The 144,179-nt window shown below is 37.8% G+C and overlaps 1 protein-coding gene across 14 annotated transcripts; it reads left to right on the plus strand.

The window, feature by feature from the left end:
* The first annotated feature begins 42,417 nt into the window (after window positions 1–42,417).
* Window positions 42,418–116,052, plus strand: PLS3 (plastin 3). 14 transcript variants are annotated; one of them, XM_070604126.1, is made up of 20 exons: window positions 43,199–43,280; window positions 68,644–68,779; window positions 74,834–75,057; window positions 79,870–79,953; window positions 82,484–82,567; window positions 91,515–91,678; window positions 97,193–97,322; window positions 97,829–97,961; window positions 99,779–99,860; window positions 100,631–100,796; window positions 102,010–102,152; window positions 104,287–104,313; window positions 104,590–104,685; window positions 106,557–106,752; window positions 107,996–108,074; window positions 108,838–108,952; window positions 112,126–112,259; window positions 112,920–113,043; window positions 113,265–113,389; window positions 114,815–116,052. In XM_070604126.1, the coding sequence occupies exons 5-20, from the start codon at window positions 82,495–82,497 to the stop codon at window positions 114,945–114,947; spliced, it is 1,920 nt and encodes a 639-aa protein (XP_070460227.1). In that variant the 5' UTR covers window positions 43,199–43,280; window positions 68,644–68,779; window positions 74,834–75,057; window positions 79,870–79,953; window positions 82,484–82,494; the 3' UTR covers window positions 114,948–116,052. The 14 variants fall into 14 exon arrangements, with proteins under 14 accessions (XP_008539729.1, XP_008539732.1, XP_070460231.1 ...); XM_008541509.2 differs by lacking the exon at window positions 104,287–104,313 and having other exon boundaries at window positions 43,193–43,280; XM_070604125.1 differs by lacking the exon at window positions 74,834–75,057.
* The last annotated feature ends 28,127 nt before the right edge of the window (window positions 116,053–144,179 follow it).

Consider the following 144,179-nt stretch of genomic DNA (forward strand, 5'->3'; position numbering starts at 1 on the left):
CTGCAAGTTAGGGCTCCTTCTTCACAAGGGTTGCCAAAGATGAAGCAAATTGGAGCCACTGTGTCACTAATTTATTCCCTTTGCAAGACAGAGACAGGGGCTCTTCCCAGGCCAGACACCAAACCAGCTTTCCCACTCACTTTGCCAATGTCTCCAACTTGAACCCCCTCCTCCCCACTTGCACTTTCCCTCTCATTTAGCCCTCTTTTTAGCTAACCCTGCCTCCCTCTCCTAACTCAGACTTCCAGCAGGGCTTCTTTGCTCTCATTGCCTGAACACAAAAATACTCCTGTCATTAAATAGAGGGTAAATTCGAAAGAGCTGTAAGTCGATTTGTTCAGAAGTCAAAAGAGAGAGGTTTAACGTTGCAGTCCCTAGGAATATTTCCAAGCAGCTGCTGTGAGTGTCAGCTGCTAAGGCTCACAGCTGCCCCTCTTCTCAGGAGACTTGCCCTGGGCTGATAGGAGCTCCCCGCCACAAAGGTTACACTCCAGTCTGGAAGCGGACCCAGGCCAGAGACTGACTGATAAGCACTTCAAAAGGCTGGTCCCTTTCCTCAACGGGAGCAACACTGCCTTGCAGTTTATGCTCAAGAACCTTATGTCATAGATCAACCAGTGTGGGGCTGTCCTTCCTAGCTGTGAAACCAAGCTTACTGTCTCCTCCTTGTTGATATGTTCTATCAGGCATCTTTTCCCCAAACAGATCAGTTTTGAATACAGTGAAAATCTGTTCAGGTAAACACCTCCTCCCAACGCCAGACCCCTATGATCTCAGTAGTAGCTGGCCTCTTAGAGAACTCAAGGGACGGTGTTAGCCCTTCACACCTGATCGCACTATCATGCATAGATTCAACGGCCTTGAACCCAAAGAACCTAGAACATAGGGAAAAAGCCATTGCTTGTGATGTATTCATTCATCTATTCATTTATTCAGAAATATGAATTGAGTACTTAGTATGTGTCAGAGACTGTTCTAGGCTCTTAGGATAGATACACCAGTGAACAAAATAAAAACATCCTTGCCCTCATGGAGCTTACATTCTAGCAAGGGGAAGCAGACAATAAACATAGTTAGCAGGTAAATCATGCATTGGAAGGAAATAAGTGCTATAGAAAAAGAGAAGATAGAGCAGGGTACAAGAGACCAGGAACACCAAGGGTGGAAGTGGGAGGAAGGGGCTGCAGTATTAAATAAAATAGGGTCATCAGATTAAATTAATGCAGAATAACGAAATTCTCATTCACAACATTTTTACCAGGCTTAGCTTTTGAGTTTTTGAACAAACTTCTAAACTAGACTTCTCCTGAATTAATATAACACTAGTAGACATATGACACTGATGCTAGGCCCTCAATCCTACAGTCAAATATTTTATATTTCCTTGATTGATCTGCATCTCCTCTTCCCGACGACTGCGGATTGCAAATGCACAGAACTTTTTGTATGGTCATCATTTGCTGTTTATCATTCATGATTGTTTCTATCACAGAAGGAGTCATCCTATCAAATACTGGTCATTTCTCACCAATTTCAAATTTTTTATTATCTACTTTTATTTTAATCATGAATATACCGATCTTGTGACACTTGTAACACTTTCTATACATTTGTACTTATGATGATATAGGATTAAAGTTGCCAGAATTAGTGAAAACATTTAAATTTAAATGTGAATTTCATATAAACAACAATTTTTTTGTATAAGTATGTCCCATGCAATATTTGGGACATATTTATATTTTGTATTTATATTATACTTCACATAAATATATATCTAGAGAGAGAGAGAGTAGTTATATTGTATTTAGACTAAAAATGAATTGTTGTTTATATAAAATTCAAATTTCACTGGGTATTCTATATTTTATCTGGCAATCATATGCAGGATTCAATGAAATTCATCAACGTTGATTCAATGTCCATTACGAGCTGTTATTCTATACAGAGCAGTGGTTCTCAAACTGATCCTGAGACTAGCAGCACAGGAACTTGTTATGAATGCAAATTCTGGGGTTGACCTCAGGCAAAGCAAATGAATCAGAAACTCTGGGCATGGGGCCCAGCATTTTCTGTTTCAACAAGCCTACCAGGTGATTCTGATGTATACTGAAGTTTGAAAACGACTGAGAGACAGCTCTGTTACTGTTCCGCCCAGATCGCACCCGTGCAGCCATCATGCAACTGCTAAAGAGTTGGCTGCTAAAGTCTCACAGTTGTCCCCCTTTCTCTGGGGAATTGCCCTCAGCTGTCAGAGCCGCCACTCCTGGGCAGTTGTATGCTAGGTTGGGGGTGGCCCATAACTTCTGAACCACTGATAGAGGTATAAAAGGCTTACTTCTTGACAAAAATAGGACAACTCTGCAGTGTAGCTTATGCTCCAGAGCCTTAACCCCATGGATCAGACCAAGGCTAGACTTTATCTGAGCCACATCTTTTCCCGGGTCTTTTCCCTTCCTTATTCTGCGTCTCTCACTCACTCACAGATGTTTCCTAAAGAGCATTCCCTCAACACGTAATTTGCAATCACATTTCTGCTTCTGCAGAATCTGACATAAGAGGGATGGGGCTAATAATGTTCATAAAGTACTATAAAAATTAAGCCTAAACACAGCAAATTCAGCAAGCCAATGAAATAACAAGACTAAAATGATCACATGTAACCACTGTCTGAAGACAAGTAAAAACTGGTGCAATATTTTAAGCAACAGGTTTTAAGAGCCAGGATTTAGATAGTGAAAAGGAAGGAGTAGGATGGATCTAACACAGAAAAAACAATATTGGCAATATTAAAATATTAGCAGCTACCATTTATTGTATTCTATATGCCTTTGTTTAAATCAAGTAACAATACAACTCAGTCGCAATCTGAATATGGAGCCCCTTGAGAGCTGGCACCATATTCCCAGCACTTTGCATGGTACCTGGCTCACTGTAGATGCCCGACAAACGTCTGTTAATGAAAGGAAGGTGTGTGTCCAAGGTGACTCCAAGATTTCTAGGTTGGAAGCATAGACAAACACCATTAAGAAAAATGGAAAGCTAGGAAGATGCTGAACTTATTTTTAAATAAAGGATTTGAGGTGACCCAAATTTGAGAAACTCAAATGAAGATGTCTATAGACACACATAGGTGTGGCAAAAAAAGGTGAAAGGTCAGGGCCAAATATATATATTAGAGAGTGGTTCTCTATGAGCACAATGTCATTCATATATGCTCAGTCTTCATAATTTGGCATGGAGCCTAGGCATCTAATCACAGTTTTAAAAATCTGAAAAGAAAATTGCTAAACACAAATGTCTAGCTACTCTTTTTTCTGAATGATCTTTTAGAAATTTTGTTTAAAGGAAACTTTTTGGTAAAGGACTTTCAGTTTAACAAAAGATGCTTCTGTGTAGCAAGTGACTGTGGAAGAAAGTTATTCACACCAGGCAGCAACTTTGAGAAGACTGGAACCATCAAGATAAGATGCCATTGGTATTTATCTTTCTGTCTGACCTATTTCACTTAGCACGATTTCGCCCATATGTGGAAGATAAACAAACAAACACCCGGATAAGGAGAAGAGATTGGTGGTTACCAGATGGGAAGAGCAAAAGGGGTAAAAGGGCACATGTGTATGATGATCGATGAAAACTAGACTATTGGTGGTGAACATAAAGTCGTCCGTACAGAAGCTGAAATATAATGATGTACACCTGAAATTTACACAATGTTATAAACCACTGTGACAATAATAAAAAAAAAGATAAGATGCCATTGGTATTTAACTTTTGCCTTGGGAGAACTTTGTGTTTCAATAGTCTGTGGGGTTTCACATAGTTTTTTTGACAACTTAGATTCCCCAAAAGAGATTTAAACTGATACTTTATGAAACAGCCACACCTGAATCTTTGTATTGAAAAATAAGATTTTCAGTTCACTGCTTGAGATTTTTTTAAATGCTGTTTTTAAGGCTAAGTTAAAAAACACACGTTCCCTGTTAACAGTCCTTTCTCTCTTCTCAGAGTTTTAGTGCACATGTAATGGTCGGATACCTCAGAGGCTTGTTTCTTTGCTATTATGCACCAATTACATTATACACTGAAGATGTGATGACTCATGCCTCCCAAGAACGATCTGTATTGTCTCTGTAGCTCCATTTTATTCTAAGAAAAGCAATTTTGTGTATGTAGAAGAAAATGTAGGCAATAGGGCTGCTGGCTCATTGAGAGAGAAAATAGAAATGTGCAGACAGTGTAGGATATAAGACGATTCTGAGTCAAGTGGAAACCATAAGAGAAGAGAAAGGACTGAAGAGACAAGAAGGACAGACTAGAGAAAAAAGTAGGATGTAGAAACGGCAATCAACTCAAGAGCAGCAAGAGTCCAGGCTAAGGTTTTATTCAGGGGATTTGGCTGGCTTGTAAGGGCAACTGCTATGTTATAATTGGTCTAGAATCTCAGGCTTATGCCTGAAGGCCAGTCACAAAGACTTATTTTTCTGTAGTTACCAGGAGCTTAAAAGTTGTCCTGGTTGGCTTGAGGTTGAAACTAAAAAGACGAACTTAGGCTTGGCTCCAGACTTATCTAGGCAATCATCATTTGTTTTCCTGGGTATGGTTTGGAACCTGAGATTTTTTTTGCAGTGTGGCTGTCCATGCATTGCTCATGGTGGGGTGTAAAGGTCAATTCTGAGGAGTGGTATTGACTTCCAGGAGAAAATCTGTATCCTCTGAGAAACGGATGATGAGAAACTGATGACAAAATGGGAAATATTCTGTTACTTGAGTAGTCCTGGCATTTTTGGCCAAAGAAAGTGTGTTAAAAGAAAAGTCTCACTCTTCTAGTGAACATCTCCAACACTCTGCTCTTTAAAACTGTGAAGATCTCAAGTTTTCTGAAGAGAATTGAAAAAGAATGATAAAAATAAATTTCCTCTTCAAAGAACAGTTGCTTGAAGTAATCGAAAGCCTACCCTTAAGAACAGCAATTCTCTTTCCTTTCTTGCATTAGCTGCTAATAGAAGACAATACATCATTTGGTATCAACTGATGCTTTTAAACGAATCTCAAAGAGATGAGAAAGTACAACTAATTACTATAAGTAAGCCCAAGGGGACGAAAAGACTGTGTTACTATGGTGTGCAAAGGAATATTAACAGAATCCTCAGCCGAACATATGTATTCATCAGTTATTTTTTATGCTCGAATCCATATTCTAGAGGCTGTATTTAATACTGCCCACTTGTCGCATAGTCACGTTTTCTGTTAGCAAAATTGTTCATAAGGGATGGTAGTAGATGCAGTAGTTAAGATCACAAACTTTGAAGTCCAGGGTGTGAATCTGATTTCCGTCACTTCCTGGTTATGTGACCCTGGGGAAGTCTCTGGCCTCCATCTGCACGTAGCACACATTGCATGGGGACATAGTGAGAGGTGAATAAGGTCATGCATGTAAAGGGACTGGCAGAGCACTTGGTACACGCTAAGTGCCCCCCAAATGGCAAGTGCTGTGATACTGTTATTATTTCATTCTTCTCACTATTAAGTGATAGAATCAAATGAAAAAATATCATTTGTTAAAGTCCTGCAAAAAGCACCATGACTTCCAAGTACTCTGACACTTGAGCAAGTTTGAGAACGACTTCCCTAGTACAGCATGGCCTGTGCCCGAATCCGAGATATTACACCCTCAAAGAAAATTAGACTACAGGTGAACTTTTGGATTAAAAAAGACACAAAGAAGAGCCTTCAGGGAGGAAAACCACATGGGGAAAGATACTGCTGGGGTAAAAATCCACATCCAAAGGTCAGAGGAGTATGAAGTGCAGGATCTTCAGGGAGAGTAAATATTACTGCATTGCCGCTGGGTTTCCATGATCACACTAGCGTTACCGGAAAGGGAAAAAGCACCAGTGTTTTTCTGGCTGCATTCCCATGCACTCTCTAGGAACTTCACTCCCCATTCTGTACCCACACATTCCCATATGTCCTCTCCCTAGTCCTTCCCGCCTGCAAAAACAAAAACAAAAACAAAAAACTCTGAAAAACCAAGAAGATAGCTCACAAGTTCTCTGGTATCTAGTACTCATGGCTACCATGTCTCCCATTTCTCTTCTTTTTTTGTAGAGGTTGCCCTGGGTATATATACTGTCATGGCCAATGCCCATCAAACGCAAGACTCCTACTGGTGCTGCCAAGGGTATGACTGGTGGCGAGCGGTAGCCGTGCCCAGGCTATCAGTGCCCAGTAAGGAAGGTGCTATCCTAAAATGCTGCAGAAGCCAGTGGTGCAGTCTCCCAGGGTGCTGCCAGAGCAGTTGGCAGTGAGGTTGCCGATGTATTACAATAAAGTTCTTTTCATTCTCACTTCTTTCATTAGAGATCCTCTGCTGTAAGATTCAGGCATGGATTCAGGGGGCTGAGCCAGATGATATCTGTGACTGATACTGTGCTGGGCTCATAGTCTAGCCAAGCCCCTTACACTGGCGCAACTGCCCTTGAATCAAGTTATGTGACACCCTTTTAACTTTGGATGACTTATTTCCCAGGAGGCTTACTGATGCTTATGCCTTATCAAACCTCTTGATGTGCCCAGCCAGTCGTGCCTAACTTTTAGAGTAAATACCACTTAAGTTGACAATGGGGTTCTTTATTATGATGGGATGGTCAGAAGAAAGGGACACAGTCAGGGAGGTGCAATTCATTGAGCAGTTCAGTTTCTCAGGCATTACTGAATACCCACTGCTCGCTTCACAACAACCCTGCAAGACTGCCATTGTTATACTCATTATACTGGTATTATACTCCATTTTGCTAATGCTCGATCAGTTCAAGTAACAGGATCAAGGTTCCATAGACAGTAAATGACAGTTAGAATTTGAAACCAGGTCGTCTTACTCCAATTGTCCCTGTCTGCAGTAATACTCTGTGCTTTTTATCACTAGGAGTAATTACATTTGGCCCTAGGAGATTAGGGATAAATGTATAAGAGGTTACAAGCACACACATTAGATCCTATAGCATCATATCTTTTTCTTCTATTTTTAAGATTGGCCCTGAGCTAATCTGTTGCCAATCTGCCTCATTTTTTTTCTCCCCAAAGCCCCAGTACACAGCGATATATCCTAGTTGTAGGTCATTCTAGTCCTTCTATGTGGGATGCCACCACAGCATGGCTTGATGAGTAGTGTGTATGTCCACACCCAGGATCTGAACCAGCTAACCCCAGGCCGCCGAAGTGGAGCACATGAACTGAATCACTCAGCCGTGGGGCCGGCCCCCTATAGGATTATATCTTTACAATAGATTGTGGCCATTCTCTGAACTGGGGGTTAGCAAACTATGGCCTGAAGGCCCACAATCTGGTTTTGTAAATAAAGTTTTATTGGAACATAGCCATGCTCATTCACTTAGATATGGTCTACAACTCCAGAGGTGAGGAGTTGTCACAGAGACCATATACCTGCAAGCCTAACATATTTATTTTCTAGCCCTTTGAGAAAAAGTTTGGCAATCCCTGCTAACCCATCAAAATGTCCCATTGGGTTTACGAGATGCCTTCATTAGCAAATGATATTCCGCAACCCCCTCTTTTAGAACCATGAGGAGTCTGAAGAAGATCTAATCACGTGTTTGGGGAGAAATCCTCAACCAGAAGTACCTGCAGAGCCCTAGCTCATGCTGAAGAATAGCACCTCGGTGCAGGGGTTCTTAAACAGGGCCTGGCATGTATCTGGATTAAGTTTATTTTTTTTTAGGGAGAATATCCATCGCTTTTACCATAACAAAAAATCCTTCGGAATCACTAATTTAATCATTGCCAGACTGACATAGGTTTAAGTCCCGCCTCAGGCACTGACCAGCTGTGTGATTTTGGCCAATTAGTTAAACTCTTGAAGCTTCTCCCTTCTTACTCGTAAAATGGTGGATATGGACCATCTCCTAGGATCAGGCCATCCCCTGAATGTGTGAAGCTACTTGTAACTTTAGATCACCGAAGGGTTCCTAGCCTCTGTTCTCTCCCTGTTCCCTTAAACCAAATGTGACCACTACTCATATTCTTAGACTGCCATTTGTGCCTGGACTATCTCATCAGCAGGTGAAACAAACTGTGTTTATACAATGAAACACTGCCCCCAAATAAAAAGGAACTATTTATCCATGCAACACTGTGGATAGATCTCAAGGGCCTTATGCTGAATTAAGAAAGTCAGACTCAACACTACATTCTGTATAATCCTGTATATATGACATTCTGGAAAAAACAAAACTATAGGGACAGAAATCAGATCAGAGGTTGCTAGAAGCTGGAATGGAGTGAAGGGATTGATACAAAAGGTATGGGAAGCAGAATTTTTAACCCTATGACCTTCGACCTTGGTTTTATGTCCATGAATATGTTCTGTTGCATGGCAAAAGGGACTTTGCAGATGTAATTAGTTATTAATTGGCTAACCTTAAAATAATAAGATAAACCTGGACTATCTAGGTAGGCCTAATGCAATCACATGAGCTCTCAAAAGCAGAAGAGGAAGGCAGAGAGATTTGAAGCACAAGAAGGATTCACGTTGCTGCTGCTGGCTTGAAGACGGAGGGGGCCAAGTGTCAAAGAAACGGGACCTCAGTCCTAAAGCCACGTGGAACTGAATTATGTCAACCACCTAAATAAGCTTGAAAGCAGATGTTTATTCAGACCTCTGCAAAGGAAGTCAACCTGGACAACAGGTTGATTCCAACTTTGAGAGACCCTGAGCAAAGGGCCCAGCCACACGGTCTTGGACTGCTGATATACAGAGTGTGAGATAATAAATGAGTGTTGTTTTAAACCACTAACTTTGCGGTCATTTGTTTTGGCAGCAATAGAAAACTAATACAAAAGGGCATGAATGAACTTTTTGGGTAGTGGAAATACTGTATATCTTTTTTTTAGACAATCTTTTATTTTTTACAGCTTTATTGAGACATCACTGACATATAACATTGTGTAAACTTAACTGGTATAACGTGATGATTTGATATACCTATATATTGCAAAATGATTATCACAATAAGGTTAGTTAACACCTCCATTACCTCCCATAGTTACCTTTTTTGTGTGTGTGGTGAGAACTTTTAAGAGTTACTCTCTTAGCAACTTTCAAATATTCTATATTTTGATTGTGGTAGTGGTTACACAAACTGAATAAATTTGTCAAAATTCATAGAACTGTGCACTTAAAAAGGCTCAAGTTTAATGTATGTAAATTATACCTCAATAGACCTATAAAATAAAATAAAACCTCATTAACTTATACTTTACATGGGTAAATGAGTAAATTTTATTATATGTAAACTATACCCCAAACACAATAGATTTAAAAAGAAACAACAAAACTCCAGTTCAAGGGCCATCTATTAGAGAACTTTTCCCCCTCTAGAGACCATCAGCCATGCTTGCTTTCCTGCTACCACTGTCCTTATTATTTACTTCTCTTTTCCTCCTAACACTATATTGTCATTTTGAATTATACCTGCATCACTCGTAGACTTCCTGAGTGCTGGGACGGCGTCTTCAACTCTGGATCCTGAGAGCCCAAAATACAGTAGGTTAGGCATTCTATCATTTTTATTTGATTGATATTATTGTACATAAATATACCTAAAAGTTTTTAAATATCTCTTTCAAAACTGTTCTGGCTGGATCTCTTCCTTGGGGTAATGAATTCCATATATTTATTACTGAGTAAAGCATTTTAATTTTTTAAAAAATTCAAACCACTTCCTCAAATTTCAAGGAGTACTCTTGTATTTCTGGTATTCTTGAATATAGTGAAATAGTCCATGTGTATCATATTTCTTACAATTTTTAGATTTTGATAACACATCCCTTTTAGACACAGTTTTTCTAGACAATACTTCAGTTAAAAATGCCCTTTCAACAATATATATGTCCATCATAGGTAGGGCTGCCAGATAAAATACACAATGGCCCATTAAATTCAAATTTCAGATAAACAACAAAGAATTTTTAGTATAAGTATGTTCCATGCAATATTTAACTGGCGTCCTTTATTTGGGGAGGGGGCGGCTCACTCTGGCAGCCCTCATCGCAGAGTACACCTGTCTGTTGAAGCAAGAATATATGATTAATGTTACTGTAAATTTGTGTTTTAAATATACTGTGTTTTTACTGACTGACAATCAGCTATATTATGGGCCCGGGAGGCAAGATGTTTAGACTACTTTGAGGGCAGGGATGAGGAGAAAAAGGAAACTTGTCAATAACTTGCATCTGCTAAGAAAATCACTTCCTGCAATTGGGAGGTCTGCAAAAGTTGCCAGAAAATTTTACATTAATGAAAGTAAGAGATTGCCACTTAGAAAACTTATTCAGGCAGGTAGGACTTTGGGAAGAAATATTTGATAAGGAAGTTCCAGAAGGATTCCATGGGAAGGTAAAAGTTTGAGAGCTGGGCAGGTGGCTGCAGACAGAGCAGTTTTAATCCCTTCAGTCAAAAAATAATTATTAAGGGGCTGTCCCCTTGGCCGAGTGGTTAAGTTCCCGCGCTCCGCTGCAGGCGGCCCAGTGTTTCACTGGTTCGAATCCTGGGCGCGGACATGGCACTGCTCGTCAAACCAGGCTGAGGCGGCGTCCCACATGCCACAACTAGAAGGACCCACAATGAAGAATATACAACTATGTACCGGGGGGCTTTGGGGAGAAGAAGGAAAAAAATTAAATCTTTAAAAAATAATTATTAAGCACCTATTATGTGTCACGCACTGTTCAAGGTACAGACAAAAGTCCCTATCCTCATGGAATTTACATTTCAGTTGGGGAAAGGCGATACGCACGATATACAAATAAATAAGGGAAACATATAGCATGTCACAGTGATTAGTGCAATGGAGAAAAATAAAGCAACGAAGAAAGATACAAATTGTGGACGAGAGAAGATTAAAATAGAGTACAACTGCCCCTCGGTATCCCCGGGGGATTGATTCCAGGATCCCCTGAGGATACCAAAATCCGGGGATGCTCAAGTCCTTTAGTCTGCCCTCCATATCCCCCGGTTCTGCATCCATGGATTCAACCAACCGCGGATCGTGTACTGTGTTTACGACCAGCAGTTGGCGCATTCGTGGATGCAGAAGTCGCGGACATAGGGGCTGACAGTATTCAGGCAATGCCTCATTGAGAAAGTGACATTTGAGACCTTAAATAGTTGAGGAAAAAAGTCATGTTTCTATCTGGTATAAAAGTATTCCAGCAAAGAGAACATCTAGCCAAAGCCTAGCTTTGTGTAGGAAAAGCAAGGAGGTCAATGTGGCTGATGTTCAGTGGAACTAGTAGCAGAGGAAGTAATGGGGAGGGAGATGTAGAGCCTTCCTGTGGAGCCTTATAGGATAATGCAAGGACTTTGTGTTTTACTGTGATGGTTAGCCACTGGAGATTTTTTAAGCAAAAGAATGACTTTTTAAAAGGGTCACTCTGGCTGCCATGTAGAGGATAGAATGTAAGGGGATAAGAACAAAAACAACATGACCAGTTTTAAGACTAAATGAGGAAGAGATTGAAGCTCCCTTCTTTGAATTATGGCTAAAAGTGGTGAAATAAATTTTCATTAAACAGTAAAATGACACCAAGGTGCTATTCTTTTCCTTTAATTAAGCAAGAAATAGTTTTGTGCAGCGGAGTCCTCATGCAACACTCGAGCTCAGCTAGATGCTTTGTTAGAGACTTGAAGAAGTAGGATTCTTGCATTGCATTAAAGGGTATTGCAAGCTAATAGGCTATAAGTTATATACCTTGTCTGGGCCCACATTTTACATCAACCCCTGCCTATCCAAAGTCTCCTACCTCTTCAAGACTGGCTGGAAGCCTCCAGTCCTTAGATAGCAAATTCCTGTGACACCTAGAGCCATTCTTCCAACCCAGGCAAATCATCCCTGCTTACGGTGCTTACAGTGAGCCTGAAAACAGCCTCAGAATCCTCCTCAACACCATATTTTTTTAGACAGCCATTATTGATTCATTAGACTTGGCTTCAAAACTTAAATCTGTTGAGCATCACTGGTTTCACAGCTGCTTTGTTATTCACTGAACCAGTGCACCTGCATGAGAGAATGCGATGGGGCTGATATCCAACTCATGCTCTGCTCTTTTTTTTTTTTTTTACTGAGGAAGATTAGCCCTGAGCCAAGATCTGTGCCAATCTTCCTCTACTTTATATGTGGGTCCCCACTACAGCATGGCTGATGAGCAGTGTAAATCCGTGCCTGGGACCCAAACCCATGATCCCTGGCCACTGCAGTGGAATGCGCCAAACCCAGTCACCGTGCTGTGGGCTGGCCCCGCAATGCTCTGCTGTTAGTGCTCTGGGTCTGTGTTCTGAGAATGCCTTTTTCTAAATCGCACAAAGGCACTGTATGGCCTAGCAGCAGCTCTGTCTGTTCAAGGGGAATAAGCAGGGGGTCACTTGGTATATTTGATTCAAATAATAAGGGAGAGAATACTTAAACCAGAGAGAGAGAGAGATGAGTGGAAGCGTTCATCTTTGAAGAATGGCTAAGATGTGAGTTTTTTCTTATTTTAAGTAGGCAATGATTTGTATGATGACGAGGTTATTGTGAAAGTGGTTTAATTAAGCTGGTTGTTGTAAGTAGAGAGCTGTAGAAGCAGGATTGTAAAGAATGGGGTCGACCTTGCCTAATGGAGATGCTTACTTAAGTGGCTATTTGCCTCTGCCTCTTGGCAACTAAAATAAAGCCAACCTTGGCTTCTGAGCATGTGCAACATTGGATGCCTTTCCGTTAGAGAAATTTAAATATAAACAAACCGAAAGTAGTTTTCTATTTACTGATGCAGTTTCATTGTTTACTTATGTTCTGTATTAAAGAAACACATATAGGACATTCTGGATTTATATAATAGGTAAGTCAAGTGCTAAATGATTCATAGCGCACAGTTCCCCAAGAGATTCTGATGTACACGACTTGGTTGAGACACATGGAGCCTAAAAAGTAAGTCAATTGGCCTGAAGGGGGAATCAAACCAGAACCGTTAAGAAGCAGCTTTCAAGCCCCTTAGCGGTATATAAAGGCATCCTTACATCCCCCATCCTGTCATGTCGTGTCATGTAATGAGGAGGCATTGGATTAGGATAGTTCAGCTGAATGAACATAGAGAAAATGGAAAAGCAAAACTTCAGCCCCAAGGCTGAAGCCATTTGGAGGAGAAACTGTTTAGCACGCGTGCTCTGGCAAGATGCCAGTGACAAAGACTGCCAGCCACATAGCTCTCTGATGAGGCTTACTCTTGGCCAGTTTCTTGACTAAGAGTTGTCATTTTATATGTAGCCTGGCCCCACCCTACTGCCTCACCTTCTATAAGCCCTTCATCGGTTGAGTTGCTTTGCTCTGCATCTTCTCCAATTCTATTATTCCTGTCTTGTACATAGACCAGAACTTCCAGAAATGAGCCCAGGTGTGGACGTCTCAAGGATTTACAGAAAAGTAGAATGACTGCTTACCAGGTTTTTTTTCCTAATTTTCTTAATGATATTCAACATTTTCCTGATTATCTTGGCCAAAGCAACCTTTGGGCAGCTGTCTTCAGGGGACAGTCCACACGGACTTATGCCTCCCTTTCCCAGGATGCAACAGCTCAGAACTCATCATTCTAAAACATGCTTGCAGAGATGGAGTAGTGAGGAGGTCGGAGAGGTGGAAATATAGACATGATCTGAAAAACCAATTTGAATAGAGATATGTTGTTGGGACTGTTCATTTGGGTGGCTCTTTGGAGAAAACACTTCATACCTGCATAATGCTTTAAGGTATATTTGTACTTAACCCTCACAATAACTCTGATGAGAAAGGCAAGTGGACTTTTCCAGTGCCATACAGTAATTATGCAATGACACTGGAATTAGAACCAAAGTCTGGCTCCTTATTTCATGTTAGACTGCTTTATTAATTATTTGTTAGGATCCCCTAGACAATCTTGCCATCACAAAACAAATCGTCTATTTTAGAAAAGTTTTTATTTGAAAGAAAAATATCTAAAAGTTTGTATGGCAAATTTATAAAGAATTTTATGAGACTTAAGGTAACCAATGGGGTAGGCCTGAGAGAATGCCCATCCCCCTCAACCTGAAGAAAATGGAGGGCTCTCTTTGAGCACCCATATTGTAAACTTAATCATGTTTCAGGCTCTAAAACCTTAGTGGTCGAAGATACGACAAAGGACCCAAGGAGAACGTTATTTAAGTAAGATCGTCAACTGTCCAAAGCAGCTGCAGAGGGCGGGCTTCTGCAATTCCACTTCATTCTTGGTGAGCGTTATTTTCATTTCATGCTGGGAACTGTTCTTTCGCCATCTCTCAGATTACTTTGTGAGCCATTTGCTTCCCAAGTATTTTTTTCTCCTTTAATGGAGAAAATGGTTAAGGCTCATTATCAAATTGGAATGCAGAAACACCGGCCCAAAGTTTAAATTTGCCAGTACAGAAACTGTGAAAAAGAAAAAAATATATATATAAAATGAAGTTCGTTACCCACCGAAAAATTCTGAAGAGACCTTGATATATTCAAGGCTGCCAACTTTAGTGAAATATTCAAATTCACTAAAAACACGCAAACGAAGCAAGACATTTCATATTTCTTGAAATTTCAACTGTCCAAAAGGTTTTGACCTTTCAGAATATAAATAGAAGAACAAATCTCCCTATCTATAGATGCTTATGCATATGAAATCACTTAGCAGTCCTTTAGCAAACTAAATATAAACCAAACTTTACTACTGGGTATGAGTAAGTGAATGGAACAAACTAACTGATCTGAGAGAGTGGGAAGAGGCTGATTCTAAAGAAGGAAAGGAAGGACGATTGGGTAGCACATCACCAACTCTAAGGTTCATAGTCTATACACAGCAGTGCATACTGCACCACTGTGCTTTTGAAAAAATATAAAGGTACTCAAAGAAAAAGTAAAAAAATAACAATTTAGACTATACCAGCTGAATGTGCTAAAGAAAACATTGTAGGGAAATAAAAATAACATTGTTGGTAAGACAGGCAAACTGACAGCTGGGCTGTCTACTTGGTTGACTATAAAGCTGTACGCGTCCTCAAAACAGAGCCCAAATATCTAGCCTAAGAATAAAACAGCAGGTACTTTTTCAAAAATGCTACTTTCAGGGACTTTACAATGAGCAGTTGGTAGTCTGCCCTGTGAATGCCTTGAAAGTCGAAATCAAAAGACCATAAAACGTAGTTCTTTGCTTACTCTTAATAATCTGATTTGGGAAAGTACAAAATTCTGGGGTTTTATTTGATTATTACCTTGATATTACTAACAGATCGTGGATAGATCTATAATGCCAATCGATAATTAAGGCAATTATCTGAAATGATTCGGACAAAAAGCTCACTCTCACCTGCATTTGCTCTGCTCTTCAATGCTCAAGTTGCAGCAGTGAGGCGTGTCTTAAATTTGTCATGATAATAAATTTGATGTTAAACTCCCTCTGTCTTAGATGATAAGTATTAGAAGTGAGACAGGAGTGAGTATCTATTAACCACCTGATTTCCTAAGTGAGGGACTCAGGCCCAGAGGGGTGAAATGACTTGCCTAATATCACAAAAATAAATGCTGGCACAGTTGGAGTACAACTAGGTCTCCAGTTTTCCAGTGTAGTTTACTTCTGATTTTAAGAGACTGTCCCAAGTCTGAACTGATTACTGCCAAAAGGATATAATGATTTCTGTTTTATAGAACTTTCTGATTCTAAAGTGATAACAAGAGTAACTGAGTGCCTGGTAGATGCCCCCTCTCTGTGCTAGCTACCTTATATTATTTAGGAGAATTGACATCATGGCAATATCGAGTCTTCCAACCAATGAATATGGTGTATCTTTCCATTTATTGTTTTAGACAATATTTGACTTCTTTTGCCAGCTAGGTAAAGGCAGTTCTTTCTGATAAGGCTGTTGTCTTGGCCTCAAATTATTCCAGCTTTTCGGAACAGTTGCCAGGTCATTCTGCTCTGGTTTTTTTGTTTTTTGGTTTTTTTTTTGGTGAGGAAGATTCTCCCTGAGCTAACATCTGTTGCCAATCTTTTTTTTTTCTTGAAGACAATTAGCCTTGAGCTAACATCTCTGCCAATCTTCCTCTATTTTTTGTATGTGGGATGCCTCTAAAGCAGGACTGATTAGTGGAGTAGATCTGTGCCTGGGATCCAAACCCACGAACCTGGGCTGCCAAAGTAGAGCACACAGAACCCCAACCACTCAGCCATGGGGCTGGCCCCTGCTTTCATTTGTTAAGACGAAATGATAACCAGTAAAATTCCGTAAAAGTACAATGTTTTTTCAGAGAAAGTCTGTCATTTGGCTCCAAATTAACATAGAAATGACAGCAAGAAAGTTATACGACATTCAGTATGAAAGCTTTTCAGGAAAAAATATTATGAATTGATATTTAGTTTTTAACAGCTTGAGTAGGATATAATTTGACATTCAATAAAATGAGTACATTTAAACTGTACAATTTGATACATTTTGACATATGCATATACACATGAAATCAATGAAATCATCACCACAATCAACATGGAAAACAAATCTACCACCTCCAAAAAATTTCCTCACGCCCCTTCATAATCCCTTCCCCATGCTCAATCCCCCCTCCCACATTCCCAGGCAACCACTGATCTGCTTTTGGTCACTATAGATTAGTTTGCATATTCTAATATTTTGTATATATGTGGACTCATACAGTCTGAACTCTTTTTTTGGGCTAGTTTATTTCACTTAGCATAATTACTTTGAGATTCACCCAAGTTTTTGCATGAATCAAAAGTTCATTTCTTTTTAGTGCTGAGTAGTATTTTGTTGTATAGACATATCACAATTTGTTTATTCTTTCATCTGTGGATGCATATTTGGGATGTTTCCTGTTGGAAGCTATATTACAAATAAAGATGCTATGAATGTTTGTATACAGGTATTTCTATGGACATATGCTTTGATTTTTCTTGAATAATTACTTAGGAGTTGAATGGGTGTGTCATATGGTATGTGTATGTTTAACATTTTGAGAAGCTGCCAAACTGGGTTTCCAAAGCAATTGTACCATTTTACATTCCCACAAGCAGTATATGAGTATTCCAGTTACCCCACATCCTTGCCAACACTTGGTATGGTCACTTTCATCTTAGCCATTCTAACAGATGTGTAGTGGTATCTTACTATGTTTCTTACTATGGTTTCATTTCTCTTACTATGGTTTCAATTTTCATTTCTTCAATGACTAATGAAGAGCATCTTTCCATGTGTCTATTTGTCACTCATATATTTTCTTTGGTTAAGTGTCTATTCAACTCTTCCCCATATTTAAATTGGGTTGTTTGATTTCTTATTATCCAGTTTTGAGAGTTCTTTAGATATTCTGCATGCAAGTCTTTATCATCTATATGCAAAATTTTCACCCAGTCCATGGCTTGTCTTTACATTCTTTTAATAGTTTCTTTCAAAGAGCAGAATTTTAAAATTTTAATGAATTTCATTTTACCAATTTTTTGCTTTTATGGATTATAATTTTGGTGTCATATTTAAGAAATCTTTGCCTAATTCAAGGATGCAAAAATTTTCTCCTACATTTTCTTCTAGAAGTTTTATATATTTAGGTTTTACATTTAGGTATATGATCCACTTTGAGTTAATTTTCATATATGATAAGAGGTATGGACCCACATTCATGTTTTTGCATATAGATATGTAATTGTTCCAGCACAATTTTTGGAAAAGACTATCTTTTCTCCATTGAATTGCATTTGATCCATTGTTGAAAATCAGCTGTCCATAAATATGTGGGCTTATTTCTGAACTCTCTATTCTGTGCCATTGATCTACAAGTATAGAAAGATACACTAGCGTAAAAACAGTACCATAAGGTTTTGATTACTGCAGATTTATAATGAGTTTTAAAAATGATACTCTTAGTCCTCCAAATTAGTCTAGATCCTTTGTATTTCAATATGCATTTGAATATATATGGATCTATATATCACCTTGGAGAAAATTGACAAAATGACCAAATTGTGTCTTCTAATATATGAACATCATGTATCTATTTATTTATAATTTATTTAATTTCTGTCAGTAATGTTTTGTAATTTACAATATACAGATCTTGAACATCTTTGTTAGATTTGCACCTATGTATTTCACGTTTTTTAATGTATTGCTAATAGTATTGCTTTATTTAAATACAATTTTTAATTGTTAGTTGCTAGTATATAGAAGGAACATTGATGTTTCTATTTTTATCTTGTATCCTACAACCTTGGTAAACTTGCTTATTATATCTAGAAACTTTTTTGTAGATTTAAGATCTTCTATATAGATGATCACGTTGTATGTGAATAAAGACAGTGTTACTTCTTTCCTTCCAATCTGAATGCCTTTTATTTCTTGCCTTATTACACTTGCTGGAACATCAGTACAACGTTGAATCGAAGTGGAAAGAGCAGACCTCCTCATCTTGTTCCTGATCTTAAGAGCAAAGCATTCGGTTTTTTACCACTAACTGTGATGTTATCTACCGAGTTTTTGTAGACACCTTTTCTCAAATTGAGGAAGTTTCTTTGTATTTCTAGTATTCTGAGAGTTTTACAAGGAAGGAACCTTTTTAGTTGTCGAGTTGTAAGAGTTCTTTAAAACTTCTGAATATTGAACACATCAAAAATGTGATTTGCAAACATTTCCTCCCCTTCTGTGGCTTACCTTTTCACTCTCTTGGTAGTGTCCTTTGATGCACAAAAGATTTTGGTTTTGAAGAACTCCAATTTATATACTTTTTCTTTTGTTCCTTATGACTTTGGTGTTGTATTTAAGAAACCATTGCCAAGGGGGCCGGCCCATTGGCACAGCGGTTAAGTTCACACGTTCCACTTCGGCGGCCCGGAGTTCGCTGGTTTGGATCCCAGGTGCGGACACAGCACCACGTGTCAAACCTTGCTGTGGTAGGCAACCCACATATAAAGTAGAGGAAGATGGGCGCAGATATTAGTTCAGGGCCTGGCTTCCTCAGCAAAAAGAGGAGGATCGGCAGCAGATGTTAGCTCAGGCTAATCTTCCTTAAAAAAAAAAAGAAAAAGAAAGAAACTATTGCCACATCAAAGGTCATGAAGATTTGGCTTGTTTCTTTTCTTCTAAAAGTTTTATAGTTTTGTCTTTTACATTTAAGTCTTTGATCCATTTTGAGGTAACCTTTTAATATAATGTGAGGTAACGGTCCAATTTCACTCTTTTGCATGTGGCTGTCTATTTGCCCCAGCAGCTTTGTTCAAAAGACTTTTCTTTCCCCATTGAATGTTCTTGGCACTCTTGTGAAAAATCAATTGACCATAAATGTGAGGGTTTCCTTCTGGACTCTATTCTATTCTATTGATCTATATGTCTATCCTTATGTCAGTACCACACTTTTTTGATTAATGTAGCTTTGTAGTATGTTTTAAAATCTGGAAGTGTGAGTCCTCCAACATTGTTTTTTTCCAGACTGTTTTGGCTATTTGGGACCCCTTGCAAATCCATACAAACCTGAGGATTGGCTCTTACATTTTTGCAATAAAGGCAATTGAGATTTTTATAGAAATTGCATGGAATCTGTACATCACTTCGGGGAGAACTGCCATCTTAAGAATATTAAGTCTTCTAAACCATGAATATAGGATGTCTTTCCATTTATTTAGGGCTTCTTTAATTTCTTTCAGAAATGTTTTGTAGTTTTCTGTGTACAAATCTTTCACCTCCTTGGTTAAATTTATTCTTAAGAATTTTATTCATTCTGATGCCATTGTAAATGGAATTGTTTTCTTAATTTCCTTTTTGGATTGTTCATTGCTACTGTATAGAAATACAATTAATTTTGGCATGTTGCTCTTGTATCCTGTAATTTTGTTGAATTCATTTATTAACTTTAATTTCTTTTTTTTTTTGGAGGAAGATTAGCCCTGAGCTAACTGCTGCAAATCCTCCTCTTTTGCTGAGGAAGACTGGCCCTGAGCTAACATCCGTGCCCATCTTCCTTTACTTTATATGTGGGACGCCTACCACAGCACAGCTTGCCATGTGGTGCCATGTCCACACCTGGGATCTGAACCAGGGAACCCCGGGCTGCCAAAGCAGAAAGTGCACATTTAACCGCTGCACCACGGGCCCTAACTTCTTTTGTGGATTCTTCAGGATTTTCTATACATACAATCAGCTCATCTGCAAATACAGATAGCTTTACTGCTACCTTTCCAATTTGAATGCCTTTTATTTCTTTTTGTTGCCCAATTGCTCTGAGTAGAACTTCCACTATGTTAAAATATGCAGTTTTCATTTTTGAGGATGTACGTGAAGTTAAACGAACCTAAGGAAGTTTTCATGCAAAGCCTTGTCAAGATTTTTTTTGAAAAGAATATTCTACAATCAGTATATTAATATATATATGTGCATCTCTGCGTGCGTGTGTATGTGTGCTTGAAAAATTCTCAGAGTTCATGTGTTAAGGATTGCAGACTGGATTAATTTGCTTGGCAAATTTTTTTAAATGACAGTAAAAATGTATACTTAATGCTAACCTATAATAGTTTAGCATACATTTTATATTATTAGAATCTTAGTGTGGTTTACTGTACATACTTATTTAAATGCCAATACTATTGTCAAATATATGCATTTTATGGTATGGAAAATTTTTAAATCACTGTAAAAATAATTTTTTATCTACATGTAGGCAATTATTTCAATTTAGTTTCTATAATTAAAGCTTCCTTGGGCAAAAGACATATTGTATAATGTATATAGCATAAAGTTACAAACAGAAAAATTTTTTTTTTTGGTCAAGAAGACTGTCCCTGAGCTAATATCTGTTGCCAATCTTCCTCTATTTTGTATGTGGGATGCTGGCACAGTATGGCTTGATGAGTGGTGTGTAGGTCTGTGCCCGGGATCCAAACCTGTGAACCCCGGACCACTGAAGCGGAGTGTGCGAACTTAACCACTATGCCACTGGGTCAGCCCCCCAGAAAAATATTTTTTCAATCAACATTGATGATTGAGCTTAAGTTGTGGTTTTGCTTATGTCAGCATTTTGGGGGCGTGATATCTTTTCGAGACTGTGTAGTGTCTGGGGGCTGAACAAAAGATTTAATAATCATCATAAACAGAAACACACAAATATATTTCCATTCAAATATTCCTGAGAGGGCAGACATTACATGTGAAAGTGCCTAGAGTTCTTATTCATTTCTAGAGGCAGCTCAGGACTTACTGCTGTGTGTCCTTCTGAAAATCACTTAACCTCTCTGGACCTCAATATTTCTCATCAGTGAAATAAAGTAATATTGCCTACATAACTCAATAACTCATGGGATTTAAAGTAAGTACAGTACACAAAAGTACTGTGTGCATTTTAACAAAGCCTATAAACAAAGGATGGGAGTGTGTAAATAATTTTTAAATTAAAAAGTTAAAGAATTTATATAAAATGCTTGAAAAGCAATAATTTTTAAAAGTGAATATGATTTCAAGGTTATTTCATCATCAAAGATATCTGTCATAATAGAGTTAAAATCTTGATAAGCTGTCTCAGGGTTTCATAGAAAGGTTTTCTTGGGCCAGCCCCAGTGGCCTAGTGGTTAAGTATGGTGCACTCCACTTCGCTGGCCTGGGTTCAGTCTGCAGGCATGGACCTACACTACTCATCTATCAGTGGCCATGCTGTGGCAGTGGCTCACATACAAAAGGAGGAAGATTGGCAGTGGATGTTAGCTCAGGGTGAATCTTCCTCAGCGAAGAGAAAAAGGTTTTCTTATGATATAATAAAGCAATACTACTGAAAATCTGTAATATTTCTTACAGTTTTTGTTTGCATAATTTGATGTCCCTCCCAAAACTGTTACATGTTTAGGGAATAGTCTATGTTATTCACATCCATTTGTACTATTTGTCATACTTACAATCTGCCTTCAGGGGTCGCCTGATGGGGAGGGAACTAATCTCCTTTTCAGATGAGGAGTAATTAAGTAATCCTGGAAGCCAACATCAAAGTATTCAAATGTGAAGAAGATACATTTTTCCTTGTAAAATTGGTAAGAACTAAACACAGCATCATCAACTTTTAAGACAGTTTTGAACCCTGTCATAGAAGTGAGAACTGAATGCTCATTGAAATGATCAGAACAGGTAAAGCATCTGAGTTATATTTGATGAGGTGAGATTCTTTAGTTAAAGGAAAATTCCACGTGAGGTCTACGTTTTGGCTCACAACATAGCCGCTTTGGGTGCTCTCCAATTCTCATTTACAATGTTATTACTTTTTTGACTCAGTTCCTAGACTCCTCCCTCCCCCACCCAGCCCCCACCCCCGCCTCATTCGGGTTGAGCCTGCACACCACGAACAGCAGAGAGCTGAGGCACTTATCTGAATGAGTCGACCCAGACCAACAAGCGAAGAGCAATTGGGATGGCACAAAGAGGGGACCAAAAAGAGGCTTTGTGTTCACTTTTTTTTTGCAGAGCGGTGCAGGGCTTTAAAATAATTCATTTATGTAATGAATAGTCTTCTTCACAGAAGATCTTTCCATTCATTCAAAGAAATCTTGTATGCTGAGGAGACGTGCAGAAATGGAGAAGGATGAAAAACCAGGGCCTAAAAGCAAGCCGGCCTCCTAAAATGTAACCAGCCCACTGGAATATTACGTAACCAAGCAATGCTCTCTAAGTTTAGGGTCGCAAGCTATTGCATGGGTCAGACTTATGCTAAAAAATTATTGGTTGTTTACCTCAAATTCAAATTTAACTGGGCATCTTGTAATTTTGTTTGCTGAATCTGGCCACCCTGTGAATCCGTGGCATTTAAAATTCAGAGTCAGGTTTTATAATTTAACCATCTTTAAAAAACAAAGAGTTTTGACACTACTCTGTGGAGAAAAAAAAAATGACGTTTTTCCCTGACAGTAAACAAGTTTAACTTTTTAAAAAAGTTTAGGATGGTAATAATTTCATCTACGGAATTTAGATTCTAAGTTCCCACGCAGTATCAATATCAATGTAAGGGTAAGCTCTAGGTTTATAAGTTTTCTGGCTGTCCACGAATTCTCTGCCTTCTTAATTGGGGCCCTATATCTGTTAATACCACACTTTCTGTTTCAGTGAGCTTGGGGGAAGGGAGAAAATTCAGGAACACCCTTTTGCTGTTAGTCCTGGCTCAGGAAGCACAATGTGGACTCTGTCTGCTTCGAGCTTGCTGAGCAACAGAGGGTTAAAATCTTTTTCAATATTGCCACTCAAATTGCTGTTTACCATCCAAAGTACAGGGTACAAAGTGAGGAGAAAGGCCACAAGGGTCATTATGCTTTGGTGGCAAAAGACCTATCATTATTTTCATTCTATTCAATGCCAACAAACCATTTATTAAAGGACAAAATTGGAAATTCTCCACTTTGCCCTTTTTGAGGACTGTTTTATTTTATTTCCACAACCTGAGGAAAAGAAAGAAGGCTTTACAGATGCAGCACTGCAATTGTCAGGGGCTTTTGGCGCCCATAGGCTGCCCTTATCCACTGACACTATGCTCATTGTTGAGACAATTGAATTTCATTCTCTTCCTTATATTGAGTTGAAATACCTTAAAATCTTGTTGCTGAAACTGCCTTCATGAGACCGACATAGCATTTGGTCAGTCACTGAGGGAAACTAATCCCATGAGGTTTTCAGCCTGGAGGAATCTCTCCCTTCTCTGAAGTTGCATTCTATTTCCTTTGTGCCCCTCCCCTGGCACTTATCCCTTTATGCTGTGTAGTATAGTTGTTTGCGGCTTATCTCCCCTATTCAAGGATAAACTCTGAGCTCTCAGCAGGGTCCATGTTTACTCCTCCTAATCTCCTCATTCAGAACTTTACATTGCACATCACAAATTCTTGATAAATGTTTGTTGAATGGATTTGTGAACTGTTTTTATTTTGTACTAACCATAGCAGATCAGAGGCACACCCAGATGTGTGGGGGCTTCCAAGCAAATACCTTAGAAAGGAGTTTTTTCCCTTTTGTTAACTCAAAATAAAAGACTTTGCAGTTCTGTCATTCAGGACTACTTGGATGCAGAGAGAAAGAAGAGAAAGGTTTTGGCATTTTCCCCACTGACAAAGGAAGTAAAGCTCAGCAATTAGAATAAGTTCTTGGGCCCCTGCGGGTAAATAGAGAGCTTTAGCTGAAGTGAGTATTGACTGTAAATGCAGTGTATTCTCCAGTCTTAAAACAGGTCTCTTATCATACTCTCAAAGCCAAGCGGTAACAACTCCAGCCTGATTGGATGTCATCCATAATGAGCTGGATTTTAGGTCAGGGTGTGTTTGCATATCTATAGGAAGACTTGAATGTGGCCAGAAGAGGATGACAAACACTGAAGGGCTAGAAAAGTTATTCTGGAATAAGGGGAGGGGAGATTTAAAAAAAAATCTTTGATACAACAACAAGTTAAATGATGAAAAATAAGAAAGTTTTAAAAGGGGCCATGAAAAAAGTATGGCGCTAGTTTAGAGAGGGTCCTCTGAGTAGAAGACCAGAGGAGTATATTCATTATTCAGGAGGCTAAGGTCAGAACTTTTCATCTAGAGAGACGTGGTCCTAGATTCCAGAACAAAGGAGCCTAGCTTCCTTGGAAATAAAGGTGGGAGGGGGGAGGAAACGTGAAAGAGAAAGAGAGCAAAGAGATGGATCAAGCAAAAAGGGCTAAAACTAGAGAGGAAGAATTGTGGATCCCATAGGACCAGGGCTAAAGTAATGAGTTTAGGCACTATATTAGAAAATCAGATAGGAATTATTGAAATTTGATTAACCAATTAAAAAAGGATATTGGGCACTTACTATGTGCCAGTCATTCTACTAGGTTCTTTTACTATTATATCTGATTTAATCTTCAAATAACCATGCAAGTAGAAATTTTTATCTCCATTTTCCAGACTTAAAAAATGGTGGCTCATATACATCATATTCAAGATCACAAAGATAGTGAAAAGTTGAGAGAGAATTCCAACTCAGGAATAATTCAAATGTATCGTGACAGACTGAGGCCCAAGCTCTTTCCACTATACTTAAGGAATAGAGCTTGCATCAGGCTGCATGTATGTATATCTATATTTAGTGTTATATATATATATATTTAGTGTATATTTATATTTAGTGCTATATAGTCTATTTGTTACCCCTGAGATTTAACAACACAGGAATATATTAATTTTGCAATACCTAAAGGCGACTGAAATTCTATAGAGGAGAGAAGTTCAAAAGGAAAATTAGATTGTTCAAAAGGCATATTTCCCATTTCCTGACATGGTGACAACACAAGTACATACTTGGACTCCTTCCACCTCCCCTCAACCCCCATAGCTCTCAATCCTCTAATTCTAGGAACCAGTTTAACCGAATCACCTCTTATAGGTGTGTCCTTACCTCACACCCTAACCCAATCCTGATTCTAAATGGAGGCAGGTGTGGTGTGAAGCCCCATCAAGGAATTTAGCGGCGGTTATTCACACCACTCAGTAAGACTGAGACCACTGAAAGAGCCTTACGGCTTTGTTCCTTCTCTGATGTGGGTCTGCCAATAACTTGTGCTTCTTCTCCTGCAGTCCTTCAGTTGATGTCCTGCCTTCTCCCTCCCCTCATCACCACTCCCCACATCAAGTCTTTCCAGGGACTGGATTTGTTTTTTGGGGGTTTTTGGTGAGGAAGATTGGCCCTGAGCTAACATCTGTTGCTAATCTTCCTTTTTGTGCTTCAGGAAGATTCGTCCTGAGCTAACATCTGTGCCACTCTTCCTCTATTTTGTACGTAGGATGTCGCCACAGCATGGCTTGATGAGTAGTGTGTCGGTCCGCGCCCAGGATCCGAACCCTGGGCTGCCAAAGCAGAACGTGTGAACTTAACCACTATGCCACCTGGCCGGCCTCAGGACTGGATTTTTTGACCCTGAACTCTAACACTTGTCGACACTGAGTCACTGGTACCTGGTGCCATATCTTCGAGATGTTGACCACCACCAGCACTTCCTTTGATTCTATTATTGACGAAAAAACCTGTGAACTTTACAAAGCACTGTTACGTTTGTTATTTCACCTGGTCCTTACAATCCTTTATACTTAGGTACATGTATTTCTTACCCACATTTTAAGGATAAGAAGCCCGAAGAGTTGTGACTCGCCCTAGGACACAAGGATATTAAGTGCCAGAGCTCCTTTTTCTCATTTTCTGACCAGTGCTCTTTCACCTACGCCCTGTTGCATTCTGACTCTCCTTTCTGCCTATTGACCGACATACTGGTTCCAGATCTATCTTTGACCGCAAATTCCCACATACTTACTGTTTGTTCTTTGCCTCTAATGGGTCCACTTCTTAAACTAAAGTTCCTCCCTAGCCCAGAGATTCTCAAACTTTAGAGTGCACCAGAATTGCCTGGGATGCTTGTCAAAATGTGGCTTCTGAGAGCTTAACCCCAAGGGATGTGATTTAGTATGTTTGGAGGGAGGATGCAGGAATCTCCATTTTAATAAATAATCGAAGTGATTATGATGCAGGGAGTCCAAAGACCACCATTTAAGAAATTCTGTTTTAGCTATTTGGAAATAAGGCTACAATCAGATAATCCTCATAGTATAAACTGCTGGGGAATTCTTCAATCTGAGTGTGTGTTGCCTTGAGTTACAAAGCTCTTACACAATGTGAAATGAATAATGTGAAACATTCAATCAACACAGTTGTTCACTGCAATAAAATGTCAACATTTCAAGTCTTTTTTCAAAAGACTTCTTAAAAATTACTCTCTCCACACACGGTCCTGTTTAAAAGGAATTACAGCTGCTCCTACTTTTGTAACTGGCACTTCCAAATATGTCTATAAAATATTTAAAATGAACAAAGTGCAGCTATAGTTATATTTGCAGTTGTGTAGAACAAATCCCTTGCCTTTAAAATTATAAGTATGACTAATTAAAGCTACCAAAAAACTCTATGGAATTAGAATGGAATTTTTAAGCATACAAGCCATGGAAGAAATTGCAAATGGAAAAATCAATAGATTTGAACCACACGCAAATGGGAAAAAAATGAAGCTGAAAAGCCATTACTAAACAAGAAAACCTAAAAGACAAGCCACAAACTGGGAAAAATATTTGCAATGAACACTAAAAAGGGATGATAGATTTGAAATATTAAAAAGCTCACCCATAAATCAAAAAGGAAAATGGGTAAAGAACAAGAACAGAGATAAATACACATGAGACAAGTTCAAGAACCTAATGGCCATATTTTTTTAATGTTCAATATTTAAAAATACCAGTGGAATCTACCATTTTTGCCAGTCAAATTAAGAACTTTTAAATGATTATTTGGGAGAGAGTTCAGTGAAATGGACAGGCACACTCAAAACACTGCTGGTGGCTGGGCAAATTGGTATAAATTTTCTTTACAACAATCTTAAAATTCTTATCATGAATGTTTTTTGGTGAAAAAAAAAATCACACACTTAGACCCAGTGAGTATCCTTGTATCTCGTCTAAAGAAACAATCAAAAATTCAGATAAAGATCAAGTACAGAATTATTTTTAAAATGGAAAAATTGGAATCAAACAATGTTCAACAATAAAAGAATGTTATTTTTAATAAACAACCTGTGGTATATTTATATTCATATGACAAAATATTATATAGCAATTTAAAATGGTGTTTTCAAATACTTAATGGTACTTGAACATGTTTCAAATGCAAGGACGCTTTGAAAATCCAAGATATAGCAATTTATGCATAATGTGATCCCGATTTCCTTTTAAAATGTTTTATATGCACAAAAAAAGCCATAAATAAATCAAACTGCTAACAGCTGTTATCTCTAGGTGTTGAGATTTTTATTCTCCTCTAAGTACTTTTCTGTACTATCAATTCTCTACAATGACCATATGTTACTTTTATAATCAGAAAATGCAACAAATGGTATTTCAAAAGTCCCTCTGAAAGAATAACATGAAGAAGGAAAAGTTGTCATCTTAATTAATTTATAGTTTGCAAGTGACAGAGAACACTCACCACTTGTTTCTGTAGCAGGCACTGGAATCCATTTAGGGAATGCCAGTGACCTTATATTCTCAAGACAACTGCTTATCTGTCTCCTTAATTGAAAGAGGGGGATATGGAGTAAAGACAACAGTCTCTGGGAACAGATGTCTGAAGGCAGATAAAACAAGCATCAGAATAAAGCAAAAGGAAATTTTACTAACAATCCTCAGTCTAAGTACATTCTAATTTAGAACTCTTAGACCAAAATGTTTCTTCTTGTACAATCCGGTACAACAACTGCTCAACATGACATCATTAATATTTATGAGTTTTTTTAACAGAAAAAGATTTCCTTCAAGAATTTTAAATTGTAATCATAAGAGAAATGTCTTATTCCTTCCTTGACCGTTGGATGGTTGGGTAGGGGGTCGATTTTGGTAAGTAAAAGACTGAAAAGATGACACGTGGGATATTTGACCCACCCCAACAAAGACCAACTTTACATGAGAAAATACCAAAGAATCTTAGGCATCCATATTAACTTTGTATTGATCACGCTTGATAGACTGATGGGACAGAGATAATTCTAGCACACTACTTGCTAGCAGCCACCGAGAACCCAATTCCTTCATATTAAAATCAGCATGGAAAATGGTCCCTTCTTGGTTGCTGGGCAAATGAAAACAAAGCGAGGGTTGCTTCAGGTAATCTGGAAGGGAGGTAGGGCCAAGATTTTTCTCCCAGCTTCATAGGAGGTCATGACTTGAGCATTCCCAAATTCAAAGCAGGGAATTAGACATGGTGAATTTAATTCTCCATATTTAAAAGGACAGGTTCAAAACTGAGGGATTTCAAGCCAGCCCTGATGGCCAAGTGGTGAAACTTTGGTCCTCTCAGCACTTCAGCAGCCAGGGTTCATTTCCCAGTTGCAGAACCACATTGCCTGTCTGTCAGTTGCCATGCTGTGGTGGCATCTCACATAGAAGAACTAAAAGGACTTACAACTAGGATATACAACCACGCACTGGGGGGATTTGGGGAAGGAAAAAGAAAGGAAGATTGGCAATAGATGTTAGCTCAGGATGAATAATTCCTGCAAAAAAAACACACAGGGATTTCAAAGGTTGATGCACCATATCTAACATACCACACCTCTCCCAGGGCTAGACATGCCAACTAACACACTGAGTAGTCACCATATACAATGAAATTTGAAAGATAGGCATTATGCATTCAAGTATCCCCCCCAACCCCCTCAAACAAGCTGTCATGAGGCCTGATATACATCATTTGCCAGGACATTACGTTACAGCTAGATTGAGACACAGATTGGGAGGGATAGTAAGGAGTCAGCTAATAACATATTAGCACAGATGAACTTATCTAATCCAAACCTATCCTTTGGTATTTAGCAAAAGAAGGCAGAGACTAAGAGCACACATGGAAAGGCAGATATTTTTAAGGATCCTGTGAAATGCAGGAGAGTTACTCAAATAAAGGAAAAGAATGGGTGAAAGAGCTCTAAAGAAAGATTTTGCCTACATTAACTTAACAGACATTTATTGAACCAGGCACTGTGTCGGCACTACAAACGACATCCCTTAGATGTCGTGGTCTAGTGGGGAAGATTGCTATGCGAATTAAAAAGCATAGGCAAATCCTACATTCTAGTAAAAGATCTGGCAGACAACTCAGTCTCTTCTTCATCTTTTATCAAATATTTATTTGCTCCACTACATACCTGGGACTTAGTTAGAAAACAGGGATACAAAGCCCAATAAGGTGGAATCATTGCCCTTCAGGAGCTTCATATATCTAGTTGGGGAAATAGACAAATCAACAATGGCAACACAATGCTCTGAGAGCTAGGTATAAGACGTTATGAGAATGCAGAGGTAGACTCCTTAGCGCTGCCTAGAGGGGCTGGAGAAGTCATCTCCAAAGACATGTCATTTGACGTGGGACTTGAAGGATGGTTAGAGATTTGCTAGGTTAAAAAAGAACATGAAAGCAGACCTCACAGAGGGACAGAGGATAAATGATAAGAGGTACTATTTACCAATACTATTATATATGTGCTATTTGACCCTTCAGCAATAACAGTTAATTGAGCACATACTATACACCTAGCACAAGGCTGAAGTGCTAATTCTCTGAATTTTCACATGAGGTTACCAAGGCACGCAGAGATGAAGTGACTTTCTCAAAGCCACACAGAGAGTAAGAAACAGATTCAAATCCAATTCTGACTCGTTCCTAAACACACGTGTTTTCCATTCCACCCCTAAAACTGGATTGTATAGGTATACAGGCATATCTGGGAAATGAAATATCTGGTTTGGCTAGAATATCAGCGAATATGGGGAGGAGGTGGGAAGTGGCAGCAGAAAATCTGTGGAATGTTTCACTAATTGGCATGTTAAGGTTTACATATCTGATCATTTGCATTTGATTTTAGAAAAGGAGAAATAATTCCTCTTTTGTGCATCCCCGAGAAGATCCTGGAACAGATAAATTAATAACTTTTTAAAGTTTTTAGAAACTTATGACCCCACAACGTTGAGGAGGAAAAGAAACCAAGAAGGAACTAAAATAGATTCTCAATGCAACCATTTTTTACTTGCAATTACTTTAAAATGTCATGAATATTTATCACCCAGCTTTCCAGACAACATGCCAGAAGGTAACCAATGATAAGAGAACAGCTGTCTGAAGCAATATGGAGAAGGGTACCAAAGAAAAACAACAACCTTCATGTTGCATCATAACTATACTGTGTTTATCTAATTTCATGTTTTCATATTCCAAAAAACATTGCCAAAATCAGCATGTACCTTGGAAACTCATTTCTTATAAAATTGAATGATCTATAAATGTGTTAAATAGTGTTACAAAAGAAAGTGTTTTGCAATAAAGATTGAGTTGTTGAACAGTGCAAACCAATAGCCATTCCACAGGATTTCTATTAAACTTTCAGGGAAGTAATTGAAATGACCTATCTTAGTGATCACGGAAAAAAATTGTACACTGTACTGAGATTTAAGATGTTGGCTTTCTGTCTGTAGATGTTAATGTTTAAGCAAATATTTAGCTTCCACAAAGCAACAAAGCATTATAATTAATGTAATGGCTTTTAATAGGAAAAACTGAAAACATGGAAATTTGCTTTGAGCATGGCACTTTCATTTTACATAATTTTAAATAACTGAAAAACCTACTAATGGTTATGCATTTCTTGAATTTATATCATGCTTTATCCTTTCATACACGTCATACACATTTTATAAATTATCTATCAATTTCCCTTTTAGAAACTGAATTTATACTGCTAATTATTTATAAAACACTATGAGACATTTGGAAAAACTATGCTACTACCAATAAGCATTCAATTAGCCCAATTTTCTGACCTGCACTTTGGAGGTTGAGTTGTTCCAAACCTTCAGAGGATTTTCTTTCCTCCACAAAAAAATTGAGTTGATATAAATATTAATGGAAGTATTGATTCATCTTTTAAAAATTCATATTTAATTCAAAATGGAAAAGAAGGCATAGGAAAGACCTTAATGTTCTGAATCGTTTCTAGTAAAAAGAATGATACATATTACTATTTTAAATATTCCAAGACAAATTTTAAAGAAGGAAGAATCCTGGACAACTGGTTCTCGTCTTGCACATCTGTTGTGTGTATCTGGGGAGATTTAACACATAATCATATGTTGCTAGGAGGCAGGAGAGGCGATATTCATATTTGGGTTTAAAGGAAGTACTGCCAATCCTTCGCAATCTGTTACCTATGTCTCTCACCTTGGTGGGTCTTCAGCTCTGCTAAAGTTGTAACTTACACTGATCCAGAATGATTATGCCATTTTAATGAGCAGTACCTGCTTCAATCAAGGTTAAAAAAAGAAGCTGGAAAAGATAAATAAGGCTAGAATCTATTTCTCAGATTTGATGAAGAGAAAGGGCTTCATTCTCCTCCACCAGAAGAGAAGGAATTTGGTATACTCAACAATAAGGTAAGGGAGAAAGGAGAATTAAGGAAGCAAACTAGAAGTCTCTCCATTGTGTGGTGGAATGACCTGACAAGCGACCTCTTTGCAGACACTGAACTGTTCCTAATCATGTGAATCATTCACTCCGGCTTCCCAAGGAATAAAGTAGTGTCTTTCATGCCCCTTAGAATCAGAGTAATTAATAGAGAGCCGACTCAAAGAGCAGTTGGAATAAGGGATCCTTGCATTGTGTGATCTGTGGGGGGCACTGTCTCAAAACCAGCAAATCCTCTCTGCTGGGTTGCTATACAGGTTTCCTTGCCTTACCTTGCCTCCTTGTCAAACCTTCATTTTGATTAGGTCCTTGAAGCTTGGATTTTGCATTTCCTTTGGTTGACAGAGTTCCTAATCTTGGTCAGTGCTGGCGCTACTTTGTGGTCTATAGGTGCAGGGCTTTTGGAGACCCACTTACACCCTACCTGCTATTTGACCTCAGCCAGTACCCTACTGTTGACCTCCCTTCTCCAGGAAACTGACAGCTGGAAGAGCCTCCACTTTAGTTCCAGGCAGAAGTTACGGCAGTGTCACTGGAATGCATCATTATCTAGCATATTTGCAAATCCACACTTAAAATTGAATTACATAGATAGAAAATTATAATTCTCAAAATGCCACCTGTTAAAGTAACCTTATAAAAGGACTTTGAAAGAACCAAAAGATTAGGGTAAGTCATTTCACTCCTGTGGGCCTCAGTTTCACTAATCTGTAAAGTGAGGGAGATAGTCTATAATGTTCCTTCTAATACAAAAATTCTATGATTGCAATTATCAAATTATTTTACTTGTTAAATTTGTTGCTTCAAGAGACTCTGTGTTAAATAAAATCAAATAAAATACCAGCCATATGTTATGGGTGTTTTTGTTATCAACACATTTATTTTAGAATATATTTAACTTGCTTAAAACCACACTCCCACAATGATTCATGTGACCCCTAATTCAGAGTTCATCACATAGGACAACTTGGGCTGTAATGGTGTATTTTCTGGAAAATCTGATAAATTACACCTCTGTCTATATCCTGCCTAGAGGATAAACTGAAAATCCATTGTTTTGTATCTGTAACAAACAAAACTGGTTTGATAAATTTTTCACTGAAATTATCCTATATTTTAATATCCCATAGAATATAGATTGAAAATAAAACACCCTTCTCTTCCAGTCTTCATAGTACTAAAACATCTACATTATTAATCCTGGACATTACCTTAAAATATTACTAAAGAGGAAGACAGAATTATATTCTTCCTGCTGCGATCAGCGTAAATTGCTATTACATGGATCCACTGACTTAGTCTTCAAAGTTGACAGTGCCATTTGGTGGAATGAAAACACCATGTGTAGAATTATGAAAATACATATATGCTACTATACACAGCTAACACTGGATTAGGCATGAGTGTGATAAACCTGCCTGCTTATCTATGAGATTTACCACTAATGGGCTAACCAATTTTCCATGGAAGTGAGAACGGTGACATACTCAGCTGTGCTCCTGCGCTTTACTCCTTGGGATAAAGTATAGTGAACATTTCCTGTAAGATCCCGTGGTTCAGTGCCAGGCTGTAGAGTCAGACATGAGATGGAATACTCCCCTACCCTGTTTCCTGCGGCCCCCAGCTCCTGCATTACGAGCCAAATATCTTGGGCAAAAGTTACTTATTCCATGGGCCTTAGTTTTCTCACATAAAAATACTGCTTCCATTCATGAAATAGTTATTAGCATTAAATGAAATAATATATGTAAAGTTCCTAGTACAAGTCCTGCCACATAGAAGGAGTTGAATAAGAGGTCGTTGTAGTTGTTGTCACTTTTTCCCCTTGGTGAAACTTTGCCATTGTGATTACATTCAAGTTTGAAAGACGAAAAAGAAATTAGAGTAGAATATAGCCATTTATCAATTGCTTGCTATTAAAGATTGCGAAGACCTAAGATTGCGATAAGGGCAGGGTACTAATTTCTATCTTAATCTGTTTCATATCTTCAGTCATGAACCAACTCTTAAATACTGCTTTAAGAACACAACTCCATCCAGATGCCAAGTCCATATTGGAGCAAGCACAGGAACCTAGACTGGGGTCAGCTGGCTAACTACAGCTGGCAGGCCCAATCTGTTGCCACTGTCCTCATAAATAAAGTTTTATTGGCACACCATCATGCCCATTAGTTTACTTATTGTCTGTCTATGGCTGCTTCTGTATTGCAACAGCAGAGCTGAGTAGTTGCAGCAGAGACTATATGGCGTATATGCCAAAAATATTTACTATCTGGCCCTTTATAAACAATGTTTGCTGACTCCTGCTTAAAATATTCCTTAGGAGTCTGATCTCATTTCACATGATGTCCTATCCAGAGGACTCCCAAATATTCAAAAATTTTTAAAAAGCTTAGTTAAGCTTAGTTATGGACCTACTCCATTCCATGCACTAAATGGGATACAACTTACATAATGCTGCCCAATGTGTGAAAGGGAATGCCTCTCTGAACGGACAGCTTTACATTCCGTTTACCCCCTTGTTCAGGTGACCCTATGGTATTGATAAAGAAACAAACCAGTGAAAGCATTCTTGGTTCTGAATTATCAAAGAGATGTTTGTTGATTCAAAATGAAACTTCTTGTCCTCAATCCTTTTGTGACACTTTCTAAGGAAGCTTGTTGTTATTTAGACCCATGATTATTATTATCCAATTATTTCTAACTGCAATTAGTTATTAAAACCTGGGCATGATTTAAATCTTTAAATCAATATAGTAACATGATTACTTAAACTTTTTAAAATGTATCAAAGAAGAAATATCATCTTTTGCTACCTGAGTTCTGTTTCTGGCTTATTTGATTTGTTTAAAATGTTTCTTGGGGGCCAGCCCAGTGCATAGTGGTTAAGTTCAGCACACTCTGCTTCAGTAGCCTGGGGTCACAGGTTCAGATCTCAGGTGTGGACCTACACCACTCATCAAGCCATGCTGTGGCAGCAACCCATATACAAAATAGAGGAGGACTGGCACAGGTGTTAGCTCAGGGCCACTCTTCCTCAACCAAAAAGAGGAAGATTGGCAACAGATATGAGTTCGGGGCCAATCTTCTTCACCCCCAAAAAATTTAAAAATAAATAAATAAAATGTTTTTGATAATCTTTAAATCTGTTTTCAGCAAATTGAACTGCTTTGTCCTTTCAATGATAGTGGCAAACAAGGAATCATGCTGGCTAAGAGGTAGATTACTTTATCTTCCAAGGCCCTTTCAATTTCTGAGTTTAGTTTGTCTCTTGCAATACAGATCCTTCATATATTTGTTTTCTGCCATCCCATGTATATCCTCATTAGTATGGTTTTCCTGTGCTTAAGCAGCCTAATTGTGTCAATCTCTTTTTTCTAATACCAACTTTGTTGAGATATAACTCACAATACTGTAGAATTAAAGAAACCTCGACAAAATTAGAGTCAAGAAGGCCCCATAGGGAGAGCTCTCACACCCTAGCATATATATTTAATTACTCCAAACAGGAAGACACTGTAGGCTTGCACATCCAATAGGAAGGCATTTACTACTTTACTACACAACAGAAGGGAGGAAGATTTCTCTCCTTGCCCAGCAACACTCCAGCCAATGAGAAGTGCTGTAGCTCAGCCAATGAGAAGCCATTGCTACCCTGAACTCTTACTTTCCTCCAATCAACTTTTGTTTTAGAACAGCCCCTCCCAAATCCCCCCCTTTCCCTTATAAAAGCAAATCCCTTCTTTCATCTCTCTGGATTTGCCTGTAGTTGGCCATAGCATGCACTTAGTGAGTTGCAGTTCTTTTGGTTGTTCCAGAATAAACTCATTTTGTGGCTAAGACAACTGGCTTTTAAGTTGACAATACCATACAATTTGCCCGCTTAAATGATACAATTCAATGGTTTTTAGTGTATTTACAGAGTTATGCAACCATCACCACAGTCTATTTTAGAACATTTTCAAGACCCTAAAAAGGAACCTGTTAGCAGTAACTCCCCATTTTCCTCCAAATCCACACACCTCCCCAGCCCTAGGAAACAACTAATCTACTTTGCGTCTCTACAGATTTTCCATTTTTGTACATTTCATATAAACTTAATCCTACAATATGCGGTCTTTTGTAACTGGGTTCTTTCACTTAGCATAATGTTTTCAAAGTTCATCCATATTGTGACTCTGTCATTTTTAAAATCACATTTTACATATTTAGTAGACACAGACTCAAATATTTATAGCATTTTAAAATCCAATTATATTCTCTCTTTCTCTCTGTCATACACACACACACACACACACACACACACACACTCCTAAATTCCCAAGAAGCTGGCCTAACATACTTAGGAATCAAGCCATCAAACATAACAGGCTAGACAGACTATTTTTTAGGAGCCTGATTAGTGGTGTAGAAAATTATGGATAATCCTTATGAATTTTGACATATGCTCTACAGTTTATTCTGAAGGGTCTCCAGTATATCTTTTATTTCCTGAAGTAATATTGGTTCATCTAGTATATTTTTAACAGACTCTTCTCATAGGAAACCTCCAATATTTGAAATTACATTCTAATGAAGGTTTAGGTTGAATATTTCATCCAAAAGAATGCTTTTATAACTCAGACACACAAAATGGTGAAGTCAAGATATGCATGTGAGCTAGTGCACTCACCTACCTTGCCCTGTAATTTATAGGCATGTTCAATCATCAAATACAGTAAAGTTGCAGAATACAAAATCAACATACGAAAATAAGTTGCATTTCTATACACTAATGATGAACTAGCAGAAAGAGAAGTCAAAAATACAATCCCATTTACGATCCCAACAAAAAGAATAAAACAAAATAAACTTAACCAAGGAGGTGAAAGACCTATACCTGAAAACTATAAGACATTGTTGAAAGAAATCAAAAAAGACAGAAAGAAATGGAAAGATATTCTGTGCTCATGGACTGGAAGAATAAAATAGTTAAAATGTCTATACGAAAGCAATCTACAGATTCAATGCAATTGCAATCAGAATCCCAATGACATTCTTCACGGAAATAGAACAAAGAATCCTAAAATTTATATGGAACAACAAAAGACCCCCAAAAGCCAAAACAATCCTGAGAAAAAAGAACAAGGTTGGAGGTAGCACAGTCTCAGAATTCAAATTATACTACAAAGCTATAGTAAATCTAAACAGCGTGGTACTGTACAAAAACAGACACACAGATCAATGGAACAGAATTGAAAGCCCAGAAATAAAACCACACGTCTATGGAGAGTGAATCTTTGACAAGGGAGCCAAGAACATACGATGGAGAAAGGAAAGTCTCTTCAATAAATGGTGTTGGGAAAACTGGATAGCCACATGCAGAAGAATGAAAGTAGACCATTATCTTATACCATACACAAAAATTAACTCAAAATAGATTAAAGACTTGAATATAAGACCTGAAACCATAAAACTCGTAGAAGAAAATATAGGCAGTACATCTTTGACATTGGTCTTAGCAGTATCTTTTTGAATACCATGTCTACTCAGGCAAGGGAAACAAAAGAAAAAATAAACAAATGGGACTAAATCAGATTAAAAAGCTTCTTCAAAGCAAAGGAAGCCATGAACAAAACAAAAAGACAACCCACCAATGGAGAGAAAATTTGTGCAAACCATATATCCAACAAGGGGTTAATTTCCAAAATATATAAAGAATTCATACAGCTCAACAACGACAAAAATAAACAACCCAATCAAAAACTAGGCGGAGAATATCAATAGGTACTTTTCCAAAGAAGATATACAGACGGCCAACAGACACATGAAAAGATGTTCAACATTACTAATTATTAGGGAAATGAAAATCAATGTACAATGAGATATCACCTCACACATTTCAGAATGGCTTAATTAACAAGACAAGAAATGTGTTAAGACAAGAATTGTTAGGATGTGGAGAAAAGGGAACTCTGATACACTGCTGGTAGGAATGCAAACTGGTGCAGCCACTATGGAAGACAGTATGGAGATTCCTCAAAAAACTAAAAATAGAAATACCATATGATCCAGCTATTCCACTACTGGGTATTTATCTAAAGAACATGAAATCAACAATTCAAAAAGATTTGTGCATCTGTATGTTCACTGCAGCATTATTGACAATAGCCAAGATATGGAAGCAACCCAAGTGTCCATCAACAGATGAATGGATAAAGATGTACACACACACACACACACACACACACACACACACAATGGAATACTACTCAGCCCTGAAAAAGACACAATCGTCCCATTTATGACAATGTGGATAGACCTTGAGGGTATTATGCTAAGTGAAATAAGTCAGACAGAGAAAGACAAATACCTTAAAATTTCACTTATATGTGGAAGATAAACAAACACATAGATAAGGAGAACAGATTCATGGTTGCCAGAGGAAAAGGCGGTAGGGGGAGGGCAGAAGGGGTAAAGGGGCACTTGTGTATGGTGATGGACAAAAACTAGACTACTGGTGGTGAACACGACGGCAGTCTATACAGAAACTGAAATATAATAATGTACACCTGAAATTTACACAATGTTATAAGCCAATATGACCTCAGTAAAATAAAATTTAAACATGTGCTGTGTGCCAATTAGTTATGCAAACCTCAAGGGGAGGAATTAATATGCCTATATCTAAAGTAACTCAGAATTGCTGTAACCAAAAGCAAGACCTTCTGTAACCAGCAGTTTAATCATTATAAAACAAGATTCAGAAGTCTTTTCAATCTCTAAATTAAATATAACAAATACTTTATCTTTTAAATGAATTAAATAGATGGAATCTCAAGCAACTTTCTTTCCAATTGATGTTATCACTGGACCTTTACGATAGGCAAATTCGAAGCTTTTGTTTTGTTGATCATGGAGCAGATGCCTAGAAAAGGAAGCGCAATCCCAGAAACTCATCCTAAACTGTCCCTCTGCTTCCTTTCCAGGAATGGAGTGCCTTTCATTTCCACTTAGCTTTATCAAGTTTTACACATCTTTTAAAGCATAGCTCAAGTCCCATCACACAAAAGATGCCTGCCCTGACTGCTTCAGCCCAGTCTTCTCATTCTTTTCAGAATTCCTACAGCATCCCTTATACATTCTATTTTGAATTGCTTTCTCATTTTTTCATGTATGTTAGTTTTGCTATTGAATTATCAGATTATTAATCGCATGTGCATTGAGACCATACTTTTTCCATGTCGCTTACAATAATTCAATGCTGAGAACATAATAGGCACTTAAAAGAACGTTGTCAACTAATTGTGTATTTAACGGACAGCAAACCCAGGGAAACATTTTAATTTTGAGCATTTCCAGTGACGATAGTGACCTTCATTGGATCTATATAGTAAAAGGTTAATGTTGATCAAATATGTCCTAATCCTCGTAAAGACATTTCATTGGATTATTTTGTCTTTTATGTTTTTTAACAAGTGGAAGTGGGAATCTGAAAATACCCTTGGACATGTCACAATAATTCCTTTATGGAAACATGTTTGTAAGATAATTAGCATGCTTGAGCAGACATTCATATGGTAATAACCTCTGAGGCTTGAAAAATATTTAAAAGTGCTTATTCAAGGAATTATCATTCATGTGTTATACATGTGTACATTTTGAGTTGAAAACATAAAAACACCTCTCACTTAGTAAACAATGGAAATAACTTCAAATTTTTATATTCTAGATAAAAAAATTTTAAGAATTTTCCAGGTCTACCAGGATTTCTTCCGTGTCTGATATTTTAAGGATAAAAGAAAGCTTTAAAATCACACTTAATTTTTTTAAAAGGTTTCATGTCACTATTTGCTGTGGATATTAAGATGTATTTTTAACAAGCTGTAACATGTTGAATAAAAAGAATTGAGGATCAATCCAAGAACCTAAAACATAACATAGAATAGAATATAAACTATAAGATGAAAGGAAAATAGATTGGTTCCTGGAAATTAACTGATAAATTAAGAAGCAATTAATTAAAATAGATTAGTACACAGTTATACATTTAGACACTGAGAAAATTAGGTGAATTAGAAGAAATTATTTAGTACTGAATCAATCGAGATTATTTCTTACTTCTATTATGTAGTGAAATCGCCTTTCAATAGACTATAAAAAGGAAGTTTTAAAAACTGGATAAAAAGGATAATTTACCCTACGAAAATTTCAGGAGAAAACTCAGACTATGTGCACATAATAAATTGTGAACTGGACTGGTGAGAGTGTTGGGCAGAGCTACAGGAAAAAGAGCAAAGAAAGGGATGCGCTTGTAAAAAGCAGGAAAGAAAGGTAGGATGGACAGAGAGAAAACCTACCGGGGCAATTGGAGCCTCTTATGACATCAAAGGAGCACAGAAAGAAGAAATGACTTTCGAAATTTTGTGATATTGATTTTAAGTTATTTATTACAAAGATGCGTGAGATTGAAAATCACAGATGGAAGGAAAGGGCAAAAACTTTTAGGCTAATGATTCATAGGATCTGTGAGAGATCTATATGTATACATATAGCTTTTTGTTTTTGCTTTTACTTTTACAAGAATAGAACCATAAAATAACCATTAGTTCAACAAACATTTACTGAACTCCTTTGTGCCAGGTGCTATGCAACGTGCTGTTAAAAAGATGCATTAGTGCCTGTAACCTGACTGGAAGCAACTGGAAGGGACCTTGAAGATCATCTGTGCAAGCCTTTTTTATATAGATAGGAGAGCTACCAATTTGGGTGACTTTGTGAATAATCTTCTATGAGTTAAATTGATGCTGTGAAAGATCAGAAAGAAATGCAGTTTGAACAGAGCTCTGAGTCTGAAGCTCCTTTCTTAGAGAAAATGCTAACCTTTGAAAAGGCCTTTTAGATTTGGGACAACACAAAGGTAGCTTAGTTACATCAAAATGCCTATCTTCATCGTGTTCGTTAAAATGGAGTTCTACCTGGATCATATTGTTGAGCTTGTTAGACAGGAATCTCAACTAGGATCCAAATAGGGGCATCCATGTTTAAGGCATGACTTATCTGCTGGAAATTACCGAGGCAGTGAGAGGTGGTGCCACCACCTGGGCACCCTGGCAGCTTTGAAACTATGGACCACTGCACTTCCATTAAAGTGACATTTCTGGACAAGAAGCTCTTGCTGAATTCTGGCATCTTCAGTGTTAGTCGTGAACAGACGTTTATTAAAGTAAAACTTCTATGTGAGCTTTTTTGACTAAGAAACAGCAAAGCATAAATAGCATATGCATAGAATTCTTCATATTTGGACTTATTCTAAATTCTAAAACTTGAAAAATAAACCAGAATAGAATACTAAGTCAAGTAATTGAGACAAATATATCCATACTTGAAAACTTAGCTTGCAGAGTTCCTTCATGCTCCTTGCTAACTCTGTAATTTAAGTTTAAAAGCAGGTAGAAGCTTTCAATGGTGACTTAGATACCATAAAAGGTAGAAAATTGAAGTACCATAGTTAGTGTATCTAGAAATTTTGTGTAAAGAATTCCAGAAATCATACCCAACCTTGGGCCAATTATTGAAAGCCAAAAATCTCATTTTGGAGCCTATTGTAAATGTGTGTGGCAATGCACTGCACTGTCAACCCAACATCAACATTTTGAAATCAGTATTTTTGTGCTGACCCAAACCTGACCCAGGACAAACTCTCTCATAACAGAAATTTAATGTTTCTGAAGGCATGATTGCCCTCTCATTTCTTTTTCACCTTCCTGTGCCTTTCATAAGTTCTTCCAGTTGGTTAATCATTAATTAATATTTAACAAGCCTTTTTTTCCAGTGCCAAGTCCTTCTCTGCTTGTCTAGCCTTTAGGCAGTATATGAACTCCCCATTCCTTCCCATTTAAGAAGACCTGGCACTCACTACACGTTAATTTCTCTAAGGAAATTCGTAATAGCAGATGAAGTGAGGGTTCCTTTACAACAGCATTCAATCTTTCAGGCCACTCTTAATTTTAGCATTTTTCCTAGCGAATGTAAAACGGGATGTAATTGAACCACTTTTAAATTTTTAAAAAGTTTCCAGGCACACATTTCCTGAACAAAATGGCTATGGCTGGAACAGGAAAGAACTTAGACTTTCTCCTCTACAGCTGTCCCACAAGCCAATCTCTTGACCTGACCCTAGAGAATCCCTCAAAATCAGGCCCTCACAGCTGACTTTGGACCAGAAGTGAGCCAAAGGATTGGAATGCAGATAAGGAGGGGAACCCTTCGCAGGTATTAATGAAAGAGGTCAGCTATGACGTGGAGGCAATCTCATGGGCAAAGAAAAGGTACTCTGGGAAGCAGGAGCACGTCTACATGTTTTCTCTGGTGAAAGGAGAATGATGGGAATTGACATCCATTTCCAGTCAAACGAGTGGAACCACGTTACTTCCTCCAGCCCTTCGCACCTCCACCTCTCATCCCTTTCCGCATGGAGAAACATACCAGACAGGTGATTTTGGTCAACAATTTACTTGGCACGAAGCCAAAGACATGAGAGCCCCGTCCTGTCCATATTCTGCTCCCTAGACCTCGTAAGGAAAGGGAGGATTGCTGAGGTTTTCCCTCTGCGTTATTCCGCACCTGGGCTGATTACTAGCAGGCGAAACTACTAGCGACGTCCCTTCCCCTGCCGAGATTCTCTTCACGAGTCCAGGGAGAAACTGCACGCTACATAGACTTAAACAGCGGCTTGATAACGTTCAAACTCCCGTTCCCGACATTCCCATCTTTTCAACTATTCCACAAGATTTTTTTCGAATATATGCTCCGAGCCAGGCACTGTGGACTTCTAATCTGTTCTTAGCCAGAGAGAAGGAGAAGCAGGCGCGGGGGACCAGTCTCCGCTCCCAGCTGCAGAGTTACAGTCCCCATCCCTCCCGGGCGCCCATCCCAGTGATTATTCTCCGAGCTCCCCACCCAGTTGATGTGACAGGCTCGTGGCCCAATCCCCTTCCTGGTTCCCAGGCCGGCCGCTAGCACCACCGGAGCCAATGGCGGCGGCCGAGGGGCGGAGGGGGCTGGCAGGAGGGGAGGGAGCGCTGGCTTTAGAACCACAGCCGCAAAGATTCCGAGAGGCAGAAGTTGTCTGAGTGCGTCGATCCGAGGCTGTCGAGCCAGATCCAGTACTCTGCGACTTTATGTAAGTGCTCTGTAGGCACGAGAGGGCACAAGGGGAGCGGGGTTCCCTGGGCGTGGGCAGGAGTGGGTCCAGGGGAGAGCATCTCCGGGAACCTCAGCAGGAACGCGCCTCGCACGGGAGGCGGGGGGCAGAGAGGGACGCTGGAGAAATTTCCGTTCTAGCCTTTGGGCGCCAAAGCGATCATTTGCATCAAGGATGGATGAGAGTGACAGAGTGTTCCCCACGACCACCGCTGGCCGCAAACAGGTTTTCTGTCTTAACTATAGAGATGGTGCTTTCTCACCAGTTGTTCTTAACTTGTTGCCAGCCTTGGGCTGGCGTCCTTGACGCCAACCCATGCCCTTCTCCCCTTCCGTGGCTGCGGCCCCAAAGTGGAAACTGAGCGCCTAACTTCCCTCTGTCGTCCTTCTCCAGCTACTGCCACCCCCACCCTACCCCCCTCCCGCCCCGGACACAGGAAATCCCGGAGCCGGCAGCCTGCGACGCCTCCAGCTCTCGCTCGCCCGCCTCGGGTGACCTCGCGGGCTCCCCGGGGCCCCGGGGCTCTGGGGGTGTGCTGTGCCCCAGGGAAGGAACGAGGCTCCAGTTGCCTGCCTTCCGCCAGCTTCCCTTGCGATTAGCGAGAGCGTCGCGATCGCACCGCGTCTCCCTATGAGTAAGCACTTTTTTCCTTTCAGTAGCAGAACATCTCCCGGGCCGTTTGGGCAGTACCTTTCCGTTCTCTCTCTCCAGACTGCGCGCCGCCCGTCTGCTCCTTTCTCAGCTCCTCCGGCTCTGCAGCCCCGAGCGCGCTGTCCGGGCAGCGGCAGCCGGGACCTCTCGGGGCTCTCTGGGAGGCAGAGCCAAAGGGGCGGTGGGAGGGGGGATAATATCCACCCTCCCCCGACACAGCTGCACTTGCCGGTGTTTACTTTTCTCCACTCGCAGTACTTAAGCGCTCTAATGAGAGGCCGGGGGACGCCGACCACCCCCGCCCTGGCTTCTTGCCAGTCCCGAAGTTGCCGCCGCCGCCGCCGCTGCTACTGCTCTTGCGTGCTGGCGGCTCCGACGGCTTGGCTCCAGGGCAGGAGATGATCCCAGCCTGGGAGGTGCAGTGGGGTTAATGCTGTCTGACACTTGCCTTACGCGATGCTTCTTGCTCCTCACTTCATCTGCACAACATCCCTGGAGGTGCAGAAGGTTGAGTTTAGAACTAACTGGGTTGGAGAGCCTCGCCATTTAAGAGCAGATAGCTAGGGGCCCGGCTTGTTATGAGGAGTGGGGGTTGGGGAGGAGAGCTTGGCTGGGCACACAGTAGGTAGAAAACGTAGGTGAAATTAAAAACTGCTGAGAGAGAAGCACTTACTCTACTGGATGTCGCAATGTATTTGGGAGCCTAAACTTGATCCTGGAGATGCAATTTACAGTGAATTCCAACGAAGTGGCCGAAGTCCCACACATGCCAATTGGCATCACGTGTCCCAAGTCTCTGATGCCCCTAGGGTAATGGTCACATGGCTTATTTTGACTTTAAAACTGGAATGTAATGGCTGAAGCCCATTTTCCAAAAATTACTGGGACAAAAAAGGGGAGGGGGTGTGAACTACCCTCTCCTCGAGGGAATTCGACTTGGATTTGGATGAGAGGAACAGAGAGAGAATTTGTTGTTCAGATTTTATCCAAAATAAAAACAGAAGCTGTTTTTAAAATAAGGTCTTGAAATATGTTTGTGCTGGGACATATCTCTCCCTTGTGGCCCTTCAATCTAGTTATGGCTTTTCTAAATTTTAAAAATATCTTACTAATTATTTTCTAGGAAAATCTCCCTTTTATTCATGCCCTATTTCATCCCTAAATGATAGATATGAAACCATATCCCATAAGGTAGTGTTAAAAAAAATAAGGCTTTGTCCATATTCCTGGATCTACCCTCTATATTCTAATTGAACTGGTCTCTATGTTAGGCATCTGCTGGAAGGTGGTGGGTAATCTGACTAAAATTAATCATCAGTTATTGTGATTTGGAATTAATTGGATCAGAAATCAGGCACAAAGACAGTGGACACTAAATTTGATAAATCCAGCTGTTTGGGTTTTTGCCTGTCAATAGTTGGGTAGATGATAAGACGACACTGAAATAACTCCCGTATTGACCAACACCCGCCCATGTGGCCCAAGTTAAGGTTACTGTTGGAAAAACGTGGCAATTTCGCTGTTCGGATTATATATTGCAGAGTATAGAAATGAACAGAGAAATCTCGAGGTCAGGAGTGTAAAAGCTGTCCTTATTTATAAAAAGTGGATCCAGTTGATACGTAATTCAGCCTTGAAAACAACTAGGGCAGCTAAAAATGAAACTGGGAACATTTCAGAGGTTTTGGCTTTGTATGCCTTAGCCAAAAACCGTTTGACTACTGCAGCAACCTCCGAATGACGGGAGCGCTCCATTTTCGCGCTGTGCATGGGTTTCTGAGCCTAAAAGCTAGAGCTACTTTAAAGCACACAGTTCTGACCCCAAGGCTAGCCTTGCAGCACAGATTAGTTAGAACTGGATTTCATCTGCACCTGAGTTATTGGAGTTAACTACACTGGTAGATAGACCCCCCTAGTGGAAGTGAGGTGATAATATAATTTTAGACAACTAATAAATATTTAACCTCAAAAAAAGGAGAGTACAACTATCCAACTAGGTTGAAGTGGTAGGGAGATGAGCTCTTTTTAAAATATTATTGATGTCGAAATAGGATCATCACTAGGCACTTGGCCCACAGCTTTTCGTTGTCTTAGGATGTCCACTCATTTAAAACCACTGACTTCATTTTTTAGAGGTATGATCTAATGAAGTCAGGTTTTATTAAAATTAGGGAGTTGTGAGTCTAATTCTTAATTTCGACTATTAGATCTAGCAAGTTTGCAACCTCTTTACATCAAGTGGGGCCCCAAACAATTGTGCTCTACCTTGACTTAACACAGACGGTCAGCACGGAAGTGCAAGGTCTCTGGTCTGCTGCTGTCATCTAGATTCCATTGTTAAAAATGTCTAGGTTTATGCATTTGGGGTAGGATTAATTATAACGAGTAATATTTTTATTGAGATTAAGTCTCTTCTACAGATGGTTACACTCACATTAGACTTGACCATGACTGTTGTGGCAGAATGTCAGTGTCCAAGGAGCCATCAGAAACCAAATGAAATTTTGCTCCCAAGCAAACACTGTGACTGTTAGTGAAAAGAAGGGGGTAGCCTGGCCATGGTACTTGAGCACTAAAGTGATTCTTTTTGGTGAGACTGAAAGTGAAAAAGAAGAAAATCCACTTGCCACTATTCCATGTTTGTTTTAGGCATTATTTCCACTTGCCTTTCCAAGAAATTTACTGACATAATATTTTTAGCACATATGATAAATTCATGCATTTGCTACTGTGCTTGATGTAGCATAATCTAGTTGGAATGTGTATGCCAAACTGTTTTTTGCTGTTTAGTACAGATTCCATTTAGTACAGATTTATTTAGTATAAAGTAGCTGTTATGAAATTGAAAATGAACATCTATCAGGACATGACAACTTACGTATCTGTTTTTAGAATCATTTTGTACTTGCTCATATGACAGTATTTCGTTTGGTAAAAAGTAATCCAGAGGGGGGAAAATTTGATCTGTGAAAATAATAAAACTCAGTTTACAAGAAAACAGCTAGATCATGTTTTGAGTCTGTATAATTATTCTAGAGAGTGATATACCGTATAACGTATGTTCAATGTGTTGGAGGTTTCAAAAGCTTTTTGGATACATTACCAGCGGTCACAACTAGCTGTTTTTAGTTATGAGAGAGCTTTGGTTAAAGTATGGCTTAGAAATATAAACAACTGCCCAGTCATGCAATGTCAGTCTCAGGAGAAGTTCTGATAATACTTGGGCCAACTTGTAGCGATGGAGGTGAGGCAGTTTCCAAAAAATTCAGTTATGTTTAATAATACTGAATTTGCCTTATTCTTAACACTTGAAAGACAAATATTAGTGAGTACGAACTGCTTTAGGGATGAAAAAGCATTGTTGAATGAAAATTAAAATTCTAGGGGGGAAGTATGTTGGACTTGGCTCCAAAAGAACTGGATTCTAGACACGGCTCTGCCACTGACTCATAGCATGACCTTGAGAAAGTCACTTAACATTATTATATATTTTTTTTCTGCTTTATCTCCCCAACCCCGGCCCCGTACATAGTTGTATATCTTAGTTGCAGGTCCTTCTAGTTGTGGGATGTGGGACGCTGCCTCAACGTGGCCTGACGAGCGGTGCCCTGTCCGCGCCCAGGATCCGAACCCTGGGCCGCCACAGCGGAGCGTGCGAACTTAACCACTCGGCCACGGAGCCGGCCCCATAACATTATTATATTGATAACTAACATTGAGTACGTACATGTCCAGACACCATGCGTTTTCTCATTTATAAAATGAGGGCATGACTCAAGGTTTTTGGTTTTCTGGGAATTTTTTTTCAAATACTTATAGTCTGGCTTATTTCAGTTATATTTGTCAGTTGAGTTGTCAAATTTCAATACACCTATATTGAACCAAGCTAAATACCTTGTTGGCAAATTGGTGACTCCTCAGGAAGATAATCACCAGTGGCTTATAACATGACTAATGTTAGTTCTTTAAAATATAGAGGTACCTTTTTTTTTTTTTGAGGAAGATTAGCCCTGAGCTAACTACTGCCAGTCCTCCTCTTTTTGCTGAGGAAGCCTGGCCCTGAGCTAACATCCATGCCCATCTTCCCCTACTTTATATGTGGGACGCTTCCCACAGCATGGCTTGCCAAGGGGTGTCATGTCCACACCCGGGATCCGAACCGGCGAACCCCGGGCTGCTGAATCGCAACGTGCGCACTTAACCGCTGTGCCACTGGCCGGCCCCAGAGGTACCATTTATATCATTCCTTAACAAGGATTTTTTGTACATTCAACCTATTGATTTTATATTATGAGAAAGCTTAATTTTTCCTAACGGTCTAGAAATTTTTTGGATGGTAAGGAGGTCGTGTTGTTAATTGGAAAAGGCGTTGAGCCAGGGTCTTTTAGTCCTCTACAGTTTGGACAGATGGGCCATCTTAAGTAAATCATGGAAGCTCTCTGTGTTCATATCTGAATTTTACTTTATTTGTAAGCCATCTGTTTCCAATCTGTATTTCACAGGCATGCTGAAATGCTAAGTGAGCAATGTGAGCCTTGGCTCTTCAGCAGACAGGTGCTGTATAAATCCAAAGTACTGGAGTAGTATATCATAGGAACACTGAAGCTTTAACAAGAGTTAACAGAAAAGATAGAATTCTCATCACTTAAGTCTTGCCGCATTTTTATTTGTCTGTAAATGTTCCCCAGCCATCCAATTTTACAAGCAAAGGAGAAATAAAGCCAGACATCATATAATGAAAAATAAGAGAAGCGGTTGATAACAAGAGAATAAAAATCTATATGCAATACTTAGTATTTTTTCCCTCGAACATTGTGCCAAATAGCCTGTTAAAACCGTTAATGTGGTGGTGGTATTTTTTTTTTTCACCCTTCTCAGGTAACTGCTGAGCAGTATTTTGGTGTTCGTTGGTAACCGTTACAGAATCCGTTGGCTTATCATATTTCATTCTTAGTTTTGTGATTGCCCATAATAGGAGGTTTTGTGCAAAACTGCCAACAAAAAATAGTGTTTCTCCTTACAGTTGTTCTCTAAAAGAGGACAACATGCAAGTATGGAAAAGCGCATAATGGAGGAGATAATCTGCACATTTAAGTGGCATGCCATCATTAACACAGAAAAGGTGAGAAGTTAGTGTAGATCTTCATCGGAAAAGCAAACATGTTGGGCTAGATGATCTCTGAGAGGTCATTTTCAAACTCTACCCTCAAAACTATTAACCTGGAATAAATTTTCAATGTTTGTTATCATGCCAATTACATGATGGTTCTTTAACTCTGCCATTCTTTGAATTATCATGAGTTTTTGTTTTGTTGGTTAAAATTATGTTTAACATTTGTTAAAATGTTATAAATATGTATAAATATAATGTTTTTATATTTATATATAAAGTATATATATAAAGTTTTTACCTTCTATAAAATGAAGTTTTGGAAAGGGAGAATAGCTTTGATATTGGTATCACTGCATTCTGCATTCTATGCTCTAACTACAGAGTGTTCACTCAGATTGACATTCTGCTATTGACACTGAATAATACACTCTTTCATAGACAAATGTAATTTTTAAGCTTTTTTCTGTATTTCTTAATTTGATTGTATATACCCATTTTTGCCATTTCTTACTGTTCTTTTTGATATTTTCGGGCTTGTATTTCAAGTCAGGGAGAATAACCATCATAGACTGCAAAATATTTTCTCAGAGGTGAAAATGCTATTAGGAAATGGTTCCTGGGGCATATCCTTTGGCTGTAGTAGTCCATATGTATGTATGATTTAGTTAGTGTACTGGAGAAGTGTCTTAAGTAGTGCATACTTATGATGATTTTAATCACTTTACTTTGGATTTAAAAAAATACGTCATTGTAAAAATAAAATAGAAAAAGTAAAAGGGTTTTTAAAGAAGAAAATAAAAATTACTCATAATTGTACCACCTGTTCGTATTTTTTTAATCTATTTCCTATGTAGAGAGAAAGATATTTTTAAAATTGGGATCATATTGCATATACAGTTTATATATCCCCTCTTTTCACTTTTACATTATGAAGATGTTTTTACATAATCAAATATTTTTGAAAATCTTTAAAATCATTACATGATATCCTACATAATGGATATTTCATAATTTATTTCACTATTTCCAGGTTGTTGGAAGTTTATGTTGTTTTAAAAACCATTTTGCGGTTATTTCTTTGAGATAAATATTTAGAAGAGAAATTCCAAAGATTTTGTTTTTAAAGATGAATTCCCTTGACAACCTCTGAAATATAAACATTGGCTTAAGCAAAAAGAGCCTTGATTTCAAACAGTGGCACTCAAAAAAAAAAAGCTGTTCTTTATATCGTGTATTGTATGTGACTCTAAACTGGAGCTGGTTTAGGTAAAGTATATGTCTTGGAAATATTTTGGTGTCCTCTGATCTAGTTAACAGGTGCAAAGCAGGACGAAGTAGAATCCTGTGCGGTATACAATCATAGGAAGTTCTATTTTTTAAAACGGAACTGTTAATGGGGGAAGGGAGACAGGTTTGTTTTGAAGTCGCCTTTAGATTTCAGGTTGCTATAAAACTCAGTTCAAGTTACAGGGCTTATTTGTGACCATAATCCTTCAGTATCCTAAAGAAACTTTTAATCCTGGAGTTGGTTAAATGACTGTGTTTGTTGATAGACTTTTTTATCTCAGGCTTTTCGTCTCTTAAATGACTTTGACATCACTCAATAAACTCAAAGTTTTATATTTCATTCAGGTTGCCTAAATAACTAAACAGAGTCCAATAGTGGTAAAAATTCTGATGCTGCCACTTAATTTGTGCCTAGTTTCAGTGTATGGTGATTTCCCCAAATTACAAACACGTGACTTAAATATTTTGCGTATTTGAATGGCTCGTTGTACACTGCATATCCCTCTCCAGACTTATCCCGTGCTGCTTCACAGACCTTTCCCTGATGTTTTTCTCCTTCCCTCGGTTCGCCAGTCTCAGTAAGGGAGTGTTGATCTAGGCATTCCATGATGACCCAGAAGCCATATGGGAGGTTTGTCTGACCTGACAACTTGTTGTCATCACCTTCGCTTTTTTTCCTTCTCAAAAGGATCACGGGCATGCTGTGTTTCATAATCAGAATAAATTTTAGCATAAAATAATGGGGTCCAGTGGCTTTGCTGTTTTATATCTCTGTGACATTGGGAAAGTTTCTCAACTCCTCTAAACCTCAATTTCGCCATCTATAAAATGGGGATAATACCAGTTGTTTTCAGTGTCGGCCTTAGAATTAAATGAGAACATTTGTAAGGAAATTAGTGTATAGGAGGTGCTCGATAAATGTTCCCTTTTACTGGTCAGTTAATGTTGGCTTAGATAATCTTTGTCAGGTATCTATATTTACCTCTTCCATTTTCCTCGAATTCAAACCCTTTTTCCTTAAGAATCACCATTCAAGATAGATAAGATAGTTTATTTTTTCTATTTTATTTAATGGCATTGTAAAAATTTTGCTTCTATTGCTTTTCATTGTGAATTTGAAGAATTTTTCTAAAGTTCCAGGTTGAAAAAGCTTCTTGGCTTAGGTATGAAACCTATTTACCATTTAATTTATCCTTTTGCGACGATATGCAATCCAACAGACTAAAGAACTCGTCCTCAAAGAAAAATTGGAAGCATGACTCTTTTAACACATTACAAACACCGTTATAAACTCATTGTCACCAATAAATATAGCTTAGATCAGGATGAAAGGTAGTAGGAAATGTTAATGCCTGATTTTAGGAGGAGGAAAAGAATGCTTCAAGTTCTTCAGTGTTTCTGCAATAGTAGAAATGTGAATGATAGAAAATTTACTTTTGAAAAAATAGGAGAAAAGAGAAAATAAATTAGTGAAAACTTAAAATGCTGTGGAAGGCGGAGGGTTATAAATTAACTCAATGTCTTTCCAAGATGACATGTAGCCTTTAGAAATGGGTGAATCCAAAACATATTAATCTTGAATTTATGATGTCCATTATTTCCTCTAGTGGAAGCTTTCAAAAGCAAAGGCCAGGAAATGATGAAGGACATTGACACATTCAACAAATATTTTGAGCAGTTTGTGGGTCTCCAGTTTAAAGCTACAGTTGAATCATTTTTTCAAGTGGTTATGAAGAATTAAAATTTTGTATTTTGTCTTATGACAACTAAAAAAACCACATATAGCCAAACTATTGTTGAATGTAGGGAACAAAAAAGTAATATTGATAGATTTACGTGTTTAAAAGTATAAGCCAACCCATACATTTGGTGTCTCATCCTAAAGCAAGGTGTTCCAGCATTAGTTGGCCCTCTGAAAAAAAAGCAAACTAGAATATATATATATAGGTGCTAGCAAAAGGGGGAAAACTTTCCTAGCCAGAGATTTGTGTAAAGACAAAGAGAAGGTTGATATATCAAGTACCTTGAAATGTGTATTATGTAAAAGAAGGCCTATAGGTAACTTATCAATAGATGTAAAACTCTGGAAAACTTTAAAATGTGCCCAAAGTTGTCAAGTATATATTGAGATAGTACAAACTACAGATGGAGTAGTAGTTAGCCAAGGATAGTAACATGGACGACGCCTTCATTAGTCTATGTGGAATCGTTTCAGCATTCATTCAACTAAAAGTTTAATGAAGATGTTAGGTGCCAGAGCTATAAGATGGATAAGATTTCTCAGTCTAGTAGAAGAGAAAAACACAAAAGTAATATTGGATTTCATGAAACTAAAAATATTCCTACTTGTAAAAAGTGAATTTAAATATGGCCTTTTTTCTCAACATAAAATAATTTCCAAATTTAAACCTTGTGTGAACAAAGACATTCATTTATAATCCAATATAATCAAATCTAAACTAAGAACAAATCAAGTTTAAACATTGTTATTTCTTTGCAATAATTATTGCATCCTAAAAAAAGTGCCCACTATGAGTTAATTTTACTTAAATAGAACATTGCTCAGCCTATAAATGAAGGTCAGCAGACACCAGTGTCTTGGAATAAAATAGCCCTTTGGCAAGAAAGTGAGCCACACCCCATTTAGTTTTTACAAAAATAAAATTCTTTCCAGCTTTACTAAATTGTAGATGTGGTGCACAGCATGTACTTCTGCAGGAGTTAGTCCTGCAGCTGTGGAAATAGCCATGTGTGCAGAAGCCCTAAAAAACATCGATTCAACATTACTTGTATATGCGGCTCTCATACTTCCTGTATTATGGTATTCTGTTAAGTTTTGTCTGACTCAAGGATAATAGCAAGTAAAGACAGGTATAGCTGATACCTTAATTTCTTGAACGTCTTGATTGTCACAAACTTTAAAATGAGCAGAAAAACCCGGGATTCCAAATCTGATCATTGTTTCATTTTGGTGGGTGAGGATCAAATGGATGGACTATGTCTGGATGGACTGTGTTTACTGTATATGGTTTTCTTCAAGGACAGTACTTAATTCCTGCCGTGTACCATGGAAAGAATTGTACTTCTAGGGAGAAAAGAAAAGAGGCCCTGAGGGGAAGCCCCATTCTCCTCGCTCTTTCACAGTACACCTGGTGCACAGCAGGTCTCCTTATGTGCATTTGAAAGAGTGCAAAATAAATGGCCATGAATGGTCCTTGCTGATAAAGATTAAGTTGTGAAAACCTAATCAGCAAATTAGTAATTTATAAATCACATTGAATAAAATATGTAATGATATCAACCTAGAAGAAAACTAAGCAAATGGCTTCCTTTGTTTTCTTTCTCTTTTAGTTCTTTTAAATGAATGTAATCCATGAGTGAATGTAATGGATGGTGCTTTCATTATGAGAACTGCCTAACTTTAGAATCAGAGAGGAAATTGGAACATAGTAATATTTTTTCACTTTTTAAAGCAGTTTTATTGAGATATAATTCACATTCTATAGCACTCATGTAAAGTGTACAGTTCAATGGATTTTAGTATCTTCACAGTATGTAAAACCATCACCACAGTCAATTTTCTAACATTTCCATCTCAAATAGAAACCCCAAATTCTTAAAGCTGTCATTTGCCCCAGCCCCCCACCTCCCCAACACTAATTAACCACTAATCTACTATCTGTCTCTGTAGATTTCCCGATTCTGGAGTTTCATATGAATGGAACATATAATTATGTGGTCTTTTGTGACTGGCTTCTTTAAGTTAGCTTATTGTTTTCAAGATTCACTCACATTGTAGCATGTATCAATACTTCGTTCCTTTTTTATGGCTGAATAATATTCCACTGTATGAATGTATCATAATTTGTTTATCTGTTCATCCATTGATAGACATTTGGGTTATTTCCACTTTTTGGCTATTATGAATAATGGGACATGTTAATATTAAATGTCTGACCACAGGTCAGCTAATGAGTTAGAGGTGGTACTGACAAGATAGCAGTTTATCACTACTCTGCTATTAATGTAAATCCTTGCTTTGATTGACTCTGCAATTTTGATTTCTGCATCTAAGTGTAGCTATTTTTTCTTGTTTCCTGATGCTGAGTAGCTTATCATCAACTCGTTCCCAATACCTTTTTCCTTAGTAATATTTTTACTTGAATAATGGAAAACCTGTAAAAGTTGTATAATCACCTTTTCTAAAACTTATTGTATAGCAGATATATACAAAATGCCTTGTTTATACACATTTTTGAACATCTATAAGGAGCAGAGGTAAGTAGTATTAAATAGTGCAGAATTAAATGATAAATGCCTTGAAACACAATGGTTTCAGTCAACCTAAAGCATTATTGAGTACATCTAATGTATTTATTTTTTAAATTTACTTTTCAAATATGGAATATATCCATAGAACAAAACTCAAAATCTATAAAGAGTCATGAAGAAAAGAAAAGAAGCCTCCTGCCCCTGAGCCCAGTCTCCCATTTCCCTTCCCAGGCGGTGACCGTTAGTAGAAGTTTCTTGAGGATCCATCCAGAAATAGTCTTGAATACATTTAACGCTTGACATTCTCAGAAGAGCTTGGTGTTTTACTTTTAGGAAGTGTGGCACTAAGTTTGAGGGAGTCTTTTATCTTTTGGCTTTTTAGGGGTGAATATGAGAATGAGGAATTATCAAAGGATGATAAAAAGAATCACCTTCAGTTTCAGATCAAAGGTTGACCTGAACCTTGACCTCAGATTCACCTGTGTGGCATCAGGTCAAAATAGCTAATGACACCTAGTACTCAACTCTGCCATGATCATCTGGATTCAACCCACAGAGAAATTCCCGGACCCGGTCTCCTTAGTCTTATGGGCAGTTAGTACCTGGCAGACCCCTTAGGAAAGGATAGTCTTCCCTGAGAGAGGAAGGCTGTAGTTCAGTCACGAAAAGATAAAATTTCCAGGAGACCCATTTAGAAGTTCCTATATATAATTAGTTCATTTAACAGGCCTTTATTAATTATCAACAGTGTGCCAGGCACTGGTATCACTAAGATAAATAAAACAATGTGCCGTCATTTGAAGAGCTCAGAGTCTAATCCAACCACTGATTTTTACAAATGAGGCGACAGAGGTCTAATTGATTTTGACTTGCCCCAGCATACAGTGGTTGAGGACAGTGATGGAGGATGGGGTCTCCTGAAACCTAATCCATTGCTCTTCTTACCAGAGATTTAATCACCTTAGGAATGCCTCTTCTTCCCTGAATCAGCTTAGACTAACTGGTGTTTTCTTTCAGATGTTAACGAAGTGGCAGGTGCCATGTCATGAAAGCTGATAGGAACTCTGAGAAATTCACTTCACCTATAACTTGCACAGCTTGGTTTGACTCTTCCATAGCTAGTGGAAATTCATTAACAATAGCTTTAAAATGGTAAATTATCTTTCTAGGTCATATATTTAATCCAGGGTACTCCTATGCTGACAAAGCTGCAGTTCTGATCACTGATTTTAAGAGTTTCTTTGCGGCAGGATTGGAGGGTATGGAGAAAATTAAGGCAGGATTGAGGGTATAGGGAGTGGGAAGAAGGGCACTGCCATTTCAAATCATGTGGTCACAGGCGGCTTCACTGAAAGGAAAATAATTTGAGGCAAGACAGGAGATCAAGGAGTGAGCCGCGTGAACATCTGGGGAAAAGTGTCACTTAAGCAAGTAAATATTTCTAGGAAATACCTAAATTGTAATGCATTGATGGGTTTTAGCCCTGAAATTCTCCTTTATATCAGCTTTTTATTTTGGTATTGAACAAAAAATAATATCTTCTACCCAGATCAAATACTCTAGTGGAGTCATGAATTGACTGTATATGCTAAGACAATAGCAATAGTTATATCAATAATGTTTTGGAAAGATTAGTGAGAATAATGTTTAAAACAGGGTATGGAATTAGGGCAAGCAGATTTTCTTCCCTTTTCCCTATCAATTTAGTTATACTATATTCTGTGTTTAATTCTGAATTAGATTTTTAAGTTAAACTTTTTACTTTGTGATAATTGTAGACATGTACTTATAAGAAATAACATGGAGAGATCTTGTGTACCCTTTACCCAGTTTCCCCCAATGGTAACCTCTTGCAGAACCGTAGTACAATGTCAAAGCCAAGATGTTGACTTTGATACAGTCAAGATACAGAACAGTTCCATCACCACTAGAATCCCTTTTGTTACCCTTAAATAACACACGTCTTTCCTCCCCCAAACCCCTCTCTACCCCTGGAAACCACTAATCTGTTCTCTGTTTCTGTAATTTTCTTATTTCAAAAATATTATATAAATGGAATCATAGTGTATGTATCTTTTTGGGATTGGCTTTTTTCACTCAGTATAATTCTCTGGAGATTCATCCATCCAAGTTGTGTAGATTGGTACCTCCTTTCACTTGCTGAGTAGTATTCCGTGGTGTAGATGTCCCACAGTTTGTTTAACCATTCACTCATTGAAGGACTTCTGGGACATTTCCAGTTTTAGCTATTACAAATAAAGCTGCTATACCCATTTGTGTACAGGTTTTTGTGTAGATGTAAGTTTTCATTTCTCTGGGATTAATGCCCACAGAGTGCAATTGATGCATCATGTGAGTATTGCATGTTTCGTTTTATAAGGAACTTTCAAAATGTTTTCGCAGAGTGACTATATCATTTAATTTCCCACTAGCAATAATATGAGTGGTCCAGTTTCTCCACATCTGTGTCACCATTTGCTATGGTCACTTTTTTGTTTTAGCCATTGTGATTGGTGTGTAGTGATATCTCATTGTGGCTTCATTTTGTATTTCCCAATGGTTAATGATGTTGAACATCTTTTCATGTGTTTATTTCCCATCTGTATATCCTCTGCAGTGAAATGTCTCTCTTCATGTCTTTTGCATATTTTCTAATTGGATTTTTTTTAATATTTGAGTTTTGAGAGGACTTTATATATTCTAGATAATAACCCTTTGTTAGATAGGTAGTATACAACTATTTTCCTAGTCTGTAGTTTGTCTTTCTATCCTCTAAACAAGATCTTTCACAGAACAAAAAATATTTATTTTGATGAGGCCAAATTTATTAATATTTCTTTTTATAGATTGTCTTTTTGGTGTCATGTCTAAGACCCCTTCACCAAACATAGTTCCTGAAGGATTTTTCAAAAATTTTTTCCCAAGTTTTGTGGTGTTGGGCCTGGCCCTGTGGCTGAGTGGTAAAAGTTCCACACACTCCACTTCAGCAGCTTGGGTTCGCATCCCAGGCACAGACCTACTCCACTCACTAGCCACGCTGTAGACATGTCCCACATACAAAATACAGGAAGATTGGCACAGATGTTAGCTCAGGGCTGGTCTTCCTCAAGCAAAAAAAGAAAGAGGAGGATTGGCAATGGATGTTAGCTCAGGGCAAATCTTCCTCAGCAAAAAAAAAAAAGAAAGAAAAAAGTTTTATGGTGCTGTGTTTTACATTTAAGTCTGTGACCTGTTTTGAGTTAATTTTTGTGTAAAGATCTGAGGTTTAGGTTGAAGTTTTTGTTTCTTTGTTTGTTTTTTGGTTGTCCAGTTGCTCCAGCACCGTTCCTCCACTGATGTGCTTTTGTACGCTCATCAAAAATTGATTAAGTATATTTGTGTAGGTCTATTTTTGGGTTCTCTGGTCTGTTCCATTGCTCTGTCTCTCTCACTCTGCCAATACCACACTATCTTGATTGCTGTAGCTATATGGTAAGACATAACACCAGGCAGAATGATTCCACCCATTTTATTTTTGTGTGTTTTACCTGTTCTAGTGTTCTAAGACCCATTTCTTTCCACATACATTTTTAGAATAAGCTGGTCTATGACTACAAAAATCTGTATTAGGATGTTAATATGAATTGCATTAATGAATTGAGTTTTGAGATTGCATATTCAATGCTAATTAAGCTAAAAATGGTAGTTCCATTAAGGCAGAAAATTTAATATCTTCTGTAGTCTCATGCTATGTCTTATTTTCTAAAGTCGTGCCTATTTTAGTGATTTTTAAATCATTGAATGAATATTATTTGGTCATTTCTCTTTAGATATAATTTGGATGTCTTTTTATAATTGCTGAAATTGAAGCTTTTTTTCCCCAAAGGAATGATACATTCTTAATTTGGGTATATAACTTTCAAGTTCTAAATCATTGATTGTTTTTGGATTTAAAAATTTTTTGAAGAGTTACATCCAGAATGTTAAAGATCCCCTCCCGTTGGATTTCTGTTTACAAGAACCTAAACCTATTGGTCTACCTTAAGGAAAGCATGGTTTACTTCTTTTGTTTCAAACAAACACTTTTCCCAAAATAGCAAAATAGAGTATGCCACTACAGCATTGGGATTTAGGGTATTGTAGTTTGGAATGCCTTTGTTATTCATGAGTAGTAAATCTAAAGATTTTAAATGAAAACTTTTGTGCATTCTCATACTTTGATCTTTGAGTCTGCAAAATAGAATCTTAAAAATTACAAAGAATCTGGTAAACCTCTTAATTTAAAAAGGAAACTTGGAAACTTACTATTAGGTATGAAAAAAAAGAAGGGGACTGTTAAACTGATTAGAGCTGAAGAACTCAAGAGAAAAACGTCACCTTGTTGCTTTTAGGTGAAGTAAAAGTGAAAGAGATCATGCTTTCATTTCTGTCTTGCTTTCTCAAGATAAAGCTTTTGCACCCTTGTTTCTGTTTAATGATTCAGGGTGGAGGCACAAAAAAACCTTCTGGCTCTCTTTCCCATCCTGTTTATATCCTAAATTGGCTTTTATTGTTTTAGTAAAATATTATCTCTGGTAGCCTAGAACATTATGAATACGGTATTAAATTGTTAGACTTAGAAAGAAGGAATTTGAAAATCACAGTCCAATTATACTACCTTAAATACAGTTAGCATCTTTACCAATGAAAACTTACCTGAGTTAAAGCATAGGGCTCATAATTTTAGTATCATCATTAAAGAGAAATTTACTACCACTAATATCAGCAATTTGGTTCTTCTCCACCTACCCCTAACTTTGTTTAGGTGATGGTCGCAGCTGCAGCATATCTTTTGTTGTAATTGAAAAAAGTGTAATTTAAGGAAGAATGCAATATAATGGCACTCATCAGAAACAGATATTCCAGTTTCTTTCTTCACATGTAAATTATCTGCATTTTTTATATTTATGTGGTCTAATGAGAGCCTTTTAAAAGCTCCTTCTCTAAAGCAGTGAATTCTCAGAGCCAGTGAGCCTAAGACAGTCTACAACATCAAAAGAACCCTGCTAATGGCGTTAGCCAGTTTCTGAGGTAATATATATAGCACCGGGGGAGAAATAAACTGGGAGAGGGAAGAAATTACTCTTGTGTGGATGACTTTTTGCTAACTATGATTTTTAGCAAGTGAAAGCCACAAAAGTCATTTGATTTGTGGCAGAATTAATTATAATGAGACCTTTTTAGCTGTACCAGGTAACAGACTGCCAAATAAAACACTGAGCAAGCAACACTGGTCAGTTACAATTCACTCTTTAGAAATCTGAGCCAGCCTAGCGTTATATTTATGAATTCAACTCCGTTTTCAAAGAAATAGAATTGAGGCATCTCAGCAAAATTAAATTAATAAAATTTATGGAGCATCTCCCATACATTTGAATGGTAAGGGCATATAGCACTTTATGAGACCATGGTATTTTTGCAGCCAATCTTAAGGATAAATCGACATTGTGTTCAGGATTCTGCATTGGGCCAAACTTAACAATGACCATTATGTGTAGAAAATAGCAACCATTGTTGTTGAATTAAACTCTCTCTGGAGATTAAAAAAATATTTTTTAATTAAGCTAATAAAACCTTAATGTCAACATAGCCAAAGAAATAAACATAACCAGAGAAGAATGGGTAGCAGCAGATAACACAGTGCATTTGTTGGACTATTACTGGTAAAGGAATCCTAAACTGTGTAGAACTGGTGACTCTTTACTTGTCTAAAAAAGCAATTCCAGAAGTTACACATATGCAAATTTGGATTTTTCAGCTAGACCTTTAAGCAGGCTGTCCATGACAGACTCCCAATGAAATGGAATTAATTTGTGTTGTGTTTTGAAAGTGTATATATGTGCTTTCTCAAGAATTACATGGAAGAGTTAGACTGACGTAGAGTGCTTGGTGATTCTTGAAGTGAATGTTGGCAATCTTAAGGACGTTTTATTAGAGAATGAGGCAACAGTTTTTCTCGGGGAGCATGTCTCCACAGTAATAGCGGAAGTCAGAAAATATTTCACATGCAAATATTTCTGAACCTCTTCATCAGTGCATTTAACACTTTGAAGTGATGGCAACATCTGGTAACAAGTAGAAACCAGCGTCTTATAAACTATGGCTTCGTGTTACCACTTCATCTGAATTAGTCCTTTAAAGGGGTTTTATATGTCTTCCTAAAAACTGACAAGGTTAATCTTGGGCTAGGGCAGGCCGGCAGGAAATGCTAAAGCGGCTTTTTCTTTTGAAGGTTTCATTATTCCTTGTGAGGTCAAAAAGTAGTCGTTTTAAAGTTTAGAAAGCTAGAGAAGTGATATCTTGACAGCTAAGTGAGATTTTTCTTTCTTTTTTTGTGTGGCAAGTATCAGGGAAAACTCAATAAAATTCAGAGTTGTTTATATTTTCCACTCCACTTCTTTTGTCTGAAATGCCTTTATTTTCTAAAAGTGGAGAATTAAAAACATCATTTCAATTACCAATATGATCATGGATTCGATGTAACTAGAAAGATATAACCTGCCGTTTGTTTGGCCAGATTAGTTCTCAGCAATCATCCTATTTTGTAGAGTTACCCAATGTAGATGCCTTTTATGTTTGTTTATTTGAGTTGCGTTAAAAGTGCTAAAAGTTGGTTCTTGATTATGTAATAAACCACTACAGCAAATGACAGTGAGTTTAATTCCTTTAGGATGCAATGTCGTTATCACAGATTAATTTAAGAGACACTTAGTGAGTGTCTACTGTGTGCCAGGCGCTGTTCTGGATGCTTGAGACAGATTAGTGAACGAAGCAGACAAATCACTGCCCTCATAGAGCTTAATGAATATTAAATATTAAAACACTAGAGCTATCACTCAGTTTTTAAAGACCTTCATTGAATGAGTTTTGAGAACTCATGCACATTTTATTTGAAGTTTGAATAGGGAGAAATTGACATTTTATTTGGAAGATATGGCAATAAACTAGAAGCTGATAAATATTTGATTTTTTGATTCTCACTTTTATTTTTCATTTATCAGTGTTATAATTGAACCCCTTGAATAACCAGGGAATGTTAATAGCTTAACTTGTGGATTTATTCTTTGGGACGGGCTTAATTTGTGTGGAGGAGGGTGGTGAAAGGACCTAGTAGCCCTGGAAATTAATGTTCAAGTGTGGCATTTGTAAACGTTGTCTTCTGTCATTTGAAGCATTATAGAATACTTAATACATGTAATGTTCACCATGGAAAATGAATGTATTACTCAGTTATTTTTGCCTATGTGAGTAGTACAAGAGCTGACTCAAAGGAGATGACATGATGGTTCCTGTCCTGAAGTGAAATAAGATGATGGGTTGTGGTGGAAAAATGATGTGGTCATGCCCATATTTGCACACATCTCTTGTTCGTTTCCTTTTATAGAGGAAAACCAAAGAGAGTCTCATTTCTTATTTTTTTTATTTCCTTTTTAAATTTTCTTTTCATGCGAATTTTTCTTTCTTTTTTCTTAAAATTGCATTATAATGATTTGCAATTCAGTTGGCCCAGGTTGTGCTTTGTAATAGCATAAGTGCCACTTAAAGTGGTCATAGTGGAGGCATTATACCCATGTTAGGGAATTAATTACGTAGATGGACACAGACACTCTGAGCCCTTTGGGTGTGAAAGGCATGTTTCATAAATCTTTATTTTCCAGATGCCATCTAATACAGTGCTTTCTACAGAGTGGGTGGCCATTCAGTATTTGTCTAGTGAATGAATACGAGCCAGGAGTTTTATTTTTGCTTTCCAAAATTCCAAATTCTTATAAGCACATGGAATTTTTTAAAACTTATTTTTACGGAAATTTACAAACATACAAAGCAAAATAGCATAATGAACCCCCAGCTTCAACAATTATCAATATTTGATATTCTTGTTTCATCTTTTCTCTCCCTTCTTTTTTATTTGTCCTTTGGGATTTGCTTTAAAATAACCCATATATTATTTTACCCATAAATACTATAGTGCACTTAGTTTTTAATATTTTAAAATAGTTATAATGTCTGCATTTCATGCAGAGTTTAACTTTTAAACCCTTTCTGTTCCAGTTTATCTCAGAGAAGGAAATTTTTACTGTTTATCAGAAGAAAAATCTGATTTGCTATACATGAGCTGGCTATTTTTAAGTAGTTTCGTAATAAATATATTGTCTTTCTTAATCTTCTAAAGAAATTTATTAAAAGTTTCTAAGCTACACTATCATGAGAAATTTATGTGTTATGGACCTGAACCTGATTCTGAAAAATGTGCTTTGGAGTAGATAAGCTGTAGATTGGTCCCCTCAGAATTGATATTAATAAATTAATTTTTCTTTTCACAAGGCAACAGCCACAGAACTCACATTAAAACCTATATATGCAATTCTGGAATGTGTTCTCAGTTTTGAAATTTCTTGTTAAAACTTTCAGACCTTATTTTTTTGTCTCTTTAAAATCAGATGAATCCATCACAAATATTACTCAATAAAGCACCAGTTCTCAAAAAAAAATGTGGCATATGGTCCCTTGGGGACCAAAATTACTTGCATAATAACACTGAGATGTTATTTGCTTTTCACTGTGTTGACATTTGCACTGGTGGTGCAAAAGCAATGGTGGGTAACACTGCTGGTGCCTTAGCAAGAAGCAAGGCAGCGGCACCACACTGTATTACGAGTCATCGTATTCAACACCATTGGAAATAGATGGTATTGAACGGTTTCCTCACCATTGGAAGAAGACCTACAGCATGCATTTCATTTAGAAATGTCCTTGATGAAGCAGGAAAAATTAATTTTATTAAGTCTCAACTCTCAGGTATACATCTTTTTAATATTCCATATGATGAGATGGGGAGCACACATAAAGCATTTCTCCTGCTTATGGATGCACAGTAGTTGTCTTGAGGAAAAGCACTTGTGCAGTTGTTTGAGTTGCCAGCTAAACTACCTACATTTTTAAAAATAGAAAACCGTGGGGCCAGCCCAGTGGTGCAGTGGTTAAGTTCACACGTTCTGCTTCCTCGGCCCAGGATTCACTGGTGCGGGCCCCAGGTGTGGACATGGCACCACTTGGCACACCATGCTGTGGTAGGCGTCCCACATACAAAGTAGAGGAAGATGGGCACGGATGTTAGCTCAGGGCCAGTCTTCCTCAGCAAAAATAGGAGGATTGGCAGCAGTTAGCTCAGGGCCTAGCTTCCTCAAAAAATAAATAAATAAATAAATAAATAAAATAGAAAACTGTTATTACTTGAAAGATCGAATGACATATTAGCTGATTATTCAGATCTGAGTATTTGGCAGATATTTTATCAAAAATGAACTAAATGTGCCTGTCACTGCAAGGAAAGTAACTGAGAGTATTTGTTACCAGTGATAAAATCAGAGCTTTCAAGGAAAAATTCAAATTTTTGAAAACTTGTATCGGCTACCAAGTGTCAATACTTAGACTTTTCTAATGAGATTGGTGGTGTTTTTAATGAAAGTGACTTGTTAGATATTGTAAAATAAAGTGTGACAACATTTGGAAGATTTGCATTAGTCAAACAATATTGTTCCAAATGACCAGTGCATGATGTTACAGCATCAAGCATGGATAAAAAATTAAGCATTTAAAGTGTAAGGTAGACCAATGTATTTTAATGTAACAGAGTATGAAAAATTCATTTATATGGTATCAGATTCCATGCCACAACTAACGTTTTAAGAAACTACCACTTCTCAAGTTTTAGTATAGTATTATAAAGAGGAATATTCCTAAGTATCTGAAAAAGTTCTTAAAGTCCTTCTTTTAACAATGTATCTGTGAGAGACCATATTTTTTTCACGTACTTGAGCCAAAATGACATATTACGACAGATTGAATGCAGAAGCAGATATGAAAATCCAGCAATCGTTGTATTAATGAAAATCTAGCTGTCGTTGTATTAAGTTAAACAATAAAGCAATTAAAAAATGTGAACAGTATACTCTTCTCACTAATTTTTTGAAAATATAGTGATTTTTCATTTAAAAACGTTATTTAAGTTAACATGTAATGGGTTTATTGTTGTCTTTAAATAGATAAATACCTTAAAAATTTCCCAGTTGTAATTTCTAACATGATAAATGCGTTGATGGATCTAACCTGCATATCAAGAAGCAATTTTGGGTCTTCAGGTCCTGAGGCCAAAAATTTAGGAACCGATGAATTACTTGGGTTTTTTCTTGTTGTTTCCTCTTCTTTCCTTTTTCCTCTCCTGTCTCTTTTTCTTTCCTCTTTCCTTTCCTATCCATCTTTTTTTGAATGAGACACCCTCAGGATAGAAAGGTGTAGAGCATATGAGTTATTCCTTTGTATGATTTTATTAGCTATGAACAGAACATAGATGTCTCTTTTTCCCAGTTTCATTGAGATGTAATTGACATACAGCATTAGGCTAGTTTCAGGTGTACAGCATGATGATTTGATATGTGTGTATATTGTGACACGGTCACCACAATAAGTCTGGGTAACATCCACCACCTCACATGGTTACAGTCTTTTTTCTTGTGATGAGAACTTGTAAGATCTACTCCCTTAGCAACTTTCAAATATACAATTTAGTATTGTTAGCTATGGTCACCATAGATGTCTTTTAAATCAGTTTCTTGCCCTGTGTGTAGTTCAGTTGATAATTTTTGGAGGACTTAAAACTACCTTCTATTTATTTCAACCTTTTGTTATAGTGTGTTAGGACAAAGTATATCATTTAATGTATAATAAGACAGAGCTAATAAATATTTACTATTGTGAAGACATCCCTTGGAATATTGAAAATAAAATATTCTTGTGGCTTATTTTCTTCTCAAATATGAAAAAAGTGATTACATAAACCAGGTATATTTTATTGTTAAAACTTGACACATCCATGCAACAAGAAGTTTGTGTACCTAATACTACTCCTAATATAAATTTCCTAAACTTTCCAATATAGTCAAAAATTACAGTAGCAGTTTCCTGCATGTTAATTTGGCTCCTGTTTTATGTTAGATCCTTTCACTTCAATGCTTCACTTGCTGTGGGCATTATTTGTTTGCTTTATAAGTCATGAAGATGGGTAAAAGCCTGTTTCATTAAAGGAGAATAGATCAGTGTTATTGAGGTGTGTCGTTAAGCTGTGGGAGAGGCTTCAAGTGTCTATGTCACACATAGAAAGAATATACCTAGTACTGGGTGTGGTGGAGAGCATGACGTTTGAATGAAAGTTCGAAGAGACTAAAAATACTATGCCTAGGTCTAGCGTTCTAACTGCATGTTACACTGATCCATCTATGAAACTCTTATGTGACTTTGGGCGTGCCTCTTTCCTTCCTTTCCGCCTGAGGTATGTGTGTGTGTCCACAGGTGCATCTGTGTGAACTTTTAACTTTGTGGCTTTGTTCGTAACATCTGAGAGAGAGAGAACTTGAGAGCTTTACGTGTGCAGATAAAACATAGTTTGGTTTCCATTGGCTTTCCTCAGCATTCATCCTGGTGAATTTGGAATGCAATGTAAAAGTTGTTTTCATTCTGTGACCTGCTTATAAAAATATGAAACCTATTACACAACATTTGCCACCATTTTCTATTCCCAAACCAATTTTCATTACCCGTGGTAAAAACAGAGATTCTGTTCACACAGACAGACACACACATGCACATATACAAACACACTCCTCCTCTCCCCCCGACCCAGCCCCACACATCCACATAGACCTCAGATGATGAGTGAGACATTTAGAAGGTTACAAAATGGGCCCCAGACTAAAACTGGTTGAACTACTGATGTGATAGAACAGTCTTTTAGGAAAAGTCTTAGTGTTTACTAAATAGAAGATGTGCATTTTTGAAGGGAGTATCCATTTCTTGAACTTTTCGCCACAATGTTTTCCAGTTTAAATAAATTCTATTCTGTTATGGTGAACAGACCTTAAAATCAGCAACATGGTCTTGACAGATTTCACTCTGATCAAAGATTAGCTTTAGAGTTCAGAAAGCTGGAAAGCATGTACATTTCAGATGACCAGGAACGGGAAAGTTAAGGAAGCCATTTTTAGTTAGCATTATCATTAAAGAAGTTAGTAGCACTTGGGACAGACCCATCTAAGCGGTCTGCAGTGACAAGTATGGCTGAAGAAAAGGTAGGGCTGGGAAAACCCAGTATTTCTGCTCTAACAATGATCCTGTCTTCTTACCTGAGGCAATTTTCTGTGCCCCAATTTTCTCTGTCTGTAAAATGCATGATAATACATACATGTGTATCCAGTTCGCTCAGAGTGCGTGAGCGTTGCTTCCTATCTCATGTATTCCCTGACAGTCACAGGCAGATGATGCTATGCTTATTTTACAAATGGCGAAATTGGGACCTGGGAAAGTTGAAGAGGCTTCACATAGTGAGTCAGCAATGAAAACAGATGGAAAAACACATCCTCTGGCTCCTGCTGCTATATTCCTTCTGTTCTGAATTGTGTTGTCTTTTGATATTTCATGAAGTTTTTGTTGTTGATGAAATAAAGTGCTTCCATTAAGGAGACAAAATGTAATCCAGTGTCTGCTAAGGTGGTTAGTGATGAGGACAGGAGAACACTCTGCCTCATATCATGGACTGTCCCAAATCTTTTTACAAATGAGGGCAGTGTGAGTTGCCTCCTTACTTTGAGATTTCACTATGTTATCATAAAGTGCTTCATTTTGTTTGTTTTATATTATTTATAAAGGACTGGAGTGTCTATTATCTCACTTTCGTTCTTATTAGGTAGACAGAGCAGATCGTATTAGGTGTGTTATATCCCAGACAGATTATAATAATTTCCGCCACTTACTGAACACCTCGCTGGGGACAGATGCTCTTATGTACTTATATCGGCTCATTTAATCATCATAGCAACCCTGTGAAGTGTGTGGAATTAGCTTCACTTTTATAAATATGAACCTAGGGCTCAGAGAAGCTAAGGAATTTCTTCAAGGTCACACAGACTTCAATTCCAGTCTGGCAGACTCCTAAGACCCTGACGCTCCCATTGTGCTCCATTTCCTTTCAGATGATTGGCTTGCCGTGTGTCGGTCTTAGAAATCGCCTCCTGAGACTAGCACAGTACTCCTGTTGATTTTCTGTTCTCTCCCATAAAGGGCGCGCACAACTAACCAGTTGCTTAATTTAGCAATTAGCTGATTAGAGTTGCTACACCAGTTAAAAAGCAAATTTTAATAAGAAGAATAGCAGTTCTCACATATCTAATGCTTACCATGTGCCAGGCTATGATCTAAATTTTCAATACACGTTAAATCATTTAAGCATCACAACAATTTATGAAGTAGTTATTATTATCTCTGGATGAGAAAACAGAGGCACAGGAACTTAAGCAACTTGCCCAGGGACACATGCAGCTAAAAGATTGTGGCGACAAGGTTTGAACCCAATCTGGCTCCAGAGCTCTTAACTACTCTGCAGTACTGCCTCTCGATGGAAAATTCAGTTCAGCAAGTATTGGCTTACTTCCTATACACTGTGCCAGTAGAAAATATAGTTCCTACACTTAATAGCTTACCTGTTCAACCAAAAACAGGATGTAGATACAATAAATGCTACAATACCTCGCATATGGAGTGTAAATGTTGTATGAAGGCATGAATAAGTATGGATCGAAATGAAGAATAGAGAACATAAGTGGTCCGAGACAGTTAATTAGCCTTTCTGAGTAATGTAGTCTACTATGAACAAGTGATTTGGGCGCTGGGGAGAAGCTGGTTCCATGTGTTCTAAAATAAGCAGGTTACTTGGCTAACGTTCAAATTCTAAATAGGTATGTGGGTTGTAGCTATTTGACCTGAACCAACTTTAAACTCCCTTGTGTTCTTGCATGATTTCAGTGGAGCTAGAATGAAAAAATTAACTTGCCTCTAATATTGTGAAATTAGAATTTATTAATACTTGGCGTTAATACTGCGAGGCTGACAGGAAGGGGATTCGTAAGTATTGTATCATTCTTTTGTCAGGGTGTTCTCTTTTTCTAGCAGGAAGTGTTATGACTTGCTCTCTCAAGTTGCGATTGTAAGAAGAATGTTGGGTTTCCAGATTGGCGTTCTGGGCGTGGGAGATTCCTTCTATTAGTGCTTCGAGAAAGAAACAGGTTTGCTCTCGTCTCACAGAAGGGTAACTATTTTAATATTATTTTATTAGGCTCAAACTTTTAGATTACTGAATATTTAAGCAGAAATTTACTTTAAAAATCTTGAAATTCTTATTATGTGTTTGGGTAGTTAAACATTTGGAGACACTTCCTAAATCTTATTTATTCATATAGAATCCAGTTTGTCTTAAGAGAAATGTTTGAAGTTTAGATGCTAATCTGTTCTCTATATATTCTGTCTTTTCTTTATTTGGGGACTATTTTAGGGACTTTGTACTTTTTTAAAATTGGTTTTGAAATTGTAATCATATGGCCGTACCTATCAAGTTAGAAATGGTTTAAATGATAGAAACTATTACTTTATGTCTTGGGTAAGGGGGAGGTGGGATTTTGAATGCCTTTGATCCCTGCTAAATTGTTTTTCAAAATTCTGTGAGATAGAAGTTGAGGTAGCTGTCATGAGAGAACATGTCATGATTAGATTGGTATTCTACTCTTACAGAATGACTTATGACACAGTTGTCTAGAGTTTGTTTATACTTTACAAGATACATGAAAATCATTGGTGAAGAAAGTTTGGTAGAGTTGATATAACGTGATCATGATAGTGATTTACAATGCTCACAAACTCACCAGGGTTTGCCATCACTTGGCGATCAAATAAGTTTTATTTTTCCTTGTTCCAATATAGCTAGTTATGTAAATCCTGACTCTGACATGAAGGTAACCTCTCAGCTTGGTTGTACTTAGTACACTCATATGAAATAAAACAAGTGAAGTATAAAACAAAAGAATCTAGTTTTCTCAATTAACAGGTACTATATCTGAGCACATGTAAGCAGGGTATATAACACTGCCGAGGCACTTTCAGAGACTAACAGGTAGGCTTTGAGCTTAGCTCCAAGTCTAAGCTGCAATTGTATCTCTGGTGATTTTGAATTGTACATCGTAATATCTTGTTTTGAGTTGAAGCACGTTAACTAGTCTGATCTTGCCTTGTGATGTATGTATATACACCTGAAGATTGCCCTTGGCTTCGATGTTAATTTTCATAGGAAAGGAGAATGTGTGTGAAGGTTTATTAATTCATTCTTTAATTTTATTAGCAGCAGATTTATTTTTTCAAGAGTTATTCAGACATTTTTGGAAAGTGTCAAAGTTTACTTAGGAAGTATGGAAAAGATTAGACTTTTTAAAAGGAGAACACCCTGTTTCAATCTAAGGAGTTGTAAACCTTAGCTTTGTGAAGATGGGGGAAGGAGAGGTGTCATTTTGTTGTCTTTGGGTTTGCTGTAGTATTCTTCATCGCGGGAAAAGGGGCTTTTAGAACATGAGTAAGACGTACATTAAATATCTACAAAACGCTTGTCTGACAAGAATTTAAAGAATGTCTTCAATCTGACTGAATTGAATTGAATGTTTCTATTATTGGAAAAGTTATTAACTTATTTTTAAATAGCCATTGCTTTAAGATCTTATCTTTTTTTATCAAGCCCAAAAGAGGAAAGGAAACTTTTACTTAAAATGGAGATATTTGATAGTCTTCCAGGAAATGACACAGGATTGGGCACCCTTTGGGGTTTAGGTGACTCATAGATATTGGTACTTAAAAAAAAAGATCAATTAGAATCTAGCTAGTGCTAGATTCTAGAATAGAATAGAGATATTTCCAGAAAATGAACTCATTTCTTAATAGCTATGTAGGGTGAAATCACGGGTTTGCTTTAAAATAATTCAGGAGACAGAGAGAACAGGGAGGGAGGGGAAAGGAGAGGGAGGACAAGAAGGGAGAAGAGACGAAGCACTTATGGGAAAATCCTAGCAAATGTAGAGTCTGGATGATGGGTTTATGTGCATTTGTTGTACTATTTCCTCTTACTTTTGTATATATTGAAAAGTTTCATTATAAAAATTTATAGCTTTAGTTTGGGGCCATTTACATTTATTTCTAAACATTACTTTTATCTATAAATTGCAGATTTGTCAAAACATGATTTGTGCATAATGTGTATTATTATACAGGTGAAATGTGCTGCTTGATTGCCAAAATCGTTGCGAGGAAAAGCTGTTTCTGAAAAAAAAACCTTTCTGTTTGACTTTCAGTTAAATTCAAAGGACTGGTTGCAAACATCTTGAAGAGTTTTTTCGTATCTTGAAGTATTAAACAAGAGTAGATAGTTAAAGCACGCTAACAGGCCAATTGCATGTGAGGAATGTGGGAACATTAATATGTCTTGACTGTTTTGTTCCCAGCTTTCTCTACAGAGCATGCATTTTTAAAACCGCATGAGACGGCTGTTTAGCCTGCATTGTGTTTAAGTCTGTTCACTTTCCCTACTTACCTCCATCAGAGTTTATTTATTCAGCAAACATTTGGTGGGTGTTCACTGTGAGCCGAGATACAAGGTCAAGTAAGATCCCAACCCTGCTTCCAAGGAGCTCACAGACTAGCAGAGGAGATAGAGGAGAGGTTGGTCATCATGCACTGAAAGGGAGTTTGGGGTTAGCAGCTAGGACTCTATAGTGCATCTCCTTTAAAACAATACAAACGAAATTGAAGATGGCGTAATTAGTTGTTGTTGTTAGAGAAGTAGGAAGAGGGCTAAGAGAGCTTAGTTTAACTGTGCAGTCCCCCACGCGTGACTTTGCAAACAACAGCAGTCTCTGCTCCCCTGCTCTTTTCAAACCTTCCTGCCACTCTCCTGCGTCTGTAGGCATTGTTGGAGCAGCATACATGCGGGAGATAGCAATCCCTTTTTCATATTAAACAGTAACTAATGTTTGTCTCCTTAAAGTTTTTGGATATATCCAAGGCAAAATTGCAATTATAGGTAGGCAGCTACTTGGAGTTGGGTAAAAGGTAGAGTTAGCCTTCAGTCACTGATAGAGCCTTCCAAAGTTCGTTTCTCCATCGATTTGGAATTTGAAACATATTTTTCAGTAGGTAAGATTTTTCAGGTCACTTCACAAATGTCCCTGAAATGGTATACTATGTTACCTGAAATGAAATGGTTTTGTGTTCAGATTATTTTAATCTAAATGAATTGTAGAAGCATAGTTGCTAAATATATCCAGATTTCCGTTCCCTCAGCCAGTTGCTTTATTCTCTAGTCCCGAATACTGTATAACCTAACAGCATATATAACACTGCCTCATGGGAAAATACCGTCGGTTTCATTCCGGGTTATCTAGTGATGTCCTCTTTAGTTTTACCAATTTGCGGCTGAAACGTCAAGTAGAATTATCAGGAGATGTAGGCCTGAAAAGTATGCTGTACATGTCAACTATTGCTTTCATAGAAGTTCGCTCTCTGCATTGACTATAACAAGCAATTTTTAATAATGCTGAGGTGCGAGAATCACGAACAGTAAAATCCTTGACCCCTTTACCTTCTGCTTTAACCTTTCCTAAACTTTTAGGACTAGGCACCTGTGACAGGTGTGAGGACATTTAGGGTGTGACTCACTTGTTTTGACTTTCAGAGCAAGAAATCATTAAATCGAGAAAGATGCATATAACCTCTTAAGCTATTAAAATTACTCCTTTACTGAGATTCTGTTAAAATTTTCTCAAAGGAAGCAAACAAAACTCCAGGCTGCTTGCTCCTTGAGAAAAATCAGTTGTAATCGCTAAAATACTATGGGTAGCATAGTGATGACTTATGCATGAAAAAAATCCTAAAATAAAAAGTAAGTCACATAGATACTTGAGTGTTTGGTTATGTTTATATTAACTTATTAGCACTGATACAACTGGAGTGGCTGTTCACAGTACTTCGCATTTAAGAGGCAGAAATTAAGCAATATTAAATACAGTGAAGCAGAAGCATGTCATTCAGGAATGAATTTGCCACAAGAGAAGGTGAGGGGCCCGCCCAGCAGCACGGCAGTTAAGTGCACACATTCCACTTCAGTGACCCGGGGTTCACCGGTTCAGATCCCGGGTGCGGACATGGCACTGCTTGGCAAGCCATGCTGTGGTAGGCATCCCACATAGAAAGTAGAGGAAGATGGGCACAGATGTTAGCTCAGGGCCAGTCTTCCTCAGCAAAAAGAGGAGGATTGGCAGCAGTTAGCTCAGGACTAATCTTCCTCAGGAAAAAAAAAAAGAGGTGAGCATTTGTGTCCCTATTTTTAAAAAATATGACCTGTTTTATTGTCAGTACCCATTTAACACCAATGTTTTGAAGAAAGACCTTTTAGAACTCTAAAATATATAGTCTTTACTAAACCTCTTGCCTGTATTCAGTATGTTTTACACAATTACAGTTTTGGTGATTTCGGTTCAAGGATTAAATGAATCCCTTATCCATTAAGTAACGAAAACAAGTTAGTATTAGCTAGAGGGGTCACTATCTACATTTTCTGGCAACAGTTCATTCTCAATATCATGGTCACATGTGTTAGGAGCTTGTAAATTACTTTCCATAGGGTGTAATAGGCATGGGCCTTCTTTCCACAAAGTGATGTATAGCCTCTTTGCTTTTGTTTTTATGGTAAGAGTAGTTATTACCTCTCTCACACACGCTTTTTTACTTTTACATTTGCTGCACAGCTCTGTCTTGGGCAAAGTCACTTAACTACCCTAGACTCTTGTTTCTTCCCTAGTACAGTTTCAGTAATCATTGGGTATTGTGCATGCTGGGAATTATCACTACCCTTGAAACATTGCAGTCAGTTGGAACATTTTTTGAGCCATGCCTCTGTACCCAGCATCCAGCAATGGATTATTATTGTGGGAGTATATGAGACGAAGATGAAGTTTAGACTTTGTTTTTGAGAAACAAACTATCTTGAAATAAGATTTTCAGAGCAAGTAGTTAAACAAGAACTTGTGTGCTGTTGATAAGGAATGGTTCCCTTTTATTGGAGATTATTCTCTTTGACCAAATGTGCCCAGTGACCATCTGTGTGGAGGAGGCAGTTGATCTGAAGCAAGTAGGATGTCCCAGCCAGGCTGTCCTCACATGCACTTATATAACTATAGGAGAAAGTCTATAATTAAATTGCCAAATTTTGTGGCAAGATTCTAAATCCTGTGGGAGTTGACGAGAAAGATCAACAGGGAGTGGAGTCATTGGGAAACATGGTTTGGGAGAGGATGAGGCTTCTGCTGAACCTTGAAGGTAGAGTAGAATTTGGATGGGGGAGAAGAAAAATAAAGAGGAGGTCATTATAAATGTGAGAGGTAGATACAGAGAGTCCTTAGTGGGACAGAAGGAAAGAGGAAGGGGAGGCAGGATAAAACAAAAGGTACTGATGTAGGAATTAGCAGGACATGTTCAGGAGGATGGCTGTGATCGAAAAGGTAATTTTGAGCGTTGTTGAAAGGTAAAACTGGTTAGATGTGACTAGTAGGACCACTCTAGAGAACCTGGAATATCAAGCAGAGATTAGGTCATCTGTTTAGACATAAGCAATTATAGTTTCTTAAAAGGGGACTCACATGGTCAAAATGATTGTGGGCGATATTTGATTCAAAAGATATTTATTGAGAATGCACTGTGTCCATGCATCGTACTAAGCGCTGTGGTCAATACGGAGATAAGTAAGCTGTATTTCTACTCTCATAAGTGTATGGTCTTGTTGGGGAAAGAAGTTCATTCAATAAGCCATTCTCAAAGAGGCACAGTATATAGCAAAATGGTTGAGAATACTGCCTTTGGTGTCGGGCGGACCTAAGATTGAGACCTGGCTCTACTCTCTAGCTGTGTGACTTTGAGCAAATTACTCAACTTTTCTAAACCTGTTTGCTCCTCTGTAAAATGGGAATAACAATATTACCTGGTTCATAGAGATTTTCTGAGAAGTAAATTACATAATGTATATATTTAGCACAGTCCATGTAAATAACAAGTGCTCCATAAATGTTAGCTGGTATAATATAAACTTACAATGATATGTTATTATCTTAATTATTATTATTATTACTACCTACGCTGTAGGCACTGTGAATAGTGGCTGGGAATATGAAGATGAGTGGGATATGGTCCCTTCCATCAAAGACCTTTATATAATAGTATTAAATGCTATCCTTGTGGTGACTATATTTTCTCATTCAAAAATTGGTACTTATAGTGTGACGGTAAAGCAAGATATCTAAAATTGGAGCTGTCTGAAAGAATCCAGCACTGGCTGTAATAAAGAAAACACACAGTTCTGTGAGAGTACTGGGAAGAGAGAGCTTTTATCTCAAGTGGGGACAATCTGAAGAGACTTCCTCAAAGATGCTTTTGAAGAGTAGATAGGAGAAGGGTGAAGAGCATTCCACTGGAGAGAACCACAGAGGAGAAAGAATGGAGGTAGGAAAATATATGGCGTGCTTGGGGATTAGGGTATCTTTATAAAGTGTGATTCAAGGGTGCAGTGTATGTAGTGGGAAGTAACATTGGCAAGATAGGCAGGTATCAGTACAGAAAAGTGTAGGGCCTTGAATGTTGTGCTTAAAAACTGGGTCTTTCTTTTGTATGGAATATATCATAGATCTGCTCTTAAGGAAGGTAGCAGTGTAAAGATTACATTGAAGGGAGACAAGACTGTAGATAGATCAGCTAAAAGGCTTTTGAAATAGGCCAGACGGGAGGTGATGAAGGGTATGATAGAAGAATCCAGAGTGCTTAGTGATTTACTTCATCCTCCCTTTGTTTCTTGTGGTCAAACTGCAGTCTCAAATCTGTAAGCCCTGGAGACTGAGGAAAGGGGAAATTGAAGAGGAGACCTGATTTGGCAGGAGAGAGAATTGAAAAGGGGAGAAATAATGTGGCAATAAGTTCAGTTGTAGACACTTAGACTTTCCTGACTGGAGTCCTCCTCATTAACCTTCCTTCTGCCTTGGCCAGAGGGTCAAGACCAGATTTTGAGTGTAGCCCTTCAAAATTGGACCCCGACCTTCTGCTCCAGTTGTGTCTTGTCACAAACCCTAGGCACAGTGCTCCAACCACACTACCTTTCCCCAGCTCCAGAATATCATTTTCTCTTTATGTCTCTGTGCCTAGAATGCCTTTACAGTGATGTCAGTCTGAGGAATTCTACTTATGTTCTGAGATAAAGTTCAAAAATCATCTTCTCTGGAAAACCTTTCTTGATGCCCACCACTCAGTAAATATGACTATTATAGCATGAGAGCACTCATATTATGTCTTTGTTTTTCAATCTGTTTCCCCCAGTAGACAGTAAGCTCTTCGAGAGAAGAGGACTTTGGGTCCTAGTTCTCTATGTCTGCAGCACCCAACACAGTGCCAGGTACATCCTAAGCCTTCAATTAAGGCTTGACTGCAAATGAGTAAGTTGGTGAATATGATAGACATTCAAGTAGAAATCTTCTAAAGTCATGGGACTGGAGTTTGAGTAATCACGGCAAGAGTAGGTGAGCTTTAGCTCAGAGTAGCGCACACCCATCTGGCCTGGAGACTAATGCTGTTGACGTACCTAACTAGGGAGGAGGCAGGGTGGCAGTTTCTGTTGGTCCAGGTAGGTTCCTGAAGAGTGGGTGTTCCAAAGCACGGCTTGTTTTGGACCAAGGAAGGTGACAAATACACTCTTTTGTTGACCACTGTTGAATTGTTCACACATAGCAGTGACTATGGCTTTTTTAAAATTTATAGTGAAATAATGTGTTCTTTCATGTTTTGTCCACCCTTTGTTGCTCTCTTCTGCATGACACGAGCTTCAGTACGTGTTGCCAAATCTCTGATTTAAGTAATCAGCCTCTCCCAGTTCTACTTACCGGGCATGCTAGCGGCTGGGAGAAAGTCTTTGGTGAATATCCTCTGCTTTTACGTTTTAGTTGCCTTTCGATTTCAGGAAAAAAATATGAAGTTCATACTATAATTATCCATGGATGAGTTTCCCAATGTGTGTGCCCTGCCTCCTGACCCACATGGTACTGAATGACACAGATTAGTAAATAGATTATTTAGTCAGCTGCATTCCTAAGGTGAATTGCTTTAGGGGATGAAAACAGGCACCCCTCCTCATCTGCATCGAATTCCTTTCAGAATTTGAGTAATAGTTTCAGGTAGTTAATTGTAGCTACACCTTTCTCAGCAAAGATTTGTGTTCAGGGTTTAAGTATAGTTAAGTGAGCCAGTGGAGTGGTTTCATAATTGCCGTATTGTTAGTCAAACTCTGTAATTAGGGATGACTTCATAGGCATAAGATTCCTCTATGGGTGACGCCCTGAATTCAGACCCAGTTGTACACCATATCCTTTTATGAAAAAACAAACAAACAAGGTTTTGTTTGCTTTTGTTTTATTCCCTTATTTGAAAATCTGTTTTCCTGTGCCTCGGATGTTTAGGGAGTGAGAGAGTTTGCTTTCTTCCTGCTGCTTTCCCTATATAGAGGACGCGGCACAGGAGCTCCGGAGGAAGCAGAATTTGGGACGGAGCAAAGTGCTTTGCAGATGAGAGAATTCAGAAAAATGCAGAGATCTTGGGAGTTTTTATTTTTCATTAGCATTTCATTTGCTAAGTTTAAATGGAGAGAAAATATATATATATATTTTTTTAACATCAGCGCTCCCTCTCTCTCTCTCTCCCCCCTCCCCCGCCCCTGTAAATAAAATTCACTTTTGTGGGAAGACAGACAGGGGAAAAGGACATATTTCAAAAGTCAGACTTTCTTATTGCCTGTCAATCACGTACTCTGAAATTAAGTTAAAAAAAGAAATTAAACTTTTATTCAGCAAATAATATTTACGTTTTACCTCTTCACCTTTTATTTTTCATCGCTCATGAAAAAAATGTGCACATTAGGAAGAATGTGACCATATTGAAAAGCTGTCAGCTGTTTTTAAAAGTGGTCCTGAAACATTTGAAGTAAAATTTGTATTTCTTTCTTTTACATCTTCTGGCTGCTCTTCAAGTTGTGTTTAGAAACTGGCCTTATGAAGGAGCCAAACTGAGTCATGGGTAAAAAGTGGCTGACGGGTTTTCTTTAGGCCTATCCTTCTTAAATTACTTCGACTAAAAGCTTATAATTTTTATATAGGAATGACATCTATTATACTCTGTATTCAATGATTATAGGGCAAAGGGGATAACTTTTCATGTATCCCATTTAAAAATTTCTCAGTAGAACCTATGCCTTATATTTATATAGCCTCGCACAATTACTTAGGCATTCTTTTACTCCCCATTTTCTTTCATTAAGGATTTCAGGGTGTTGTATAATACTGTGTACGTAATTTACCGTCTGCCCTCACATAAGCCATCTGTAATGTTCATGAGGACCCTGGGGAAGCAGGTACATAGTGTTATCACTATTTTCAAATGAAGAAACTGAGGCTCAGAGAGATTAAATAAACTTGCTCGTGGACACACTGCCAGGAAATAGCAGAGCCTGGACATTAATTGCTGTCTTGTGACTCCACACCCCCACCCTGCAGCCTCCCCATTACAGCACACTACGTCCTTGGGTGAGGCACGGCCGCTTGCTCCAGGTGCTCCGGATCGGGTGAAGTGTCTACAGGGCAGCAATGATGGCAAATCCTCTGTTTTGCTTCATAAGCCCCAGTCTGGATGTTTTAGTTGCTTTGAGAGCAAAAGACCCTACAGTACAATGACTGCCCCCTGAAGAGGAATAGAGCTTCCACAACTTTAGTGTGTAAAATTTTAATTTTTAAAAATCTGGACGTCTTTCCTAAGTTACTTAAATGTGATGTTTTCTCCCAAGATAGTGCTTAATTGTTTGATTTCCTTAAAGATACCGTCAAGTGCCTATGAGTAGTCTTAAGGACAAACCTTTTTTCATTCATAATGGGGAAACATCTGCATTAAATAGCTAATTTAAAAATCTTGATTTTTATCGACTAAAGCGTATACTGTGAGCCTTTCAAATTTGACTTTGTGGTTCTCAGTTTGGGCTCAGGTGCTTCAGGGTAACGTTTATTTATTTACTTTCAAATAATTATTTAGGTAAATAAAATTGAGTTTATTTAACTGAGAGACTCCTAAATTAAACTATTCTGTTGTCCTGGACCAAAGCTGCCTGGAAATGTCGTTTTGGGGGTATATGCCCGCTCCAGCTCTTCTGTGTATTCTGATTCAGGCGTGCGTCTTAATGTCTCCTGTAGATGAAAAATCTGAGTTACAGGTGTAAAAGAAGTCATTTTAGGGTTTTATTAAGACAAGTTAGGGATAAGAAATTAGAAAAGTTGAAAGTATATCTTGTTTTTTTAAATGCTGTGTTATATTAATTTTATTTAAGTAAACCGGTGCCTTGAAATCATTTCTATGAGGTCTAAGTATTCCCTGATTTTGTAGGAAGAACAAAAGTACTGCTTTCCTGGCCTACCTGGGGAGGAGTCAATAATCCTGAAACTCCAGAGCCTTTCCCCCTTCTACACTTTTTACTGCAGCCGCTAATTTACTTTGTGTCGAATTATAATTATTTACATGTTGACTTCCCCAGATTGTAAATTCCTTGAGGGCAGGAACTAGGCACATAACAGATGCCTAAAATATCGGTCAAATTGTGTGAGGATAGCAGCGTATGCGTGTTGAGGAGGGGTATGAAGAAGATGGAGAGAGATTTCTACCCCGCTCAGCCCTGCTGCCTGCACAGGGGAGACTCGGGAGAGAAGGATTTAGTCAGATCCACCGGTCAGCAGGGATGGAGGCCGGGAGTGGGGGGGGGTATGTCCAGAGCCATCTCTGTCTAATTTTCTCTTGTATAGAAATGGTACAGTAGTATGAGAATAAAATCAATTGCCTTTTTTTTAAACTCACATACTTTAGATTATTACTCAGCAACTGCCCAAACTGGAAAGGACCTTTAGAGATAAAGGAGAGGCCACATGTTTTGGATTTTCTGAGATGGTCTCACTTTCAGACTTTCTGTGCCATTGTTCTACGTGCTATAATTCATGGACATGGGGAATAATTTCGTATTGAAAGCATGATTACTTAAAATATGCGTAAAGAAAATTGGAGTAAATCCCATATAGTATTTTTGTAATCAGAAATGTTGAACACTATATTAGTAAAATATAGAATACTTTTTAAAAGTACTGCCATTAGGTTGCAGTTTAACTTAGGAAAATTCAGTTTTTACTCTTAATATTTAAAATACCTGACTTCATACCTAACTGAAGATCTTTCTTTACCTTATAGATCCTGAAACTCCTCTGAAAGGTGTTTTTACTCAACTTAGCTACTGAGAAGTTGTCTGTCTTTAGTGTCATCTTAAAATCATAGGTAAGAAAAGTTTGTGAACAGGCAAATTTTGTTTTATGGTTTTTGTATTTTGTTGAGGAAGATTGGCCCTGAGCTAACATCTGTTGCCAGTCTTCCTCTTTTCGCTTGAGGAAGATTGTCACTGAGCTAACATCTGTTCCAGTCTTCCTCTGTTTTATGTGAGATGCCGCCTCAGCATGGCTTGATGAACAGTGCTAGCTAGGTCCATGTGGGATCCGAACCTCTGAAGCTGGGCTGCCAAATCGGAGCGTGTGAACTTAACCACTATGCCACTGGGCCGGCCATGTTTCATGTTTTTTAAAAGTCTGTTTTTATTTAATTTTTTAAAATACCAGTCATTGTGAATGTGTATTGCATTATGGTGGAAACTTAGCTAATAGTATCATATGGTCATTTGAAAACTTCTCAGAGATTTGAGAAACCGGAGTTTGAATTCCAGTTCTGTGGTCCCTCTGAACCTAAGTTATCTAGGAAGAAAAAAGGAGGTAAGACTGTTTACCTCATAAGCCTGTTGTGAGGGTTCAGGAAATTAATATGAATATGAATTTATCTAATGTAGTGCTTGGCACATAGTTGTTGAATGGGTGAGTTTATTAAAGTACTCTTTTAGTGAGTGCCTTACTGTGTGCCTGGGCCTGTGGTAGGTTCTAGAGATGACAGCTATGACTGTGAAAAGACAGGTGTGGCCCAGCTCGCTCTTGAGAGCCTCTCTGTACTGAGTATTAGTCTGAATGGCAAAATGATGAGTTGGTGAGTAGTTTTTTAACTTTTATTAAAAATGTCTAAAAGGGATAAATATAAGATCTCAAATTTGTATTTTGTATAGTTTGTGAAATTTAACACATAGAATACTTTTTTGAAAAGGCAACACATTTAGGGCAGTGAAACTATTCTGTCTGGTACTTTGATGGTGGAGGTATGTCATTATATATTTGTCAAAACCCATGCTATGTACAACACCAAGAGTGAACCTAATGTGAACTCTGGCCTTTGGGTGATAATGATGGGTCAATGTAGGTTCATCACCTGTAACAATTGTACCACTCTGGTGGGAGGTCTTAATAATGGGGGAGCCTATGTGTGTGTGAGTGCAGGGGGGTGTATGGGAACTGAATTCTCTGTACGTCCTGCTCAGTTTTGCTGTGAACCTAAAACAATTCTAAAAGGTAAAGTCCTTAAAAAAAGATCAAAAGAGAGAAGAAAACAAAGCCAAAAAAGGCAACACACAATCGTTTTCATTTCCTTCTGTCCCAAAATTGTTAATAGGTTCGTTCATATTTGGGGATCATCCATTGTGATACAGACCTCTTTTCTTTATTGCAAGGCTCAGTAAAATTTCTCTGTGAAGGTCCAAATCATAAATATTGTGCGCCAAGAGGCAAAAACATCAAGAATGTCGTATTGTTTAATATCAAGGATAAAATATATTATTTCCACAAATTTTTACTGACAAAATTCAAAATATAATAATAATTGAGTACTTTGTTTTGGAAATATAGATCTACTGATGAGAAGGATGGAATTCTTTTTATTCTGGCATAACATTTCACTTAATTGGGGTTCAAAGTTAATGTGCCTTATCATCAAAATTGACCGCAAATGTTTATCTGTAAAAACCAACAAAAACAAGCGGTGGTCCAGATTGTGGCCCATAGGCCATAGTGTGCCAACCCCTCTCTGTTGATTAAATAGGTAAAATAGGACCAAATCTCAGAGGGTGTAAACTCAAATAATATAATTAGTTCTGTGCATGAGGCTGTGTTCATTAGCACACACTGTGTGTATTTCTATATCAAAGCCAAATAGAATTTGTTTTCGTTGCCTCCTTCTTTAATGGGAGTGACTGATAGGTGTTAGGATGCTATTTGAAAATCAGTGTTTTCACAGTGAGTGATTTTAATGTGGCCTAATGGAAAAAATGGTAACGATGTGAGGTAATGGATGTTCACTTACCTTATTGTGGTAACCATTTCACAATATATATGAATATCAAATCATCACGGTGTTCACCTTGCTTTCACAATATTATATGTCAATTATATCTCAATAAGGCAGAAAAAATGGAAATAGCCAGTAAGATGGATAGATGGATGGATGGATAGATAGATAGATAGATAGATAGATAGATAGATAAAGGCTTAATGGAAAAGTTCTATTTTACATGAATCTTTGGTCACATAATGTTGACTTTTAGTTTTGACACATATCACCAAGAATTTCTATTATGTGTCTCTTTCGTGTCATTGTTGCGTACCTTGGCCCTTCCTTATACTCTTTGAACGTAATATAAGATTTTGGCCTCAGAAGGAAGATTCAGAAATATTTTTTTCTGAATAATTTTTGGTAAAAGATGACTTCTCATCTTGCTTTTATTATGGCTGTAGCTACAAATGTGGGAACCTATTCAGAGGTTTTAGTAGTTTGCATTTCTGTTTAAATTATCCCTGAGATGAGAATTTCGCAGGAGTGACTATAATATATTCATCCCCCAAATTTTTGAAAGTCTTAAACCTTTTTGGTTTCTCTTTAGATCTTCTTTAAATGGATGAGATGGCTACCACTCAGATTTCCAAAGATGAGCTTGATGAGCTCAAAGAGGCCTTTGCAAAAGTTGGTAAGTAATTTTTGTAGTGTAACTATAGTAAAGCAATCTTTAGCCCTAATCAAAATTATTACTCTAAAACCTTAAATGAATGGTTAATCATGAACCTTAGGGCAAGATAGTTAAATTGGTGGGATAAAGTTTTAGAAGTTATGCTTTAAACTGTATTAGTTCTGATTATATCTACTATCTATTATGGTCAGAGGTTTTTAGTCCAGGGTCGCAGTCCTTAACTGGGGGCTGCTGTGGCTCCTAAAATTTTTAGACAAACTGCGTCGTTATAGTATTTAATGTATCGTATTTTCTGAGGAGAGGATTTGGAGCTTTTACCACACTCTCAAAGGGATGTGTGACCCCTGAAAATGTTAAAACCCTTGGCTTTATTGCCTTTTTCATGGATTCTGTGCCTTTGGATAAAGGCGACTGTTCTACCTTCTCACGTTAAACTAAAGCATCTGGCTAAGATGGAGAGGCAAAGCATGCCATTTGGTTTATCCTTTTAACATCGTATAACATGTCTTAGAATTTAGTAGCTTTGGAAGCAGTTTATAGTATTTACGTTCCAAATTTCAGTGCTCAGGTCAAGTCAGTAGAAGATAATGAGAAAACAGGGTGAGAACTGATTATTGATGTATGTATAAGTCAACATGTGCTTAGAGAGGTAGACTGTGTCACTATTTGGTATCTCCTTGTTTAAAGCATATAAAGTTAGATCATAATAATTTGTTATTTAAATCAGAATCTACTCTTTGACCTATGTGGAAAATCAACATTTTCTCTGAAGGCATTTAGTAGTAACAGCATGTCTTGGGACAGCCAGAGTGACTATTCATAATCCCATCAGAATTCTAACTAGAAAAAAATCGAATAGTCCTAAATCTAACACAATTTTGTGTGTCTGTATGAAAAAAGGCAGTCGATTAATTTACCATAGATACCACTTACTGTAAGAAGGGTACTACCCAGTCTGATATTAGATTGACTATGAAAAAAATAGCAGGTGAATTCTTGGTTGCAAGATTTTTAAAATATCATTATTTTATAGAAATTGCCTTATCATGGTGTTTAGGATTGCATTTCTTTTGAACCTTCTGTTTTATTTACATTCATCTTTCAGTGTTGGGGGCAGCCTGATTTGTTTCCTTATGAATACAATTTTGGGGTAGGGACCATAACTTATTGTTGCTATTGTTTAATCTTCAAGACCTCACCTCCTCAAATAAATGTTTATTGTTGAATACAGGCCTTGTTCTCACGTGCAGCATCTTGGAAATATTTGTATGCGATATTTTTTAGAAATTAAAGCTAATTCAAATATTGTTTACCTGATGGAACTGGAATACTTTCATCAGTAAAAGAGCTGAGTTGCTCCTTGAAAGCTTAATGATATAAAGAGGGTTGACCAATTATCTTCATGGAGGAAATGGGGTTAAATTGCACTAAGTGAGGGCTCATTTAGAGTTTGGACTGCAAGAAAGGGTCATTGTAGAACCACTGTCTTATTTTAAGTCATACGTCTTGGGGGGTTTAGGGTAGGCAGCTTCCCAAAGGTAGAAGGTTGGACTATATGTCTCATTGAAGTCCCTACCAGGCATATATTCCTAAGATATGCAGACTCTTATTACTCTACATGCTGTAAACAGGAATTCTGGAGTCCAAATGCCTGTTCCGCATATTATTCTTTTGTATTCCCCCTTCAGTATCTAGCTCAGTGATGCACACATGTTAAGTTCTCAATAAATATTTAACTGATTGAATCCCGAGGAATTATATACAGTCTGTTCATCTACTGGGACTTTGTCATTATCAGCTGTAGACTCAAAGGGCCTTTGTTATGAAGATTTTCATCATAGTGGAATTTATTACTACAGGTTTTGGCCATTTACATTGTAGCGCATAAAATTTATATGTATTTTCAGCATAAGGCTTGTGCGTAGTTTGTCTTTTAGAAAAGTGTTTAAAGACCCAGCTGAATCTTTTGATTTTCCTTTAAAATCTTTGTAGTTTTTAGTTGTTGTTGGTTATGGAGCCCTCCGGCAACTGTCAAAGGTGTTATGGAAATCCTTTTTCTTTCATTCAAGGAAACTAGATTTTAAAAACAAGCTCTGTAACTTATTTTCCTGTCAGGGACAATTTTTTCTTATTTTGGTGGGTAGGGTAGGGAGGACTACTTTGTCTCAGTTCAATTGTGACAAAATATGGAAATCATTATATGATTTTTCCATCTATTAACAATAATAGCCTTGATTATCTCTTTAGAAATTCAGCAAAATCATAGTGTGTGGAGAAAATCTCTGTAATTATCACTAATCATAGGCTTTGTGCAATCAATTAATAGTGCTTTGAAACTCTCTTTACTAGCAATAAATTGAGTATTAGGATTTGAAGTTCTCCTTTCGCACACTTTCTGCACCTGCTTAGTGTTAAGCTCCAAGCAGTATATTTTCATTAAATTATTTTAACTTTCTCAACATTTGTTTCCAGTATTTCCCACTGGGATAGCAGAAGCCTTTGCTCTCATTTTTTCCTACTTCATAATGTTTCTGTTTTAATTTAAATGCTGCAATGCTGCATAAGTTCTTTCTAAAGACAAATGAATAAAACTTTTCAGAACACTTAGGAAGTAAATATTTTACCAACTAGAAAATGTCTTCTACGTTTTGAGACTTTCATCTTGTTGTGGCAGCTGGGGGTCATTTGGATGATTACCTGGCATAAAGATAAATTCGTGTAATATAAATCTTTTCAGTTTGACTTTAGTCTTCTAAACGCTTATATCTGACTTTTTTCTCTCCTAAGCAATTGCTACTAAGCTTTTTATTTTTAATGTGAATTCAGCACTTTTGAAATGAAAGAATAATGGGGTTTCATAAATGACTAGGAATAGTGTGGGTATATTCCTTTGAGGCCGCCCATCAAACTAAGCCAAATATTTTTAGTTATGGTGTTATAGTTGTACCAGATTTTCTCATCTGAGGAAATTGAGTTGTTTCAAATTACTTCATATTCTCTAGTATATAAAAACCACGTCAGGATGATGCCACAAAAAGGATGGTGGTTTAATTTACTTGTAGTGTTCAATGAAACTGTACCAGGGCATATTGGTTTAATTAAGACTTAAAAAATAAAATCTATAGCGCAACAGAAAAAATAAACAAACTAACCAGTGCTCTTTCACCGTGCCATCTGGTTAATTATCGATGGAATATTACAAATGAAGGTCTCGGGGTAGCCTGAAAAACATGTTTTAATGGCGTGGAGGATAGGAGTATAAGTGTGTGTGTGTGCACTCGTGAGCGTGTGTGTCGGTGTGTATGTATTTTTAAAGCTAGAGAGTGGCAACAAGCGGAAAATGATGGCCAAATTGCTGGAAATTATGAGTTGGAAAAGGATTGATAGATGACATTTTTGATTGCCTGGTCTCAGCCCTCTTAACCTGTCCAGCCTTCGCTGTACTTGACCTCCACCTTTGGGGATCCGGTATTTGGATGAGCTCTTAGGTAACGACCTCTATTCTACCCTTAGCTGGGTCTCATTAAACTGCCTCTTATATTTGCTGGAACGAGCTACCTCAAAAGGTAAAAGCTGTGAAAGGCAAAACCCGTGTTTAGCTAAGCATCTGGAGATGTTTAGCAGCTGCCTTTTCTAAGGTTTTAATGCCTAATGAAAGCTTGACTTTACTGCTTAGATCTTAGGGTGGAATATAATCTAAATTCTTCTGCACAAGTCTTTTGGCTGAGTCTTTTAAATCAATATTTCGTGTGCTTTCATAGGCATTCAAGATCATGCGTGTGTGTGTGTAAATCCATTACTGTTAGATGTATAGATTCCTTTTGTCATTATTTTTAGTGCAAAAAATTTGTGGAATACATTGGTTAAACTGAGTGGAACTTTTAAACCCCGCTTTTCTGAAAGGACGTGCATCCGCACTTGGTTGGTTTTCTTCTTTAAGTCCAAATGAGCCCTGTCTGTAGTGGGTTAGTAAAGAGGTTGCATATGTGTTGCAGATGAGGGCACACACATGCGACCTCTTTATAAAGAAAGACGCTAGATTTAAACAGATTCAAGGATGGTTAAAGCAACACACGCACACACACAACCTGGAGGTCAAAGGAAATCCCAGTCGTTTTTACTGTCAGATTTATAACACAAAGTAGCACCCCAAAAGATGCGTTTGAAGTGATCGATTGCACCGCATACCACCTGGACATGGGCAGTGTAAAACAGCAGCTAAAATCAAAACCACTTGAATTCTGGCTCAGCTTTCTCCAGACAAGTACTTAAAATAGCTTAAATAACAGGATGCAAGGGGAGGGAAAACATTTCCTTTTAAGGATATGCATTCTTGGTGTGATTCAAACTTCTGCAGGGACATGGCTGTATAATAAGTTTATTTACTTTAAGATCACTTGGGGGGAGGGTGTTGGGAGAGTTAACTAGCATTTAAAATAATACTTAGTAGAACAGCATAAGGAGGTTTCTTTTAAAACAGAATGCAACTGTGAACCTACATGTGTCATCAGGGAGAGAGAGACACAGAGACAGACTGAATCTGTTGTTACAAACAGTTGGTCTCTTTCTGATGAATTCAGTAGCCAATATGAAAGACAGGCCTCTCCGGGGCGGCATTGGGAGCCTCTTAGTGATTTTTTCAAGTATAGTGATTTTTCTTTAAAAATAAGGACACATAGTCGCTTGATTGAAATTTAGCTCTTTACTTTCTACGGGAACTTTCTTCAGTGCGTAGGTGGAGTTTCTTCTCTCCTACCGCCTGCTACTCTCTGCCCATACTGACCATGTTTTCTGAAGCAAAATGTTGAGACGTGCTTGTGGAAACATTGAGAGTGCTCTAGATAATACAGGCTGTATGATAATATCTACTTTATCAGGTGGTTGAAAATGTGGTGCTGGAACAGAAGAGTCTGTGCACTGCAGAATCTGTTCCACCCCGTGCCAATGTGTAGTCAATGAAAAAGTGGCACATGAGCCAGAAAGGGGTTCCAGAATATTGGCAGCTTTAATGAGAAAATAAAAAACCATCATCATGCCAGGAAGTTGTGATTTTAGTTTCCAGTTGTTAAAACTGTTTTCAATCTAGGTCTGTGTTTTTTTAGGTCAGTTTATTATGAAATTCTCATGTTTACGTCAAAACTCAGAATAGGAAAAGTTCACCGTCAAACATAATGTTGAGCTCCCAGCTAATAACGTTGCTTATGAGATAGAATCTTTCTAAATTGCCATTGTGCAATGTTGTTTTTTGGCCTTCCAAAGCACAGCACTTTAGATCTCTGATATTGTTTAAGGATGTGTGTGTGTGTGTGTGTGTGTGTGTGTTGGCTGGGGACTGGAAATAAAATTAGCATAAAACTCTTTAAAAATAATTGCACCCTATTTTGTCTTTCAAGTACTTTACCAGCTGGGAGATTTTGTAAAATTAATTGCAAACCGCCTTTTTAGGCTCCCTCTGCCTTCCTATTGAAATTGAAATTGTTTTCTTCAAGAGATATGATTTAGGAGCTCTAAGAAAGGCTTGCTATAATTTACTAGTACTAACACTAGAATGCCTTTGATCACATGAGGTTGTACAAGCTAGATCTGCTGATAAAATGTGGAAAAATTACAGAATAGGTAAAACTCTTAAAATATGTAAAACTGGATGACGTGGGCAATGATTCTTTTCCCATCTCAAGAAAGATATAGGATACATATTCCAATTGACTCAACGTTTTAGCAAGGATTTTGAAGCTACAGTTTCAAGTAAGAACCAGGGATTCTGTCTGATAAATTTCTGTATCTTTAGTATCTGGCTCAGTACCTGCCACAGAGTAGGTACTCACTTTGCTCCAGAGGTTGACTCATGCTAAACAAATGCACACAGTATTTCTTAATAAAGCCAAAGCAGGTTTCCAGATTTAGAATGAGAGAGAGATCCTGACCTGACAGCCATCGCTGGTTGTCTACTTGGGTCTTCCTTGGTGGGTGTGTCCACTTAGAAAACCAAATTACAGATCTGAAGGCTACTGGGTGGGGACAGGATTAGAACAAAGGGAATGAGATTGAATGTTATTTAAGGGATATTTCTGTCGTTATGGTTTCCTGATGAATTGCTATTCAGTCTTTTAGTGCTATTTCTGTATTTTTTGTCACTGTTGTTTGTTTAATTTTGTTTTTAAAATTCTCAGTAGATGAAGCATTCTTTTCCTGGTTAATACTTGAGAATCACTGGTTCTACAAAAATAATTTTTCCCATTGCTTTGTTATATGCAAGGTACTGTGCTACATATTGGGCTGGGAGATAACAAAATTTAGAAGAATCTTTATCCAGAAATTTGCAAACTAATAAGATTGTCGTGTAATGACAAGTTCTTATTCCTCCAACCCCCTTTAAAATGTTCCTATCAGTTACTAAAAGCATCTGTTATTACTACTCTTACTTCAAAATGGAGTTTCCGCATGTGGTTATTTTATGTTGGTTATATTTTAGGGTGGCTACTTCCTAGCATCTTTTAATCACATCAGTGAACTTCTAATTAATGCTCAAGAGAGCTTATTTCAGAGAGGGTTCACGCAAGTAGTAGTTCTCCCCATTGCCAGCACCTCTGTTCCGCCTAACGTGAATAAACTGCCAGATAGACTACACTCTCAGGGCCTTGGTCAGTTTCATGCAGCTCTGAATTCATTATAGTTCTCCAATATTTATTTTTAAACATCTCTACCTTCCACTTCTAGTATATCACTGAGAATACAAAAAGAACAATTAAATACCTTTTACTAGGTATGCTAGGTCTAAACTGGAGTAAATAAGCAGATTAAATTATGCTCAGATAACGTCATTTCAGAAGTCAGGGAAAAGTAGAATACATTTAAAAATCTCTTTCTATCAGAAATTGCTGAAGTGGACAACGTTTTGATAGTTGCAAGGAATAAGCTACCTCTTTCAATAAAGATATAAAACTGAAGGACTATTGTATTTAGATAATCAGGTGTAGTAGTCATCAGAATGTTATTACTCTATATTTGTTTTTAATATGTCTTATGATATCTCCAGTTTTTTTAAAGAAAAAAAGTGTGTCTGTGTGTGGTTTGTGAGATCCTGTGTACTTGAATTTCCAATCAAAGTGTGTTAGAGCCAAAAAGGGACCTTGGAGATCATTAGATCCAAAGCACTCCTTTTACAGATGAAAAAACTAAGACCTGGGGAGGTGAATTGTGCAAATTAGTAGCTAAGATGAAAAGAGATCCTGTTACGTTACTCCCATTTGTTGTGTCGCTTCACCTATGCTGTGTATCTTTCACTATGCCACGCTTACTCCTTAGTACAGCGCTTTATTTTAACCTGAATTTAAAGAAAATGAGAGAAACAGATTGGTATAGGCATGGGAGAAGGTATATTTAAATCCAAGAATTTTATTTATCAAAAGTTGCTAAAATCCTGCCACAGCATCATGTGGATTACTTTGTTCTTTTTAGCAACTGCAGATGTTGTTGCTGGATTATTTTCTAATAAAGAGTTTGACGTATGACCTTTTATAAATTCGAAGCAAAGAAAGTGAAGATGTACCCTAGGGGAATTAAATGCTTTACCCTGAAGGAAATATTAGTGATTTTTAGAAGTGTTGGGTAGTTTGAGGATGATGTTTTAAGAGTATAGATATTTTAATTGATGGATTCAAATATAATAATCTATGTTTGAGAAAATTTGTTTGACTCCAGAAGTATACTTCGTTGAAACTAGACATAGAATTTCATCAGCTTTCAGAGTATTGGGGAAATGGTTTCATGTAGAAGACTTCATTTAGTGTTTTAATAATTGGCAAAAATTGGCTAATATGAATCACGCTTAGATTGCACTCAAAATAAAAGCCAGAGTATGTTCCTTGGCCTATAAGAGCTTTTATGATCAGCTCCCTGACCTCATCTCTCATTTTCTCCTGTGCTCACTCTGCTCAAGTCATACTGTATCTTTGCTGTTCCCAAAACACACCAGACACTCTTCCACATCGCAGACTTTGCATTTGCTCTTTCCTCTACCTGAATCTCTTCCCCTAGATACCCACATGATTTGCTCCCTTACCTCCTGTAAGTCTTCATTCAAATATGTCCTCATCAAAGTAGCCACCCTTGACCATTCTGTCGAAATAGCACCCCCACTAGCATCCCCTCCCCAACCTGTCACTATAACCTGGGGTTACTCAGCTTCAGCACTATTGACAATTTGAGCTGCATAATTCGGTGTTGCAGTCAGGGCAAGAGGGGGTCATATGCATTGTAGGATATTTAGCAGCATCCTTGGTGTCTACACACTGGATTCCAGGAGCATCCTCTCCCCACCCCACACCCCCAGTTGTAGCAATCAAAAATGTCATGTTAAACATTTGCATTACTCAAGACTGCGTTTATTTTTATGAACTCTATGGTTTTCTTGGATTAATGTTTATTTCCATTAACTAGAAGAAAAAGTTGGGGCTGAAGATGGTAGCTTAATTTCAGGTTTGCTTTGTAATATAAACAGCATTAATTCATAAACTATTCTGTAGGACTAATGGAAGAGTAAGGGGTATAAAACCCTTAAATAGCCACAATAGAAATTGTTTTATACCATGGCAGTGTTTTATTGGTGTATAATCTATTAATTTTTTTTAAAGTCCTGTCAGCTTCATGATTTAATAATAATTTTATTAAACAACTATTTTTTTTAATAATAGGGATGCTATTTTTAAGTAAAGCTACTCATACACTGTTTAAAATACAGGAAACGTGTTGTAAAACCATGCTCTTTCAGTTAAAATTTGCATTTTCATTTCAAATGACCTTAGGTACCAAACAATAAGAAAGGAAAACGTTGTTATTTAGGCGAGCTAATGAACTGAGCCTCAAGTGAAGAAAAATACTCTAAAAGGTTAACTTATTTCTCCTAAAACTTCTTTTTCTTTTTTGCTTGCTCTACCTTTTTACAAAGATCTCAACAGCAATGGATTCATTTGTGACTACGAACTTCATGAGCTTTTCAAGGAAGCTAATATGCCATTACCGGGATATAAAGTGAGAGAAATTATTCAAAAACTCATGCTGGATGGTGACAGGAATAAAGATGGGAAGATAAGCTTTGACGAATTTGTTTATGTAAGTATGTGAAAATCCACCCTTATTACAAGGAACGATTATTCGTTTGTCTAGTGGGATCTTATAGTCATAAGCCCTATCATATTAAGTTCCTAAATATATCATATTCGTACTGTTATAACTAATACTATTTCTCTCATCTTACCCACTAAATTTTTTTAGATTATCTTAAGAAAAGAATTGAGAAAAAGAATCAAAAATAGCACACATTGCTCACTGTGTAAGCTGAGCAGTCCCCTTTGGGGGCGTCATTAAAAGGAGAGTTTTCAAGGTGCTACATGACATCCTGAAGGGCTCCTTCTGTCTCCCTCGGAGAACGGTGTGCTCCCAAATTTTAATGACACACCCTGACTCACAGTCTTGGAAGCTTCCTGAGTTGAACTTTCTGATTAAAAAGATGTATGCTACTCTTATGGTAGTAGTATTTAACTGTACCATTTTCTCTAGGATGATAATTTTGATAATTAAAAGTTAGAAGCATATCTTTTTAGTCCATTGGAAGAGGCATTTAAAATTGTTTTCTTCTCTAGTATCAAATACTCTTGAAGGTTAGGGGCTGATTTAATCTTCGAACCCCGAGCACCTCGTTTATTGTTCTGTACTCAGTGCTTGGAGCGTGTGTGTGTGTGTGTGTGTGACGCTCATTACTGAAGCTGACTGCTTTTAGCTACTGGTGTGCAAGGTCTAGATTTTCTAGACATACGCCATTTTCAGTCAGTATTCGTTGACAAAATATTTGAGGTACGTGTTAAGGAATAGATGTGGCCTCTTCCCTCAGTTAAGAACACCCTTAAGATTTTATTGTTTTTATTTATTATTAATTTAAGGCTGAGTTTGACTAGATCTAATTAGGCATTCCTGAAAGTATATTACAAACAGATAATTAGTGCCTAATATTTGTCACAAAGTCCCTAGCACTCCTGTCCTCCTTCTCCATGGTTTATTTTTGCCCAAGACACCTGAAATGATAACATATACTCCCGTAGGTAAACACGGCTCACTATAGCAAGTGGAATTCTGATATGTTCTCTCCAATTAGAATTAACTCCTTTAGAACACCGTAAGAGTTCAAGAAGCAACTTGACTAAGTAATGATGTCTACTTAGCTGATAGCATTTTGTGGGGGGAGTTACTGTTGTAAAAATGCAAACGTGTGTCATAATTATCATGATATAGTTCTTGTCGTCATCTTTCGAAATACTGATTTCCTCCCCACCGTTTTTGTCTCCAGTTATTGCCAAAGCCTTTTGTTTTGAATTCTGTGTTCAATAGTAAGTTGCAATTGACTTGCAATATGAGTACTTGCATGTCCTCTGATGTATAACTTGCTCCCCTTGTAACTGCATGTTTGTGAATTTAAAGCAGCTTAGAGCAGCAGTTAACTATGATGGGTTCATTTTGATATAATTTACTGCTCAGAATTTTTTAATCTAGTGAAAAGAATAGACTTAAATCATTAAGATTTGCAGTGTGCCAGTATTGTTAAGGATAAAATTCTGAAAGTGTCATTAAGAAAAATGATCTTAGGGAAATATTTAATTTTGTGTGTTTTGAAACGTTGCAGTTTCTGCACAGCCGTTTGTGGCTTTTGAGTGAAGAGTTGTGATTATCTTAGTATATTCTTAAAAAGTAGAGAACATGCATGATTTAGCATCATCAGGGATTTTTTAAAAAGTAAAATATTAACAAGAACATTTTAGGTTAAAATGTACATTTTAGAATTAGAAGGAATCAATACGTTCCTACTCCTTCATTTTTCAAATTAAAAAAAAAAAGCCTGGGTTCCTGAAAAAGGAAGAAATGACTTGCCCAACATTACACAGGAGACTAGTTGCTTCTTCTAGTTACCTCCTTTCTATTCAAGAAACTGGAAATATGAAGGACAGTAAAATAACCTGCCTGAAGTTTCAGAATGATACCACCATGACTGTACCGAGAGAAAGAAGGGCGTTTAAACAAATGTCTGTCCATTCCCCTCTGCTTTGTCATCAGTGAAACATCTTACAAATTGTTGTACAAAATATGGGTAGATCTTAGTTACCTGAGAAGGAGGAAGCACATTATTCCTGTCAGATATTAACATAAGGAAATGAAAATAAACATGTTCTTGCATGTTAGGTTTTGGTTTTTTATTTAAATTGCTGCTTAAGAGCTGTTAATTGCAAACCAGCCTACAAACAAAACCAGTTTACGTTAATTTTGGAGAAGAATATATATATATAGGGTAGAAAAGAGTCCCTAAATTATATGTAAACTTCAAACATTAAAATTAAATTTAATACCTTGATTTTGTTTCTTCTAAGTATTTCAAAACTAAATTACTAGATTTTTATACTTACAAGATAATAGGGGTTTTTTCTGCATCTGTGAAAAGACTGTATGTCAGTTTCTTTCAGCAGAGATGTCTGCAATAAACTCTTATTTTCACAGTGAGAAACTTGCCCTTGCATAATGGTAATAAGTTGTTGACCTGTTTTAAGACTTTTACTAATAGTGTCGACCTCATAGGATTAAATAACTTCATACAAGTAAAATGCTTAGACCAGTGCCAGCTATGTAGCAAACGCTATGTAGTGTATAGGTGTTAGTTGTTGGAGTAGCTATTTCTATTTTTTTAAAAAGTAGTGTTCTTTTCCTATTATTACTAAGGTTAGGCCTACAACGGATTCCAAGAAAAGGAAAAATTCAAACCTGCTACTTTGGAAGCAAACCTCAAACACTGGAAGCCAGTCAATATTTTTTTGCAATTTTTTCTGAAATCTTTCCTTCTTCTCTCAAGTCATATGCCTCTGGGTTGCTTTGGTTTGGCCACTACTCCTGTGCTGAGCTAGAAAGGTGATGAAACTTTTAAAAGGAATAAGAAACATATGTACTCCATAAAAGAGACTGGAAAAGATGTATAGGACAGTGTATACTAGGAGTTGACGCGTGATAAAGCAAGTCCTTCCTCATGGAGGGAAAACAGCATGAACCAGTGAGCTCGTTAGTACCGCAACAGGCCGCTTTGAAAAGATTCATTGAGAAGACTCCAGCACAGTAGTTGGCCTTGTGTATCTCTGATTTCAGAGATTCTTGTTAAACCAAGGCTTATACTCAAATAGCTTTATCATCCACTCAAGCAATTTCTTTACTAAAGTAGGAAATAAAATGCAAATTCTTGTCTAGTGAATCAGTTTAATAGATTAGATCTTCAATTAGCTCTTATCTTTTAACTTTTTTTAATTTAAGGAGCAGAAGAAAATACTATGAAACGGAAAATTTGAGCTTGACTGCAATAATTTATTTAAAAGTATTTAGAAAATGAAAGTCATGTAACTTCTGTGAGACAGTTGAAAATTAATTTAATTGCAACTTTGTATGTCATTCCCAAGTATCAGGAGTTTAACGAGAGCCGTGTAAGTAATTGCGTTAGGATATCATATAGCAGATGTTCTTTTTTTTATTATAATTTGTATTATTCCTCTTTCCCATGATGTATACAAGTTGGATTTATTTTTCAGTTGAAACTGGGATCATGGAAACAACTTAATTTTTAGAGGCAAAAGTAGTCGTAATAAGAAAAATAAGTTTCCATGTGTCATTTGGAGGCAGAAACTCCAGTAACATTTTGGACATTTTTTGTCATTCCAGTGATTGATGGTATGTCAGTCTTGAGGAAATTCACACATTTAGATTGTAATTTACTAGACAATGTTTTACCAAATGAAGAATGAGGTAGAATAGTGAATACTATTTTTTCGCTGAGCAGATATGCAGTTATCACAGGGGGAGCTCTGGGAGCAAAATGCATCACAGTTAAGATCACCACGTTCCCGGATAAATATTTTGTTGTGTAATCTTGGCTTGAAAGTTAAGGTAAATTAAGTGAAATTAAACTTGGACTAAAAAAATCAGAGTGTAAGTAAAAGTAACTTTAATAATTTGAAGGTTAACCAGAGTGCATGAGTCAGCTCCATACTATTGCTACTTAACAAGAGTCAGTATAATGGCCTAAAAGGAGGAAGAGTGATTTCCTTGGTTGTATGCAGTATTTACAGTAGTCAGTATGTATGTGTGTCTACATCCATATACAGACCTAGACACACACACATCCATTCTAAAATTCTACCTCTGAACTTACAGGTATAGCATGAAACCACAGCTATGGAAACTGAGTAAGCTTGATTTTTGTAAAACTTACTGTTTACTATTTTCCTAAATAAAATTAGGTTTATGAGTCCAAGGAAAGTCAATATTTAAGAAACATAACAAGAAAAGATGACTTTGTGATGGGACCGCTGACAACACCTACAGCAACCCTTTTAGCAGTTAGAAAAAGTCACTGTCTCTGGGTGGATTAATTATTTAAAAAATGCCATCCTGGAAAGACTAAGTATAAAAAGGCACTCCTGCTTTCTGCCTGACACAGTCTTGTACAAGACACAAGGCTTGGGTAGTGGAGCATGGGCTGAATTTCAGCTTCTACTCGTGCCTGCTCTCACGGATTCACCCTGAACCGCTAGATATTTTGACCCTGTTCTCTGAACTTACACATAGGCTGTACCTCCTGAAATGTGTGTGTGTATGTACTTGTCAATAATGCCAAAGGCCTTTGACCTATTTTCTATTTGTTCAGCAACTTTTGCGTTAGGGTCATAAATTTCTTTCGCTAAGTCCACTTATGAGTTCTAAACATCTTTTAAAGAAATATTTATGAAGATGGTACATCTTGCTCTTGTTTTACTGGCAGTGGCTAATTTAGCCCTGCACATTGGTAGATCAGGAACAAATTTGGAGTTAGGTAAGTTCCAGTATTTAAGGAATATACAGACAGTCCTTTAGAATGTCCATTCATTCAACCAAGTGGTTAGAGTGTAGCGTGTGAACTTTGCTTTGTTACACCCTGCTCTTGTACAATTAGAAAGTACAAGTTAATTTCGTTAGCCATGTTCCTTATTGTGAAGAGAAGCTGGACTTCGTAAATGCTCAAACAAGACAATCACTGGACAGCCTCGTTTCTGTCCAGATGACAATAGTCATCTGTTGCTGCCAACTTAACACATTTTTGCACATTATTCTATACATTTTGACTGAGCACACTCTTACAGAGCTACCCCACTGTACCAAAAACTAGTTATTTTGATTGAGTCATAGGTTTTCATCTTTCTTCACACTAAGAATTGTGATTAAAGAAAGGGGATGCTTCAGCTTTTTCTCTCCAGGAAAAGCACCAAGCCTTACAGTTGTACCTATGCCTTTGACCCACGCTAGCTTTTGGCTTAAAGCGAGTTCAATGCATGTGGCACTTAATGTTTTTGACAAGTGTGTGCAATTGACTTTCTGACGCTTCCTTTTCAAGAGCAGTATTGTAGTATTTGTTTAGCATTTTGAAAACTCAAGCCCAGCTTTCCATATCTCTTAACACTCATCACCTATGGAGGAAAATGTAGGTGATCAGAGTATAAAGAAGATAAATATGCTTATTGTGCTTGATTTAAAATTAATGGTGAATCAACAACATATTTTAATTAATAGATTTTCCAAGAGGTAAAAAGCAGTGATATTGCCAAAACCTTTCGCAAAGCGATCAACAGGAAAGAAGGGATTTGTGCTCTGGGAGGAACGTCAGAGCTGTCCAGTGAAGGAACCCAGCATTCTTACTCAGGTAATCGTTTTACGTGCATTAGGTTAACACAATGACCTAAGTAGAGTGCATGCTCCAGTGCCACCATGGGGCTCTAGAAAAACATTGCCTCCTTATCAAGAATACAGTAGATGTCTTTTGTGACCTGTATTTGGACTTGGGACTAATACTTGCCATAAAGGCATTATAAGTCTTTATTGTATGGCTTTGTTAGCTTGCAAAAAACATGATACAGTATGTGCAATGATAGGCTTTATTACAGTAGAGTTCTATGGTAATATAAATATAATTCTTAAAGAATTTTGTAACTCCTCTAAGGCTCAGTTAACCCTGCTCTATTCTTTTTGTTAACTTTGTAATTCCTAATAGCCACTGTGTTGCATTCAAGTGTCTGGGTTTCCAAAGAGAATAACCATATGTTTGTGACATATTAATAGTCAGCACAACTGTACAACTATTTTAGGCTTTGGAGTCAAATATTTAACCTAGAGGATGAACTGATTTCTTGTTATTCAACGTAATTTTAGAGGAAGAAAAATATGCTTTTGTTAACTGGATAAACAAAGCCTTGGAAAATGATCCTGATTGCAGACATGTTATACCAATGAACCCAAATACTGATGACCTGTTCAAAGCTGTTGGTGATGGAATTGTGCTTTGGTAAGATATTGGCTTATTGTTATGTCCAGATTGCTGAAAATAGTCTTCCACGTAATTGACATATTTGTTTCTGGGTGCTTGACAGCTTCACTTCGGGAAATAATTAGAAATGAAAATTGTCTAGGTTCTGCTCATTTCATTTCATCTCTAGGTCTGTCTGTGAAGCCACTATCAAAATATGAATCTAGGGGCCGGCCCCATGGCATAGTGGTTAAGTTCGGGCATTCTGCTTCGGAGGCCCAGGGTTCACAGGTTCAGATCCCGGGTGCACACCTAGCACTGCTGGTTAAGCCACACTGTGGTGGCATCCCACATATAAAATAGAGGAAGATTGGCACAGATGTTAGCTCAGCAACAACCTTCCTCAAGCAAAAAGAGGAAGATTGGCAACAGATGTTAGCTCAGGGCCAATCTTCCTCACACACACAAAAAAAGAATCTAAAACTCAGTCATTTAGACTGAGGACCTCTTTGTAGGGAAGCTCTCTGCTTTCAATTTCATCTCATCACTAAGCAGGCAGAGCATTATAACTTTGTTGAACTTAAGTGTGTCAGTATCTCTTTATTCTAAAGTACCATAGCTTCCAAAAGAAAAAAAGAAACTACTCTTCAGTTCTCACTCTCCAATTGCTTATTTCTGAAAAATGCATTTGTCACTGCTGCTTCCCTAGAGCCAACAGCATCTTGGCAGAAATGATAGAAGATTATCAACACTTTGTCCGTTTTTGCACCTTTTTATTAAGGCAATGTAGCTCAGTGGTTAAGAGCATGCTCCATAGTCAGTCTGCCTGGGTTCATATTCAGGGTCTGCCACTCAGTAGCTGTGTAACTGTAATCAAGCTATTCAGCCCCTTTGCCTGTCAGTTTCCATCTATTATGATCCCCATATTATTGTACTTACCTCCCAGGGCTATTGCGAGCACAAGTGGCTACATTTAGAGTGCTTAGAACAGTGAAATAGATAGATTTCAGATGACAGTGTACAATATATAAAATCTGGTTTTTTACAATAAGGTCATTTTGGTTGTTTGAAAAGCTGATGTTAAAAATGCAAGATATCTCCTATTTTGTCCATTTATAAGCACTAAAGAAATAATTCCCCATGTGTTTTGATAGAAAGAGATTATCATATAGTACTATTTATTTAATATTTATATTTTGCAAAGAAAGAAGCATGGTTTTCCCTATGCAGAATAAGTTTGAAGGAGCATTATAAACATCTAAAATGTTAGAGCTAACTCCAAATTTCACCAAATAAGATTCTTCCTTAATAAGTCACAGATTCTAGTCTAGTTTGTGTAACCTTTCTTTCTCTCACCACTGTATTATCAGCACCAAATACAGCCCCTAGCTCATCATTTAGGCACTCAGATATTTGGTGAATGAAGAATCTCCTGCTCAACTAATTTTACCTCTTTGTGGATAGATGGTAATTTTAAGTTCTGAATTATATAATCTAGAAAAGACACAATTTTATTGTGGGATTTTATCTTTTTAACACTTATTCAATAAAGTTTTTCTCAATATCCCAGTTACTCATTCTTATAAAATAATGTGGAAAATACCAAAAAATTAAAATGAGCAAATATTCCCCAATCCCCAACTCAGGAATACCCTACTACTGTAAATATTTTGGCCTTTTTTTAAAATTTGCATTTTTCATATGTATAGTTTTTTGTGATCAACATGATAAAAGTCATATTGCGTTTATTTTTTCAGATTACATGAGAGACATGTTTATAATAAGACTTAAAATATTTGTGAATATTTACAGACTTTTTAAAAGTAAACCAATTCATTCTTTAATTTGTGTTTCAGTAAAATGATCAACCTTTCAGTTCCTGATACAATTGATGAAAGAGCAATCAACAAGAAGAAACTTACACCCTTCATCATTCAAGTATGCGTTGTTCTCCCTTCCCTCTTCCATGAAACTACTGTTTGAGGACCTATTATATAGACCATAGGCTCTGCACTTCGTATCTTCTCATTTATTTCTTATAACAACTCTGAGTTTAGGATTATTATTCAGATTTTACAAAGAAGAGAGCTGGGACTCAAGTTTTCGAGCTTGCTTGAGGTTAATGTTAGAACTGAAGTTCAAATCCAGGTCTAACCCTCTGGATTCTTTTCCTTACATATTGTGTACAAACATGCAGAAATAAGCAAAAATCTTTAAGCTCTTAATTAGTTAGCATACTTAAGGAAAGGAGCGTTTTTCTTTTCCATCAAGTGAGTATTACACTATTAGCAAAATTCCCTCAGGCAAGAGCACCTCTTGGGATGTGGAGATTGAGAACTTCTAGAACTCTTTCAGGAGTATGCAACAGACTCATCGAGGCATTTTCAGAAATACAACACAACTCACATGGATGTACTTATTCCAGTCACTCGGCCTTTTCCTTTAGTGTCAGTGTATTTCAAAAGGGATCAAATGAAAATACCAAGTTAACTTCCCGTGGAATTCTGGAAAAGACAAAAGCAATAAGCCTGAGATTTGTTTGAGCTATGCTTTTAACACCAAAATCTGGTGTTTGTTTTCTCTGGATCATACAAAATTAATACGAGGTATTAATTTCCTCATTGAGTGTTGTTTTCAGTGAGGGGAGAAGTAGACTCCTACAAAATGGAAAGGTCAAGAAGCAAGTGTTTAAATTGGCTGTCTTGCAGGAAAACTTGAACTTGGCACTGAACTCTGCTTCTGCCATTGGATGTCACGTTGTGAACATTGGTGCAGAGGATTTGCGGGCTGGGAAACCTCACCTGGTTTTGGGACTGCTCTGGCAGATCATTAAGATCGGTTTGTTTGCTGACATTGAATTAAGCAGGAATGAAGGTAATGGAACACAGTCACTATTTTGGAAGTTGTTTATTGGTTATTTTTTCTAGTCATGGAGACTGTCATGCTTTCACTTAATTGAGGTGATTAGATGGTAACTAGAATTAACCAAAGGTAATGCTATATAGTGTTATTCAGGAAAACAGCCTAATTATAACTTTCTTCTCTAGTAGTAATTAACATTTGTCTGGCACTTTAGAATTCATTTTACAATAAAGACAGAAAAGCACAGTGAGTTTGGGGAACTTCCCCAAGGTCTCCAAACGTGATATTTATTCTTTTCTGCTCTGCCCACACAGCCCCACCCCATCACCACCCTCAGCTCTACCACTGTGCACCAGCTCCTATTATTTTTAATACTTTTCATATTCTCTCATGGATTTAGACCTCTTCAAAAATATTCTAACCTGCCCTTGATGGCCTCCTATTTCCTGAACCAGCAGAAGCATCATCCTTCTTACAGCATAGGTTTTTGTGTCACATCGCATATGGATTCATAGAATATATGAGCATACGCATGTGCAATACAATTGACATGGGGTCTTAGGAAGGGCTACGTTATCCTCTCCAGATAAAGTTTAAAATATTAAGCACTACTCCAAATATTTATATTTTGTTTCATAAATCACCATTGTAATCTTCATTTGCTTTGGGGGAAGAATATATATTTGGGGTTCTCAGTATTTTCAAGGTCCCAGAGTGTCTTGTCAACAGTCTTATTTTTCACTTTTATCCATGATAATACTTTTGCACTTTCAAGACTTTATTGCACTTACACTTTTAATCTACTCAAAAGTACCTATACACACACACACACACACACATATACACATATATATATATTGGTGAGGAAGACTGTTCCTGAGCTAATATCTGTGCCAGTTTTCCTCTATTTTGTATGTGGGACACTGTCACAGCATGGCTTGATGAGCAGTGTGTAGGTCCATGCCCAGGATCCAAACCCACAAACCCTGGACCACCAAAGCAGAGCACACAAAGTTAACCACTATGCCACTGGGCCAGCCCCTGTTTATCTTTTTTATTAGACTATGAGTACCTGAAAATCAAGAACTACTTGATTTTTGCACTAGTTTTCTAGTCATACAATTTTTTTGCACCTCGATACTTAACAGAATGTCAAAAGACTGAATGAACTTGTAATTGACCATTATCATACAATATGTTGGTTGTGGGGGTTTTTTTCTTACAGCCTTGGCTGCTTTACTTCGAGATGGCGAGACTTTGGAGGAGCTTATGAAATTGTCTCCAGAAGAGCTTCTGCTTCGATGGGCAAACTTTCATTTGGAAAACTCGGGGTGGCAAAAAATCAACAACTTTAGTGCTGACATCAAGGTAACTGCAAAGAACCATTAACACTTTGGGGGCATATAATGACTTGGGAGATTTCATCCCACCATAACAGAGGGAAATCCTACCAGTAATCGCCAAGTCTTGTTGCCTCTTGGCTCTGATGATAGATTTCAGTAGAGAGGTGGAGACCAGTAAACAGCCCTAGTACAAGGACTAGCTTTCATTTAGTGGAAAAGGGTAAATATATTATGGTCTTAACATTTTATGTTTGCCTACTGTTGAACATGGAGTATGAAAGGATGAGCCATGACTATTCTATTCCTAACTGCCTTTCTTAGTCCTAGGTGTACCTGTTAGTAAAGACCTAGAAGAGAGAGAACGGGCCTCAAGATTCCCCTTTCCCTTTCTTGTTTGACTCCTTTCCTGTGGTGCGCTGCCTCCTTCAGATGTTGAGTTCTTGAGGATAGTGATAGCTCTTACGGATGTATATGCCTCCTTCCTCAGCCCCTGGCCCAGTGCCCTCCTCTTAAAGCCCGCCTCTAACACGACACCTGGCGCATAAAAGACCCGCAAAGATTTCTTGTGTTGAATGGAATTTTGGCCCTCACTGCTCTCCATGAGCAGTAGGGAAAAACCAGCAAGGGCGGAAGACATTGGTGACAGTTATTTACCGCATGTTGCCTTTGGCCCCTCAGGGAGAGAGGGCCGAAATTACCCTAGCAGATATGGTGGGGCTCTCATTAACTGACTCGACTCTCTCCAATCCGGATGTTGGAACACAGGGCACAAACGCGGGGATCTTCACCAGCTGTCCCTGACCCAAGAGGGCTATGACAATTGTGATCATATCAATTTGTTTAGTGGTGAGAGGAAGTAATGGGATAGTTGCGCTCCTGATTTCATCAGTGAAAATTAAGGATAGCCCCCAAATTATAAGACCAACTGGCCCCATCCCTTCTTTTAACTTACACATGACTAGCCAGGCATATTGGCCTTATGCATTAGATGAGTTCCTGAAAACTATTCGTAAATGGATATTGTGTCTAAGCCATATTTGAAATGTACAAAAGGAAATCTTATTTAAAAATGAAGCCTGCTTTGAATATTTTTAAGAAGCAAAGTATTGCTTGGTAATGTGAAAAGGAACTTCCAATTTATCTGTGTTCAAGTTCTAATTTTCACCTGTAAAGCCCTTTTCCCGGTAGTAAATACAGACTGCTGGGTCTGCTCTTCACCTGTTTTTCTGTTAGATTGTGAGTTGTTTATGTGCCTTTAGTGGGTAACTGTTTACGTGAAAGCACTTTCACAACTGTAATGCACTGTTCCTGAGGGGTAAATCCCATGCCCACTAAGGGTAGGATCTGGGTTTGCTTTTTACGAATTGGTCTGAAATGGCTTTCACTCACCTGATTTTCCCCCTTAGAATCATTTATGGCAAGTGTATCAAACTCAACTTGGGTAGCTCGTGTAAGATGCAACTTTCTGGGCAGCTCCTGGAGATTCCTATTTGGTAGGTCTGGAGTCGGATCCACTCATCTGCATATTGAACAACTTCCCTGGGGGTGAGGATGCACATATTCTGTGGAGTTTACTATGAGAATCATTCCTTTATAGACTGTCCGGACTGTCAAGGCTCAGTAATAGAAAACTATAATAGCTGGGAAGGTGGCCTTTGGATATAGCAGGATGAAGGAATCTTGACTCCAGTTCCTGTCCTCTCGTATTCCAGAGAGGCAGAATTTTACTTGACATGTGAATCGAAGACCCATATTAAGCATTTGCACTGGTACAATGGTTTTCAAGTTGTGTTCTGTGGAGTGTCCTGCCAGCCCACCCCTGATATGAGCAATGCCACTTTGTTCTAGGTATTGAGATTCCAAGTGTTCAAGTGATGAAAGAGTACCATAGCTTAAAACAAAAAGAGAAGCGTATTTGGATAAATGTGTTCAGATCATAAAGGGTTAAATGTTATTTCACCAACTCAAGTGTTACTCGTTTAAACATTTTTGTCATTTAAATTTACAATTAAATAATCTTTAATCCAGCTAATCTCTTCTCCACAGGTTATGGTATATATTGTGCTTTGTAATGATGTAACCTGTTTATTTTCTCTTTCCCTATGCTTCCTGGATTTCTGCTCTCCTACTTTTTTTTCTTGCTTGTGTTATGTACCAAGCTTTTTGACTTCAGTAATTCAGTGAAGGTACAGAACTAGTTATGTGTTTACTAGCGTTATTCTGTTGATGACTTCAATAAAATTGTAAAGTCATGACAAAGTTTGGTCCATCTATATTCAAGACAGACATAAAGCCAGAGAGATGGACTTTTCTGGGGAAAAGATCTATTATATTAGAAGACAAGAGATTTGTGCCATCTATTCTCACAAAATCCAATGCAAATATCCTTCCAAACATGGGACAATAGGATACATTCATTCTTTGTAAATGTGATCTCACTGACATTTTCAATTCATTTGTAGGATTCCAAAGCCTATTTCCATCTTCTCAATCAAATTGCACCGAAAGGACAAAAGGAAGGTGAACCACGGATAGATATTAACATGTCGGGTTTCAATGTAAGTATAGGTGTTTCTTTTGAATTCTACAGCCTTACAAAATTATTGTCAATTTCTTATAAAAACAAGAATCTTTATAATTGCATGTAGTGGTGTTGGCAATTTTAAATATTATTATAAAACTTACTGCCGTAGGTGTAATTCAGAGGCAGAAAGACTAGCTTTGATTTAGTTGATAGTTCATTGGTGAGTTCCATAATTATGGTGGCATTGGTTTATATGGATGGCATAAAATATTCAAAGTAATTGTGGGGAAATAAGCACAAGAGACTAACCTTTTCCAAGTATTCGGATTGTAATCACAGTGATAGATTTAATAATTGCATATTCATATCTGTGTCTGGCATATTCCTGTGTTAAGAGTAGTGTGAATATGTTTACAAATTCCTGACCCCTGAAATCCACTTTGGGGAATCGCTGTCATGGACCATGTTCCCTGGTTACGTCACTCATTTGTTCAGTCACTTTGGACAAGTTCCTCCCAAGATTGGATCTCACTTTGCTCATTCATAAAGTAAGGAGTTGGCCTAGATTATTTAGTCTCAAGTTTCTAGGATCCTGTGGTTCCTTGTACCCATTAGATATGGAATGCATTCTACTAATTTTAAAAATCCACATTCCCAGCCTATCGTGCAGTAGGATTGAGTGGATAACACTGGCTAAACTGTTTACACTGCCCTTACCAGAACTGAGTTTGTAACTGACTGGTGTGCTTATATTTTTGTCTGTATGTTAAATATGAAACTCACCTGCTCAGGTTACCCTTGATACAGATGAGGTTAACAATGAAGGGTAACAATAAACACACATTGTTCTGGAGTCCTGTACAATCAAGGCACCTCACCGGAGATTAAAAAACTAGTTAAAGATAGCATCACACATTAAAGACAGAGTTAAGACTGTCAAATTATACATTCAGAGCAGCATTGGTTTATAGCATTTCTCAAATTTCCTTTATCTCTTTTCTTTTCCCCCCAATTATAAAACCTTTTTCACATGACACTGTTTTCCAGAAGTTCTACTTTTGCCCTGGGGCATACTGGGGTGGAGACGTCAGTAGTAACTGCCAAGAGCACTGCTTTGGCCATTTCCAGGAGTAGGTTGCTGCAAACGGAAAATCCACAAGCAGTTGCTCCTCCTGCAGCTCCAGGTTTTTACTTTTAGCATTAGGAGGTGGGAATGGCGGGCTCCTTAGAAACTATTTTTTACATCGGTCTGAAATCATTGGATCTATAACAAATTCTTCACCAAACCCTATGTCAATCGAGAGATCAGCGTGAATCTTTCCAGGAAAAAAAGAATGGGGAAGAAGGTAGCAAGTTAGGAGTCATAGGAATTAGTTGAAAGTAAGTATTCTTTACAGAAATGGACACCTTTACTTCGTGGATGGAAAAGTTAAGTAAAATAAAACAAAAAAATAGTTGAAGAGAAAAACTACAATTTGAAATATGCAATTTAAACCTGTAATTAAATTATTGGAACCTGCTATACTTAGTATTATTTTTAAATTTTTTTCTCATAATTCCTTCATATTTTTCAGCCTTACACCTTTTTTGGGGCCTAATTTAAAAATGTGAAGAGTTTTACCTTTTTTCTTGATGCGTTTTGGCGTGAGAGATATAATGCCTTGAGTTAAATGTGTTCTGTCCTTAGTTATATGATCTGGCGCCATCTAGGGTATTTTCAAGGTACTGCATATCCAGCACAACCAACTTAAAAAATTTTTTTTGCATTCAAAACAATTTTATAATAAGTATCCTATGTTGGGTAAGAGAAAGCGGAATTGTAGATCCAGCCTATCATTGTAGAGCAACATTTCTATATATTTAGTATGGCTTTTTAAAAAATGTCTTCTTATTTTACTTCAACAGGAAACAGATGATTTGAAGAGAGCTGAAAGTATGCTTCAACAAGCAGACAAATTAGGTTGCAGACAGTTTGTTACCCCTGCTGATGTTGTCAGTGGAAACCCCAAACTGAACTTAGCCTTCGTGGCTAACCTGTTTAATAAATACCCGGCACTAACTAAGCCAGAGAACCAGGATATTGACTGGACTCTGTTAGAAGGTAACGAAAGATTCCTCAAATTCTAAGGTGTGGGACTACAGGGTAGAAATACATAAGCAGTGAAGATTTCCTTGATTTAGTGAGTTTCCTCATCCACTTTCCCTGAGCAGGTATCTGCTAAAAGTACCCCCAAGGGCTGAGGAAAAAGTGGCAGCTGATAGAAAGGGATGATACAGGAGAACTTTTCAAGTAAAGTAGTCTGGGGTCACTTAATTTAAGGCCACTTAGTAAACCAATGTTTTATCTTAATATTTTAGAATTAGATCACTTTTTAAACCTCACACCAGAAAAATGCAGATATGCATAAAATTTGACCTATAAATATACTGTATTTATGTTTCACTTGTCCACAGTCAGACTAACTGGAACTAGCCCCAGTTCCTTTCCCACTTACCTACTCAAAAAATAAAATAGTGTATAGTAACTATTTGTTTAAGTGTGGGAAAGGCGGAGACTACCTTTTCCAGATTATATATGCATGAAGTATGGTATTTAAAAATTAACAAATGTAAATAATAGTTTGTTGAATATCCACTGGCATTACTATAAAGTCCTTAAATTTTATGCTTCTGAAGTTTCAAGTAATTTGTTGCTGTAATATAGGCATGCAAAAGGACTATTCGTGTGTAGCTTAGCATTTAAAGATGAAAAGAGGGCCAGCCCCAGTGGCCTAGTGGTTAAGTACAGCGTGCTCCACCTCAGCAGCCTGGGTTCGGTTCCCAGGCACAGACCTACACCACTCTGCTAGTGGCCATGCTGTGCTGGCCGCCCACATACTAAAGAATAAAGGAAGATTGGCACGGATGTTAGCTCAGGGTGAATCTTCCTCAGCAAAAAAAAAAAGGATAGACAGAAGACATAAATTAATATTAGTATAGAGGTTCATGTGACCATAGCAGATTTTTAAAATATAAACTAAACTGATAACAGCAGTTACTTTTGAGGTATGGGAATTTTGGGAGATAATTGAAGAAGGATTAGAGAGGGAAGGAGACTGTAAGAGGTTCATAAGCCTCTAAATTGCTTAAATGGTTATAAGGTTGCGTTCTTGAAAATAAATTCAAGAAATTAAAAAGATAAGCATGTATCTAGAGAGAATGTATTTAGAATCCTTGAGATTCATATGGTGGAAACGTCGAGATCTGTACAGAGGAAATAAAATAATCTTACATATGGGTTGATATTATGTGCACATATGCAAGGTGTTTAATGAATATGCAAATTTTGTGATTATTCTTAATAGGAGAAACTCGTGAAGAAAGAACCTTCCGTAACTGGATGAACTCTCTGGGTGTTAACCCCCATGTGAACCATCTCTATGCGTAAGCCTTCCTCCTGCTATTGTAAACAGTAGGAACCTCAGGAATGGATGCTGCACAATTAATTACAGCTCTAAACATTTTCTAAATGTTAGTTTGTAGTGATTATTTATGTTGGAAAATGTTGAGTGGTGACTTCCATTATCATTTTCCGAATACATAAAAGCCCAGATTCTTTCTTTACATGATCATTAACATTAAGTAAAAGAATATATAAATGTCTTTCTAACATGCTAGGGAACAGATACTTTATATTTTGAAACAGAGACCAGGGAACACCTTAAGTAGATCATCCATGATGCCTCGAGGCCTTTGTGCTCGCTGTTCTCTCAACCTGGAATGTTACTCTCTTACTATATTCCAGCAACTCATTCCGACCCTGACCCACCACCTACCACTCCCTGACCTCTAACCCTAGTTCATTTTTTCTTCATAGCCCTTATATACACCCCAAAATCATTTTATCCGTTTAGCCATATACATGTTTATTGTCTTTTCTCTCTGCACTCTAATGTAAGGCCAAGGATTTTTGTCCTGTGTGCCCAGCTTCTAGAACAGTACCTTGCAAACAATAAACTCTAAATAAATATTTTTAGGTGAATTGGGTGAAGTTAGCTCTATTTTCTGTGCAGATTGGTAGAAAATATGAGTCTTGGGTATTGTCTATGGTTTTATATGTCTGGGTTAGTAGAGTAGTGTTAGATTTTTATGGAAACAAAGGCCTAGCTGTCTGAAAACACTGATCAAATAATTTTTAAATCGTTAGTGACCTGCAAGATGCCCTGGTAATCTTACAGCTCTATGAACGAATTAAAGTTCCTGTTGACTGGAGTAAGGTTAATAAACCTCCATACCCAAAGCTTGGAGCCAACATGAAAAAGGTAGATAATTAAGTTGCTGCATATATTTGTTACAGACTATTTTTATTCTCAATTTGTTTCTTTTGTTTGAAAACTCTTATTTATGGAATAAGTTTTTTTATTATTATGTCTTGCTTTCATAGAGGATTGATAAAATATATACTCCTACCAAGTAAGATATGTTAGGCTTGTATAATCATATTTGCACACAACTACCATTATATACACTGCTTTTATACTTAAACGCTCTTGGCCTGATCTTTAAACATTCAAATGCTGATGATCTCCATGCCATTAATAAGATACCTATGTTAACTTTATTTCTTTATTTTTTAATTTTTTATTTAAGTCACACTGGTCTATAACATTATATAAATTTCAGGTGTACATCATTATATTTCACCTTCCATATACACTACATCATGTTCTCCACCAAAAGTCTAGTTGGCGTCTGTCGCCATACACATGTGCCCCTTTACCCCTTTCACCCTCCCCCCAACCTCTTCCCCTCTGGTAACCATTAGTCTGTTCTCCATGTCTATGTGTTTGTTTGTTTATCTTCCATATATGAGTGAAGTCATAGAGTAATTGTCTTACTCTGTCAGACTTATTTCACTTAGCGTAATACCCTCAAGGTCCATCTATGTTGTCACAAATGGCAAGGTTTCATCCTTTTTATGACTGAGTAGTACTCCATTGTATATATACCACGTCTTCTTTGTCTGTTCATCCGTTGATGGGCACTTAGGTTGTTTCCAAGTCTTAGCTATTGTGAATAATGCTGCAATGAACATAAGGGTGCATATATCTTTTCAAATTAGTGTTTTTGTGTTCTTTGGATTAATACCCAGCAGTGGAATAGCTGGATCGTATGGTGTTTCTATTTTTAAATTTTTGAGAAACCTCCACACTGTTTTTCTCTGTAGTGGCGGCACCAATTTGCATTCCCACCAGCAGTTCAGAAGGGTTCCCTTGTCTCCACATCCTCTCCAATAATTGTTATTTCTTGTCTTTTTAATAATAGCCATTCTGACGAGTGTGAGGTGAAATCTCATTGTAGTTTTTATTTGCATTTCCCTGATGATTAGTGATGTTGAGCATCTTTTCTTGTCCCTGTTGGCCATTTGTATATCTTCTTTGGAAAAATTACCTTTGCCCATTTTTCGATCGCATTGTTTGTTTTTTTGTTGTTGAGTATGAGTTCTTTATATATTTTGGATATTAACCACTTATCAAATATATGATTTGCAAATATTTTCTCCCAGTTGGTACGTTGTCTTCACTTTGTTGATGGTTTCCTTTGCCGTGCAGAAGCTTTTTAGTTTGGTGTAGTCCCATTTGTTTATTTTTTCTTTTGTTTCCATTGCCTAAGGAGATGCGATATTCAAAAAGATACTGCTAAGACCAATGTCAGAGAGCATACTGCCTATGTTTTCTTCAGGAGTCTTATAGTTTCAAGTCTTACATTCAAGTCTTTAATCCGTTTTGAGTTAATTTTTGTGTATGGTATAAAATAATGGTCTACTTTCTTTCTTTTGAGTGTGGCTGTCCAGTTTTCCCAAAACCATTTATTGAAGAGAATTTCCTTTCTCTATTGTGTGTTTTTGGTTCCCTTGTCAAAAATTAGCTGTCCATAGATGTGTAGGTTTATTTCTGGGCTCTCAATTCTGTTCCATTGATCTGTGTGTCTGTCTACCAATACCATGCTGTTTTGCTTACAGGGAGTATATTTTGAAATCAGGGAGTGTGATACCTCTAGCTTTGTTCTTTTTTCTAGGATTGCTTTGGCTATTCAGGATCTTTTGTCGTTCCATATAAATTCTAAGATTCTTTGTTCTATTTCTGTAAAGAATGTGATTGGGATTCTGATTGGGATTGCATTGAATCTATAGATTGCTTTAGATAATATGGACATTTTAACTATGTTTATTCTTCCAATCCATGAGCATGGAATATCTTTCCGTTTCCTTATGTCTTTGATTTCTTTCAATAATGTCTCATAGCTTTCAGTGTATAGGTCTTTCAACTCCTTGGTTAAGTTTACTCCTAGTATTTTATTCTTTTTGTTGCGATTGTAAATGGGATTGTGTTGTTGATTTCTCTTTCTGCTATTTTGTTGTTAGTATACAGAAATGCAACTGATTTTTGTATGTTGATTTTGTACCCTGCAACGTTGCTGTATTTGTTAATTATTTCTAATGGTTTTTTTGATGGACTCTTTAGGGTTTTCTATATATAGACGTGTAATTCCCAAATAGTGACAGTTTTACCTCTTCCTTTCCAATTTGGATCCCTTTTATTTCTTTTTCTTGCCTAATTGCTCTAGTTAGGACTTCCAATATTATGTTGGAGAAGAGTAGTAATAGTGGATATCCTTGTCTTGTTCCTGTTCTTAGAGGAATAGCTTTCAGTTTTTCACCATTGAGTATGATGTTGGCTATGGGCTTTTCATATATGGCCTTTATTATGTTGAGGTACTTTCCTTCTATACCCATTTTATTGAGAGTTTTTATCATAAATGGCTGTTGGATTGTCTCAAATGCTTTCTCAGCATCTATTGAGATGATCATGTGGTTTTTATTCCTCATTTTGTTAATGTGGTGTATCACATTGGTTGATTTGTGGATGTAGACCCATCCCTGCATCCCTGGAATAAATCCCACTTGATCATGGTGTATGATCCTTTTAATGTATTGCTGTATTCGATTTGCTAATATTTTGTTGAGGATTTTTGCGTCTGTGTTCATCAGTGATATTGGCCTATAATTTTCCTTTTTTGTGTTGTTCTTGTCTGGTTTTGGTACCAGGGTGATGTTCCCCTGGAAGAGTGAGTTAGGAAGCTTCCCCTCCTCTTCGATTTTTTGGAAGAGTTTGAAAAGGATGGGTATTAAATTTCCTTCAACTGTTTGGTGGAATTTACCAGAGAAGCCATCTGGTCCTGGACTTTTGGGGGTTTTTTGGAGGGGGGGCGCGGTGTTGATTGTGTCAGTCTCTTTACTTGTGATTGGTCTATTCAGATTCTCTGTTTGTTTGAAAACTCTTAACTCTGAACTTCTTGAGGATAGTAACTGTGTCTTATTTATTTTTGTATGCTAAGCACCTAGCGTCAAGTGCACGCACACACATATACACACAAACACGTACACAGATTAAATAAATGAAAATCTTTAACCATTTACTTTGTGTGTTTGCAGCTAGAAAACTGCAACTATGCTGTTGAGTTAGGGAAGCATCCTGCCAAATTCTCCCTGGTAGGCATTGGAGGGCAAGACCTGAATGATGGGAACCAAACCCTGACTTTAGCTTTAGTCTGGCAGCTGATGAGAAGGTACAGTACACCATTTTAGCTGTTTAAGCTTCACTATAATACAGTTCTGTGGTCTAGTCCTTATTAATTTGAAGCAAATGTGTCAATGACTACACCTTTGAAAATTTTGTATTTAGACTCTGAAGTAAGCTTAAGTAATGAAGATATGTAGGATATTCCGTGGGAGACGCCTCTGTGAAAGTTATGCAGCAGAGCTGTGCATATTTCTTTCTTTTTCATAGGAAGCCTGACACATAGACTTGAGCTTCATTTAGTGTCAGTGAATAAAAAAATAGTAAAATTTATGAACATCTCACGTATCCATTTGAAAAAGATCTCTTAACTATAATGCTGAAAAGCATTCATTATGACTGGGTACCAGCCAAAGCAGAGCTTGAGTCATTACCACTGTTGGACTAGTACAAAATGTGCCTGCAGTAGACTGTTGGGCTTGCTCATTAAAGCACTGAAAATCTCCCCCCCACCACTGCAAATGGGAGATCAGGAGCAAGCCACCACTACTTGAAATATAGATATTTTTTGTATATAGTGTGAATCTCTTTCCATTAAATCTTTAGTCTTTCAACCCTAAGGAATAAGAGAAATGGAAGATAAAGCATCTTTCTAATGTTGCATTTTTTCTCATAAAGTAGATTGGGATCTTTTCTTTGCTTCTTTTAGATATACCCTTAATGTCCTGGAAGATCTGGGAGATGGTCAGAAAGCTAATGACGACATCATTGTGAGCTGGGTGAATAGAACATTGAGTGAAGCTGGAAAATCAACTTCCATTCAGAGTTTTAAGGTAAGAATTTCATATTTGACTGATAAACATTGTGTTTGCTAGAAAGTATCTGTAGTTTGAAAGGACAATCTTCGGTTTCTTTGTGAGTGAAAATTATTGTTGGGCTAATGGCAAGACTCTTTTTTAATTCACTGGGCTTTGTTTTTGGCAACTTTATATAATTAATCACATGTTAATTTGTACATGTTGAAATTCTCAGATTTATTGTCCTTTTGCACTAGGACAAGACGATCAGCTCCAGTTTGGCAGTTGTGGATTTGATTGACGCCATCCAGCCAGGCTGCATAAACTATGACCTCGTTAAGAGTGGCAATCTAACAGAAGATGACAAGCACAATAATGCCAAGTAAGGGACACTGCGTAAGATCCTGGCAAGAGCGTGGGCTTTGTAGCCAGGCAGATCTGCATTCTCATTAAGGTTCTGCGACTTAAAAATGGTGTCACCTGGGGGAAACCTCTTTGAGCCTCAGATGCCTCATCAGTAAAATAGGAGCAATAATACTTACCTTAGAGATTTTGAAATGAATGCAATATATAAGAGCCTGGTATTGTGCCTGACCTAGTAGGTGGTCATTCAGCTGTTGCTTTAGTGGATTACAGAAATAATGTGGTGTACGTTCTAATGCAACTCAGCTACAAAGTTAAAACAAGGCAAAAATCAGCCAGGGATATTCTTGCCTCAGGTAAGAGTATTTTTCTGTCTCTCTCTCTCTTTTTTAAAATGTATTACCCACTGATGTCTCTGTTACTGTGCATAGATCACCATTACTACATATGTGAAGTTTACTATCTTGGTGCCTAAATGGGCAGGATGCTTAACCCTCAGCTGAGACTATGCCTTGGAAGTTTCTTGCATTTCAACAATATTGAGAAGGTCTTTTCCACCTGTCTCTTCCCTTCTTCACTGAAGACCTAGACTGTGACCAGGTTTCATGGGCAACCCATGAAAGCTTTACTAGTAAACACTGAAAATTAGTCCACAGCAAGGCTTCATAGACTAACAAGCACTACCATCAAGCTTTGGAGTTAGGCACACCATTTCTTCCCTCCTTTAAAAATATTTGTAGCATATATAATAAAGACTTAATATCCATAATATATGGAGAACTCTCGAAACTTCCTTTTCCATAAACTTGATCATCTTTAAAGATTCCTGACACAAAACACCTAGAAATGCCTCGTGTATTAATTGAGGTGTGCTCCTGCAAATTTCCCCAGCTGAACACGTCAGTTCTTTCTTCCCTTCTCTTGTCTACCATTTCCATTCCTCGTTCTGGCCGCTCTCTCCAGGTACCATGTAGACTCTCTCCTCTCCCGTGAATATTTGGAAGTACTCACTGCATCTACCAAAGCAACGTGGATTTTGCATCTGGCATAATTTTCCACCCCATATCTCTAAGATCACATAAGAGTGTCTGTTATTACATATCAACACTGATTGTACAGCCAATCTGGGTAATTATATATATTTTTTTCATTTTCATATCAATTCGTCAGTGCTCCAAAATTCATTCTTATTTCTTATTGAAGAAAAGGAGTGAATAAGTATTGTCAGTCCCAAATAGTAGAGCTTGAAAACCTGGTGTCACTTAAGAGTGACCTCAACAACAAATAAAACAAAACAACAAAAAGTGAAGTCATTCTGATTTGAACTTTAGATACAGAAGTTTTGCATTCCAGGCAAATGATTATATAAGAGGAAATAGATGTCTCATATTTTGTCCTTGACTGACAAGAGTTTCATCTTAATTTTTGTTTCCTCAAAAAATAGGTACGCAGTGTCAATGGCCAGAAGAATTGGAGCCAGGGTGTACGCCCTCCCTGAAGACCTTGTGGAAGTGAAGCCCAAGATGGTTATGACCGTGTTTGCATGCCTGATGGGCAGGGGAATGAAGAGAGTGTAAAATAACCAATACGGATAAAAACAACCTTGCTCCCAGGTGCATGATTAGGTCAGCTATTTCCAGGTGAAGTGTTCGTGGCTTAAGGAACTGTTGATCAATTTAAAGGACTTTTGGTTTTGATTAACAAGACTAGCTCATCATGAGAGCCCTCGGGGGAAAGAGTTTTAATAAAAACAACTCCTCTTTCCCATAGTCAAAGTTGGATCTGTCAGGCACACCTGAAATGTGCTTATAGCCAAATCATTTACTCTCTCCTCCTAGGTTGCTGCCCTTGACATTCCCAGTTGCTGTATGTTATTTCTCTCTATGTATCTTTCTCCCTCTTAGAATGTCCAACTCCTGGGACTTGCTTAGATGATTGGATATGAATATTATTACAATAATTTTGCTTTCCACCCAGTGTGCTAGTTCCTATTTGAGAACTGTGGTCAGAGGGTATTTGGATATGAGTATCCTTTGCTTATCTTTATAGTACTGAAAATTTGCAGAAGTAACTGGCTGTGCAGAATGTAATAGAAGCTTTTCATATTCTTTTATTCTTAAAATCAGTATCTTTTTACAGTATTCTTTCTACATGATCCTTTTTTGTACATTTAAGAATATTTTGATTACATTAAATAAGACTGCTGATTTTGCTACTTTTTTAAGGGGTCTTCAAGTAAGTAGAAAACACACATTATAGGTAGAGGAAAAATGTACCTTGAATTTGCATCTTCCCTCTCACACCCAAGCTGTAAACAATTGACATATTTTGTCTTAAAACACTTTGTTCAATATATGCTTATTTGTTTTAAAACCTGTATCATCAAACTCTCTCTTTAGATTTAAAATGCTGTTGACTATGACATTTTGAGGAGAGAGTGTGCTCAGAACTTAGGACACAGTAGGCCAAGTTTGCTAAGTGTACAATAAATTTTCTAATTTTACACCTAAGACAAGGAGATGTGGGCACTAAAAAATAAAAATATATATGTAGGACTTAATGTACTCTTGCTTTGTCAAGCTGTTTGCTATAGTTTTCAGGATCATAATGTTACTCTAACTCTGAAAAGTGATGTAATCTGGTAGCAATGTATTAGTTCAAATAAAGGCATTTACATAATAATTAGTGTCTTCATGCTTCTGTCCCTTAGTAGCGTACCAATGTTTGCCAGGTTTTTTTTTCTCCAATATTCTAACTCTTTTTCTGGTGTACTGTGTAAAATGATGTTTGTTAAATTTAAGCTTTTGGAAGTAAATTACAGGGACTGAATTAAGGATAGTACCAATGGAGTAAAATGGTTTTCTCCAACTTACCAAAATGTCCTTATCCAGTTCCCTTTTTCTTTTTTTCCCATCTCACTCAGTCTTTTCAATATTCTATAATATACATAAGACCAAAACAACAGGGATCTGAGCAGCCAGGGAGGAGAGAGGGTTTATGGCAGGTTTTCTCAACCTCATCACTATTGACTGACATTTGGGGCTAGGTAATTCTTTGTTGGAGGGGACAGAGGACTGTCCTGTGCATTGCAGAAGATTTAGCTGTATCCCTGGCCTCTCCCCACGAGATGTCAGTAGCACACACCCAGTGTGTAGACCAAATGTGTCTGCAGACAAGGCCAAATGTCCTCTGGAGGGCAAAATCATCCCTAGTTGCCAACTGGTGGTTCATGGTACCATTTTAAGGCTTTGTGTGAATAAGTTCTATAAAATGCAGTCCTTTGAGGAACTGCATGGTGATATTATAAAATATTTTGTATTTATAGTCTAAGAATAAGAAAGACTTTTCTCAGGGGCCGGCCCCGTGGCCGAGTGGTTAAGTTCGCGTGCTCCGCTGCAGGTGGCCCAGGGTTTCGTCAGTTCGAATCCTGGGTGTGGACATGGCAGTGCTCATCGAGCCACGCGGAGGCGGTGTCCCACATGCCGCAACTAGAAGGACCCACAACTAAGAATATACAACTACGTACCGGGGGGCTTTGGGGAGAAAAATAAATAAATAAAATCTTAAAAAAAAAACAGAACAACTTTTCTTGTATGATACAAACCCCAAAGACATAAAATAAAAGAATGATAAATTCAACAATTCTGCTTTTGCAAAAAAGTATATAAATACATACAGTAAACAAAGTCAAAATATAGATGGCCAAGAAAAAAGTTTAGTCCCACATTTTAGTCCATTTGGGCTGCTATAACAAAATATCATACACTGGGTGGCTTATAAACAACGAAATTTATTTCTTCCAGGTGTGCAGTCTGGGAAGTTCAAGATCAGGGCACTGGCAGATTTGCCGTCTACTGAGGGCCCACCTCCTGGTTCATGGAGGGCTGTCTTGCTGCAACCTCACATCGTAGAAAGGGCAAGGGAGCTCTCTGGGGTCTCTTTAATAAGGCCACAAATCCCATTCATGAGGGCTCTACCCTCATGACCTAATCACCTCCCAAAGGCCTCACCTCCAAATACCATCACATGGGAAATTAGGTTTCAACATACAAATTCTGGGGGAGACACAAACATTTGGTCTATAGTACCCATGTGATGGATTAATTTTCTCAACTTAAAAACAACTTTTATGGGACCAGACTTGTATCCAAGTGGTTAACGCACTCTGCTTTGGCAGCCTGGTTCATGGGTTCAGATCCTGGGTATGGACCTACTCCACTCATCATCCATGCTGTGGAGGGATCCCACATACAAAAAAATGGAGGAAGATTGACACAGATGTTAGCTCACGGTGAATCTTCCTCACCAAAAAGAAACACAAAACAACTTTTATGGATAAATGAAAGACAAGTCTTCTGCAACCATATCCCAGGATAACTGATAAGGACAATCACATCTTATGACCTGTCTTCCTCTTTGTATTTTCTATGAATCCCCACATTTGTTTTCTTCCAAGTACAAAGGTCCTTCTCTATAAGTAACTATGGCCCTAATGCATTGAAATGCCTTTGAAGCAATATAGAAAAGGTTTATTCCATCCTGCCTTTTCTTCAAAAAAGGAGCTGATTTCTTGGGTGGTTCACTGTACAAGGCCCGTAGTCCGTAAGAATGCACCTTTGGATAGTTAAGTGCTCAAATAAAGCAGTGAGGCTTGAACACACCGTTTCTTCCTTCCTCTAAATAATGGGCAAAATCACTAATATATTAAGAGTTCTAGCAAATCTATAAAAGACAATGTTCCATTAGAAAAATGGGCAAAGGAGATGAATATCCAATTCAAAAAAATTTAATTAACCAATGATTTATAAAGAGAGAATGCTGAATCTCAGAAGTAATGAGGGTTCTGCAATTCAACTCAACCAAGAACTGCCTTTTTCAGCAGACTTTATTTTTAGAGCCGTTTTAGGTTCACAGCAAAATTGAGTGAAAGGTACAGAGATTTCCCATATATTCCCTGCCCCCACACCTGCACAACCTCCCTCACTATCAATATCTTGCACCAGAGTGGCACACTTGTTACAATTGGTGAACCTACATTGACACATCATCATCACCCAAAGTCCATAGTTTACATTACCATTCACTCTTGGTGGTGTACATTCTATGGGTTTGGACAAATATATAACGACATGTATCCACCATTACTGTCTCATACAGAGTAGCGTCACTGCCCTAAATATCCTCTGTGCTCCACCTGTTCATCCCACCTTATCCCCTAACCCCTAGAAACCACTGATCTTTTTACTGTCTCCATAGTTTTGCCCTTTCCAGACATTATATAGTTGGAATCATACAGTATGTAGCATTTTCAGATTGGCCTCTTTCACTTAGTAACGTGCATTTAAGAGAACTGCCTTTCACTGATTAAAAAAAAAGTGATTGATAAGTTATCTGATGCTGATGAAAGTATTAGTATACAGACACTTTCTAAGACCACAGATGGAAGAGTGAACGGTTTACTGACAATTTGTTAAAGGCAATTTGGTAATTATAGTCAAACTAAAAATTGGCATATCCTTCAGCTTTGCAGCCAGCGTGTATAGCAGTGTGCCATGATACACCTTGTATTGTAATAAATGATTGGTGAAGTAAGTTGTGGTCCTTCTATACAATGGAATATTTATGTAGTTAAAAAGACAACTGTAGCTCTATGTATACAAAAAAGGAAAGACATCCTGTGTTATCCCATTTTTAAAAAATAAATGGTAGTATACACATAAATAAAAATCCAGAGGAAGCTACATAAATACATTTGTGAGGCGGAGTGGGATAACCAGGGTTTTTTACTTTTTATGTTATGTATTTCTATAATGTCAGGAAAATTTAAAAGGCAAGTTAAAATTAAAATATAATTTTAGGGGCTGGCCCCGTGGCCGAGTGGTTAAGTTCACGTGCTCTGCTGCAGGCGGCCCAGTGTTTCGTTGGTTCGAATCCTGGGCGCGGACATGGCACTGCTCATCAAACCACGCTGAGGCGGCGTCCCACATACCACAACTAGAAGGACCCACAATGAAGAATATACAACTATGTACCGGGGTGCTTTGGGGAGAAAAAAGGAAAAAAAATAAAATCTTTAAAATATAATTTTACCATAATCAGGCAAATAGAAAATTTTTTAACCCTCAGAGAAGTTAAAAGACTATTACAGTGAACATCTCTATATTCTTCACCAATTGTTAACATTGTGACATATTTGTTTTATATCAGCGTTGAACAATTTGAAAGTAAGTTGCAGACATCGTGACATTTCATTCTAAATACTTCAGCTTAAATCTCCTGAGAACAAGGACATTCTCCCACATAACTACAATAACATTGTCATACCTCCAAAATTTAACATGGACATCATATCTAATACACAATCTAAATTCAAATTATTCCAAAAGTATCGTTAAAGATTTTTTAAAATCCAAGATATAATAAAAAATTACACATCGAATTTGATTTTCAAGTCCCCATTCTCTCCTTTAACATTTAAGATACTGGAACAATCCATTCCTTTTTTCATCTTTGGTGCCATTGATATTTGTTGAGAGTTCAGACTAGTTTTGTTGCAGACTATCCCACAATCTGGATTCGTCTGATTGTAAAAAGAAAAAAAATTCTTTGCAATTTAGGCAAAATAATATTTACAAAGCCTGGTATAAATGAGTTCATGATATGAGTTTGTAGGGTTTGCTGGGCGGGTACAGTTAAAAAGGTGACATGGCTTTCTTGGGGAGGTGAGTTATTTCATATTTTTATTTCGATTACAGGTTAACAGGAGCGTCAGAAAAAATGAACAAAAGGTCCCATGCAGCCTTCATTCAGTTTTACCCAGTAATTACATCTTATATAGTTATAGTAAAATATCAAAATCCAGGTGGACAAAATGGGTGACAGGGGTCAAAAAGTCACAAACCTTTTGTTTGTGACAAAACTGGAACAAACTTCCAGTTATAAATAAGTCCATGTTGACATAACATACAGCATGGTGACTATAGTTAATAATACTGTATCGCATATTTGAAAGTTGCTAAGAGAGTAAATCTTAAAAGTTCTCATCACAGGAAAAAATATTTTGTAATTATATATGGTGACAGATATCTAGACTTATTGTGGTGATTATTTCACAATATATACAAATGTTGAATCATTATGTTGTACGCCTGAAACTAACATAATGCTGTATGTCAATTATATCTCAATTAAAAATAAACAGGAACTGGAAAAGAGTAAACAGTGAAAAAAAACCCTACCTAGTACATTGACATTGGTACAATCCACAGAGCTTATTCATATTTCAGTTTTAAATGCACTCATTTGTATGTGTGTGTGTGTGTATATATATATAGTTCTGTGCAATTGTATCATGTGTAGGTTCATAGGACAACCACCATAATCAATGCTCCCTAGTGCTACTCCTTTATGGCCACAACTACCACCCTTCACCCTTAACCCCTTGGTCTGTTTGTGGGTTCCCTATTATATTTCATTGATCTACGTGTCTATCCCTCTGCCAATACCACACTGTCTTTATTACTGTAGCTACATAATAAACCTTAACTCAGATTGAGTGATTTCTCCCACTTTATTTTTCTTTTTCAAAATTGTTTTAGCTATCCTAGGTCCTTTGCTTTTCCCTATACATTTTAGATAAGCTTTTCTATGTCTACAGAAAAATTTTTGCTGGAATTTTGATAGGAATTATGTGAAATGTATAGATCAATTTCGGGAGAATTGACATCGTAATATGTTAATTCTTCCAATCCAAGAACATGGTATATCTCTCCATTTATTTAGGTCTTCCTTGATTTATTTAATCAACATTTTAATATTTTCAGTATCCAGAATCTGTACATTTTTTAAAAGTTTATACCTAAGTATGTCATTTTATTCGGAGTTTTTTTTTTTATGTCCCTTGGGATTTTCTACATAGACAATCATGTCATCTGCAAATAGGGAAAGTTTTATTTCTTCCCTTCCAATCTAAAACTTTGCTAAGGCTGTAGCTCTCATGTTAAATGTTCTTCTCACAATAAAATAATTTCTTTTAAGATGAAAAAAGCCATAACTGCTTATTTAATTGGAAATGGTCCTATGTCCCTTATATATCTTCCTGGGAACACTTCGTGGGAAGGTAAATTTAGAGGACAAACAAGATGGAGATGACAACCACTTACTGGGAAACAAATACTATTTGTGAAATATTTTTATATAAAACCATTAAACACCGGGTATAAGAACTTGCAGTGATTCGTGAAGGATTTATCGGATTTTGTTCACTTTGTGAAAAGTCCCTAAGTGGAGAATTTAGGACTGTAGTCTTCCTCTTTCATCATTTTTTATTAACATACTTCCTGTGGATGGAGAAGTTTTCAAAGTTACATTTTCCATTCAGTCTTCTGTTAAAATTTTTTATTAAAAATTAATTAGTTAATCAATTAAACAATATTGAGTACCTGCTTTGTCCTAGGCTTTTGTCTAAGGCCTGAATAAGATGAATGAGACACATTCTTTTCCTTGAGCTCTGTAGTGTATCTGAAACATTAAACACTTACCATAAAGTGTAACAATGGAAGTTTGTACCAGGTAGAAGCACAAAGTCAGAAAGGGTGAATTTTGACAGTGGTAGACAGAATGTGTATGGGTTAGGGGTGGTGGTGGTCAGCAAAATCCCCAGCGTGAACTGATGCTTCAGGTGGTAGTTTCTTACAAGTTTGACTGGAGATAAAAGCGCCCAGATAGGTTTTTAAAAGTCCTGCAGGGGATGTGAGGGTGATATGGCTGTGACATCTGTCACTCATTGATCACCAGGGTTCATTGGGCTGATCCGGCTGGCTAGGCGGGTTTCCCCTTCCTCCCCCACTGTTCCATGTGTGTCCCTCTTGAAGCGGTGTGCTAGGTCAAAGAAGACAACCTTCCCCAACAGAGGAGGACCGTTCTTGGGTCAAGGTTATACGAGTAGCTGCGCTGCCCTGCTAGAACCTCCAAACAAGCTCTCAAGGTCCATTTGTAGGAAAACATAGGGTAGTCAAGCTTCCAAGACTCCAGGCACATCCAAATGAGGCACTGCATGTGGCAGCCTGCCTTTCTTTGGAAAAAAACAAATGGAAGAAAAAAATAAAAATTTTGCAGACTTCTTCTTGAGGTCCAAATTTGACCCATATTTACTCCCTGGTTCCAAAATCCTATTTCAAAACTGTGCTACACTCATTAGATTTCAGGGAAGCAGCTCCTTGTAAGGCTTGACAGCTTAGACTTAAAATATATGTAAGACAGATTTAAACAGCATCACCAATTTCTCCTCTCACGGTCCAATATCACTGAGGAGAAAGAGGAAAATAGCCCCTGACATACGGCAGCTGACATGGCACTCACAGCTAGGCCTTGTTGTTCTCCTGTGGTCATAAACAAATTCACAGAACGCCAACATCTGACAAGGCTCTGTGACGGTGATGAAGTGAGACACAAACAAGCCCACTGCATTATCATGCCTGAACACAGACAAAACGTGATCGTCCAAGTCTCAGAATTGACCAAACATCCCCCTCTCCTGGCTAACATGAGACACTGCTGCTGGGTTTTTTTTTTTTTTTTTCCAATACAGCTTTAGCCTTGGTATAATCTAGCATGGTTTTGCAGTGTTGATTGTAAACTTTTCTTGTCTTTAGACACTTATGACATACCTTGTCTCCTCTACAAACTATTCTTGATTTTTCCTTTCCCAAATCCAGGCTCCAAATTCACAATAATAAAGTTATGAAAATATCTTTTATGCCTAAACTATCTTTGGGTTTCCCGAAACAGCCACTAGGGAATACAAAGATTTGCTCTTCAATCCTATAAAAGAGAAAAATAAGAATAAATTTTTCTAACTTCCAACTAAGTCAAAGGTTTTATGAGAGCTTTTGTCTGCCAAATGTAATAACAATAATAATTGAGGCCGACCCCGGCAGCCGAGTGGTTAAGCTCACGCGCTCGGCTTCGGCGGCCCAGGGTTTTGCTGGTTCGGATCCTGGGTGCGGACAGGGCACCACTCATCAAGCCATGCTGAGGCGGCGTCCCACATGCCACAACTAGAAGGACACACAACTAAAGATATGCAACTGTGTACCGGGGGGCTTTGGGGAGAAAAAGGAAAAACAAAATCTTTAAATAATAACAATAATAATGATGATGATAATGATAAACTTGACAGATTAAAAGAGTCGAACTTCTTATGTTAGTTAAGCATAAACAAAATATAGTAGTTACATATCTTTTAATGATTTAATACATTTAAAGTTAAAACAAACATACTCACGTTTAAACACTGTTGGTGGGAATGCAAACTGGTGCCGCCACTATGGAAAACAGTATGGAGATTCCTCAAAAAATTAAAAATAGAACTACCGTATGACCCAGCTATCCCACTACTGGGTATCTATCCAAAGAGCTTGAAGTCAGCAATTCCAAAAGACCTATGCACCCCAATGTTTATTGCAGCATTATTTACAATAGCCAAGACGTGGAAGAAACCTAAGTGCCCAGCAACAGATGAATGGATAAAGAAGATGTGGTATATATATACAATGGAATACTACTCAGCTGTAAAACAACAAAATCATTCCATTTGCAATAACATGGATGGACCTTGAGGGAATTATGTTAAGTGAAATAAGCCAGATAGAGAAGGATAATCTCTGTATGACTCCACTCATATGAGGAATTAAAAAATGTGGACAAAGAGAACAGATTAGTCGCTACCAGGGGAAAGGGGAGGTGGGGGGTGGGCACAAAGGGAGAAGTGGTGCACCTGCAACATGACTGACAGACAATAATGTACAACTGAAATTTCACAAGATTGTAACCTATCATTAACTCAGTAAAAATTAAAAACAAACAAAGAAACAAACATACTCACATTTAAGCATAAAGACTGATGCAATAATTAGCTGCCAAAAATTTTTCCAGGATTCTGGATTCACAAACGATTTTCCCTTTTTGTTCAAACTATTTGTGGATAGGCATTGGGGGTACTGACTCAGTTACTTAGGACTCTTGAGGGGCCTATTGCTTAGATCCAGTAACTAAGACATATCCACTTCGTGAGCTATAAGAGCAATAGCAAAACACGTAAAAACCTCAGTAAGCTTAGCTCTAAGGTCTTCACTGAGCGTAATGCTTCTCCATGCTGTATAAACTCTTCTACGGAACAAAAGCGCTCACCACTTTTCAGCTAGTCACCTAACTGCCTAAGAAATATTATTGCTTTCTACTTCATACAACACTATCCACTCCTGCAATACTCCAAACCCAGTCATTCTTCTTTCTTTACCTGAAACAGAGAAGCCCCATGGTCGCTTATCTCTTTCAGGGATTATCTATGCTCTAGGCAGATTTTCTAGAGATTCTCTTAAATAACTATGATTTAGTTGTATTAGTTAATGGTTCAAACATAAAAAGTACAACCAAAAATTGCTAAACAGGATACACTATCACAGACTTAAATTTCCCTGTAAGATATAAGCTTCTCAGAGCCGGCCCCGTGGCCTAGTGGTTAAGTTTGGTGACTCTGCTTCTGTGGCCCTGCTTCGGTTCCTGGGTGCAGACCTACACCTCTTGTTGGTGACCGTGCTATGGTGGCAACCCACGTACAAAGTAGAGGAAGATTGGTATAGATGATAGGTGTTAGCTCAAGGTGAATCCTCCTCAGCAAAAAAAAAAGGAAGATTGACAACAGATATTAGCTTAGGGCGAATCTTCCTCAGCCAAAACAAAAAAAGCTTCTCATAGAAATAAAGTCAGTTCAGATGGCTAAATTAATTTCCCTTGCCCAGACTTACCAGCTGACAAAATATAAAAGAGGATAGTTTACACTGATAGTAAATATGTGATTTTAGGTCAGTCCATGACATCAACATGCTCTAAAAACAAAGAGATTTCCTGACCTCTCCTGGAACCCCTATGAAATAAATGGTGAATTAAAAGACCTTGAGATGCTTTGCCATTATTTAAGAAGATAACCATAATAAAAATAGATTTTAGCAAAATGCTTCATGATATCACCCTCAGTAGCAGAAATAGTTTGGCCACAACACTGAACCAACTATAGTGGGGGAATGGGAGAATGTTACAAGGTACTGCTGAGGATGTTTCCAGTGCATGTCCGACCTGCAATTGTGCAATCCTGAAAGACAGTAAAGGTAGGACATGGACAGGAACCAAAGACTTGAGGCCCCTTTAGACATCTCCAAATGGGCTATGAGAGTGTTCTGGAAATTGCTGTCTATTCTTAGGGTGGATTGAGGCCTCTCCTTGTTGGAGAACTGAGTGAAATGATTTCCCACTCCTGATGGGGGAATCCCAAGGTGTTTCTCTAGGAACAGCGACACACATTTTGCTGGTATTGTCAGTTAAAAAGCCTTTAGGAGGACATCAGCAACATGGTGGAGTGAGCTGCTCGCTTCGTCTCTCCCCCTTTTGAACTGCAACTAAATGGACATTCACTGACCAACAGAGGGATCCCACACAGCACAACAGGACACCTGAGAGACACACGTAGGTATACATCTGAGGGTGGATGGATTGGCCCCCCAGGGAAGTGGCACAGATAGGTGAGCATGCCTTGCTCTCTCTCAGTAGCCCTAAGCATGCACAGGAACACTTGCCGACCTGGTGCAAGGGCATGGAAAGTGGGAACACGTACCACGGTGACCGTTAAGAGGAGGCGGCAGTAACCCTCAGCCGGCACTCATGGTCACTCTCCCAGTGGGCAGGGGGAACCCATCGTGCCCCTATACCAGCCAGGCAGCCATAGCTGGGTCCCAGTGAGGAAGCCCCATCCACCAAGCACAGGTGCCCCACTGACTGCAAATTGTAAACAGAGACCTCAGCAGATCTCTGTGCTGGGGCAAATGCTTCCCAGGTGTGTAGACCAGCACTCACAGTGCTGCTGAGCCCTCAAACTGGGAACAGGACCCGGGCAGCTGCGGGAATAGGTGCGGTAGCTTTGAGCCCACTGGTGATCACTTTCTGGTGGGGAGGGGGAGCTCAGAGTACCCCTGAGGTGCCAAAGAGTGGCCCTAGCCCAGCAAGGAAGCCCCTCCCAACAAGGACAGTCCACACAAGTGTCTGAACGCATCCAGGCTGGGGCAAGCACCCATAATAACCCCACAGCTTCCAGCAGATGGGGTGGGGCCCAAAACACTGCTCCTGCAACTCACTAGCAGTAAGGGGGAATCTGCATCCTAAGAATACCACAAATGCCCCAACAAAAGATTAGTTCATCAAACACCATGAGAAACTGCAGCAACAATTCAGAACAGAAGGAAAATGACAATTCTCCAGAAACCAACACAGAAGACACAGAAATACACAACCTAAATGACAGAGAATTCAAAATAGCCATCATAAGGAAACTCAACAACTTACAAGAAAACACAGAAAGACAATTCAAGGAGCTCAGCAATAAAATGAATCTCTTCACCAAAGAGATTGAAACAATAAAAAAAATCAGGCAGAAATTCTGGATGTGAAAAACACAATTAATGAAATAAAAAATAATCTAGAATCATTAAGAAATAGAGCCGATCTTATGAAGGAAAGAATTAGTCTTCTTGAGGATAAAAATGTAGAAATCCTATAGGTGGAGGAGGATACAGAACTAAGATTTTTAAAAAATGAAGGAATTCTTTGAGAAATATCTGACTCAATTAGGAAAAGCAACATAAGGATTATAGGTATTCCAGAGGGAGAAGAGAAGGAGAGAGGAGCAGAGAGCTTGTTCATAGAAATAATTGCCAAGAACTTCCCAACCCTGGGGATGGTTTCAGATTTACAGACAAATGAAGCTAATCAAACGTCCAACTTCATCAATGCTGAGACCTTCTGCAAAGCATATAATAGCCAAAATGGCAAAAGTTTGTCATTAAAGAAAAATATTAGGAGCATCAAGGCAGAAGAAAATAACATACAAAAGAAACCCTATCAGGCTTTCAATGGATTTCTCAACAGAAACTCTAAAGTCTAGGAGAGAATGAAATGATATACTCAAAACACTGAAAGACAAATCTTTCAGCCAAGAATACTCTATCCAGTGAAACTTTCCTTCAGATACGATGGAGAAATAAAAGCTTTCCCAGATAAACAAAAGCAGAGACAGTTCATCACCACTAGACCTCCTCTACAAGAAATAATGAAAGATGCCCTCACACTGGCAACAAAAAGGCAAAGGTCTACAAAGCTCAGAGCAAGGAGATAGATAAATAGACAGGCATGGTCAGAAAGCTTCAGCTCCCTACCAGAACAGAGAGGCAAAGACTCAATTACAACTTAAAAGGGAAAGGGAAAGAAAGTATCAAAAGTAATGATGAACAACTTCAACTTAGCCACAAACTCACAAAATTAAAAACAAAATAATTTGTAAGAGCAATTACTCAGAACGGGAGAGGAAAGGGAAGGAACCTGCTTAGGTTAATGGAGATAAGAGGCTATAAGAAAATGGACTATCTCATCTCCAATATCTTTCATACAATCCTCAGGGTAACCACGAAACAAAAAATCAGAGCAGAGCCACAATTCACAAAAAGAGAGAAAACTGAGAAATCCCTCTCAGAAAACCAACAAAATGAAATGGCAGTCAGAAATAGAAAGGAAGAGAAACTGGAAACATAAAACAACCAGAAAACAAGAGATAAAATGGCAGCATTAAGCCTTCATATGACAATAATCACTCTAAATGTCAACGGATTGAACTCTCGAATCAAAAGACACAGATTAGCTGGATGGATTAAAAAACAAGACCCAACAGTATGCTGCCTCCAGGAAATGTACCTCAGCTACAAAGACAAACATAGGCTTACAGTGAAGGGATGGAAGACAATACTCCAAGCTAATGGCCAACAAAAGAAAGCAGATGTTGCCATACTTTTATCAGACAAAGCAGACTTCAAGTTAAAAAAGACAATGAGAGAAAAAGAGAGGTAGTATTTAATGATAGAAAGGACATTCCACCAAGAGAACATAACACATTAATATATATGCACCTAACACAGGGACACCAAAGTACATAAAGCAATTATTAACAGACTGAAAGGGAGAAATTAACAGCAACACAATAATAGTAGGGAACCACAACACCCCACTTACTTCAATGGAAAGATCATCTGGACAAAAAGTCAACAAGGAAATAGTAGATTTAAATGAAACACTTGACCAGATGGACTTAATAGACAGCTATAGAGCATTCCTCCCAGAAACAGCAGAATACACATTTTTCTCAAGTGCCCATGGAACATTCTCAAGGGTAACAACAGAAGCCCCAATAAATTCAAGAAGATTGAAATCATCCCAATCATCTTTTCTGACCACAATGCTATGAAGCTAGAAACCAACCATAAGAACAAAACTGGGAATGTCAGAAATATGTGGAGACGAAACAACATGCTACTGAACAACCATTGGATCATTGAAGAAATCAAAGGGGAAATTAAAAAATACCTAGAGACAAATGAAAATGAAAATACAACATACAAACTCTTATAGAATGCAGCAAAAGTTGTCATAAGAGAGAAATTCAGAACAATACAGGCCCACCTCAACAAGCAAGAAAAATCTCTAATAAGTGATCTTAAAATGCACCTAATGGACCTAGAAAAAGAAGAACAGACAAAGCCCAGAGTCAGCAGAAGGAGGGAAATAATAGAAATCAGAGCAGAAATAAATGAAATAGAAACTTAAAAAAACAATAGAAAAAAATCGATGTAACTAAAAACTGGTTATTTGAGAAGATAAACAAAATTGACAAACCCTTAGCTAGACTCACTAAGAAAAAAAAGACAAGATTCAAATAAATAAAATCAGAAATGAAAGAGAAGAAATTACAACAGATACTGCAGAAATACAAAGGATTATAAGAAAATACTATGAAAAACCACGTCCACAAATTCAATAACCTAGAAGAAATAGATGAATTCCTAGACTCATACAACCTCCCAAAACTGAATCAAGAAGAAATAGAGAATCTGAATAGACCAATCACAAGTACAGAGATTGAAACAGTAATCAAAAACCTCCCAAAAAACAAAAGTCCAGAATCAGATGGCTTCTCTGGAGAATTCCACCAAACATTCAAAGAAGATTTAGTACCTATCCTTCTCAAACTATTCCAGAAAATTGAAGAAGATGGAACACTTCCTAACACATTCTATGAGACCAACATCACCCTGATACCAAAATCAGACAAGGACAACACAAAGAAGGAAAACAAATATCACTGATAAACTTAGATGCAAACATCCTCAACAAAATATTGGCAAACCGAATACAGCAATATACTAAAAGAATCAAACACCACAATCAAGTGGGATTCATTACAGGGGTATGGGGATGGTTCAACATCCACAAATCAATCAACGTGATACACCACATTAACAAAATGAGGAATAAAAACCACATGATCATCTCAATAGATGCTGAGAAAGCATTTAAGACGATCCAACAGCCATTTATGATAAAAAATCTCAATAAAATGGGTATAGAAGGACAGTACCTTGACACAATAAAAGTAATATATGACAAACCCACAGCCAACATGACACGTAATGGCAAAACACTGAAAGCCATCCCTCTGAGAACAGGCACAAGACAAGGGTGCCAACTCTCACCGCTCCTATTCAACATAGTACTGGAGGTATTGGCCAGAGCAATTAGGCAAGAAAAAGAAATAAAAGGAATCCAAATTGGAAAGGAAGAAGTGAAACATTCGCCATTTGCAGATGATATGATTCTATATATAGAAAATCCTAAAGAATCCACCAGAAAAGTATTAGAAATAATCAACAAGTACAGCAAAGTTGCAGGGTACAAAATCAACATATAAAAATCAGTTGCATTCCTATACAATAACAATGAACTAGCAGAAAAAGAAATGAAGAATACAATCCCATTTATAATCGCAACAAAAAGAATAAAATACCTAGGAATAAACTTAACCAGGGCTGGCCTGGTGGTGCAGCAGTTAAGTTCACACGATCCACTTCAGCAGCCTGGGGTTGGCCGGTTCGGATCCCGGGTGCAGACATGGCACTGCTTGGCAAGCCATGCTGTGGTAGGCGTCCCACATATAAAGTAGAGGAAGATGGGCATGGATGTTAGCTCAGGGCAAGTCTTCCTCAGCAAAAAGAGGAGGATTGGCAGCAGTTAGCTCAGGGCTAATCTTCCTCAAAAAAAAAAAAAGGTTAACCAAAGAGGTCAAAGACCTGTACAGTGAAAACTATAAGATATTGAAAGAAATTGAAGAAGACATAAAGAAATGGAAAGATATTCCATGTTCATAGGTCAGAAGAATAAACATAGTCAAAATGTCCATACTACCTAACACAATCTACCAATTCAGTGCAATCCCAATCAAAATCCCAATGACATTCTTCACAGAAATAGGAAAAAATTCCAAAAATTTATGTGAAACAAAAGACCCCGAATAGCCAAAGCAATCCTGAGAAAAAAGAACAAAGCTGGAAACATCATAATCCCTGACTTCAAAACATACTATAAAGCTATAGTAATCAAAACAGAATGGTACTGACACAAAAACAGACAAACAGATCAATGGATCAGAATTGAAAGCCCAGAAATAAAACCACACATCTATGGACAGTTAATCTTTGACAAAGGAGCCAAGAACATGCAATAGGGAAAGGAAAGTGTCCCCAATAAATGGTGCTCGGAAAACTGGACAGCCACATGCAAAAGAATGAAAGTAGACCAATATCTTGTCCCATACACAAAAATTAACTCTAAATAGATTAAAGATTTGAGTGTAAGAACTGAAACCATAAAAATCCTAGAAGAAAATATAGGCAGTACACTCTTTGACATTGGTCTTAGCCACATCAAATACCATGTCTACTCAGGTAAGGTAAACAAAAGAAAAAGCTAACAAATGGGACTACATCAGACTAAAAAGCTCCTGCAAAGCAAAGGAAACCATCAAGAAAATGGAAAGACAACCCAACAACTGGGAGAAAATATTTGCAAATCATTTATCAGACAAGGGGTTGATATCCAATTATATAAAGAACTCACACAACTCAACAAAAAACCCCCTCAAACAACCTGATCAAAAAATGGGCAGAAGATATGAACAGATTCCTTTTGCAAAGGAAGATATACAGATGGCCAACAGACACATGAAAAGATGCTCAACATCACTAATAATTAGGGAAATGCAAATCAAAAGTACAATGAGATATCACCTTACACCAGTCAGAATGGCTATCATCACCAAGACAAAAAACAACAAATGTTGGAGAGGTTGTGGAGAAAAGGGAACGCTCATACACTGTTGGTGGGAATGCAAAGTGGTACAGCCACTATGGAAAACAGTATGGAGACCCTCGAAGACTGAAAATAGAACTACCATATGACCCAGCAATCCCACTACTGGGTATCTACCCAAACAACTTGAAATCAACAATCCAAAGTAACATAGGCACCCCTATTTTCGTTGCAGCATTATTCACAACAGCCAAGTAATGGAAACAATCCAAGTGCCCATCGACTGATGATTGGATAAAGAAGATGTGGTATATATACCCAATGGAATACTACTCAGCCATAAAAAAGACAAAATCATCTCATTTGCAACAACATGGATGGACCCAGAGGGTATTATGTTAAGCAAAATAAGCCAGACAGAGAAAGACAAACACCATATGATTTCACTCATGTGGAATATAAACAAATACACAGACAAAGAGAACAGTTCAGGGGTTACCAGGGGAAGGGGGTTGGGGAGTGGGCTCACGGGGTGAAGGGAAGCACTTACGCGGTAACAGTCAAGAAATAACGTACAACTGAAATTTCACAATGATGTAAACTATTATGAATCTCTATTTTTAAAAAGTAAATAAATAATTTTTTAAAAGCCTTTATAGTATCAGCTTTCACTCAGAAATTCCTTGCTTACAATAGTCAAATTCAGAAAATATGAAGAAAATTAATAGAATTCTAAAATTATAATTATCAAAGCTCTCAAAAACCGTCAGTCTTCCCGAGCCCAAAGTACTGCCATTAGTCCTGATGAAAATAAGATCAAACCTTTCAAGGAGCCATAAGTTATCTCCTTATCAGTTAATAAAAAGCCACCTCATGCATCTGTAAATTTCACTTTCAATCCCAAATTGTACTCTATTACAGGCTAATGTGACTGAATATTCCAAGAGACTCATAAAATATCTCCAGCTTTATGACCATTGGATTCAAGGTACATTTTTTTTAAAAGATTTTATTTTTTTCCTTTTTCTCCCCAAAGCCCCCTGGTACATAGTTGTGTATTTTTAGTTGTGGGTCCTTCCAGTTGTGGCATGTGGGATGCCTCCTCAGCACGGCCTGATGAGCGGTGCCATGTCGGCGCCCAGGATTCAAACTGGCAAAACCCTGGGCCACAAAGTGGAGTGCACAAACTTAACCACACAGCCACTGGGCCGGCCCCCTCAAGGTTCATTTTTGAAATACACACCTAAACATCCTCTGCATGATCTGCCACCCGGAGATTTGGTCTTCTGAAACAGGCAACAGAAATAAAACTTAAGACTTGATAAAAAAATATCCTGTTACTTGATACTGTTAACAAATGACATAGTAAAACTCCAAAGTATTGCTACTTAGATCTTTTTTAAGTATATAAAACTTTTAACTTAAAAGATATACATTACTTCCTCCCACACTACTGGACATCCATTTCATCAGAAGACTTTAAACTGAAGATTCTTAGGAATCCTCCAAAAGCTGCTGATAGCACAAGTGGACGGCTCTCACCCAAGACAACAAAACAAGCAGCTGACTTCAGAGGTGGGTAAGTTCTGTCCAAGATGACACAACAAGATTAATTTTCTTATTTTTCAACATTCTTTTCCTGTCCCTTTGCCATTCTATTAATATTACCTATAATTAGACTTTTATACCCTCTGGAACACTAATATGATCTCCCTTATCTTCGTCCTATTATTTTTGAGCCCCTATGGTCCTCTTTTGCCACTTAAGAAAAAACAAAATTCTCCTCTATGCTTTTCCAAGGCCATAGCTACTGCTCTGAGTTTAACTGATTGCTGAATCTAACATCCTCCACCAGACCCTGCTGACAGTAATTTAATATCAATTCCTTGAAACATCTCAGAAGGCAGTTCCCTTTTATAGGCTCCTTCTGGTACTTAAACTTCCCTCATATCATTAATCCCGACCTTCAGCCTTGTAAAAATGGCCCTTGACCTCACATTATCAGAATGCTTCTCCTAAGGTTATTATAATACTGTCAGCCAGACCTTGCCAATCAGGAGTAGACAATAAAATTCAGGCTTTCCTGACCACTACAATCAGTTCCTTCTCTTCAGAAAACATGTCATCCTACTTTGCTGAACTATTTAGCTCCATTCAAAAAAAAATTTGCCTTCCTCGATGGACACCAAGCAGGCTTACTCCTATTGTGATAAGTGACGCTTATACTTCCATACAGTTTACCCCCAACTGGAGTACTACATTTTATATGGATAGACTTACACCTGTCTGCTACACACTAATTTATCCTGTGTATTCAGGATAACTGTGAAACACTTTTAAATATTTAAAAGTACCATCTCTTAAAACAGCCCACTAATTGGGAAAAAATATTTACAAGTTATTTATCAGACAAAGGGTTAATCTCCATAATATATAAAGAACTCACACAGCTCAACAACAAAAAATCAAACAACCCAATCACAAAATGAGCAGGGGACATGAATAGACATTTCTCCAAGGAAGATATACGGATGGCCAATAGACACATGAAAAGATGCTCATCATAACTAATCATCAGGGAAATGCAAGTCAAAACTAGACTAAAATATCACCTTATACCTGTTAGAATGGCAAAAATATCCAAAACCAAGAGTGACAAATGTTGGAGAGGCTGTGGAGAAAAAGGAACCCTCATACACTGTTGGTGGGAATGCAAACTGGTGCAGCCACTATGGAAAACAGTATGGAGATTTCTCAAAAAGTTAAAAATAGAAATACCCTATGACCCAGCCATCCCACTACTGGGTATCTAGCCTAAGAACCTGAAATCAGCAATTCCAAGAGTCCCATGCACCCCTATGTTCATTGCAGCATTATTCACAATAGCCAAGTCATGGAACCAACCTAAGTGCCCAGAAACTGATGATTGGATAAAGAAGATATGGTATATATATACAATGGAATACTACTCAGCCATAAAAAAGGACAAAGTCGTCCCATTCACAACAACATGGATAGACCTTGAGGGTATTATGTTGAGTGAAATAAGCCAGTCAGAGAAAGATGAACTCTGTATGACTCCACTCATAGGTGGTAGTTAACCTATAGACAAAGAGAACTGATCGGTGGTCACCAGATGAAAGGGGGGGGTGGGGGAGGGCACTAAGGGTGAAGTGGTGTACCTACAACATGACTAATAATGATGTACAACTGTAATTTCACAAGGTTTTTAACTATCATAATCTTAATTTAAAAAAAAGTACCATCCCTCCAGTGGATCGTGTTTCTCTAGAAAAAAATACGATGCAGAAGCCTCCAAAATGCAGTATATGCAAGCTTATTTTTTAAAAAATCACAAAACTCCCAGAAGGCATAACTGACTCAGTTTTCATGCATACTATGTAAGCTGCAATTCCTCCATTCGAGATACTATCACTGGCAAACATAGCCCCAAACTTGCCTTAGACCCTAACAAAAATCATAAATAACTTCAACTCAAAACTAGTCTAAACTCATTAATTAGGATTGTTATTGACAATCACATAGTCCTTGATTGCCTCTTAACTAGCCAAAGGGGAATTTATCCTATGGCAAACACTCCTTACTGTACCTATTGATAAAGTTGATTCGTATATCGGGACCCACAAAATGGAGCCTGCTCCCATGGCCCGGCCCACATCACAAATCTAAATCTAAGTCAGCCTGCACTTACTTACGGGAAACACCTGTACCTAACATACTCCAATCACAATCCTCGAATTCAGCTTTAGCTAATTACCCTAGAAAACAGGACCTGCTATCCTCATAAGAAAATCTCTGACCTCCTAACCAATCATGCCCTGTTTCCACACTGCCCCTTATAACGTTCTATGAACCTCACTCTTACCCAAAATCCCTCGGGAAGAGTGCTGCACTGTTTGTGAGGCACTGCATTCCCCCAATCCATGGATGGTTTTCCCTTGAGTAAAGGACATTGAACTCGTTACAAAATTGTTTTAGTTTTGTCATTTGACAGTTTAGGCAATGAGACGGGACCTGAAGACAGCTGCTAAAGATTCCCGAAACGACCCCTAGACGGAGGTGAAGGTACCCACAGAGCCCTTTTGTTTCGCTGCCGCTTCACTTGCTCTCCAGGATCCCTGCTGAGCTTCTCTTGGATCGAGCTCTGCTTATTTTGTGCTAGAGCTCTTTGTGTTTGTCTGTCCTGATCCTTCTGGGTGGAAAATTGGGGTGTGAGAGACTCGAGATTTTTCGTGTTGAGACTTAATGGGCCACAACATTTGGGTTTGTGGCTAAACTCATCTACAAGGTAATTGCCTTTGAGAAGTCCTGACGGGTCTCAGGGATTGTGCACAGGCAGAGAGAAACAGTAAGTTTGGTTGAATTAGGGAGGATTATTTCAACAAGGAAAAATAACGGGTACCCCCTCAACCTAACAAAGGGAGATGGCAGCCGTTAAGGGGTTCACAAAGCCTCAAGGTAAGTCCGCAGCATAAACCACTGGGGGACTTGAGGAAATAAATTAAGACAAGAAATTCGGACTGTTTTGACCAACTGCACATCAAAATCTAAGTAGGCACAAGTCGGACTATTAAATGCCATTAGGATCTCTGCCCTTATGAAGAAATCTTCTGGTGAAAAGAATAATAGATCTATTGCTAATGGGAATCTCAGAAGCCAAAGCTGAAAAATTAGTGGGCCCCAGGTTGAGCACTTAAAAGTTGCTAGAGAGCTCACCACCTAAATCTAAGACTCCCATGCTAGGATAAATTGGTGACAGAATGGGTTAGATTGATACTAGGTCACTTGCCAACCTTAGGAAAATTTCAGTGCAATGAAGTACACTCTAAAACACCGCAAAATTCCCAACCCAGCAGCACATTCTTCTTAGGTATTAATTCAGCTCTGAGAGACCTAAGGCTTAGCTAAAGAAATGGGATCCTCAAGTTTCAAGGAATTGAGTGCTCCACCTTCTGGCACAATTACTTATTTTATGTCTTAGAACTGTGGTCTCAGAAGCTGTAGGTACCTACAAAAATGGCAAAACCTTACCAAGACAATCTATAATTACAATGGCCATTATGGGGAACATTCTAATTAGACAAGATCATTCATTTAAGGAGTGCACTTGAAAGTAAGGGTTCCCATATCAAACAGAATGGGATACCTACTTTAACTGGCATACAAAAGCCTCCGAAAGGCTTCAAAATTCGAAGATAGCTTCATTGCAAAAGGCTAAAGAAAAGTTGAAGACACAAGTCTATAAGACTGATGTACCTCCTACTGCTCCCCTCCAGCCTCCTTTCCCTGAGTACTCACAGTCTACTAATCCTCTCTCTCAACCGCCTTTCCACTCTGGAGAGACCACAAGACCATAAAGAAAAGTTATCTCAAAGTCGCTGGGCATACGGATGCCCCCTTATTTCCCTTCGAAGGAGGGCCCTCAGGTGTGCCTCTCCCAGGGTTGGCAGCACTGAGGGATTCTTTGGTAAACTGCTGCAAGTTATTCCCTTAACCAGCTGAGGGGGAACGGAATATACCACCTCAAAATGTGCCACTTGGGGGGGCCGGCCCAGTGGCGCAGCGGTTAAGTTCGCACGTTCCGCTTCTCGGCGGCCCAGGGTTCGCTGGTTCGGATCCCAGGTGTGGACATGGCACTGCTTGGCAGCCATGCTGTGGTAGGCGTCCCACATATAAACTAGAGGAAGATGGGCACGGATGTTGGCTCAGAGCCAGGCTTCCTCAGCAAAAAGAGGAGGACTGGCAGTAGTTAGCTGAGGGCTAATCTTCCTCCAAAAAAAACCAAAAAAACAAAAAACAAAACCAAAAATGTGCCACTTGGGCATGTGGATTGTTTTGAACTGAAAGCAATTAAGACCCAGCAGACTCAGGAAAAGCTTTTGCCTCTCCCTTCCCTGCCTAAAGAAATTTAGATAAGGGGCCTGTACCGGGAAGAGAGCTATTACCAGAGACAACGTTTTATATCAGGAAGACTAATCTGCATAGCATGGCAAACATTTGCTCTTCCCATCTTTCTGTGAATTGTCTCCCTCCTCTTTGAAGCTCTAGACCCCTACCCACTTCTCCTTAGCTCAAATGACAAATAAGCCTCAATTGCCTGACTGCCTTTGAATCTTTCTGGGCTCCTGTATGTGTGAAATTAAATTTGTTTTTCTCTCATTAATCTGTCTTATGTCAATTTGACTATTAGCCAAGCCAACCTAGAAGGGAAAAAGGGAAAATTTTTCTTGCCCTACACTGCCAAGGAGGTGAGAAATTAAAATTAATGGAAAACCTTGTCAAAATACTGATAGATACCAGAGCTACATTCTCTAAACCCCTCTTGCTCCTGAGCCTACAGATGGGATCATGGGAAAGCTGGCAGAAACTGGTGAAGGGTGAGAATTCGTACAAGAGTCAGCTGTCCCAGACCTCTATCTGTAGTGCTCAGTTGAGAGTAAGGAATGTAAAATTTCATGTTATCATTTCCTTTCCAAATCCAGACCCATTGGTTATTGATCCTTTCTCTCCTAAGGACAGCTATTACCTTCTTGTTTGTCTTATTTTGTGTCCTAGGAACTTGGCTTGGCAGTCATCAGGTTGGGGGCCCCCAAAATATGGCCAGGCAGAAATGTGTGTTGCACTACATTTGTGAGTAGGATCCTACCATTTGCCAACTCTCAGGGGAATTGTCTAAGTTTCTTTTGGCTATCTTGGGAGTGGCTCTGGGTCTTGGGAGGGTAGTATCTTTTGTGCTCTCTTCGGGGACAACTCTTGGGTCCGTGAGATTGTTCAACAGCCAGGAATATTTACTATTTGTCCCAGCTGATACCTAACAAAATATTTTAATGGATTTTTTTAAAGTAAATCTATGGTCAGAAGTTGGCCTAATTGAAAGCTGATATTCAGAGCCTGATGGAAACATTTTTTTAGGACTTCTCCTCTAAGTTAAATGAAACTACATACCCAGAGGGAAAGAACATTCCAAAGGCAAAAAGCCCTAAATCTAGAAAATAGAAATATTTTGATTTCCTTCTTAGTTGAAGATCTTCTCCCTGATAAAAGAAGCAAGTTGAAGATGATGTAGTTGGATGGGTAGGTCAGCCCTTTCATGTCATTCAAGACATGTAAAAACGAAAGGCTATTTGAAAACTAAGCCTAAGAAAAATCTTAAAAGTCTTCTTCACAAATATCAGTAAAAAAATTTATGCCATCTGAGCAGGTAGCCTTGACTTATTCCATCTTCCAGAAACACAATTTGGATCCAACTGTTCTTTTATAAACCAGTGAGTTTTGCATTATCATATCTATCTCATGGTTAAAATGTTTAAAACAAAAGCTATAATGTCTCTGTGTGCATTTGTCTGTATGTTTGTGTATGTCTATGTATGTATGTTATAAATGTGTGATTTTTTTTCTACCTTCAGATGGTATTGCCAAAATTAATTTATATAGAGTTCTATTTGATTGGCTTAAAGAAAATTAAACAATCATATAAATAAAGTATACTCTCACAAATATAGAAGCTAACCAAATGTTTTTCAAGTTCACATGATATAGGATAATCTTCAATAAATAAAAGCTAGTTTAAGATTATTGGTTTAAATAGGCATCTCTTTAGAGTTATTAGCATTAAATACAATGTGAACATACAACTTTTATTCTACCAAGGTTTACTAAACATCCAATAAATTCACATTATCTCTGTTACAAAATTTATCAGCAAAAAAGATAACTTAAGATGATGGTTGGCTGTTTAATGTCTCAGGAAACTTTCATGAGCAATCTAAACATAATTGTCAAGAATAAGTAAATTAAAGAGATGTAAGATAAAAAGTTCATGAGTGAACTATTTATCAGTAATGATGCTTTAGGTTATGTCTACTTAAAAATAGTTTACAAAATCTTTTTGGCAACTTGAATCTTAAAATTATACTGAGATAAGTTAAATGATGGCTATTCATTGACTATCTAGATTATTTCCTAATAAGATAAAATACTGAAACATTAATTACTCAACATAGGTTTATCCACCTTTGGCTTCCTTTTAAGAGGAACTAAAGATATTTGGGCCTATTAGTAAAAACGTTTTGTGCCACATTGAAAAATTTACTATGAGGAAGAGTATACTTCCAGAAATTATGGAATGTATTTATAAATTTGCCACTCCACAGAATGCCAGTGTAACAGCCCACAATTGCTTATTTCTTAATAAAGAGATTTATTATGAAGAATTAGCTCATGTGATTATAGAGGCTGAGAAGTCCCACAATCTGCTCTTCAAGCTGGAGACCCAGGAAAGCTGGTGATGTTGTTCCAGTAGTCTGAGTCTAAAAGCTTGAGAACCAGAGCACCAGTGGTATAAGTCCCAGGCCCAGGGCAGGAGAAGACTGATACCCCAGCTCAGACTGAAAGAGAGAATTATCCCTTCCTCTGCCTTCTTGTTCTTTTCAGACATTCAACAGATTGGATAAGCCCACTCACCTTGTGGGGGTGGTAATCTGCTTTACTATGTCTATTGATTCAAATGTTAAATCTCTTCAGGAAAAACCCTCAAAGACACACCTAGAAATAATGTTTAACCAGACAGACGTCTGGGCGTCCTATGGCCCAGTCAAGTTGACACATAACATTAACCATGATAATGAGTAACTACCATGTTTTTTTTTAAACAAATTACAGCTTCAGCCTCACTCTATATTCTTGTCTCCTCCTGGATAGACTTAGTAAGATTCTCAGTCATAGGTAATGTGGGCATCATGGTGGAATAAGAGGTTCCCGTTGTATCTCCCTTCTAAGTTACAACCAAACAGATATCCATTGGCAAACAGAGGATTCCCTACACTGCACAACAGGACCTGAGAGATCCTGGAAGTTATACATCTGATGGTGAATGGACTGGACCCCTGGAAAGCAATGGAACTAGAGGAGAAGCCCTCTGTCCTACTCCCAGTGGCAGTGATCCAGGACATGGATCCTCATACAGCAGTCCATGAGACTGTCAGTGGAGGCAAGGGTGGCCCAGCCCGGTGCACTGGAAGCAGCAGTGGCCCTGCCCATGTGCAAACGCCCCTGGGGAGGCAGCCATAGCCATCAGTGGCCAGCAGCGGCCCTATGTACATGCAAATGCATGAGGAACAGCAGCAACGGCCAGCTGTGGCCCTGTGTGCATGTAAATGCCCCCAGGGAGGTGGCAGAGTCCAGCACAGCCTCGTACACACAAGTGCACATGTGAACACCCAAGGGACAGTGGTAGAAGTGCAGCAGAAGCCCTGCCCTGTGACAATTGGTGCAACAGTGGCAGAGGCAGTGTCTTGACCCACACAAATACAAGCAGACAGGGCAGAAGCACCCAGTCCCCAGTAGAGGCACCCCTGACACAAACTCCGTCAGCAAGGGAGCTCCATACAAGTCCCCAGGTCCCTGAAACCCCCTCAGTGACAGTGACACCCACAAACCCAGCACCCACAGACAACAGGGTAACAGCAACACAGGTGGTGCATGGGACAACAGGATCTAAGCCTGCAGAGTGCCAGTGGGGGAAAATGAGACACAGGTGACCAGAGCCAAAGTAACCAAAGCCATACTCAAATAAGAGAAGGTGATTACTAGCACAAATGTGCACGCAGAGGATCAATTCATCAAATACCATGAAGAACTATAGTAACACTGCAAAACAGAAGGAAAATGACAAGTCCCCAGAAACCAAATCTGAACTCACAGAAATTTACAATCTAACTAACAGAGAATTCAAAATAGCAGTCATAATGAAACTTGATAAGTTACAAGAAAACTCAGAAAGACAGTTCAATAAGCTTAGGAATAAAATTAATGAACAGAAGGAATACTTCACAAAATAGATTGAAGCTCTAAAAAAAAGCCAAACAAAAGTTCTGGAGAGGAAGAACACAATCAATGAGATAAACACATAATGTAGAAAGCATTAAAAATAGAGGACATCAATGGAGGAGAGACATAGAGACCTAGAAGATAAAAATATAGAAATGATTAAGGTGGAGAAGGAGAAAGAAATAAGATTTTTTGTTTTTTTGCTGAGGGAGGTTTTCCCTGGGCTAATATCCACTGCCAATCTCTGTCTTTATATACATGAGCCACCACCACAGCATTGCCACTGACACACAACTGGTGTGGTCCATGCCAAGGAACTGAAGCCAGGACAATGAAGTGGAGCACACTGAACTTTAGCAATAGGCCACTGAGATTGGCCTGAGAACTAAGATTTTTAAAAAATGAAAAAATTCTGTGAAAAATGTTCAACTCAATTAGGAAAAGTAATATAAGAATTGTAGGTATCACAGAGGGAGAAGAGAGAGAAAAAGCAGTAGAGAATTTGTTCAAATAAATAATAGCTGAAAACTTCCCAAAACTGGGGAAAAAATTAGACATGCCAGTTCAAGAAGCTAATAAAACTCCTAATTACATCAATGCAAAAAAGACCTTCTCTGAGGAATATAATATTAAAACTCTCAAAAGCCAATGACAAAGAAAAAATATTAAGGACAACAGGACAAAAGAAACTAACCTACAAAGGAACCCCCATCAGGCTTTCAGCAGAATTCTTACCAAACACATTACAGACTAGGAGAGAGTGGAATGATATGTTCAAAATACTGAAAGAAAAAACAATCAGCTAAGAATACTATATCCAGTGAAATTATCCTTCAGATACAACAGATAAATAAAAGCTTTCCAAGACAAACAAAAGCTGAGGGAGTTCATTACCACTAGACCTGCCTTACAAGAAATGATGAAGGGAGCCCTCTTACCTGAAACAAAAAAGCAAAGGTTTACAAAGCTTTGAGCAAGGAGATAAATAGACAAAACCAGAAAATTTCAGCTCTCTATCAGAATAGGTTAGCAAACACTTAATTATAACATAAAGGATAAAGGGAAAGAAAGCATCAAAAATAACTACAAACACTTCAATTTACTCACAAAGTCACAACACAGAAAAGAATAATTTGTGACAACAAAAACATAGAAGGGGAAGGTGAAAGGGATGGTAGTGCTTAGGCTAATAGAGATAAGAGGCTACCAGACAATGCACTATCTCATCTGTGAGATCTTTTTACAAACCTCATGGTAACCACAATACAAAAAATCAGAGCAGAGTCACAAATCGTAAGTAATGAGAAAACAATCAGAGAAAACCACAACTGATATGGCACTCAGAAATACAAGGGAAAAGAAACAATGTAAATATAGAACAAACAGAACACAGAGATAAAATGGCAGTATTAAGCCCTGATATATCAATAATCACTTTAAATGTAAATGGATTGAATTCACCAATCAAAAGACACAGAGTGGCTGGATGGATTAAAAACCAAGACCCAACAATATGCTGCCTCCAGAAAACACATCTCAGTTCTAAAGACAAACAGGCTAAGAGTGAAGTGCTGGAAGAAGATACTCCAAGCAAATGACAAGCAAAAGACAGCAGGTGTTGCCATAGTTATATCAGAAAAAACAGACTTCAAGACAAAAGGATAAACAGACAATAATGGACATTTTATATAATGAAAAAGGGACATTTCACCAAGAAGACATAACACTTATTAATATATATGCACCAAACATAGGAGCACAAAAGTATGTAAAGCAACAACTAACAAATCTAAAGGGAGAAATTGACACCAAAACAAGAGTAGGGGGCCTGAACACCCCACTTACATCAATAGATAGATCATCCAGACAGAAAGACAGTAAGGAAATGGTAACCTAAAATGAAACACTAGACCAGATGGACTTAATAGATATATATATAGAGAGAACAATACATCCAAAAACAGCAGAATACACATTCTTATCAAGAGCACATGGAACATTCTCAAAGATGGACCATATGTTGGGAAGTAAGGCAAGCCTCAATAAATTTAAGAATTCAATAAATCATATTAAGCATCTTTTCCAAAAACAATGGTATGAAACTAGAAATAAACTAGTTCAGTGGAGACTAAACAACCTTCAGTGAACAACCATTTGATCAATGAAGAAATCAAAAGAGAAATCAAAAAATACATGGGGACAAATGAAAAGGAAAACACAATGCACCAACCTTTATGGGATGCAGTAAAAGCAGTATTAAGAGCGAAATTTAGATCAATACAGACCTACCTCAACAAAAAAGAAAAATCTCAAATGAGTAATCTTAAACTACACCTAAAAGAACTAGATAAAGAAGAAAAAAACAAAGACCAAAGTCAGTAGAAGGAGGAAAATAATAAAAATGAGAGCAGAAATAAATGAAATAGAGATTTTAAAAATGGAAAACATTCAATGTAACTAAAATCTGGCTATTTCAGAAGATAAACAAAGTTGACAAACCCTTAGCCAGACTCACTAAGAAAAAAAAAGAGAAGACTCAAATAAATAAAATCAGAAATGAAAGAGGATAAATTACAACACATACCATAGAAATACAAAGGATTGTAAGATAATACTATGAAAAGCTATATGCCAAACAACTGGATAACCTAGAAGAAATAGGTAAATTTTTAGAATCTTACAACTTCCCAAAACTGGATCGAGAAGAAAAAGAGAATATG

This window comes from Equus przewalskii, chromosome X (genome assembly GCF_037783145.1).
Source record: "Equus przewalskii isolate Varuska chromosome X, EquPr2, whole genome shotgun sequence".
Classification (NCBI taxonomy): Eukaryota; Metazoa; Chordata; class Mammalia; order Perissodactyla; family Equidae; genus Equus; species Equus przewalskii.

Bases quoted from the DNA above. Each gene is read 5' to 3' on its own strand.
- PLS3 (XM_070604130.1), top strand. From the start codon at position 82,495: ATGGATGAGATGGCTACCACTCAGATTTCCAAAGATGAGCTTGATGAG. The intron at 100,797-102,009 runs GTAATGGAACAC...TTTTTCTTACAG, and splicing joins TGAATTAAGCAGGAATGAAG to CCTTGGCTGCTTTACTTCGA. The intron at 104,314-104,589 runs GTACAGAACTAG...ATTCATTTGTAG, and splicing joins ACTTCAGTAATTCAGTGAAG to GATTCCAAAGCCTATTTCCA.